Source organism: Callithrix jacchus, chromosome 2, assembly GCF_049354715.1.
Source record: "Callithrix jacchus isolate 240 chromosome 2, calJac240_pri, whole genome shotgun sequence".
NCBI lineage: Eukaryota > Metazoa > Chordata > Mammalia > Primates > Cebidae > Callithrix > Callithrix jacchus.
In genome coordinates this window covers 108,065,749-108,209,927 of record NC_133503.1, presented here as the reverse complement: position 1 = coordinate 108,209,927, position 144,179 = coordinate 108,065,749, and the positions used below count along the sequence as shown (strand labels likewise).

Sequence of the window (144,179 nt, the reverse complement as noted above, 5' to 3'; positions counted from 1 at the left end):
CAAGAAAAGGAAGGTAAATTCCTGCAAACAATTTTTTTGACTCAAATTCTTCTTTACACAAGTTGAAGTTTGCCTAAAGTGCAAGACGCTGCAGAACCACATAAATACACATGAGTGCCATTGCATATTACTTTGAATACAATGTTAATATATAGTTTTGTATATCCTATTTGTTTATAAAGGGACCTGCCTACTTCAAAGAGAAAGCTGTCTGGACGAAGGGATTGCCATCCAGAGATGCCTCCAAGATGAAGCTAACATAAAGAAAACTACAGTATACAAATCTCTCTTTTTCCCCCAACATTCCATATGGGTGAATTCAAGTAAACATTGGATGAAGTCTTGAAAAGACAATGATATGCGCTCTTATACAGAGAAAAGCCCACACGTATCAAGCTATTTACAAGGCATGACACTTTAGTTTTCTCCTCCCGGTTTACTCTTCTACCTTCTGCAATGTATTGTTTTTTTCTAGCTTTTATTTTAGGTTCATGGGTACATGCGTGAGTTTGCTATATAGATAAACTGCATATCACAGGGGTTTGCTATACAGATTATTTTGTCATGCAGGTAGTAAGCATCATACCTGATAGATAGTTTTCTTTAATCTTCTTCCTTCCTCCTTCCATCCTCAAATAAGACCCAGTGTCTGTTGTTCCCCTCATTGTGTCTGCATGACTCAATGTTTAGCTCCCACTTATGAGTGAGGACATGTGGTATTTGCCTTTCTGACCCTGCATTAGTTCGCATAGGATTAGAACCTCCAGCTGCATCCATGTTCTCACTCTGTTTTTATGGTTGCATTGTATTCCATGGTGTATATGTACCACATTTCTTTGTTCAGTCTTTCACTGATAGACATTCAGGTGGATTCTATGTTTTTGCTATTGTGAATAGAGCTGCAGTGAATATGTGTGTGCATCTGTCTTCATGGTAGAATAATTTATATTTCTTTGAATATACATACTCAGTAATGGAATAGTTGAGCCAAATGCCAATCCTGTTTTAAGTTCTTTGAGACTTTCCCATACTGCCTCCATCAGTGGTTGAACTAATTTACATTCCCACCAGTGATATATAAGCATTCCCTTTTCTCTGCAAACTCACCAGCATCTGCTATTTTTTTTATTTTTTATTAATAGCCATTCTGACAAGTATGAGGTGGTATCTTACTGTGGTTTTGATTTGCATTTCTCTAATCATTAGTGATATTGAGTATTTTTCATATGTTTATTGGCTGCATGCATGTCTTATTTTCAAAAGTGTTTGTTCATGTTCTTTGCCTTTTTAATGGTGTTTTTTTCTTGTAAATTTGTTTAACTTACTTATAGATTCTGGATATTAGACATTTGTCAGATGTATGGTTTGCAAAAATTATCTCCATTTTGTAGGTTATCTATTTACTCTGTTGATAGTTTCTTTTCCTGTGCAGAACTTCGTTAATTTAATTACATTCCATTTGTCAATTTTTGGTTTTGTTGCAATTGCTGAAAGCAATTTCATCATGAAATCTAGTTCATCATGGAATCTTTGTCATGAAGTCTAATTCTGTGAAGAATGTCATTGACAGTCTGATAGAAATAGCATTTAGCTTGTAAATTGATTTTGGCAATATGGTCATTTCCTATGCCAGTTCCCGTTCCAGAGCAAAAAGACATGTTACAATAAGATGTTTGCTCTGGGATGTAGACCAACATAGAAAACATCACACAGCCACCTTGCCTTTTATCTTCTGTTTCTTTGAGCCGAGAGCCCCAGCAGGATATGGGGCAGAATGATAAAGGAATAGTAGGGATGTTTATTCTCTAGCCCCCACCATGAGAAACCTCCAGCCCCAGGGAAGATTGGCAGAAACCTCCAGCCCCAATGAAGGTCACAGCTTCTCTCAAGGTGGTCCCTGGGCACAAGGTTCTCTACTTCCAACTTATAGATACCACTCCCTTTCCTTATTTCTGCAGGTCAAAACTGATTACACCTGTTATGCACCCCAGGAAACAGCCTTCTACTCTCTGATTTCCATGTGCTCTTTAAAACTCTTTCATTTATTAAAACACTCTTAAATTATGAAATTTGGAATGTGTCATTATTCCCTGCTAGAACCCTGGCTGAAATACCTGAGGTACATCGTATTCCAGCTTCATTTCTTACCATACACAAAATGGCTGGAATAATGCCTGACAAGGGTATAGAATAAAATTCAATTTATGAATGAATAAATGAGTGAATGAATGAAGTCTACATATGAGACTTATTAGAGTGGGTCTGTGCCTTAGGTCTCTCCTCCAACTTCTCACCTGGACTCTTAAAATAGGTTTAATTGATTTTGCAATGAAGATGTTTAGGTCTTCTATAGTGTTTTTCTGTATAGCAGTCAGGATGATTTCTCTTCCTGCATATTTTACTCTTATAGCTTCCAAGCTCATCACTGGCTTATCCATCAAGCTTATCCACATTCAGACTCCTGAATGTGGTATCTCTGGTACCCACATTCTTTTTAGAGTCAACTATCAAACTCCTAATAACAACCCTCAAATCCTGTTCAATTCACACTGAACTATTTTGTTTCTCCAAATATACTATTCCTTCTTTCCTATGATTTTTCACACATGTGCTTTTGTTTTTTCTTTCCACATTCTTTGCTTAGATGCTTCCTACACATTCTTCAAAACCCCAACAAGCACTGACTTATTTAAGAATTCATATTTGGCTTTTACAGGAGCCTCCTGAGCTCCCACAGCATTCCATGCTTCCACTTCTCAGGATATTTCTCAGCCTGAATTGAAATTTACTGTTTTTTCACAATCTCCTTTCAATATTTAATACATGCCTGGCACACATAAAGTTCACAATGAATATTTGCCCAGTGAATAAATAAATAGCTGAATCAATATGAGCATAGTTGCTACTCAATTCCAATCCTGTTCCTCAAACCTGCTAACCTGAATATCTTAATGACCCTTCACTCAGACCCTTCAGTCTGATTTTCATATCCCTTCCCATAATAAAAAACATTCAGTAGAGTTAACAGATGTTCTTGGGTCAAATACATTCTGGAAGCCTATAAGGAGAAAATATTCTAAAAGTAGATTAAATGACCCAAAAAGAAAATGAGTAATAGAGTTATTAAATGACAAAGTTCAAAATTATTTGTCTTTACAACACCTTAGATGAAATAGTCCCCTATTTTATATTCCCTATAGAATTTTGACATTTGATATTTTTATGGACTCTTAAAATTTTGAATCAGTCAGAGATTTTGTCTTTATTGCTATCAACATAAAGTGGCTAGCTAACATGATTGAAAATGGAATTTATTAGAAAGTTGTCAAGAAACTTAAGACATCAGTAGGAATGATCAGAGATCCAAATTGGGTAAAAGGATCAAGTTGAAGTGTGCTTTGAAGGTCAAGGATGCTAACACTGCTGAACATTCTCACACCAGCCACCAACACTGGAATGCACAAACTCTAATTTTTTTTTATTTCTTCTGTCCATTGATCATGTTCAGGGCGTCTGGATATATAGTCCCACTAGGATTTTCACAGTGAAGGAGGCATAATTCTCTAAAAAGAAATCGAATGCCACTGTAAGTAGAATGGAGACTAAATGCAGAAGTCAGAATACAAAGCCACTATGTGAAACAGCAAATGTCCACTGAAAATAGATTTATTCATTTTTTAAAACCTAGAAAATAAAAAGTAGATATATTAGTGAATAAGGGAGGTAACGATGGATTTAGACTCTTTAAATGTAAGCCATAGAAATAAAGCAAGTACAATAAAGGACTAAGAAAGTGCATTTTTAAAAAATTACTTATTTTTAATAACAAATAAAAGTTATGTATATTTATATTGTACAATATGATGGTCTAATATATGGATAGATTGTGGAATAACTAAATCAAACTAATTAACATATCTATTACATCTCTTACCTGTTTTGTGGTGAAAACATTTTAAATCTACAGTTAGCAATTTGCAAAGGGCTTAATTTTAAACTGTTTTATAAAATTCCATTAATCCACAGGTTACTATGACAAAGTAAAAACACCCTTTGATATTTAAATTTATTATTAAATTATTTATTTATACTATAAAATAGACAATTTAACATTTAAAGGCTTTTTCCTTGATTGAAGTACATTAATATTAGTCTGATCCAAGGAGAAGCTCAATGGAATAAACAAACTTGAGACATCAAAGAAATATCATATTAAAAGAACTGTTCAGAGAAGCAAATATTCAACAAAGTAGGATACGTGTATTGTATTGTTCTTATCTGATGCGCATACTGAAAGTGTTTGTTGTTGCTGTTTCACATAGTTTGCAGAATGTAATTACAGAATTATAGGCTGTCCTACCCAGGATGAATGTCTAATCTCAAAATAAGATCACACACAGCTTGTCCCATCTTTTGGCCTTCTTTAATATCAATTACAATGGCTGTTGCTTTGACACAATTTTAAAACAAAGATTGTAAGATTATATCTGGTTATATATCACCCATGGAAGAAAAATTTAATATTTCTCAGCTCTATTATGCTAGTCTTTTCTCATCTGCCTTCAACATTTAAGGCCTTCTAGGGAAAGGAGACATCAAAGCGATAGGGTTCTATTAGGCAGACTATAATAAAGCATAGATACATATCTTAAGGTATAAATTCCTCATCTGTGAGGTACATTTAAGATTCTTTATTATAAACGAACTCACACAAAGTTAAACCAAAAGGCAATTGTTTACTGGAACAACATACTGAGTGTGGGAGCTAAAAATTTTAAAAATTAAACTCAAGGAGACAAAGAGTGACTGCATTTTGCCACAAAATCGTGCCTAGGACCCCAAAGGAAAATTAGAGGCTTTAAGTTCTTCCCTTTCTAATAAGATTGCCCCAATTTTTAGTGACTACTAAATGTGAGTATCTCTGGAAAGCAGCCTCCATGATAGAGTTTATAGTACAAGCACCAATTGTTTCAGCAGATGTGGACAGAGAGGGAAGGAAGCAGAAGTGCACAAAGGAAATGGTCAAACTGCAGTGCAGGTCTGACAGCCTCACCAGACAGACCCCAGGAATCACATAAAGCTAAAATGGCCCTTCAGAGTTGTCCTGCTTTTGAACAAAACACATGGCCTTTATACCCCTGCCTGTATCAGTCATTAGATGTAAACTGACCCTGGAAGAACATGCTTTTAGCTGAAAACAGTTGTGCAGTGGAGACAATAACTCAACAAGCTGATAGCTGAAAGCTATTTGCTGCAGGACCTGATGCAACAAGCTATTTCTTTCTTTTCTTTTTTTTTTGGAGACAGAGTTTCGCTCTTGTTACCCAGGCTGGAGTGCAATGGTGCGATCTCGGCTCACCGCAACCTCCGCCTCCTGGGTTCAGGCAGTTCTCCTGCCTCAGCCTCCTGAGTAGCTGGGATTACAGGCATGCACCACCATGCCCAGCTAATTTTTTTTTTGTATTTTTAGTAGAGATGGGGTTTCACCATGTTTACCAGGATGGTCTTGATCTCTTGACCTCGTGATCCACCCACCTAGGCCTCCCAAAAGAAACAAGCTATTTCTTGAAGGGAGATCTGGGTGGCTCTCTCATATTCCTATCCACATAGACCCCGTCACACCACTGAGAACCATGTCTGTGTATATGTTCATAGAACTGCATCTTCAGGAATTTAGTCAGCCCACATCTGGGGGATATGTAAGAGGAAGGTTCATAGTAGATAGAGACAGCTGCTTGATCTATCATTGACAGTGATTTTCACATTCCTCCACCACTAATGCTAGATTTCTCTGACCCTCAGCTACTATATCTGCTGGTCCCAGGGGCTTATTCAGTGGCATGACCCCAAGCTGCAGACCAGAGGAAACTGGTCCCAAGTCAGCATGCCATTCTCAGGCTGGAGTTGCTGTAATTGATCATTTACAGAATAATTGGGCAACAGGAGTGTATTAATCTGCTTGGGCTGTGTCTTGGTCTATTTTGTATTGCTATAACAGAATACCTGAGACAGGGTAATTTATAAAGGACAAAAATGTATTGGCTCCTGGCTCTGAAGGCTGGGAAGTCCAAGCTCAAGAGGCCTGCATCTCATGAGGGCCTTCTTACTGCATCATAATGTGATGACTAAAGTAAGAGAAAGAGAGGAATAAACTCTCCTTTATTTTTATTTTTATTTTATTTTGTTTGAGACGTATTTTTGCTCTTGTTACCCAGGCTGGCGTGCAATGGCGCGATCTCGGCTCACCGCAACCTCCGCCTCCTGAGTTCAGGCAATTCTCCCGCCTCAGCATCCTGAGTAGCTGGGATTAAAGGCACGCGCCACCATGCCCAGCTAATTTTTTGTATTTTTAGTAGAGACTGGGTTTCACCATGTTGACCAGGATGGTCTCCATCTCCCTACTTCATGATCCACCCACCTCGGCCTCCCAAAGTGCTGGGATTACAGGTGTGAGCCACCACACCCGGCCCAACTCTCTTTTATAACAAACTACTCTTGTGTTAACAATGTTAATCCATGCATGAAAGCAGAGCCTCATAATCTAATTTGTTTATATAAAGTTCCCACCTCTCAACACTGTTGTACTGAGGGTTACGTTTCCAACACTTGAACTTTGGGGGTCACATTTGTACCATAGCAGGCTGTCATAATAGAATCCTACCGACTGGGTGGCTTAAACAACAGAAATTTATTTTCTCATGGTGGTGAAGACTGCCAGTCCAAAATCAAGGTTGGTGTATGGTGAAGCCTCTTCTGGTTTTAGAGGACCAGCTTCTCTCTGTGTCCTTGCATGGCTTTCTTTGACGTGCAGGCCATAGAAAGAGCGAATCTCATATCTCTTTCTCTTCTTAGAAAAACACCAGTCTTATCACTTAGGGTTCCCTAATTACTGGAACTTATAAATGTTACCTTGTAAGGAAAAAGAGTCTTTGCAGATATAATTAAATTAAAGATCTTTATATGGAGAGATTATTCTGTATTTTATGGATGGGCCCTATATGTAATCACCAGTGTCCTCATAAGTCAGAAGGAGATTTCATACACACAGAAGAGGAAGAAGCAATGTGACCATGGAGGCAAAGATTGGAGTAAGGTGGACACAAGTCAAGGAATGTCAGTGGTCACTAGGAGCTGAAAGAAGCAAAGAACAGATTTCCCTAGTGACTCTAGATGGGGCATAGCTCTGGGATTTGACCTAGTGATAGTGATTCTGGACCTCTGGACTCCAGAACAAAGGGAGGATAAATTTCTGTTGTCTTAAACTGCCAAGTTGTGGCAATTTGTTACAGCAATCATAGAAAACTAATACAATCTCCTTCTTCCCTCACAGGACCCAGCATTTCTCTAGCAGGGTTGTGCTTTGATTTAATCTCAGTTATTGCTCAATGACGAAGAGGCAAATTCTGAGGGAGTACATATTGTCTTATTAAAGGTTATAAGTGTTTATAAATGAGAAAATTGCCATTTTATTGAAAAAGGGAACAGTACTACTATTTTAAAATATTAATAGTAAAAGTGACTTCATATTAAAAAACTATTAACTATTGAAAGGTTAATAACTCAAAATCCACCAAAATGCTATGAGCTATGGGGTTAGAAAGTATCTTTCCCCTCTTTTCTTCAAAAGATAAAGTATACTCAGAGACTCAACTGGTATGTCAGTTCCAGTGGACAAAATATTTTCTCTGTCTTTCTTTTGAACCAAATAATTTGCTTCTAAATGGAAGAAAGTAATTATTATAAGACCAAAAATAGAAAATAAAGCAACAAAAACTAATAACCATTTAGCCCATATATGTTTCAAGAACTGTCATAATACTTCTTTATATGCTTCTTCCTTCAATGTTTATCACAATACTGTATGGAAAGTACTAGGATTATGTCTGAGTAAACTGTGGCAATAGAAATTAAGTCATTTATCTCAGGTCTCTTGCCCAGTAAGTGTCAGAGCCAGGGTTTAGCTCAAGGAAGTCTGGCTATAGAGCACCACCCTGGCTTTCGCTACAGCCAAAGTTAAGTGCTCTCTGAAGTCAGAGCGACTTTAGTTGAAATTTAGGCTGGAATATTTACTAGCTGTGTAACCTTGTACAGGCTATGTAATCTGAGTCTTAGTAATATTATCCATAAATAAGGGTAATGATAGTATTGAGCTTACGAGGTACTTGTGAGGATTAAATGACATAGCACTTCACAAAAGTAAAAATTGGTAAATGGGATCTAATTAAACTTAAGAGCTTCTATACAGCCAAAGAAACTATCAGCAGAGTCAACTGACAGCCTACAGAATGGGAGAAAAATTTTGCAAACTATGCATGTGACAAAGATCTAATGTCCAGAATTTATAAGGAACTTAAACAAATTTACAAGAAGAAAAAAGCACATTAAAATGTGGGCAAAGGACATAAACAAACACTTTTCAAAAGAAGACATACATGAAGTCAACAAACACATGGAAGAAAGCTCAATATCACTGATCATTAGAGAAATGCACATCAAAACCACGATGAGATGCTGTTTTACACGAGTCAGAATGGCTTATCAAAAAGTTAAAAAATAAAGCTGCTGGCAAGGTTGTGGAAAAAAAGAAACACTTATACACTTGGTGAGAATGTAAATCAGTTCAACCATTGTGGAAAGAAAGCAGTGTGGTGACTCTTCAAAGGGCTAAAAACAGAAGTACCATTCAACCCAGCAATCCCATTACTGCATACAAGACACATGCATGTGCTTGTTTATTGCAGCACTATTTACAATAGCAAAGACATGGTATCAACCTAAATACCCATCAATGGTAGACTAGATAAAGAAAATGTGGCATATATACACCATGGATTACTAAGCAACCATAAAAACAAATGAGGTCAAATCCTTTGCAGGAACATGGATGGAGCTGGAAGTCATTATCCTTAGCAAACTAATGCAGGAACAGAAAACCAAATACTACATGTTCTCACTTATAAGTGGAAGCTAAACTATAAGAATACATGGACACAAAGAAGGGAAAAACAGACACTGGGGCCTACCAGAGGGTGGAGGCTGGGAGGAGGGAGAGGATCAGGAAAAATAACTAGAGTACTAGGCTTAATGCCTGTGTGATGAAATAATCAGTACAACAAACCCTAATGACACAGGTTTACCTATATTACAAACATGCACATGTACCACTGAACTTAAAAATAAAGAAAAAAATAAAAAATAAAATAAAATAAAATGAGATAGCACTTAAATGTTTATTCCTGGATGGCATTCAGTAAATGTAAGCCATTTAATAAGTGCTTACATTTGCAGTAAGTACTATAAGCATTCAGTAAATGCTTATTATAGGAGGTATAATTCCAGATTGGCAGTGTGAGGAGCTCTGCAAATATGTTCCCCAGCAAAACAATCATAACTGGTTAAAATTCTTTTCAAACAACCCCTTAAAGTCTGGCAATTTTCCTATGGACATACAGTAAAAGAAGAAACATTTATTTGAGAAAGTCTACTAAATTCTGTCAAGAACCCCAAGAATCCGTGAGTCACAGTGCATTCCCTGTCTCCCCTATACCAGCTCAGTGTAGTAGAAGCTCAATTCAAGGTTGATGTGGCCCCTCAGCTCCCTGTCAAAGAATATAGTATCTCCCAGAGGGAAAAGCTTATTTCTGTTTCTTGCCACCTCAGCTTCAATTTGCAGAGGTTAATTCCTGGTTATTTCAGCCAAGAGGTCAGGCCTCCCTTTCCTGACCAAGCCCACACTCATAGAGCAGAAGGTCTACTCCAGGAATGGTAGGTGTTTTTGTTCATTTGGACCGCTGTAACAAAGCTGCTATAGACTAGCGACTTAAACACAAACATTGATTTCTTATGGTTCTGGCATCCCAGATCAAGGCATCAGCAGGTTTGATGTCTAGGGAGCCACTTTTTGGTTCACAGATGACCATCTCTTCACTCTGTTTTCACAGGGCAGAAAGAGGTGAGAGAACTCTCTGGGATTCCTTTTATAAAGGCACTGTGAAAGGAATATATCTTAGGCCCTCAAAATCACTAAACTAACAGAAAAGCTGGCAACTGCTCTGGGCAAACCTGCCTCCCAGTTTATTCAAAGTCATCCCTCTGTTCACTGAGATAGATGCTTATTCTGATTGACTCCTTTGGAAAGGCTTATCAGAAACTCAAAAGAATCCAACCATTTTTCTCTTACCTACCTGTGGCCTGGGAGCCACCTCCCTGCTTCAAGTTGTCCCCACCTTTCTGGATGGAACCAATGTACTTAAATATATTGATTGATGTCTCATGTCTCCCTAGAATATATAAAACCATGCTGTGCCCTGACTACCTAGGGGGCATGTCATTAGGACTTCCTGAGATTGTGTCACAGATGTGTATCCTCAACCTTGGCAAAATAAACTTTCTAAAATAAGTGAGACCTGTATCAGATTTTCTGGGTTTACAGTACTAATTCCATTCATGAGGGCTCTAGACTTATGACCTAATCACTTCTCAAAGATTCCACCTTCTAATATAATCAATACCATTATTGGGGGTTAAAACTGCAACATACAAATTGGCAGGGTGGGGAAAAATATTCAATCCGTAACAGCAGGATAAAAATGGTGGGGCTCCAAATGCCTTTACACCAGCTCACTCTAGAGTGGAGGTTCTATACAGGCAGAAAAGTAATAAAACTAAAGGCTACCATCCCTGCCTAGTACCATGCTCATAAAGCAAGGCTGCCACTTCTGTTCCCAACCCTGGAGCCGTGACTCGGAGATTTTGCTAAAGGATGGAGGCAGTGCAAATTTCTGCCCAAAAGAATTAACTATTTGAAACAGCATAACAAAACTTAAACATAAGGATGTTTTCAAAACAATGAAGATTTGGATAGAAAGCAATTAAGAGGAGACTGGTAGCTGTAAGGGAACAGAATGAAATATAGGACACACATTTACTAGAGAGAATCATGTAGAGAGAATCATCTAAGAAGAGATTTCCCAGGGTCATAACTCACCTCAAAAACTCGTATCAGTCTTCAAAAATCAACCCTATAAAGGAAACCAAATGACCACAGGGCAATTTGTGTCCAAGGCATTGTCAAAAACAGAGTAGTGAACTGTCTTTTAACAGAGCCAACAGCTGGATATGATACCAACCAAGGCAGTTCCCTTTATTTAGAGAGAGCTAGGGGAAAGATAGGGTCCGATAGACTCTTGCTGAAAGTGCCATCTTCCCAGTGTGACTGCACATGCCCAATGCCGCCCTCTGAGTGTTATTAGAACAGAGGCTTTAGACTGTGGGGGAAATAGACTTCACTTAGACTTCCATTTAAGCCATTAAACAAATAAGCAAGCAAACAATAACAAAAACCTGAAGATGAGTGGATCCGTATTTATTGTTGCAACATGGATTACCTGAAACATCCAGTTTCAAAAAAAAATCATGAGATATGCAAAGAAACAGGAAGTTGTGACCTAATCTTAGGAAAGACAACAGGCAAGAGAAACTGTCCATGAACTGACTCAGATGTCATATCTAACAAAGTTTTCAAAGCAGCTATTATAAATATGTTCATAACAATAGAAAACCATGCTTAAAAAGTAGTGTATGATGAAAATATTTCATTAAATAGATCAATAAAGAGATAGAAATTAAACAAAGGAAACAAAAATTCTTGTTTTCACATGTATAGAGATATAATATGCAATGTTATTGATATTACAGTATAATATGTACATAGTTTATGTGTATATATATATTTACATACCTCATAGATTTGTGAAAATTAAACAATATTATTCATATTAGACATATACTTTAACATTTTAATGGGATGACTTAGCAATCAATATTACTGTGTTTGCATTTCCAAAGATAATTGGGTAAGAAATTTTATCTGTGACTTTGTGACAGAGTCAAGCTGTTTCCCATGGAAAAGCATCAATGGCATGTCAACTACAAACATAACAACAGAAATAATTATAATAATTAACATTTGATGTTTGATGTCTAAGTGCCAAAGACTACACTGTTTATGTGAATTATTATCTTGATCTTCACAAACTTTCCATTAAGCAGTAAGTTTCTATATATCTTTAAAAATTCTAGGTCATAAGAAAATAAATATACCTAGATTTACTAAAAAGTAAACATATGCATGCATATTTCAAACTGTGGTCCTAGAATAAGTTAAACATTTCTCTATAATGAATCCTTCTATATTGTACAACACAGGCTGAAGTACCTAAAGATACAGTTTTCATAAAGTAAAGCTCATTAGACATTCACTCACTGAGAAAAACAATGAACTTTGGAGGTTGTTAAATGACTTAGCTGTAAAGGGATAAGATTTATTGCCCTACAAAAAAGCTAACTTCTTGCTGGGAATTCGCTCAGTTTGACTGCATCTCTCAGGAAGAAAAATAAGACTACAGTGACTGCCATTGTCCTCTAATGCCAGTCAATGTCATCTGAAACCTTCTCATTACTGTGTAAAGGCAGAATCCACGGACTTTTGCATCAACCATTATAAGGAGTACTTGAGAGGAGAAACCAGAAGGCAAGAGGTGTGGCTGTAGAATCATATTTTGTCCCAGCCTGACCTCTGATTGTAGAGGTCCCCCATCCTCTGAACCACAGCACAAATATTAATACATTGTGGAATATCATTCCCAATTCAGTGGATTCCACAGTCTTTACCAGCCTCCCAGCTAAACGAAAACGGAATTCTAGATTGTATTTAAATTGTCACATCGCCATCTTGTGACTGCAATGGGTAAAAGAGGAAACTGATTATTGCTTTGGGGCCCAAGCCTTGCCCCTCTGCATGATGTTACCACAACTGGCTGACTGAGTTCTGTAAGGATAAAAATGCTCTGTTGCTCTCACAGGACCTGAAACAGGATTGAAAAGCTTATGTATTATATAGGGAGTGTAATTGCTGTGCAGGAAAAAGCATCTATTAAGTATCAAATAAGTGAAAGCTAAGTTGAAATCTGAAAAAGTCTTGGTACAAAGCATTTCACTGTATTCCAGAGATGAACCTATGAGGTCGAAATTTGTTCAGCAGCCTCTACTATTTTCTTTAACTCTGACATTTACAGAATGAATGTTTCCAATGGCGTAACATATTTCCAGACACTGGATTCAGGCAGTTATCTGTCAAGTTTAAAGCAGAGGTCCCTCTAGTGCAAATTCCCCCTACTTGGCTGATTCTGAGAGATCCACTAAGACCTGCCTCAAGGCAAATATAATCCCCATGACAACTTTGTTGCCTTAAATGCCCAACCCTATTTTCCTTTGAGTTATTATTTTCAAAAAATCTTCATCTGAAACATAAACAACATGTTCTAGCATGGCTGCATATAAACATCTAATTACATTGCCTGTGGAATAATTAATTCATCAACATTTGTAAGCTGCAGTATTGAGATCACCTAAGAAGTATGAATTTTTAAAAGTAGAAGTGGGTTGTTTTTCAATAATATTCCAGGGCAGGACAAGTTTCAGAAAAGCAGATGATATAGGTGGGTAACAAACGAAGCAGCTCCTGCTAAGTTGGCTGGAGAGGGGGGGTTAGGTAGTCAGGAAGCATGGAAGGAGGAAAGGTGGGGAGAAGGCAGGCCAGAGCATCTAAAGAAAAATTACAAAATCTGGAAGATTGCATCTTAGTGTCTTAGTTTGAGACAACTTTTAAATCTAGGACCCATAACTGTCTCCCTATAACACTCTAAGGAAAAGAATGCAAGTAATAGAAAGCAAGTGGCAGTTCCCAAGAAGGTGGCACTGTGAAGAGAATGAGCAACCAAAGGATGAAAAGGCTCAAAGACCTCCAGCTTATTTGGTAGAGCTTCTTTGTAAATGAGCTCTCCAAAAACACAGATTAACCATTATACATACATTACATTTATTTCCAAAACCCTATTCATCATGGAAGATTTTTTCTAATAACCCCAAAGTAAAAAAAAGAACTGATTATTGCCGCTCTTCAACTTACCCCAGCTAGTCATCAAACAGTGGGAAAGAGTTAAAGTGTTTATTAGGTTTAAAGTGTCATTTTTCATTTCCCTTAAATCCCCACATTTCTGTTAATGTTAAAAATGTTATGTTGTCTTGCTTGGTCTTCCATTGACTCTGGATATGTAAATTTTTATAAATAACAGATATATGTATCTCCAACTCATTAAATTATTTCTACCCCTTGTATTTATTGTCTACTCTTAAGAGGTATGTATCAAAACCATACTTTAGGGAACCTCACTGTGCTTATATGTGTGGATGCTCACTTTAGAAGTTAGATCTTGGATAGGTATGATGGCTCAAACCTGTAATCCCATCATGTTGTGAGGCCCAGGTAGGCAGATCACTGGAAGTCAGGAGTTCAAAACCAGCCAGGCCAACACGGTGAACCTCATACCTACTAACAATACGAAAATTAACTGGGTGTGTTGGTACATGCCTGTAATCCCAGATACTCAGGAAGCTGAGGCAGGAGAGTTACTTGAATCCAGGAGGCGGAGGTTGCACTGAGTCGAGATGGCACCACTGCATTCCAGTCTAGATGACAGAGCAAGACTCCGACTCAAAAAAAAAAAAAAAAAGTTAGGAGTTAGAGCTGTCACTCCACCCCAAATACCAAATATCTACCTACAGTTTGGTCACTATGGTAATTGCCCGCCAGTGGTCAGAAGATCGCTAGAAGTGTTTAGAAATGAAATTGCAAAATTGACCTGCTCTTGAAGTAGAAGGAAACGATGAAATCATTTCAATAGAAATAGAGATTCCGCCCATCTCAAATATCAATCCTCTGAAGAACATTAGTTTTGGGAAATTCTCATAAAGGTAAGGATTGTTACAGGAATTTCTGGCTTAAGAAAATTAAAAATAAAATTTTAACATTGAAACACTTCAGTATTAATCTTTATTTGGGTGCAGTAGTTGGCATATTAGCCTTGCTGCTAGTCTTTGTGAAAGAAAATGTAAGATTAAGTCAGAAAATCAACATTCTCTCCAGTTCTACTAAATACTTAGCATTGTTCTGGGGACTGTAGCACTCACCACTCTGAATCTCAGTTTTTCAAGTGTCAGATTCTGGGTTCTGACAGTGATCCTGGCATTGTCACAATGGGCATCAGCTGTACTGACAGACACATACCCAAATCTTGGATAGCCAACAGTTGCAGAGAGGGTTGGAGCTGCAGAGGAAGAATATGGCAGATGTCCACAAGGTGACTGAAGAGAGAAACCTTTTGCATTTTCTGCCCTCTGTTTATCTTCTTGTGGATTGGAAGTGAGCAGCACAATGAAGAGCAAGCCTTCTAATTTACATTATCAGCCTTCAGCCAAGCTCAAATCTAATAAGGTCATTTCTCTGGTCTGGAATTTCACCTTTTTACAAAACCCTGCACTCTCTCCTCCCAATGCCTCAAAAATGAGTACAGCATTGTGAATATAGATTACTCACCTGGAGCCTTTACCAAGTGTCAGTACTGCAGAACAGAACCAGCCCTTTGTGTTCTAATCCTCCTTCTGAATCAGTATGATTGCAAACTTCATTCATTCTTTAGGATTTTTAGCATTGGTGATGTGTATTAATTTGAAAGCATGCAGCTTAATTTTATGATAATCAGTTGTGCTCACAGCATACGCTCTAAGAATTATGCATTTAGTCTGACAGTGCAATTGATATAGAAATTATAATTGGTTAATGAACATAGAACACTTGAATAACATTTTTCAGATTACTTTCATGGTTTTTTTTTTTTCAGTTAGTTTTATTATAATCACATATTCTTTTCATTTTTAACTGCCGAAATAAAAAAGATATGGACACTATATTGAGTAAACCTTAGAACAGAAGCATGTACATCTACAGGTGCCCTGACAATACTGAGCATGAGGCTGCTAGCGTTCTTGCTCTATTTAAGGCCATGATGGAAATTGTTACCCACAATATGTTTCCGTAATACCTTGTTACCCACACTCTTCAATTCATAAGCTTGAAAGTGGCATGTTGTTGAACTGTATTGACTTTTAACTACCAAATCTGAGACTCTTAAGGATACAAAATCAATGTGAAAAAATTAATATCATTCCTATATACCAACAACAGTCAAGCTGAGAGCCAAATCAGGAACATATTCCTATTCACAATTACCACAAAAATAATAAAATACCTAGGCTAAAGAGGGAAGTGAAAAGTCTATGCAAGGAGAACTGAAAAACACTGCTCCAAGCAATTAGAGATGACACAAACAAATGGAAAAACCTCCTGTGCTCACAGATAGGAAGAATCGATGTCATTAAAATGACCATACCACCCAAAGCAATTTATGGATTCAATGCTATTCCTATTAAACTAACATTGATAATCTTCATAGAACTAGACAAAAGTATTTGAAAATTCATATGGAATCAAAAAAGAGCCCAAATAGCCAAGGGAAAGGGCAATCTTAAGCAAAGAAAAAAACAAACAAACAAACAACAACAACAAAAAAACTAGAGACATCACACTGCCCAACTTCAAACTATACTACAGAGCTACAGTAACCAAAATATCATGGTACTAGTACAAAAGCAAACATATGGACAAATGGAACATAGTAAACAACCCAGAAATAAGACTGCACACCTACAATTACCTGATCTTCAACAAACCTCTATGGAGACATAAAGGGGAAAAAACACACTGGGACCTTTTGAGGGTGGAGGGTGAAAGGAGGGAGAGGATCAGTTAAAATAACTGAATAATACTAGGCTTAATGCCTGGGTGATAAAATATTCTGTACAACAAATCCCCATGTCACAAATTTACCCATATAATAAACCTGCACATGTGTCCCTGAACTTAAAATAAATGTTAAAAAGTAAAAATAAAAATCTGAGACTCTTTACAATTAATTAAAAAAATTTAGACCACTTACTCTCATTGCTGTAATAATTATATCACTTGATTTCAGTTTTTCTACTTAGAATTTCTACTTCCATGTACCTTTGACACTTTCAAAAACATTTATCATCAATGTATACACTACAACATGTTTATGTTAATTTTTATCATTATTTTAAAAATAGACATCCTGGATATTTTTACTAATAATTATTTTAAAACATATTTTAAAGATATCCTTAATAAATATTCTAAAAATCTATTTTAAAGCAGACAATTAGCAAATGTCCTTTTTCTGATTCAGAAAAAAATGACTTTAAATTTACTTTTATTGAAGGTCACTATGAAACATTAAACTGTATTGTTATATATTACAACAGGGAGATGTCATAAAAATTCTATGTTGAATTTAGGGAATTGAATTTGAGACTGTGTGATTTGTCTGACTATTGGTCTTTATCCTTAGAAAATAATTCCATTGAAATAAAAATAAAGCATGAGCATTATTCTTGTGAAGAACTCCACCTTGCCTTTTTTCTTGTGTTTACCATAGTTCTTGACACATAAGTTCATTTATTTTGTCATAACATGAAACATAGATCTGCTTCATGTTGATTCTCTGTTTATATTCTATTTCTCTTTCACAACGATTGCCATGTTCCTTTTACTGTTCTATTTCTATCTTGATTAGACAGCTGTTGCTAAATTATCTTAATTCTCATATTCATCATAGATGAAGGAAATCAAAAGTACTTTGAACTCTATTTTAAGCAGTTTATACAATTTTTAGTCTTATGATTTAGATGCGTACCTTTTCCAGAAGTACAAATCATCTTCATCTCCCCAAAAAATCTTCTAAAAAATATCATCGTAGGACTTTCCCTTCAGCTATGGAGAATTAAATTGTGTCAGACATACCTTGCCAATGAGAAAAAAAAAACAGGAAAATCTTGATAAAATATTTTCTTAATTTCTTTAGTACCATTAAGGGCTTACAAAGACAGTTTAAAATTTTCAGATCTTTGTAGTAGACCAATTTCAAAAATGCCTTCTGGTCCCCACACTTCTCTTTTCCAATTCACTGCCTTTGCAATGTAACTTTGTAGAGCCAGTGATCAAAAGATAGACCCTCTTCCCAAATCTCTTGTATATAGTCTATATTTGTGACTTGGAAATGTTTAAGTTTTCTTCTTTCTCTCTTAGTTCTTGCTATTGCCTCAGTACACGTTCTGTAAATGAGACTTACATCAAAGATGACATACTAATAGCTAAAGTGCTCAGGCTTACAGCCAACCAACCTTTAGAAGTGGAACTTTCTAGTTGACTGGTAACTGATTTAAGACAATTGAGAAAACCTAGTTGAAACAAAAGAAGTTCTCAGCAGAGCGTGCCTAAATTGCAAAACTATACAATCACGGTTTAAATGTTTGTTATTGTAAGTTGCTAATTTGTGGAGTGTTTTGTTACACACCACTTGCTAACTGCTATAATCCTGGAAGAAAGAGAAGTATAAAAAGTGAGTGCTAGAAAAACTAGCCTTCCAGAATAGAGAAAATAAAGACATTCTCAGACAAAGAAAAATTAAAAGAATCTGTCACTAGAAGACCTGACGTTAAAGAATGACTACAAGAAGCTTTACAAACAGAAAGTAAATTATAAAGGAATTTTAGAACACAAAGAGATAAATAGCAATAGAAAAAGCAGTAATATAGGTACATACAATAGCCTACTCTCCCCATCAGTTTTTCAAACTATATGCAATAACTGAAACAAAAATGTTTCACACTAACTGATACTCAGGACAATAATATGGAGGATAAAGTTCCTAAATCGAATTAAGTTTTCTACATTTCACTTTAAATGTTGAAACACTGATGTCAGAGGACTGAAGAGTTGCATATGTATATTATAATACTTAGAGAAATCAGTATAAAAACTGTAGTGGCCAGGCATGGTGGCTCATGTCTGTAATCCCAGAACTTTGTGAGGCCAAAGTGGGTGGCAGAGATCAGGAGTTTGAGACCAGCCTGGCCAACATGGTGAAACCATGTCTCTACTCAAAATACAAAAACTAGCTGAGCATGGTGGTATGCACCTGTAATCCTGGCTGAGGCAGGAGAATCACTTGAACCTGGGAGGCAGAGGTTGCAGTGAGCCAAGATCAACCACCGTTTCCAGCCTGGGTGACAGAGCGAGACTCCATCTCCAAAAAACAAAAGAAAAAACACTATGCACTCAAAAAATCATTAAATAAGTTAAAATCAAATTTTAAAAAATATTTAATTAACCAAGAGGAAGTTATAGAAAGAGTAATAAAGAGTGAGAAACAGAGGGAACAAAATGATATCGTATAATAAAATGACAAACTTAAATCTTAAGATATCAGTAATTACCTTAACTAAATTCATTTAAATACACTAATTAAAAGACAGAGATTGGCAGACTGAATTTAAAAATAAAAAGAACACTGAAAAATAACATTAAGGTAACATCACAGTAATAAGACATCTTTATATTAGATACTCTTGATATAATGTGATAAAAAATGACACTACCTCTGTCATATTACTCCCCCAAATCCACAACTATAGTCTTATCATGAGAAAAAAAACAGACAAAAATCAGTTGAGATACATTCTTCAAAATTTCTGACTAATAAACCTCCAGACTGTCAAGGCTATCAGAAGTGAAATTCTGAGAAACTGTCAAAATCCAGATGATCCTGTGGAAATATTGCTACTGGATAGGATCCTGAACAGAAAAAGGACATTAGAGAATAACTAAGGACATGTGAATAAAAACTAGATTTAAGTGAATAATAGTTTACCAATTTTGATAAACATATAATAATATAGTGACATAAATTCTAATAAGAAAAACTGGGTTCAGGGTATCTAAGAAAACTGGGTTTTTTGGCAAAAATTTGCATGCAAAAATTTTGTAAATAAAAAACTGCTCTAATGCAAAAATTGTGTTTAAAAATTTGGTTAATAAAATTATTATCTTAATCTAGTTGAAACAGCCATCTTCTCCCTTTCTTCTTAAAATCCTAAATCTGATAATTTAACACCAGCCCTAAAACAAGACGTGACAATAAAAAAATCAAATTTGTGCATTTGGAAAAGAAAAAGAGGTACTACCTAATATATCAAAAATATCAAAAACAGGCCAGGCTTAGTGGTTCACTCTTGTAATCCCAGCACTTTGGGAGTCTGAGGCAGCTGGACCACTTGAGGTCAGGAGTTCAAGACCAGCCTGGTCAACATGGTGAAACTCCATCTCTATTAAAAATTTAAAAATTAGCTGGGCGTGGGGCATGTACCTGTAATCGTGGCTACACAGGAGGCTGAGTCAGGAGAACTGCTTAAACTTGGGAGATGGAGGTTGCACTGAGCTGAGATTGCACCACTGCACTCCAGCCTGAGTGACAGAACAAGGTTCTATCTCAAACTAATAATAATAAATAAGAAATATATATATATATATACACACATAAATATATGTATGTGTGTATGTTACAATATTATGCATAATAGAGTTGTGCACAGCATGCATTTCAGTCCAGAATGGACCACATATACAAAGGTGATTCAATAAGGTTATAATGGATCTGAAAAATTCCTAGTGCCTAGAGATACTTTGATAATCCTGACCCTGTGTAGGTCTAGGCTAATATGTATGTTTGTGTCTTAGTTTTAGCAAAAATGTTTAAAGAGTAAAAATAAAAAACTCTTTAAAATACACAAAAACATATAATAAAGATTAAATGAAGAAAATATTTTTGTACAGTCATATAATGTGTTTGTGTTTGAAGTGTAGTGTTATCACAAAAGAGTCAAAAACTTAAAAAACAACTTTAGCTCAGGAGTTCAACAGCAGCCTGGGCTACAAAGTGAGATTCTCATCTTTACAAAAAAGTAGGTGGGTGTGGCGGTGCACACCTGTAGTCCTGGCTACTCAGAAGATTGAACTGAGTAGCTCAGTTGAGCTGAGTAGAAGCTCAAGAGCTCAAGGGATGAGCCCTTCAGCCAAGGAGGCTGAGGCTTGCAGTGAGCTGTGATTACACCTCTGCACTCCAGATTGGACAACAGAGCCAGATGCTGTCTTAAAATGAAAAATTAAATTAAATTAAAAGGTTGTAAGTAAAAATGTTACAGTAAGCTGTCATTTTACTATTGAAAAAGAATTACTTCATAAATTTAGTGTAAACTAAATGTACAGCATTTCTAAATTCTATAGTGGCATTTTGGGCCATCACAGTCACTCACCACTCACTTCTTTGATCACCAGAGCAACTCCCAGTCTTGCAAGCTTCAGTCATGGTAAGTGCCCTATGCAGGTGTAGCAATTTTTATCTTTTAGGCCATATGTTAATTGTATCTGTTCTATGTGTATATGTTATATGTTTAGATACACAAATACTTATCAGTGTGTTACGATTGCCTCCAGCATTCAGCATAGTAACATGCTGTACAAACTTCAGCCTAGGAGCAATACCACAAATAGTATTGCCCACTACACACCTAGTCTATATGATATATCCTAAACTATATAATATATGTGGTTTGTGTAAGTATACTCTGTAGTGCTCACACAATGAGCTCACCTAATGATGCATTTCTCAGAATGTATCCCCACCATTAAGGAAAACATGGCTATAATAGTATGTGTGTTGATATACTATACAATATTATATACAGAGTAATATATATTCTTATATATTAATTGATATACCCTATTATGTAGTGTATATTGATACTAATAACAGTATATGATATGATTGAAAGAAATAAAGAAAGGACTATATGAGAATAAGTGGAGGTATATACCATGTTCACAGACTAGAGGACTCAACATTACAAAAGTATCTTCTTAAATTGGGCAAGCCTAATCAAAACCTCAGTAGGATTTTTACAAAAATTGATGAACTGACTTCAAAATTTTAAAGCTAAAGAAAATATTATTGAAGTAGGAGAAAATGAGTGGAGGACTTAATTTCTCAGGCACAGAAATTTAGTTTTCAGATTAATCATTAAAAGCATGTGATATTGGTGCAAGAATGAACAAATAGAGTAATGAACAGAATTGACATATTGATTTATTATTTAATAACAAAGAACATAATGTAGAACATTAAATGTTTTTCAGAATAAATGGTAATGAGTTAATCATTTATTCAAAAAGAGGGAAAAAAATGAATCTTAATTCATACCTTACATCATACACAAAACTTAATGCCAAGAGGATTGTTGACTTATACATAAAAAATAAAAGAAATACAGTTTCTGCAATATAGCAAGAGGGAAATATTTTCACAGTTTGGTGCAGAAAAATATTTCTCAAGTGGAGCATAAAAAGAATAAAAAGAAAAAGATTATAAATTGGAATTGTATTCAAAATAAATTTCTTTTGTATGTTAAAAACCTATTGAAATAATAAATGAGCAATCTACATATTTAGATAACATATTTGTAATGCAATCACTTAAAATATAAATACAAAAACAATCTCTACAATTTATCAAAATGTAAAACAGTCTAACAGAAAAATAAGAACTAGAATTACAAAGGCACTCTACAATATAGCATAAGCATTGGTATATTCTAAAGGACATGCCAATAATCAGTAAGCATTTTAAAGGGTGGTCAAGTTCATTATTTATCAGGACATTGCAAATTAAAACAAAACATTTCACATTTTGCTAACATTTTTAAGACATTTTCAAATGTTGGCACAAATGAAATGCAACCAAATTTGCAATCTTATCTACAACTGAAGGAGAGTAAATAGATAAAATTATTTTTTAAACTCCCAATTTCTAATGTTTATGAAAATACTCATATTACATGTCTAAAAAATTATCCAAAGTATGTGCTGAACAGAAATGGATAACTACATGCCTTAAAAACATATATAAGAATATTAATAGCAGCATTTTCTGTAATTTCCCCAACTTTGCAAGTACAATGTCAATTTTTAAATTGTGTGATATTATATAATATAATATTGTATGAGCTGTAACTGTATGAAATCACTGGATAAATATGACAAATATATTTTGTGAAGAAATAAAACACAAAAGAATGTCATGTTTTAATTCTTGAATATTCAAAACCTTGCAAAACTAACTTAGAGTGTTCAAAGATAAGTGTTATCTTTGCAGTGATGACATGGAGAGTGACTACATGAGTATAGTTAATTTGTATACTTTCTTCCTGGTATACATGCTATTCATTAATAATAAAAAATATTAAATTTAAAATAACATTTCTCACTGTATGTTGTTTTCCCCACAGAATGAAAACATCGGAAAAATGTATATATGAATGTTTATAGCAGCTTTATTTATTATGGGCAATACTAAAAACAACCTAGACGTTCTATAATGAGGAGATATTAAGCAAGGTATTGTACATTTATAGCATGGAAGGTATTTAGCAATAAAACTGAATAATTCCTGATATGCACAACAACTTGGATAAATGTAAAGGCAATTATGCCAAGTGAATAAAGCCAATCCCAAAAGTTTACATATTGTATGAGTCCATTTAGACAAGATTCTTGAAATGACAGAAAACATACAGATGAAGAAATGATTAGTGATTTCAACTGCTATTGACTGGGGTGAGGATCAGGGTGTTAGAGGGAGGTGGGTATGGTTTAATAGGTCAATATGAGAACTCCTTGTGTGGTGATGCAACTGTTCTGTATCAAATGTGATATGGTTTGGCTGTGCCTCCACTCAAATCTCAACTTGAATTGTCTCTCTCAGAATTCCCACATGTTGTGGAAGGGATCCAGTGGGAGGTAATTGAATCATGGGCGGCCATTCTTTCCCATACTATTCTCATGTTAGTGAATAAGTCTCCACCTTCCCCAGCAATGTGGAACTGTTTGTCCAATTAAACCTCTTTCTTTTGTAAATTTCCCAGTCTTGGGTGTGTCTTCATCAACAGGTGAAAATGGACTAATACAGTAAGTTGGCACCAGTAGAGTGGGGTATTGCTGAAAAGATAATAAAAAATGTGGAAGTGACTTTGGAACTGGGTAAGAGGCAGAGGTTGGAACAGTTTGGAGGTCTCAGAAGAAGACATAAAAATGTGGAAAAGTTTGGAACCTCCTAAAGATTTGTTGAATGGCTTTGACAAAAATGCTGATAGCGGTATGAGCAAGAAGGTCCTGGCTGAGAAGGTCTCAAATGGAGATGAGGAACTTGTTGGGAACAGCAGTAAAGATGACTATTTTTATGTTTTAGCAAAGAGACTGGCAGAATTTTGCCCCTGCCCTAGAGATTTGTGGAACTTTGAACTAGAGAATGATAATGTAGGGCATCTGGTGGAAGAAATTTCTAAGCAGCAAAGCATTTGAGAGTTAACTTGAGTACTGTTAAAAGAATTCTATTTTAAAAGGGAAACAGAGCATAAACGTTTGGAAAATTTGCAGCCTGATGATGCAGGAGTAAAGAAGAATCCATTTTTTGAGGGAAAATTCAAGACAGCTGCAGAAATATGCATAACTAGCAAGGATCCAATGTTAATCCCCAAGATCATGGGAAAAATGTCTCCAGACCATGTCAGAAACCTTCACAGCTGCCACTCCCATCACAGGCCTGGAGGTCCAGGAGGAAAAAGTGGTTTCATGGGTTGGTCCCTGTGTCCTTGTGCTGTGTGCAGCCTAGGGACTTGGTGCCCAGTATCCCAGCCACCCAGCTGTGGATGAAAGAGGCTAACATACAGCTCAGGTTGTGGCTTCAGAGGGTGGAAGCCCTAGCCTTGACAGTTTCCACATGGTGTTGAGCCTGTAGATGCACAGAAGTCAAGAATTGAGGTTTGGGAACCCCCACCTAGGTTTCAGAATATATGGAAATGCCTAGATGTCCAAGCAGAAGTTTGCTTCAAGGGTGGGGCACTCACAAAGAACCTCTGCTAGGGCAGTGCAGAAGGGAAATGTGGAGTTGGAGTCCCCACACGGAGATCCTACTGGGGCACCATCTAGTGGAGCTGTGAGTAGAGGGCCATCATCCTTCAGACCCCAAAATTGTAAAACCACCAACAGCTTGCCCCGTTTACCTGGAAAAGCCACAGATACTCAGCATCAGATCACGAAAGCAGCTGGGAGGGGGAATGTACCCTGCTAAACCAAAGGGATGGAGCTGCCCCAGAGCATAGGGAGCCACCTCTTGCATCGGCATGACCTTGATGTGAGACCTGGAGTCAAAGTAGTTCATTTTGGAACTGTAAAATTTTACTGCCCTGCTGAATTTTGGAATTGCATGAGGTCTATGGTCCCTTTGTTTTGGATAATTTCTCCCATTTGAAACAACTGTATTTACCCCAATGCCTGTACCTCCATTATATCTAGAAAGTAATTAACTTGCTTTTGAATTTACAGGCTCATAGGTGGAAGGGACTTTTCTCAGATGAGATGCTGGACTGTGGACTTTTAAGTTAATGCTGAAATGAGTTAAGACTTTGGAGGACTGTTGGGAAGGCATGATTGGTTTTGAAGTATGAGGACATGAGATTTGGGAGGGGCTGAGGGGAGTGATATGGTTTGGCTATGCCCCTACCCAAATCTCAGATTGAATTGTATCTTCCAGTATTTCCACATGTTGTGGCAGGGACCCAGGAGGAGATAATTGAATCATGGGAGGCAGTCTTATCTGTGCTATTCTCTTGATAGTGCATAGGTCTTAAGAAATTTGATGGGCTTATTAGGGGTTTCTGCTTTTGCTTCCTCCTCATTTTCTCTTGCTGCCACCATGTAAGAAGTGCCTTTTGATTCCCATCATGATTCTGAGACCTCCACAGACACGTGGAACTGTAAGTCCAATTAAACCTCTTTTTTGTTCCCAGTTTCAAGTATGTTTTTATCAACAGTGTGAAAATGGACTAATTAAAAAGATGACAACAGATACTTAAATCCTTGCATGTGATAAACTTGCATAGAATTAAAAACATACACAAACACATACTCAAGAATAAAATTGGGGGAATCTTAGTAAGATTGGTAGAGTGTATCAAGGTTAATATATTGATTGCAAAATTATAGCTGAGTTTTATGAGATGTTATCTATTGAGAAAATCAGCCAAAAGATATACAGGATCACAGAATGCCTTTATAATTTCTTACAATACCACATGAATCTAAAGTTTTTTTTTTTTTTGAGTTGGAGTTTCACTCTTGTTACCCAGGCAGGAGTGCAATGGCGCAATCTCGGCTCACCACAACCTCCACCTCCTGGGTTCAGGCAATTCTCCTGCCTCAGCCTCCTGAGTAGCCAGGATTACAGGCACACGCCACCATGCCCAGCTAATTTTTTGTATTTTTAGTAGAGACGGGGTTTCACCATGTTGACCAGGATCGTCTCGATCTCTTGACCTTGTGATCCATCCTCCTTGGCCTCCCAAAGTGCTGCGACTATGGGCTTGAGCCACTGCACCTGGCTCTACAGTTATCTTAAAATAAAAAGTCTAATAATGCACAATAAATATGTTTTTAGAGAGAAAGAACCTGAAGGGATATTTCTCCTACAAAAAATACTGAATAATAGTCTCATTCAATCCAGCAATATCACTACTGTATATCTACCCAAAGGAAAGGAAATTGTTATAACAAAAAGATACCAGCACACATATGTTTCTTGTAGCCTATTCATAATAGCAAAGATATGGAGTATTTTAATATTGGATAAAGAAAATATGGTATGTGTTTGTGTGTGTGTGTAAAAAAGAATGTGTGTGTGCACATGTTTGTGTGTGTAGAGAGTTTGTGTCTGTGTGTGTCATTACCACTCAGCCATTTAAAAAAAAGAATAAACTCACATATTTTGTGGCAATATGGATAGAACTAGAGGCCATTATTTTAAGTGAAGCAACTCAGAATGTCAAAATATCACATTTTCACCTGTAAGTGAGAGCTAAATGATGTGTACACACGAACATAAATGGTGGAGAAATTGACAGTGAAGAAGCAGAAATGTAGGTAGGTGGGAGATAAAAAAATTACTTAATGGATACAGTGTAGGCTGTTTGGGAGATGGCTACACTAAAAGCCCTTAGTATAATTAAGATAGAATAAATAAAGATATAAAACATTGATAAATCATAAAACTCATCATTATAAAGATATCTGAACATATCTATACAATATTGTAAAGATACCCGTTTTTCTGAATTGATTGTAGATTTAATATCATTCCAATCAGAACCTAAGCAGGTCTTTTTGCATGTGCTGATTCTAAAATGTTTATGAAAAGACCAAAAAGCAGATATGCCTCAATCTTAAGCAAGAACAGTACATTTGTAGGACTATAGCAATTAAGACTGCCTGATTTACAGCAAAGTAGGCATGCAGTAGAGAAAAGATATCTTTCTAATTGGTTTTTTATGATTTATTGGCTATCCATTTAAATATGAATTGATTTCTATCTCAAAACACACACAACAGGAATCATTATTCTATATTTTAATCCTGATGGTGATTAATGGGTGTGTTAACTTTAGGCAGAAGTCATACTTCACACTCATTATTTGTGTACTTTTATTCATGTCTATTATATGTCATATTATGTTACATAAATTTGTGAAATTTTACATATTCATGTAGTAATAGTATATATGTTATGTAGTAAATATTTAGCATGAAATATTAAAATACACTAAAAAAATCCTTATAGATTTATTTATACATTGATGGCACTAATGTCCTATCTATAATATATCCATGAGTTTTCTTCTGAAATTTTACACAACTTAACTATATTAGCATATTAGGGCTACTGTAAGAAATGTTGCATATTAGGTGGCTTAAGCAACAGGAATTAATTTTTCACAGTTCTGGAGTTTGGAAGTTCAAGACCAAGGTGTCACCAAGTTTGGCTTCTTTTGAGGTCTCTCTCATTGGCTTGCAAATGGCTCTCTCATTACTGTGTTCTCACCAGGCCTTTTCTCTGTCACTGACATCCCTGATGTCTCTCTTTCTTCTGATGAGGAAACCAGTCATATTGAATTAGGACCTCATCCTTATGACCTTATTTAACCTAAATTATCTTTTAAAAGGCTCTACCACCAATATAGTCACATTGGTGATTAGGGCTTCTGCATGTGAATTTTAGTTTGAGAAGATTAAGGGGAGGGCATAGTTTAGTCCATAGCTGGATCAATTCTGATTTTAGGACCAGCCATGTGACTTGCTTTGCCAAATGGGAGATGAGAAGACACATTTGAAGCCGTGAACTTGATTCCACTATAAAAATATAAATGAGAAAATAGCAAGCCATTAATCTACTAAGAATATAATGAGAAGTTTCAGTAATACAGTTAAAAGAAAGTCATAAAATATATTCCTACAAACTGAAAAAAAAAGAGATATAAAGAGAAAGAACATAAAGTGACACACATATCCTCATGGCCATCTTTGGCTCTCACCAATTTAGGGTCAGGGATAGTACATTGGATAGCTTGAAAGGAATGTCAAGGACACAGGAGTTAGGAAATCTTTTATTTTCTGGAAGAAAATCACTTCATGGGCTGACCCATATCATCTTGAAGACACTCATGTTAAGATAAGGTAGACCACATCAAGTCAATGAAGATGTATTAAGTATACGCCATATGCCTGGATCTGCACCAGACATTTTTAACAGAATATGGAAGATTACATATTCCCTCTGCTTTCAATGAATGCACCATCGTTTTGGAAGAAAGAAGACTACACTCATCAGACAACAGTATTGTAATAGTGGACACAGATGGTCAGATTTAAGGGTCATCTAACTAGTCATAAAGAAGCAGTATCTTTTTTTGCTTCAAAGTGTTGTTATGAAAACTTTGTTTAAGATTAAGCTTGACATTCAAAAAAGAATTTCTTGCCAAAAATCTTATTGCAATATGTTTTAAAGTGTATTTGTACATAAATATTTCATGTCACTTTACATCAATAAAGCCAAATGTCACCAAGATTTCCAGCCTCCCTTCTACGAGACAACGTGTTTATATGTATGGAAACTGACTTCACATTAACCATCAAAGAAGTATGTGTCTACAAGCTTCTTAAGAAAACTATTCACTAGCCTGGCATGGTGGCTCACGCCTATAATCCCAACACTTTGGGAGGCTGAGACAGGTGGATCACGAGGTCAAGAGATAGAGACCATCCTGGCCAACATGGTGAAACCTCATCTCTACCAAAAATGCAAAAGTTAGCTGGGTGTGGTGGTGTGTGTAGTCCTAGCTACTTGGGAAGGTGAGGCAGGAGAACTGCTTAAACCCCAGAGGTGGAGGTGGCAGTGTGCCAAGATCGCACCACTGCACTCTAGCCAGGCAACAGAGCAAGACTCCTTCAGAAAAAAAACAAGAAGAAGGAAGGAGGAAGGAAGGAAGGAAGGAAGGGAGGGAGGGAGGGAGGGAGGGAGGGAGGGAGGGAGGGAGGGAGGGAGGGAGGGAGGGAGGGGAAGAGAAGGAAGGAAGGGAGGGAGGTATTCACAAATAGAATCAAAGGCAATTACATGATATACTTGGTTGTTTTTTAATATTATCATTGATTTGGGAGGAATAACTGGCTTAGATGTTTTCATGTTTCTCCATGGCCTTAGTCAAAGAATTCAGATATGCAGGCCAATTCTCCCTCTTATGCATGGTTTTAAAGCCGAGTGTAAAATGTACTTGGTGCTTTGCCCTTCGTAGCTGAGAGATGTATAGAGTGTGCTGAAGGGGTTGAGTTCAGGGCACATTTCACTACACATTATAAAACACTTATAAGATAATAACAATTTCAATTATGTCCAGTCAGGCAGCAATACTCAAAAGTGATTTTAGCAAAATCTCCTTCCTATTCTTCCAAATAAGCAGTGTTTTTTTCATCTAGAGGTGTATTTTTCAAAGTGTAGTTGCAATTTTCCATGGACATATCAGTTTTTCTTAGAGCACAGAGCTCTGAGGCAGGCCTGGATATTCAATTTGTTAACAATTCATGTTCTTTCCTTCCCCAACATTTTTTTCTGAGACAGAGTCTTGCCCTGTCATTCAGGCTGGGGTGCAATGGCGAGACTCTGCTCACCTCAACCTCCGCCTCCTAGGTTCAAGCAATTCTCCTGTCTCAGCCTCCCAAGTAGCTAAGATTACAGGCACATGCCACCATGCCTGGCTAATTTTTGTATTTTTAGTAAAGATAGGGTTTTGCCATGTTGGCCAGGTCTTGAGCTCCTGACCTCAGGTGATCTACCCATCTCAGCCTCTCAAAGAGCAAGGATTACAGGCATGAGCCACTATGCCTGGCCCACTTTTTTCTTTACTACTCTAAAGATCTTTGTTTAGTCATCCTCCATCCTCTACCATTGTTTTTGCTTTCTTGAGTTTCTCCATTTCTCTCCTTCATTTATTGGTATTGCTTTACTGTCTTTTCTCTCTCCTCTCCACCTCCTTGTACTTCTCTCTTCTTCCTGCTCTTCTTCACACACAGCCACAAGAATCTTTTCCTTCTGCTCTCTCTAGAGCCAGATGTTAAGAAGTGTGTTGTCCCTATACAGTGTGATCTGAGAAAGAAATGCAAGCTACTCATGAGCAAATAATACCTCTGCAGTGGCAGCAGTTCTTACTGTCCGGATGATCTGTGGACAGGTGATAAAGGCTGGGCCATTAATAGCACTCTATTCATATTTGTTAAGGTTGAGGCAAGGAACATGAACCAGGCTAAATACAATCTTACTCTGTGTTGATATTCACTCAGGAAGGCTGGCAAAATATTAAAGATATATTGGGAAAAGTGACGGATTAGTCTCAAACATTTTGGAAGGCTGAAAGGTTTTATTGAGGCAAGCTGAAGGTGCTGGCCAGTCCATTAAGTTAGGGAGAAGATAGAAACAAGGCTTTCCTAATTAAGTCTGTTTACCCCACATCCCCTCTTCTCTACTCTGTTTTTTAGAGTCGAGAAGAGGGGATGAGGGGTAAACAGACTTAATTGTCATTGACCTGACAATTCCACTTCTAATAATTCACTCTAAAGATATACTCACTCTGTGATAGAATTTGTATATGTGAAATATCTTAAATAGTAAAATATTTTAAATAGCCTCACCAAACTGAAATATTGGTCAAGAGCAAGTTGTTAAACTATGTTATGTCATTAGTGAAAATATAACACAATATTTTAAAAATGAAACAAACATATATAAAGTTATGTGGAATAATATTCTATATAATAGGAATAAATCTAAGTAAGGAAGCAAATGGTCTGTCCATTAAAAACCACAAAACATCACCTCAGCCCAAAATCTCCTTAAACTTATAAGCAATGTTAGCAAAGTCTCAGAATACAAAATCAATGTGCAAAAATCACAAGCATTCCCATACACCAATAACAGACTAACAGAGAGCCAAATCAAGAGTGAATTCCCATTTGTAATTGCTACAAAGAGAATAAAATCCTAGGAATACAAAGAATGTAAAGGACCTCTTCAAGAAGAACTGCAAACCACTGTTCAAGGAAATAAGAGAGGACACAAACAGATGGAAAAACATTCCATGCTCATGGATAGGAAGAATCAATATTGTGAAAATGGCCACACTGCCCAAAGTAATTTATAAATTCAGTGCTATCCCCATCAGACTGACAATAATCTTCACAGAACTTGAAAAAAACACCTTAAACTTCATATGGAACCAAAAGATAGCCCACATGGTGAAGACAATCCTAAGCAAAAAGAACAAAGCTGCAGGCATCATGCTACCTGACTTCAACTATACTGCAAGGCTACAGTAATCAAAACAGCATGGTACTGGAATCAAAACAGAGATATAGACCAATGGAACAGAGCAGAGGCCTCAAAGGCAATGCCACATATCTACAACCATCTGATCTTTGCCAAACTGACAAAAACAAGCAATGGGGAAAAAATTCCCTGTTAAATAAATGGTGTGAAAACTGGCTAGCCATGTGCAGAAAACAGAAACTGGATCTCTTCCTGGCACCTTACACTCAAATTAACTCGAGATGGATTAAAGACTTAAACATAAGACCTAACACCATAAAAACCATGGAAGAAAACCTAGGCAACACCAATCAGGACATAGGCATAGGCAAGGACTTCATGAATAAAACACCAAAAGCATTAGCAACAAAAGGCAAAATAGACAATTGGGATCTAATTAAACTCCAGAGCTTCTGTACAGCAAAGTAATAATCATTAGAGTGAACTGGCAACCAACAGAATAGGAAAAATATTTGCAATCTACCCATCTGACAAAGGGCCAATATCCAGAATCTACAAAGAACTAAAACATTTACAAGAAAACAAACCCATTCAAAAGTGGGTGAAGGATATGAACACACACTTTTCAAAAGAAGACATATATAAGGCCAACAAACATATGAAAAAATGCTCATCATCACAGGTCATCAGAGAAATGCAAATCAAAACCACATTGAGATACCATCTCACACCAGTTAGAATGATTATCATTAAAAAATCTGGAGACAACAGATGCTAGAGAGGATGTGGAGAAACAGGAATGCTTTTACACTGTTGGTGGGAGTGTAAATTAGTTCAGCCATTGTGGAAGACAGTGGCAATTCCTCATGGATCTAGAAATAAAAATTCCATTTGATCCAGCAATCCCACTACTGGGTATATATCCAAAGGATTATAAATTGTTCTATTATAAAGACACATATGTTCATTAGAAATGCACATGTATGTTCATTGCAGCACTGTTTACAATAGCAAAGACCTGGAACCAGTCCAAATGCCCATTAATGATAGACTGTACAAGGAAAATGTGGTACATATACACCGTGGAATACTATGCAGCCATAAAAAATGATGAGTTTGTGTCCTTTGTAGGGACTTGGATGAACCTGGAAACCATCATTCTCAGCAAACTGACACAAGAACAGAAAATCAAACACTGCATGATCTCACTCATACGTGTATGTTGAACAATGAGAACACAGGCACACAGGGAGAGGAACATCACACACTGGAGTCTGTTTAGTGGGTGCTAGGGGAGGGGCAGTGGAGGGGTGGGGAGGTTGGCGAGAGATAACATGGGGGGAAATGCCGGATATAGGTGACAGGGGGATGGAGGCAGCAAAGCATCTTGCCATGTACATACCTATGCAACAATTCTGCATGATCTGCACATGTACCCCAGCACAATAAAAAGAAAATTAATGAAAGAAAGTTAAAAAGACACAAATAAATGGAGAAATATCTCATGATAATTGATTAGAAGAATTAGTGTTGTAAAAATATCTATATTACTCAAAATGATCTACAGATTCAACGCAACCCCTATCAATATTCCAATGGCAATTTTAATCGAAATAAAACAAAAATTTAAAATTCATATGAAACTATAGAACACCCTGAATAGTTAAATCAATCTTGAATTAGAAGAAAAGAGCTAGAAGTATTACACTACCTGATTTGAAACTGTATTACAAAGCTACAGTAATGATAACTGTATAGTACTTATATAAGAATAGACATATTGAATAATGAACTAGAGTAGAAAGTCCAGAAATAAACCTACACATATGTGACTCAATTATCTTTAAAATAACACCAAGAATACAAAAGAGTAAAAGATGGTCTCTTCAATAAATGATGTTTGAAAAATGAGATATCCACATACAAAAGAATGAAATTGAAGCCCTATATCACACCAGACACGAAAATCAACTCAACATGGATTAAAGACTTAAATGTTTAACGTGAAACTCAAGAAGAAACCCAAGGAAAATGCTCCTTTGACATTGTTCTTAGCAATAATTGTATGTTGACTCATAATATTATTACAGATACTATATGGACAACTAATTGTTTACAACTGATTTGAAAGGAACTATTAATAAACTTTTTGAAACAGTTACATATTATACTTCTTTCTACATGTACTTGAAAAAACATAACTAAAGTATTAAATCTAAGATGTCAAGCAGATTACTGCCAAGAATAATTCCAAGTCTATTTAAGATAAAATAAAGGTGTTAGTTAATTAAGTAATAGTACAAGTGATATGTGGCAAAAAGTTGGAAATGGTGCTAAAATGACTGAATTTTGAAAAACCTTGGCCTAACACCTGTACTCTTACAAATAAAGATATCCTTTAATAATGAAACGAGCAGATAGTTTCCCAGGAGTGGATTTCGATTAATGAAAGCTGTATGGTAAGGATAGCAAAAAAAGACTGTCTTAGTTCATTCTAGCTGCTATAACAAAATACCATAAACTGGGTGACTTATAAACAACATAAATTTATGTCTTGTAATTCTGGAGACTGAAAACTTCAAGAATGAGACACCAGAAGATTCAGTGTATTATGAGGGCATATTTTCTGGTTCATGGTTGACACTTTTTCATTATGTCCTCACACAGTGCAAGGAACTAGCTAGGTCTTTGTGTTCTATTTTTATAAGGGCATTAAAGTAATTTATGAAGGACCCAGCTTCATGATCTAATTAATCACTCACAGAATCTCCACATACTAATACCATCAATTCTTATGACATACTTTGTTTTCAGTTTTGTTTATTTCATCTTAGTTGTTTTTTTCTTCTTTCTAGTTTTAGGTTAAGGAGAAATACATGAGAAGAAAAATAGTTTTTAAGTGAGATACATCATTTAAGATTACAGGAGGAAATAAATAAATCCTGATATGGTTTGGCTGTACTCCTACCAAACTCTCATCTTGAATTCCCTTGGGTTGTAGGAGGGACCTGGTGGGAGGTGATTGAATCATGGGAGCGAGTCTTTCCCATGCTGTTCTCATGACAGTGAATGAGTCTCACAAGATCTGATGGTTTTAAAAAGGGGTAGTTTCCCTGCACAAGCTCTCTCTTTGCCTGCTGCCATCCATGTAAGATGTGACTTTCTCCTCTTTGCCTTCCTCAGTGATTGTGGGGCCTCCCCAGCCATGTGGAACTGCAAGTCCATTAAACTTCTTTATCTTCCTGGTCTCATGTGTGTCTTTAACAGCAGCATGAGCAAAGACTAATTCAGAGGCTGAGGAGCAGTGGGCTAATTGCAGGGGATTTATGATATTCGAGTGAATGTTATCGACTGTTCACATAATGAGCAATACTGGGGTGGAAACACAGACTATTCAACCACAGTCATGGAAGAGAAGACAGAGTAAAAAGATGATGATGCAAGTCAGTGTGCAGAGTTGGAGGTGTGAAGATAACATCGTTTCTTTGGGTTGCTAAGATTTTTCTTGGGAAAATTAGAGATAAAATCAGCTAAGAGTTAAGATGAGGAAGAGTTAGTCTAGACATTTGAGATGAGATGAAATGGGCAAATAGTTTTCTTGGAAGTAGAAGAATAAGTGGACACTCTGCCTTTACTTCTATAACTGTGGTTACATAGTTTATGCTCTTACTCAAGTCTTGCCCATCCTGTGACCAGTGGATATCATCGACTCTAACATCAAGAATCTCCTGCAACTAGACCATTGCTCCTCAACATCTTCAATGTCTTCTTCTCCACTGGGTAATGGTTTTTCAGATAATCCTGAGAACGACTGAAGACTTATGATCATAAATTTAAAATGAGAGCAATAATTGAATGTTTTTCTCTAACCACATTCAGCTAGCTGGAGGCAAGTAGCTAGTGGATAGGAATTTGGATTTTAGAAGGTCACTCTTTTGCTAATTGAGTACAATTGATAGAGAGAAAAGCAAAGGAGTTAGCTGGTTCTCTACTTCAGGTCCTCTCAGCTAATCATCACTAATACCTCCTGCTACCCTGACAACACACTGCTTTTATGCATGTGCACGTGCACACAGACACAGACACACACACACACACACACACACCAGATAAACATAGCACATGTCACAAATTGCAGCATGCTTGAACATACTATATGCAAGCATCTCAAAGTTTTTAAACTATGTTAAGATGAACTCTCATGAAGGAGGCAATGACACAGCATAAGCTGACAAATCAAAATAGCTTTTGATCAGCTCATGGAAACCATAGAAAACAGGTAACAGATATGAGTTCAAGCATCCAAATGTCATGCTGTGAGAATAATTTCTGATGCAGTAATTGTAACAAAACCCTACCACTTATAAGAATCGAAAAGAGGTTTTCAATATCCATTTTTAGAATAAAACAACATTCCCGTTCTCTCTCCTTCTTTTTCTTCCTCTTTCTTCCTCTCCTTCACTCTTTTTTTTCTTTCTTTGCTTCTCTCCTAAATAAATAAATAAATAAATAAAATTGAAACATTAGTCAATCCAAATTGATATGAGGTTTATAAACATATAAGTAAGTATGTTTTGATGGAAGAATATAAACTATAAATTTTAGAAGCTGATACGCCATGTGTGTATAAACACAATTTGAGCACTGCATCTAGTTGCTAATGCTACAATATTATTCCTAAGCTGCCTTTCTGATTAGTTTTTCACTTACTTAAATCATTCATGATCATTATGTTTTACTTAATTTATTTGAGAAAAAAGAATGATGTGATGTGAATATTTTAGCATTACTAGTAAAACCAAAGTAACAATTTAGTCTTTCAAGTGCCTGTTTATTGGTATTTACTTACACAAGTAGGAAAATCAAAGAATAACATCTGTTGAAACATCTTCCAATTTATATCATCATATTTTCCCCCTCCACACTCCCTGCCTGTGATTTTGATATCAAGAAAAAGGCAGAGAGAATACAATTAAGAAAGAGATATTGACTTAAGGAAATTGCTGGCAGATAAGAAGAGAACAGAGAAGTACCCCTTCAGGCCCCACGAAGAAAAGAAGATGGTGAAAGAGGTTGACCCATGTCCTCATTTTTCCTTTCTAGAAAGATCCTAATGGGCATGGTGGATCTTGAGAACAGGAGAAAGGATAGTGACACATTTTATCCAGGATACCCTGGAAGGCTATAAAGTCTCTAGAGCAGGAGTCAGCCAATGTCTACAAAGGGCCAGATAATAATTTTAGGCTTGTGGCCCTGGTGATCTCTGTCCCAACCACTCAACTTTATGCTCCTAGCATGAAAGCAGCTATAGATAACATATAAATGAATGTGTGGCTGTGTTCAAATACAACACTTTTTCACATCAGGTGGCAGGCAGATTTGGCCTATAAGCCACAGTTTGCATACCCCTGTTCTAATGAAAGACTCGCATGTGGCCACGTTTAACATGGTGTGTCAGGAATCATAAAGTGTTGACAGCAGGAAGTGATTAGAAAGATAGCCTAAGGTTGTCCTCTCTTCTGGCTCCCTACTAATTATGGTGACCTAAAGAGGTTTCAATCGTTTTCTTAAAACCTCCTGAAAAGATACAGTGGACCTTCAGAAGAATATAGGATTAGGATAAACAGAATACTATGAGTATGGATTTTATGACTGGTGGCAAAAGGTGGTTTCCATGTATTTTGATAATAGATGTCAGCACAATGCCCAAGCATCCATTGACCTACCACAGTAATCACTAGTTCATAGACTCTATACAGCTAGTCGCACAACAGCAGAGGTCAAAGAAAATCACCCGATTCCACAGACCTTGTATCCTGACACCACCATAGGGGCACATAAACCCCATATCATATTACCAGAAGGCATATTGGCAAACAGCTGAGGATGACAGAAAAAACATTTGAGAAGTCAAATCATACCAAAGGGAATAAGTTTCCAAGTTAACTGGAAAAAAGGACTTAAAATGCTGGATTTGAATGAGTTTACTGTATTGTAAATTAACATAGTGAGGTGTGGCTGGGAGGACACAGGGACTCTGTTTCACCCTACAGGGTCATTGTAAAGATCATCTAAATTATAGGAGGTAAAGAAACCCTTTTATTTGAATAGATAAGTATCAAAATAAATATTTAATCCTACTCCACATGATTTCACATGGGCTATTTCTTGTTTCTAGAAAACTGATTTTGTGAAGAAAAGATGTTAGTTCAATGTCTAGAGGCAATGGGCACCCAGGTTCTAATCTATAGATACTTTCGACATATTCATTAAATCTCACCAATGAATAAAGAATAATGACTGTATTTAAGAGCTCCTTTTAATTAAGGATATAATTAATTAAAAATAAAAGAGTATTCTTAATTAGACCTCTATTTCCTAATATTTATTGCATTTAACTATCTAATTCCACAGAGTAAAATGTGTCTAATCATGAGGAAAAAATATCAATCACCAAACCTTTCTTTTTAAGTTCTGAATTTGGAACTTTCAAGCAACATTTTTTTATTAGATAAATAAAAACAAGTCAATTTATTTATACTTGTCATAATTTATCCTTTTCTACTATCAAGGAGATAACCAGATTTATAACAGTTCCCTTCTAAGAGAGTTTTTCAAGGAACAAAACCGAAATCTTCTTGAACACTTTTCTCTGATTTTTGAGAAATACTAGTATAATAAGATATTATTTTAAGTGTGACTTGGGGGAGAGAAAGAACCAAATCTTTAAGAGGATTATGACCCTTGATACTGAGAAATGGGCTATCGAGAAGTCAATCAAAAGAAAAGGAGAAAAATCTAATGCAATCATCCTTTTTCTGAGACAGCAACCTTGCAGAGATTTTCTAGGGATATTTCACAATTTCCCAGCTCTTGGTATTTGCCAGTGACGATAACAGCCAAGAGAATGGATTGAGAGGGTGGGGAAGAAGTCAACTGTAGATCAGTGGAAGGTGAAGAGGTGTCTGGCAGAGAAAGTAGCATTCACATTTCTATTATCCATTCCCTGCAGGGGTGATGCTGGCCTAGTTGTCTTTGATACAAATATAACCTAATTTCTGAGTTATTTTGTGAAGAACAGTAAAAGTTACAGAATATAAATAGTGATTGCAATTGATGTATTTCATTTTGTTGTCTCTTTCTTGAGTTACATGAAAAAGGAAGTCAAAAATATTTTTAAATAATCTAGATTATTTATATTGTTTTCTACTTATTCAGGGTTTCCATTAGTATACAGTACATTTTATGATATATGCTATTAATTATAAGTATTGAAACTCACTTCCTGAACTATCTGTAGTTACAGAGTTGTTAAGAACAATTATTTAATAGATTCAAAATGACTCAAAGACCTCTTTTCTGTGTGTTGAGTGCAGGGAAAAAGCAGTGAAATCTTGATGTTATTGTACCTATACAGCCTTAAATTATGTCTTTCATTCATTTTATAGTAGTAAGTTTAGATAACAAACAGCAATTTAACCTTCTCAAATCTTTATTTCTTTATCTGTTAAAACCACCCTAAACAGTTATGCAGAATAAAGAAGTTAGTACATGAGAAGACTCTTGAAATGGTTTCAGGCACAAAACAGGTTCCTAATATATCTCATCTTTATTGATTCATTAAGTGCCCACTATGAAGTAGGCAAGGATATATACCGGAATATTTCATACTCTAAATGTCTGAGGCAGATTCATGACTAGGTCAGTAGCAGAACCTGAAGCATGACCAAGTAACCTTCTTACATATTAGCATTCTGTCTCTAATAATGGTTTGTGAAAAGTCCCTTATGTACTTCCTGCCTCCGTCATTGGGAGCCTTTTTACCACAAACTCAGAACTATTACAGCACTCACTAGTCAACAATATCAGCATCATCTGCTGCACATGAAGACTCTCACTAGAGGGCTAGAGGTCTGTATGAGGCACCCTGGCTCCAGTTCCATCATGCTTCTCTTCGCTGACCCATGGTGCTTTACTGTTATTCCAGTCATGACCTTGCTTAACTGCTTAGGGAAAAAATTCTAACTTGTCATAGATAAGCTGCATAGAAAATAGCAGCCTCACAATAAATACGCCATAGAACAAAATGACTGACAGATAATATCCTGCTACAGAAACGAGGTGGATAGGTAACCCATTTGCTAGATTTGTGTGACAAAGAGTGTAATTTTTGTGATCTGTTTAAGGCAAAAATGTCCAAATCTTCTTTAAAAGATTAGGCAATACAATAAAATAAATGTATGTGCTATGCTAGCACCATAGGGACATCTTGACATTTCTTTTCATTTTATGACTAGTGTTTTACAAGTTTCTCTCTAATGTTTTCATAAATCAGTAGCTAAGTATACAAAATTATGATTTTACATCTACAGAAAATCACAGAAACTTTTCTTTAGGTGATTAACTTCAATATTTTCAAAGTTTATATATCTTAAATGTTAGTTTAAATTTTAAGCCATCAAAAACCTGGGACTTCCAGCTTGCCCCATACATGACACAAGATACTCCCACCATCAGAGACTTTCCTCATGGGATGAACTGAAGGAATATGATTGGGCATTGACAGTATCTTGGTAGAGGAAGGAATGCTTGTAAGAGTTAAAGAAAGAGAAAAGAAACATGAAAAATGGCTTAACAGTCAAAGAGAGGTTTATTTTGGAGAATAAATATGAGAAGGGCTTCTGGCTGATCTCTGTCAGGAGCATTCTCTCTTATAGACCAAGGATATTAAGAGCTTAGGGAAGAGAGATTTGTCGCAGGCTCAGAATGTTTTTATGGGAAGGAGAGTTTTACTGAGGGGTTGGAATGTCTCTGGTAGGTGGGGAGGTTATCTTGAAACTGAAATGTTTCTGGTCAGAGGAGGGTTTATCTCAGGGTTGGAATGTTTCTAGTCATGCTGACATTAGCATTAGGTAGTCTGGGGGCTGGATTTAGGCAATTTTTAATCAAGGGAAACTTAAAACAGTGGTGTTTGTCCAAGATGGCAATGTCCTGCTCTGTCAATCCAGACCCTACAGTTATAAAAAGACAAGGGGTGGCGTATACTTTCTGGCTACTTCCTGCTGAGGTGGGGGCAGAGAGTTTTTTGGTCTCAGATTGACTGTAGGAGTAATGCCATCTGTAGATGTTTTTGGGTAGTTGTCTGTGAGATGGTCATGATACTGTCTATTAAAAATCATTGAAAAACGTTAACGAGGCAGGGTGAAAACATTAGTCCTAGGCATATCATTAGGAGAAGGCCCAGGAATGGGATGACCCATGATATGATTTTGTTCCCAAACCAATAATCTATTTGGTTGTTTTGATATTCTCTTAGCTTTCTAGCCCTTTAAGTTTTTCAACAGCGTTTCTTAGTAGGCCTAATTGGCTGAGATAGAAGCAACATTCACGGCAATGCTCCTGCTCTGTAAATGCTAACAAGTCAAATACATTTAAGATTGTTTGAATCTGTGTGACTCAGAGGCAAGTAATGGAATAAGAATAGCCAAAAAGAACAGCAGTGTGTGCACTCTAAATACAGTCTTGGTAGCACTGGGCAAGTGAGGCTATTGGGACAATCGAAACGTGTCTGAAACCTAAGAACTGATGTGAATAATACTTACACAGCATGAACAAGGCTGAGGTTGGTAACAGGAAAATTGACATCTAGGAGGCAAGAAGAAAAGGGACCCCCTAAAACATAAGCATAAAGATTAAAAGAGGGCCAGATATTTTTACTAGCATTGAACTAACAACATTATGCTAATTGTAACAGAATTTTTATCCAAGTTAATTTTTCTTGAATATTATTATGTTGGGACAATGTATTTGTTACTTTTGCCAATGAAAGTAATAGCAAAAGCCACAATTATGTTTGCACAAATAATAATTCAGATACGTACCATAGTTTATGGAATATCAGGTTTTAGGATATTAAGTTGCACCTATTGCTGACATCTCTCTATATATATACACATATACACATATATACACATATACACACACACATATATATATATATATATATATATATAGAAAGAGAGAGAGAATGGCAATAAGATGAAATATATAGATTAATATTTACAAAAGTAGACATTGTTTCCTGAGATTCAGTTTTCTAACACTGCTAAATATTCTTCCATTTTCAGAAACATTATCCTCAGGAGAGCCGTAGAACCAATATCAAAAACCTAGAACCAGATTCTATTTTAAACAAGGTTTTAACTACTTGATATTAACTAAAATAAAACCTAGTTTTAAATATCACCTTAAATTCATTATTTTAAATCACTTGGAATTAACTAAAAAGAGAGAAGTTTATATAAATGCCAACATAAAGAAGAAAAAAAGGCCTCAAACAACCTAAATGTATACCTTAAGGCACCAGAAGAAGAACAAACTAAGCCCAAAGTTAGCAGAGGGAAAAAAAAAAAAAAAAAAAAAAAAAAAACAATAAATATTAGAGCACAAATTAACCAAATAGAGAATTTTAAAAAAAATACACACATGCAGAAAAAAACCAATAAAACTGTTTTTTTAAAGATAAATTAAACTGACATAACTTTAGTTAGACTAAGATGACTCAAATTCATAGAATCAGTTGTAAAAGAGGCAACATTACAACAGATGTCTGAGAAATACAAAGAATCATTTGAGACCCGAACAAACATATGCCAACAAATTAGATAAGCTGGAAGAAACAGGTGAATTCCTAAAAACACACAACCTATCAAAATTGAATCAAGAAGAAAAATAAAGCTTGAATAGACCTGTAAAAATGAAGGCGATTGAATTAGTAATTAAAAATTTTCCAAAAAAGAAAAGCCTAGGACCAGATGGCTTCACAGCTGAATTCTTTCAAACACTCAAAGAAAAATTAATACTAATCCTTCTTAAATTTTTTCAAAGAACAAAAAGAAACACTTCAAAACTTATTTTATGAGCTTACCTACCATGACCACGTTGGCTTTATCCCAAAGCTGGTTCAACATATTCAAATCAATAAGTATAATTCATCACATAAACAGAACTAATGACAAAAACACATGATTATCTCAATAAATGAAGAAAAATATTTGATAAAATTCAACATCACTTTATGTTAAAAACTGTTAATAAACTAGGTATTGACGGTGCGTGTATAAAAATAATAAGAGCAATTTATAACAAATTTACAGCCAGTATCTGAATGGGCAAAAGCTGGAAGCACTCCCTTTGAAAACTGGCACAAGACAAGAATGCCCTCTCTCACCAATGCTATTCAACATAGTATTTGAAGTTCTGGCCAAGGCAGTCAGGCAAGAAAAGAAATAAAGGGGTTTCAAATGAAATGAGGAAGTCAAATTGTCTCTGTTTGCAGACAACATGATCCTATATTTAGAAAATTCCATCATCTCAGCCCCAAAGCTCCTTAAACTGATAAGCAATTTCAGCAAAATCTCAGGATAGGAAATCAATGTGCAAAAATCAAAAGCATTCCTATACACCAACAGTAGAAAAGCAGAGAGCCAAATCATGAGTGAACTTCCATTCACAATGGCTACAAAGAGAATAAAATACCTAGGAATACAGCTAACAAGAGATGTGAAGAACCTCTTCAAGGAGAACTACATACTACTGTTCAAAGAAGTAAGACAGTACACAAACAAATGGAAAAATTTCCTTGCTTGTGAATAAGAAGAATCAATATCATGAAAATGGTCATACTGCCCAAAGTAATTTACAGATTCAATGCTATTCCCATTAAACTACCATTGATATCCTTCACAGAATTAGAACAAACTACTTTAAAATTCAAAGAGCCTGAATAGCCAAGACAATCCTAAGCAGAAAGAACAAAGCTGTAGACATCATGCTACTCAGCTTAAACTATACTACATGACTATAGTAACCAAAACAGCATGATACTGGTACCAAAACAGACACAGAGACCAATGGAACAGAACAGAGATCTCAGAAATAAGACCACATATCTACAACCATTTGATCTTCAACAAACCCAACAAAAATAAGCAATGGGGAAAGGATTCCCTACATAATAAATGATGCTAGGAACTGGCTAGCTATATTCAGAAAATTGAAACTGGGCCCCTTCATTACTACTTATGTAGAACTTAACTCAAGATGGATTAAAGACTTAAGTGTAAAATCCAAAACTATAAAACCCTAGATGAAAATCTAGGCAATACCGTTCAGGACATAGGCACAGACAAAGATTTCATGATGAAAACACCAAAATCAACTGCAACAAAATCAAAAATTGACAAACTGGACCTAATTAAACTAAAGAGCTTCTGCACGGCTAAAGAAGCTACTATCATAGTGAATAGAAAACCTACAGAATGGGAGAACATTTTTGCAATCTGTCCATCTGACAAAGGTCTAATATCCAGAATCTGTAAAAAACTTATACAAATTTATGAGAAAAAACAACCCCATCAAAAAGTGGGCAAAGAACATGAACAGACACTTCTCAAAAGAAGGCATTTATGTGGCCAACAAACATATGAAAAATAGCTCAACATCACTGACCATTAGAGAAGTGCAAATCAAAACCACAGTTAGATGCCGTCTCACAAAGTCAGAATGGTGATTATTAAAAGTCAAGAAATGGCCAGGCGTGGTGGCTCAAGCCTGTGATCCCAGCACCTCAGGAGGCCAAGGTGGGTGGATCACGAGGTCAAGAGATTGAGACCATCTTGGTCAACATGGTGAAACCCCGTCTCTGCTGAAAAATTACAGAAAATTGGCTGGGCATGGTGGTGCGTGCCTGTGATCCCGACTGCTCGGAAGGCTGAGGCAGGAGAATTGCCTGAACCCAGGAGGCGGAAGTTGCTGTGAGCCGAGATTGCACCATTGCACTCCAGCCTGGGTAACAAGAGCAAAACTCCATCTCAAAAAGAAGAAAAAAAAATTAAAAGTCAAGAAACAATAGATGCTGATGAGATTGTGGAGAAATAGGAACACTTTTACACTGTTGGTGGGAATGTAAATTAGTTCATCCTTTGTGGAGGACAGTGTGGCAATTCCTCAGAGGTCTAGAACCAGAAATATCACTTGAGCCAGTTATCCCATTACTGGGTATATCCCCAAAGGAATGTACATCATCTATTATAAAGACACATGCACAGGTATGTTCATTGCAGTGATATTCACAATAGCAAAGACATGGATTCAACTCAAATGCCCATCAACAATAGACTGGATAAAGAAAATGTGGTACATACACAACGTGGAATATTATGCAGCCATAAAAAAGAAAAAGATCACGTCCTTTGCAGGGACATGGATAGAGCTAGAAGCTATAATCCTCAGCAAACTAATGCAGGAAAAGAAAACCAACCACTGCATGTTCTCACTCATAAATTGGAGCTGAACCAAGAGAACACAGGGACACAAGGAGGGGAACAAAAAACACTGGGGCCTGTCAAGAGGGTGGGAGAACAAAGAGCATCAGGATAAATAGCTAATGGCATGCAGGGCTTAATATGTAGGTGATGGGTTGATAGGTGCAGCAAACCCCCATGGCACACATTTATCTATGTAACAAACCTGTACATTCTGCACATGCATCACAGAACTTAAAATAATTTTTTAAAAAACTTATTTTATGAAGCTAGCATCACCTTGGTACCAAACCAGAAAAAAGGAAACACAAGTAAATAAAGCTAGAGGCCAATATCCCCAATAAACATAAATGCAAAAATTCTCAACAAAGCACTAACAGATCAAATTCAACAGTACATTAAAGGATTATACACCATGACAAAAATGGTATCTATTCCTGGGATATGAGTATGGTTCAACATACACAGATTCAGCAAGTGATACATACACCAACAAAATAAAAGGGGAAAAAATAATCACCTCAATAATTGCAGAGAACATATTTGAAAAGTTCAGTACTCATTCATGATTAAAATCCTTAACAAAATCAAGATACAAAGAGCTTACCTTAATACAATGAAGGTCATATATGAAAAATACTGCTAGTATAATCAATGGGGAAAAACTGAAAGCTTCTATCTAAGATTCGATACTAGACAAGTATACCTACTCTCACCACTTCTGTTCAGCATAGTACTGGAAGTCCTAAGCAGAGCAATTAGAAGGAAAAAAAAGGTATCTAAATAAGAAAAGAAGTAAAATCATTTTTGTTTGCAGTTGAGAAATAAAATATGCAGAAAACCTTAAAGACTCAACAAATTATTAGAACTAATAAAAATTCAGTAAAGTTACAGGATACAAAATCAGTAGCATTTCTTTGTTTTTCTTTTTGAAAGTCTCACTCTGTCACCCAAGCTGGAGTACAGTGGTTCAGTGACATGATCATAGATCAATGCAACCTCTGCCTCCTGGGTTCAAGAGATTCTCCTGCCTCAGCCTCCCGAGTAGTTAGAATTGCAAGCATGTGCCACCATGCCCAGCCAATTTTTGTAATTTTGGTAGAGGTGGAGTTTCACCATGTTGGTGGTCTCAAATTCCCGGGCTCAAGTGATCCACCCACTTCGGCCTCCCAAAGTGCTGAGATTACAGGCCTGAGCCACCATGCCCAGTCAATCAGCAGCATTTCTATATAGTAACAACAAACTACAGAAACTAAGAAAATAATCCCATTCACTATAGCAACACAAAGAATAAAATACATGGGAATAAAGTTAAGAAAAGAGGGAAAATACTTATACAATGAAAATTGTAAATTTCAATAATGAAGGAAATTAAAGAAGACACAGATAAATAGAAAGACATCCACTGTTCACGGATTAGAATTAGTGTTACCAAAATTTCCACCATACACAAAGTGATCTACAGATTCAATGCACTCTCCATCAATATCATAATGTCATTTTCTGTAGAAATATTTTAAAAAGTATAAAATTCACAGGAAATCTATAGAGACCTGAATAATCAAAGCAATCCTGAGTAGAAAAACGAACCTGGAGGCATAATACTTTTTGACTTCAAAATATGTTACAAAGCTGCAGTAAAGTAAACAAAACAGTATGGTGATGGAATTAAAAACAGACATATAGACCCACAGAACAGAATAAAACCTGAGAAATAAAAGTACATAGTTATTAGTCAATTGATCTTTAACAAGGATGCCAAGAACATACAAGGGGAAAAGAATAGTCTCTTCAATAAACGGTGTTTGGAAAATTAGACAGCCACATGCAAAATAATGAAATTGGACCCTTATTCCAGACAATATACAAAAATCTATTCAAAATGTTTAAAGGCTTAAAAGGAAGACTGGAAGCCATTCAACTTTTAGAAGAAAAGACAGGAGAAAAATTTCTTAACATTGGTTTGGGCAATGATTTTTAAAATATAGCACCAAAAGTATGACTGTCTAATGCAAAAATAGACAAATGGGATTGGATCAAACTAAAAAGCTTCTGCAGAGCAAAGGAAACAATTAACAAAATTAAAAGCAACCTATGAATGGCAGAAAATATTTGCAAACTATGCATATGATAAGGGTTTGATATCCAAAATATATAGGCAGGGCTATGAACGGTGGCTCATGCTTGTAGTCCCAGCACTTTGAGAGGCAAGGCGGGCAGAGCATTTGAGGCCAGGAGTCTGAGACCAGCCTGGCAAACATGGTAAAACCCTGTCTCTACTAAATATATAAAAATTAGTCGGGCGTGCTGGTACACACTTATAATCCCAGCTACTCAGGAGGCTGAGACATGAGAATTGCTTGAACCCGGGAAGCCAAGGTTGCAGTGAGACAAGATTGCACCACTGCACTCCAGCCTTGAATCATGAGGGCACATCTTCCTGTTAAGCCTCTGTCTCAAAATATGTGTGTGTGTGTGTATGTGTGTGTTTTATTAATTTATACATATATGTATATGTATCTTTATTAAAATATACTACATGTGTGTATGTATATATATATATACACATACATACACACACATATATACACACACACACATATATATAAAACTCACACAGCTCAGTAGCAAGAAAACAAATATCTAATCTTATAATGGGCAAAGGACTGGAATAGACATTTCTCCAGACATACCAGTAGCCAACAGATATATTTAAAAGGAGTTCATCATCACCAATCATCAGGAAAATGCACATCAAATGGAAGTGAGATATCATCTCATACCTGTTAAAATGACTATTATGAAAAAGAAAAGAAAAGATGTGTTTCAAGGATGTGAAGGAAAAGGAACTCTTGTACACCACTGGCGGAAATGTAAATTGGTACAGCCATTACAAAAAACAGTACACAGTTTCCTCAAAAAAATTGAAATTACAATTACCTTATGACCTAGGAATTCCACTTCTGGGTATAAATACAAGGAAAATGGGATCAGCATCTTTAAGAGATATCTTTACTCCATGTTCATTGCAGCATTATTCACAATAACCAGGATATAGAATCAATCTAAATGTCCATCCGTGAATGAATGGATAAAGAAAGTGTGGGTATATATACACAATGGAATGTTATACAGTCTTTACAAAGAAGGAAATCCTGACATTTGTGACAATAAGGATGAATCCAGAGGCCATTGTGGTAATTGAAATAAACCAAACAGAAAAAGACACATACTGCATGATCTCACTTACATGTGGATTCTGAAACAATCAAGCTCACAGAAATAGAACGTAGAATGGTGATTTTCAGGGACTGATAATGGAAAGGGAAAATGAGGAAATGAGGATGAGAGGTCTGAAATTTCAGTTATGCAAGTCTCAGCTTTACAAGTTCTGTAGACCTTACATATAGCAATGTGACTATGGTTAACAGTACTGTATTGTACACTTAAAATTTGCTAAGAGAGTAGACCTTAGATGTTCTCATCAGACACATACACACAAGTCAATGATTAGGAAACTTTTAAAATTAAAGACAGCATATTTTGTTAAAAGCTAGTTTATAATCCTAGCCATTGTATTTATGATTACATATCCATAGTACAGTCATTTGGTCCAAATGACTTTTGCCTTTGTTTAATAAGAAAGTTGTTTCAATATTTTCCTGATTCAGAAAGAACTTAAAATGACACTGCCACTGCAAAGTTAGCTATTTTTGGGATTGCAAATGTTGCTCTCCTAATTGGTATCATACTTCAGGCCCAGGTGCCTAACAGTTTTGTGACTACAGAAAATATAAGGCAATAAAAGCATGTCAGAAATGTGCTATCAGGAAGAAAGAGGAAAAAGACAATAAAGTCCTTTCTGAGAGATTCTTCAGGCTTATTATCTCTCATTGTATTATCTTAGCAGCATAATGAACTATTTTTCTTTTTTTGTTTAATGTTAAAGCTTCTAATATCCAGATATTAAATGAACTCAGTGACAATTTTAGTAGATTAGCTCTCATTTTTTCAGCTTTTTGCTTAAGCCTGCTTATCAGTAATGGAAAAATAATGATTAATTTGTTCAGAGTGTTGTACGGTAATTTATCCACATATTTTAGATTAACAAAGCATGTGGAGCATGTAATTCTTAAAGCCCATATTGAGCCAAAATTTATCCCACATTAACAAATCACAAAACTTGCCTTTCTGACCAATTCCTGATTATTTTCATGCCATAAGTTGACAATATTTAGTTTTCAATCAAATAAATTTAAGGTCTTGCTTCTGACCATAAAATACTCTGTTTCCACATATTTTTATTTGTTTTAAAATGTTTACACCTATGAGAAAAAATAGGCTGGGTGCAGTCGCTTAAGCCTGTAATCCCAGCACTTTGGGAGGCCAAGGAAGGCAGATCACAAGGTCAAGAGATGGAGACCATCCTGGCCAACATGGTGAAACCCCGTCTTTACTTATAAAAATTAGCTGGGCGTGGTGACGCATGTCTGTAATTCCAGCTACTCGGGAGGCTGAGGCAGAAAAATCGCTCAACCCCGGGAGGCAAAGGTTGCAGTGAGCCGAGATCGCGCCTTTGCACTCCAGCAGCGTGCTACAGAGCGAGACTCCGTCTCAAAATATATACGTGTGTGTGTGTGTGTGTGTGTGTGTGTGTGTGTGTGTGTACAAAAGCTAGGAGTTATAATATTTAATCAATCACAAAGCAAATTTACTTTCAAAAATTTTTGCATAGATGCTAGAAAGGACTGTGTGTTTACAAAAGATTGAAAAAAAAACTTGGCAATGAGACAAAAGGCTTTTCGCATTCCCTTGATTGTCTAAATTCTTCACTTTGGAGCTGTTTATTCCGGCATCATGTACATTGTAGACAGAGTATTCATATTTTGTCTATTCCAAATTTACAGACAAATAACAGATCTCAGAAATCGGCACTTGGACAGTGTCTTCAAACTCCATGTTTCACTTTGAGATCCATCAGTTTTTGGGCGACCTCTTTTTTCCTTTCTTTCTTTCTTTTTTTTTTTTTTTTTTTTTTTTTTTTGATGGAGTCTGGTTCTGTCTGTAGCCCAGGCTGGAGTGCAGTGGTGCAATCTCTGCTCACTGCAACCTCCACCTCCCGGGTTCAAGCAAGTCTCCTGCCTCAGCCTCTGGAGTAGCTGGGACTACAGGCGCGTGCCACCAAGCCCAGCTAATTTTTTGCATTTTTAGTAGTGACAGGGTTTCTCTGACTGAGTTAGCCAGGGTGATCTCCATCTTTGACCTCATAATCCGCCCACCTTGGCCTCCCAAAGTGCTGGGATTACAGGCATGAGCCACCATTCCCAGCCGGCAACCTCTTCTTAAGTACATGGGAGAAGTAGAGTGAAAGAGGATATCCTATGAAAGGTGTCTCAAAGCTTCAGCAATCATAACAGGGAAAATTCTAGACATTGCACTTAAAAATTGACTAAACCATTAAAAGTAATTTTTCCCATTAAAATAATAATTTCTGCTCTAAGAATCAAGAGGTTATTTAACTTTAATTTAGTGCTTATCAAAAAAAATTCGAAGAGTTTGAAATGTCAAATAGTTCTGAAAGCTTAACAAAAACAAGTTTTCACGAATGCCTACCTCTTCACCTCTCCCATACACAAACACCATCCTACTGACCACAGGCAACCATTTTAATATTTATTGTCTATTTCTTATTTATTTACTTCTCTATTACTTAATAATATATTTGTCGTTAGATCTTTATTCATCGCTTCTAGTATTATCCACTTGCTTCCAATTGTAGTAAGTGGAAATATGAGGTCCCTTATAATCTCTCTTGCCCTCCATCCATCTACCCACCTTAACATAATTTTTGCCTAATCTCTATTAATTCATGTATGGTTTGTATTACCACATATTTCTTCGCTAAATAGTATATTACAATTATGTGTCCTTTCCTGCCAACCCTGTGGTATTGTTTGCCTGGAATTTTTGTTTGTTTGTTTGCATGTTACTTATTTTTGAACCACAGGCAGTTTTTCCTGAAACAGGACCGTTTTCCCATAATAAGCCTAAAAGCACCTCTTGGGAAAAAATAATTAAAATAAAATCTCGTCCCCATCCAGAAAACTTCTTCACAAAGGTAGAAGAGAAATAAAGCAATTTTATTGTTGAATAAACACTAAAATCAGAATGTGATGTGCAAGGTAGCATAATCCACTACAGAGATTGCAAGAGCAGAATTATTGCACTGTTGTATTGCCAAATAGACACAACTCACATGCATGTTCTCAAAATAAACAATAACTAGTTCCCAAGAGAAACTATCAGCATCATCTATCACACGTAGGATTAAGATTTGTAAATATACTTAGTAACTGAATTGGTTTTATCCAAAGGAAAAACAAACTTCTCATAACTTTATAGTAGGAGGGAGTTTGAGACCAAGGACCTGACTACCTTAGGCTCCTTCCCTTCCATACAACCTGGGAGATAGGGGCTCTGTCTTCCTCGATGATTACATTTTAAAGAGATGGTTCCCAGGTTTTGTAGAAAGACATTACTGGATCCTTAACTGGGCAAGAGGCTCTTTTAGCTTTTGAAAAGATTTACATACATTTCAAGGATACAGAAATAAGTTATAATAACAGGTTTTCTAAAATAAATGCTCTAAGCAAAGGGAAGGGAGAGAAGTCTCTTTCCTTATTTTCAACAGGGAAAATTAAATCTTTTATTTTTAATTTGTATACCCCGTTGTGAAGTAGCAAAGTCACAAAAGCCCTGTGGAATATTTTTTAAAGTTTTAGAAAAGCAAAGCAATACTTCACATCTGTTGAACTCTGTACAAACTGCTAGATTGAGGAATTCAGAGTCTTAATATTTAATTGTACTGTATTCCTTAGGTGACATCATATCTTTGCAAAGCTGAGTCTTCAACAACTGCTATGATAAAAAGAAATTACTTTGAAAATCAATGTAGGATATAAAAAGAGGAAGTCAGTATCCAATTCAAATCCAAGGTTTAAGATGTGCAGTCTCTGACAGGTACACACATTAGTCATTGTGATTATTTAAGAATGAAAACTATATTAATAAATGTACTTTATGACCTTTGTTGTTCTATAACTATCAAATTTTAGGAAATCAATATTTACAAATTTTTGGACAATTTAGGTAATAAAAAACAATTGTTAGCCATTTCTTAGGGTCTAGGTATTCCAGAAAAAAAAATACAGAGACACTGTTTGCTGTGAACAGAGAAAATGTGGGAATCCCTGGTCTAGTACCTAATCTCTGGAAAACTGCTGTACTAATTTACAGGGTTATAGTAAACTCACCTCAGTGTGTACTCCTTTTCTTCTTCTTTTCTGTTTTGTTTTGTTAGAGTTGGAGTCTTCCCTGTCATCCAGGCTGAAGTGCAACAGCACGATCTCAGTTCACTGCAACCTGCACCTCCTGGATTCAGGCTATTCTCCCACCTCAGCCTCCTGAGGAACTGGCATTACAGGCAACTGCCATCATGCCCAGCTAATTTTTGTATTTTTGTAGAGATAGGATTTCGCCATGTTGGCCATGTTGGTCTTGAACTCCTGACCTTGGCCCCCCAAAGTGCTGGGATTACAGGCATGAGCCACTGTGCCCAGCCTTTTTCTTCATATTAATGACAGAAAAATATTTGCTCCCTCCCATCCTCTGAGACTTAAGGTCATATTCATTAGAATGGGAATAGTTTGAAGACAGTCTTTTTACCTAGGAGGAAAAAACACAAATCCAAGATGGAACCCAACTTAGGCTTTGTTTACCACCCGCCCCACCCCCACCCCCAGCAGGGGTCCGTTACTCTGTTGTCATGGGAATAGCAAGGCATATTATTCACATTTATATGTGCATGAGAGCAAATTTGTGTAAAAACAACTCTACCAAAATAGAAACATCCTTCCAACAAAGCATTTTTTCAGAGCATTTTCAGAGCGTTTTCCCAATTTTCAGTGAATTACTAGGCCCAGGTGGTCTAGTAATTCACTAAAAATTGGGAAAACGCTCTGAAAACACATCCCTTTCTTTATAAACCAAATATTAATGTATAAGTACAGCAGTTTTTTGACTAGTGAAGAGGTTATAACGTTGGAAAAGTCCAATCATCAGCTAGGTAAGTATAGCCTATTGCATTTCCATTCTCGGTGATTTTATGTATATACATTGTGTATCTGCAATGTAGCTAATTATCCAACCCATAAAGGAAAAAAGATAAGGAAAGAAACAAGGAAAAGCAAAAAGGAGTTAACCTGTATGCTATCAGCTATTGTATGACTCTGTGTTCTTTCATAAATACTAGATTCATGAACCATTGCCAGAGAAGGTCATTCACTTTAACTGGAATAAAACACAATAGCAATGTAATTTTCTTAATCTCCTGTATGAGTTTCCTTTCACGCATTACACTTCCATCCCTCATTTCTTTTGTCTCATCTCATGTCTTCTATTACAGTGATTTTAATATGCTTACTCCCCAATCTCTTATTGGCCCACATTCAAGCCATTTACTGTAGGTAATTAGCTTTACTGTGTCTGAGCCTGTGCTATCTCAGCCTGCTCTGTTCACAGCAGTCTTTTATGAGTTCTCTTATTATATCAGAATTCAAAGCAGAAAAATAGAATCAATGTCTGTTGAGGACACTGTGGCTTCGTTTCTCAGTTTCTTGCAACTAATTGCTCTGTTGTACTCATTTGATTAAAATCACAAATCCATTGACAGATATGCAGTTTAATGAAAAATAACAGGCTAAGTCTGAGTAGATATAAGAATGGCTTCTATATTAGTGAGTCCCTGAATCTAAAATAAAATACCTAGCAACTACAGGACAAAACATGCTTAGAGAAACTTTAGACAAATTAAAACCAAGTCTAAGAATTTGCATCTTCCTTACTCTGACAGCTTTCACATTTCCCTCTGTTTGACAAAACTTTAGACTTTCTCCTTCCTGATTGTAGGCACCAGACATCTCCTTCCCTAGAGCACTTACTTTGAAAAACTTGTAATTCATTCTTTCCCTGCCGCTTTGAGATGTAAATAATTTTAAAGGTCTCTTGCTGGTTTTACAACCCAGGAATGTCTTTCTCAAATAGCTAGTGGCCATTCCCTGAAAAGTCAATCATCAAGGAAGAGAGTGCCCCTATTTCCCAGTTTTTGCAGGAGCCTAACCTCAATGGGCTCCTCACTCCAAGTTGTAAAACTACCTCCTGTCTTGAAAGTAAAAGAAAGTTTACTTTTTCTTGGATTAAAGCCAGCTGGCAAATACAGATGGCCTACGATTTTCCTCTTACCGCACCTCCTAAACACCTTACCTGCTTTTGTTAGATCAGAATTGAGTTCTGGGCTTCCTCCCGTTCCTCCTTGCAATCTCGTTGACTGAAGTCTTCCTTGTCTATTTAACTTTGCCTGATGCAGTTTTTGCTTTGACCACCCCATTGCTGTACAAAATTATAAAGAATTTTAAAATTATCAGTTTTACTCTATAGCTTTTTCTGGGACTGGTTCTGGGCTATCAGCCAAGTATTGTAAGGCTGAAAAATAAGAATTCAAAAGAACAAGCATTTCAATTTCCAGCTTACCTCAGAAAGTGATTCATATTGAAGATTATTAAATTGTCATATATTCATGAGAGAAATAATGCTTGAAAATAAAAATTAAACCAATAATAAATTAAAGTTTGTCAGTTTTGATTTTTCTCTAAGTTATTTCTTGAAAATATATATAGTTAATAGAAGAAAATGTTTAATCTGTATCTACATAGGCATTCGATTTACTGTGCATTGACATAGTAAAATCCAATATATATTCAACGAAGAAATTTCAAATAATGTTTATATATTATCCTTTCTTTGAAATCATAGTCACTGTATGCAATATTTGATGCTAGTTTATAGTTAACTGTTGACGTATGAATTGCTTATGGGTTTAGAATGCAAAGGCAACAGGTAAGGTCCTGCCATTACTCAAAATGAAGAGAGCAAGCAAGATAGAATGGTTGGAAGGGAAGTTAGATGTTGAATTCAGTTGCTGACAAATTGAGTTTATTGTGCTTATGATTTATCCCAAAGAAGATGTCTACTATGAGCAAAGACATGAGAAGACAGATTAGGCTTGGAATTGGGGATTTGGTAAGCATAAGGGGATGGGGGAGAATATTCTACATAAGAGAGAACTTCAAGTTTTCAGATGGGAAAAAGATGAAAGAGAGAAGAGATTAATATATGCTAGAGAGCATAGAGAAATGAATTGAGCAAGGTCCCAAAGAAAACAATTTGGAAGATTCATAATAGAATGAGAGGACTAGGTTAGTAGATTACACTTAAAAAGAAGGGACCTCTTTGCCACTGAGATGAGCTGAAATAATAGAAATATGTTAATTTGTGTAAAGTGGTGTTAATGAAAGCTGAGAATGACTCTATTTAATAGTATCACTTTTCTCTCTGAAGTAAAAAGTAATAACACCCAGGGCAAATGTTATTAGGATGCAAAGCACAATAGAAGCATCTAGATGTCTGCTGCATTATAGAGATAGCTCTAACTAAACCAGTTTCAGCATAGAGCTGTGCAAGTCATTTATAATCAGGTATTGCCTTGTAACATTATGTCACTTCATCACTTTCGAAATCACTAACACACCTGTCATTGTCCTGCATAAAAATCTCAGAGTTGGTGAGTCACTTTCATTGTGTGTTGTGTTGACAATTTGAACACTCTGTATTGTATGTCTTCACTGCATTTTTGACCGTGTGTAAGCACTGGCTGGCAGGGTTGGAGTATATCTGTATAACCGGTGCTAAGCTTGACTCTCTAAACACCTCCTCAATAAAATGCCGTGTGAAAAATTAAATTGTTTTAATAAAATTGATTAATTACACATCTGCAGACATATCTTTTTTACTGTGCTTCATGTTATCACCCTTTGCAAGTTTTGCAATTTTACCAGTTGAAGGTTCATGGCAAACCTGTGTTGAACAACTCTATCCATGCAATTTTTCCAACAGCCTAGGTTCCCTTTGTGTCTCTGTGTCTCATTTTGATAACTCTCTCAATATTTCAAAATTCTTCATTATTATCTGTTCTGGTGACCTGTAGTCAGTGGTTTCTGATGTGACTATTATAATTGTTTTGATATGCCATGCACCATAAAACTTTAAGATGGCAAACAATGAACAAATACTATGTGTGTTCTGACCGCTCCATGACAAGTCATTCCCCCATCTCTCTCCCACTCTTCAGGTCTTTCTATTCCCTGAGACACAACAATATTGACAATAGGCTAATTAATAACCCTACAATGGCCTCTATGTGTTCAGGTGAAAGGAAGATTCACACATCTCTCTCTTTAAATCAAGAGCTAGAAATGTTTGAGCTTAGTGAAGAAAGGATGTCAAAAATTCAGATAGGCTGAAAGCTAAGAGTCTCTTACACCAAACAGTCAAGTTGTCATTACAGAAAGAAATAACTTTTGAAAGAAATTAAAAGCTTCTCCAGTGAACACACAAATGATAAGAAAGCAAAACAGCCTTATTAATTATATGTAGAAAATTTGAGTATTCTAGATAGAAGACTGAACCAGCCACAACATTCCTTTAAGCCAAAGCCTAATCCAGAGCAAGGCTCAAACTCTCTTTAATTCTATGAAGACTAAAAGAGGTGAGAAAACTGCAGAAGAAATGTTTGAAGCTAACAGTGATTGGTTAATGAGGCTTAAAGAAGTAAGCCATCTTTATACATAAAAGTGCAAGGTGAGGCTGGGCACAGTGGCTCACACCTGTAATCCCAGCACTTTGGGAGGCCAAGGCGAGGGGATCACGAGAACAGGGGATTGAGACCATTCTGGCCAACATGGTGAAACCTCACCTCCACTAAAAATACAAAAATTAGCTGGGTGTAGTGGCTCGTGCCTGTAATCCCAGCTACTAAGGAAGCTGAGGCAGGAGAATCACTTGAACCTGGGAGGCGGAGGTTGCAGTGAGCCGAGTTCATGCCACTGCACCTCAACCTGGCAACAGAGGGAGAATTCATCTCAAAAAACAACAACGAAAACCCTGCAAGGTGAAGCAGCAAGTGCTGATAGAGAAGCTTCAGCAAGCTACCCAGAGGATCTAGCTAAGATCATTGATGAAGATGGCTAAACTAAACAACAGATTTTCTTTTTCTTTTCTTACATCTAATAATTCATTTTTTATTTCAATAGGTTTTTTTGGGATCGGGTGGTGTTTGGTTACATGAATAAGTTTCTTAGTGGTGATTTCTGAGATTTTGTTACATCCATCACCTGAGAAGACTACACTGACCTAATGTGTAGTCTTTTATCCCTCATTCCTCTCCCATCCTTTCCCCCCAAGTCTGCAAAGTGTATTGTATTATGCTTATGCCTTGCCTCTTAGCTTAGCTCCCACTTACGAGTGAGAACATACAATGTTTGTTTTTTCCATTCCTGAGTTACTTCATTTAGAATGATGATCTCCAATTCCATTCAGGGGGTTGTTTCAAACGCCATTATTTTGTTCCTTCTATACAACAAATTGTGGTATATACACACCATGGAATACTACTAACCATAAGAAGTATTCCATACCTAGCTGTAAGTAGTATTCCATGGTATGTATGTACCACAATTTGTTTATCCACTCATAGATTGATGGGCATTTAGGCTGGTTCCATGATTTTGCAATTGAGAACTGTGCTACAATAAACATGCATGTGCAACTATCTTTTATGTATAATAACTTGTTTTCCTCTGGATAGATATCCAGTAGTGGGACTACTGGATCAAACTGTAGTTCTACTTTTAGTCCTTTAAGAAATATCCAAGTCAATGTGATTTATAATAAAGCTAATACAATCTTATGTTGTATTAATAAAACTGTAATGTCCAGATGAAAGATAGACCCAGCACTGGATATAGTATGATGCTTGGTTAAATTAAATTCTGTCAGCATTTATCCATCTATTTTGTACGAGTTGTTCTGCTAGATAAGGCACTTTGAGAGTGTACAGTGATGAAATGGAATGACTCCAAAGTACGACAGTAGGGGAAGTAAGGGGTCTGGACGATACTAAATAAAAGGAATTGTTGAAGAAACAAAAGATATGCAGCCTGAGAAAAGATGACTCTATGGGGAAATTGGGAGAATTGTTTTCAAATATTTGAAAGGCTGTTCTTTGAAAGAATGAATAAACTTACTTTGTAAGACTCCAAAAAAAAAAAAGAAATATCCACACTGTTTTCCGTAGTGACCGTACTAGTTTACCTTCCCACTAGCAGAGTAAAAGTGTTCCCCTTTCACCATACCTATGCCTACATCTATTTTTTTTATTATGGCCATTCTCGCCAGAGTAAAGTGTTATTTGCATTTCCCTGATTATAATGATGTTGAGCATTTTTTTTCATATGCTTGTTGGTCATCTGTATGTCTTTTTTAGAGAATTGTTGATTCATGTCGTTAGCCCACTTTTTGTTTTTTTCTTGCTGATTTGTTTGAGTTCTTGCAGATTCTGGATATTATTCCTTTGTCAAATGTATAGACTGCAAAGATTTTTTTCCACTCTGTGGGTTGTCTGTTTACTATGCTGATTGTTCTTTTTGCTGTGCAGAAGCTTTTTAGTTTAATTAAGTCCCATCTATTTATCTTTGTTATTGTTGCATTTGCTTTTGGGTTCTTGGTAATAAAGTCTTTGCCTAAGTCAATATCTAGAAGGGTTTTTGTAATGTTATCTTCTAGAATTTTTATAGTTTCAAGTCTTAGATTTAAGTCCTGGAATCAATCATCTTGAGGTTTTTTTTTAATAAGGTGAGAAATGGGATCCAGTTATTTTTTACATGTGGCTTGCCAACTATCTCAACACCATTTTTTGAATAGGGTGTCCTTTCCCCACTTTATGTCCTTGTTTGCTTTGTTGAAGATCAGTTGGCTGTAAGTATTTGGCCTTATTTATGGGTTCTCTATTATGTTTCATTGTTCTATGTGTCTACTTTTATACCAGTATCATGCTGTTTTGGTGACTATTGCCTTATAGTACAATTTGCAGTGAAATAATGGGATGCCTCCAGATGTGTTCTTTTTGCTTAGAGTTGCTTTGGCTATGCAGGCTCTTTCTTGGTTCCATATGAATTTTAAGGTTGTGTTTTCTAGTTATGTGAAGAATAATGGTGGTATTTTAATGGGAATTGTATTGGATTTGTAGATTGCTTTTGGCAGCATGGTCATTTTCACAATATTGACGCTACCACCCATGAGCATGGGATGTGTCTCCATTTGTTTGTGTCATCTATGATTTCTTTCAGCAGTGTTTTGTCATTTTCCTTGTAGAGGTCTTTCACTTTCTTTGTTAGGTACACTCCTAAGTATCTTATGGTTGTTTTTGCAGCTGTTGCAAAAGGGGTTGAGTTCTTGATTAGATTCCTAGCTTGATTGTTGTTGATTTATAGCTTAGCTACTGATTTGTGTACATTTATTTTGTATCCTAAAACTTCAACAAATTAATTGATCAGTTCTAGGAGCTTTTTGGAGGACTCTTTAGAGTTTTCTATGTATACAATTCTATCATCAGTAAACAGTAACAGTTTGACTTCCTTTTTACCAATTTGTGTGCCCTTTATTTCTTTCTCTTGTCTGATTGCTCTGGGTAGGACTTCCAGTACTATGTTGAATAGAAGTGGTGAGAGTGGGCATCCTTGTCTTGTTCCAGTTCTTAGGGTCTAAGACTGTCCTAACTATAAAGAAGCCAATGTATAGCTTCGAAATTTCAAAGGGATGGCTAACTCTCTTGTTAGAGGTAGCTGGCATTGTTAAATTGAAATCAATGCTCATTTACCATTCTGAAAATCCTAAGGTCCTGAGGAATAATGCTAAATTTCCTCTGCTTGTGCTCTACAAATGGCACAACAAAGCCTGGATAACCACACATGAACTGAAAAAATTCTTGGTTTACTGAATATTTTCAGTCCATTGTTGAGACCTACTGTTCAGAAAAAAAAAAAAAAAGTTTCCTTTCAAAATGTTACTGCTCATTGACAATGCACTAATGAGATTGACAAGGGTTCTAATGGAGTCACCCTCAAGAATGATTTTGAGAGCTTCAAGATGTCAGCAAAAGAAGTAACTACAGATATGGTAGAAACAGCAAAAGAATTACAATTAGAATTGGAACCTGAAGATGTGACTGAATTTTAATAATCTAATGATTAAAACTTGAAGGAATAGGAGTTGCTTCTTATGGACAAGCAAAGGAAGTGGTTTCTTGAGATGGAATGTCCTCCTGGTGAATTTGCTTTCAATATTATTGAGATGACAACAAAGAATTTAGAATATTTCATAAATGTAGTTGATAAAATAGCAGCAGCAGGACGTGAGGGGGTTGACCTTAATTTTGGAAAGTAGTTTTACTGTGTGTCAAATGTTTATCAAACAGCATTGCATGCTGCAGAAAAATCTTTCCTGAAACAGTCAATCAGTGTAGGAAACTTGATTGTTGTCTTGTTTTATGCAGCAACCCAAGCCTTACAGCAACCAACCACCACCTCAATTACTCAGGAGCCATCAACACTGAGACAAGAATCTTCATCATCCAAAAGATTACAACCTGCTGAGGGTTCAGATGATTCTTAGTATTATAAAAGCAATACACTATTTTTAATTAAGTTTATCCAATTTTAGAAATAATGCTGCACACTTAGTAGACTACAGTGTAGTGTAAACATAACTTTTATAGGCACTTGGAAACAGAAACATTTGTGTGGCTTGCTTTATCACATTTTCTTTGTTGCAGTGATCTGGCACCAGACCCACAGAATCTCTGAGGTATGTCTGTATCTCTGAGAATAAATATTTACAGAGTACCTCTCTTTTCCTATCTACCTTTGTTCAATCATTTTTGGAGCTAAAAACAGTTCTTGACATTAAGTAAAGCATCAATAAATGTTTCTGGAAACTGATTGTATTATCTTTAATTTTTTGTTTAAATCTTGTATTGTTTTACTTTTTAACTTTTTACATACTTATTTCACTAATTAGATTTTAAGTTTTTCAGGAGAGTAATTCTAGTTATGACACTCCATATTAAAGCCTGAACTAACTTAAAAATAAAACTTTGGGAGAGGCATTTTGTAAGAAAACCACATTACATAATCCACTCCATGGCTAGCCAAAAATAGTTTGAGTATTGTAAGCACAATGGAAATATTTTAATAGAAATTATATAATACATATAAGAACATATTGATTTTTTTAGATTTGATTTTTAAAATTTTATTTTGAAGCAATCTTGCTGATATTCATTGGAGGAAATGCTAGTACTCATGGGTGGAAATGCTAGTACTAATAGTAGAAAATGTTAATATATTTAGTATATACAGAATTCATGCTTATCAGTGGGAAGACAATGTTGAAAAAATATTGATGTTTTATTTTTTAGTACATTTTTCCAAATTCTTTTTTGAATGATAATGTAAATAGCTATTTGGTATTTTAAAACAAACTATAGAATAGTATTAAAAATTTGTTTTTGGTCAATATATACAGTGAAACCTGTGAAATGAGAACTATGTGCTATTCTATTTCTAACCTAGAAAGGAAATGAAAATAGTGAAAGCAGCATCCACAAAATAATTCAAATTCATTACTAATTTGTCTTTTACCTGAAATCGTTTCAATAACTTGCAATGAGAAAAGAAATTTTTCAAAATTAGTGGGAGTATAGAAACAAATGAAATGAGCAAATGCAAATGCAATTTTTACTCCATCAAGAACAGGAAAAATGTTTAAAAACAAAGCACCTTATTGTCTTAGTATTGGAAAAGCAACACCGCCACCTTCTGGTAAAAATAGAAATTGCAATTTCAGAAAGAATATCAAAGGATTTACATTTAACATTTTCTTTTTTCTCTTTTTTAAATTTATTGATAGTCCAAAACAGAGTGAACATTTTTTTCCTTGAGAATATTGCATGTCTAGTGCCTTAAATTTGTTCAATTGCTGAATTAAATATGATTTTTAGGATTAAAAGAGATACTGTATAATACACATGACTAAAAGTTGTGGGTTGTGTTCTTTTTAATTTATGAAGTGAACTTCAGCATATGCTAGTTAAAAGAGAAAGCCTGAACTTAGGTGCCACAGATACCTGGATTCAAGTCCTACCTCTGATTCTATCTCTGTGGCCTTGACAAATTAATTTCCCTGGACTTCAGTTGTTTCACATGCAAAACAATTAACAGTGGTGTCATGAGTATGTAGTACATTTTGTCATACCTAGTTGATAAGCAAAAACTGATAACTAACTAACACTAGAATTGCCTGATTTCTGCAGTACACCTTAGAGTGAGAATGGCAGACGCCAACAGCGCCCCCAAACGCATTTCCAAACCTCGTACGACCAGGAGGAGCAAGTGCGGTGGAGAGACTAAACCTGAACCTTCACCTAGCCCCAGGATTACAAGGCAAAGCACCAAGCAGACCACTATCACATCTCATTTCACAAAGGGCCCTGCCAAACGGAAATCTCAGGAAGAGTCTAAAAGAGCCAAATTGGACGAGTCCATCAAGGAAGAAGAGAAAGACAAGGATGAGAAGAGGCGTAGAGTTACATCCAAAGAACGAGTTGCTAGACCACTTCCTGCAGAGGAACCCGAAAGAGTAAAACCAGGAATATGCACTGAAAAGGAAGAAGAAAGTGCTTTTTTACCACTTTTTGAAAGTGCTGCTTATAAATTTCAGACCTTCAAATTACCTGTCAAAGATATGTAATAGCCAAGCGTGGTGGAACATACCTGTGGTCCTAGCTACTGATGAGGCAGAGACAGGTGGATTGCTTGGGCCCAGGAGTTCTAGTCTGCAGTGAGCTATGATGGCACCACTGCACTCCAGACTGGGTGTCAAAGTAAAACCATGTCTCAAAAAAAAAAAAAAAAGAAAGAAAGAAAGAAAGAAAAGAAAGAAAAAGAAAAAGACATATAGTAATTATCAATTCATTACTTACATAAAAGGAAAGTCAATAATAGATGTATTTAATCTTGCCAGGACCCAAATGGGACATATATAGGACAAGGAAAAGAGAGAGAAGAAGAAAAATATTCAAACGTACTTAATATTGTAATTTATTTTTCCTTTCTTTGGATAAGCTTTGCTGATAACAAGCAGAGACCAAAGTATTGTGCCATTGTGCAGCCAGACAGATCTGTTGTTTCCATGTTATTAGAAAGATGTCAAGAATATAGCCACAGAGCATGTCCTGCGATATCTTTGTTTCTTGTTTGAGTGGAGTGTCTTTAGCACCTCTCCCTTAGTCATGCCAAACCTGCCCCCTTTTCCTTTTCAGGATTTCTCTCGTTACTATCACCACATGTTGCCTGTACTCTATCAAACTACTTCTGCATCTACTCATGAAATACCCAGTAATATTATGTTTATACTATTACTGAAGTAGCTCATGAATCCCAAGAAAGAAGAAATTTACCAAATGGTTTTCTCTAATTTGTTGTTGTGGTTATTTCTGAAAGGAAGAGCCCTGTGCAAAAAAGCTTAGACTCCGTACTGTATGGCAGTATTAGGCATTAGAAAAGTCTCATTTCTCTTATGCCACCAAATCAGAACTCGTTCATGGAAATGGTACCAATAAGGGAAGGGAAGGTATTCTTCATTAGTCCCTTTTTTTTTCTGTGTTCTTTGCATCAGGGAAGGGATGAGAGAAATATAGGAGAGGCAAAATCCTTACATGACTAGGGCCTACACAATCTTCTTTTGGCTGACACTGGCTGACCTCCATCCTCCATTATGGCTGGGCTTCAAATTCTGCTTCATTTATGAGGTGCACTGTTAGGTCCATGTTTATCTCTGAACTGACCAATTCCTGGACAGACTGACGCTCCCTTGAGCTGACTTCTTACAGAACTATCCTCCTTTGTTCCATGCTTTAGTAGGACCTCACAGCAAGGAGCACCTGAGGCAGAGTTCCATCAAGTATAGTAATGCTTCATGGAATCTCACTGCATGGGAAATTCTCATCCTCAGATGTTAGGAATGCAGCTATTCCTGTAAGACTCCCTTTCTTTGCATTGTGGTCTGTAGGCTTCAGAGAGTAACCCATTTCAAAGTTCCTTTACCTCTTTAATATATTCAGGTTTATACTCCATTCAGGTGGGACTGTAATTCAACAAGCATCCAACTAGAAATATTTTAACAGCCTCCTGTCTTATGCCTTCATCACTAGGACTTTCTGATTCAATTTGGTGGAACTCTTCAATAGCTTTAAAAAAAAAAAAGAAAGAAAGACATTGTTTCTAATATTACTTTTTAAATTTTTCAAATCAGTGTTGTTAGGGAAAAATACATATCATAAATTCACCATTTTTAAGTACATAGTTCAATGATTTTTAAAAAGACACTAACATTGTCATCACTCCTGTGCCCTTTTGCAGATGTGATAGTAGCTATTTCTCCAATAAAGCATTATCCACATTGCCAGAGAGTTTTAATTTTGTTGGTTTTCTTTATAAAGAATGGTTTATGGAAAGCAACATGTGTGTGCTAGATGTGCTCATTACTGCTAGATTACCAGTATCAGTAGCCTTTTTGACAAACAAAATCTATTCCATCTCTTTATATGCTTATTTGCCATGTGTGTATATCTTTCTTGGAGAAATGTCTATTTGGGGAGGGATGCTGTGGCTCAAGCCTGTAATCTCAGCATTTTGGGAGGCCGAGGAGGGCAGATCACAAGGTCAGGACTGCGAGACCAGCCTGGCCAACATGGTGAAACCCCATCTCTACTAAAAATATAAAAAATTAGCTGGGCATGGTGGTGGATGCCTGTAATCCCAGCTACTTGAGAGGCTGAGGCAGAAGAATCCCTTGAACCCAGGAGACAGAGGTTGTGGTGAGCAGAGATTGTGCCATTGCACTCCAGCCTGGAGAGTGCAAAAAGAAAAGAAAAGAAAGAAGAAAAGGAGAAAGAAAGGAAAGAAAGAAATGTCTATTCAGATGTTTTGCTCATTTATTTTTGGCCCATTTCTTTTTATTGTTGAGTTGTAACAGTTCTTTATATATTCTGGATGCAAATGAGTCCCTTATCAGATATACAATTTGAAAATATTTTCTCCCATTTTTGGGTCACCTTTTTATTGGTTGTGGTATTGTTTACAAATGTTAAGTCAAATGTTTCCATTTTTAATTTCGTCATTGCGCTTTTGATGTCATATCTAAAAAACCACTGTCTAACACAAGGTAACCAAGATTTACCTCTTTTTTTCTTCTTAATGTTTTAGAAGAAACATTTACAAATTTTAGCTCTTACATTTAAATGTACAGTTCATTCAAATTTAGTTTTATATAAGATGTGAAGTAGGGGGTCTAACTTCATTTTTTGCTTATGGATAAGTGATCATTTAGCTCAGTTAAGATAAATCTGAGGAAATATGTATTTATATAGTCTTTCATATTCACCCATGTACTTACCTTTTCTAGTGTTATTTGTTCATGTAATTTAGTTACAATCTAGCATCGTTTCTTTTCAGGCTTTTCAGCATGTCGCTTCATTTCTTTCAGAACTTAACTTGAGTGTTTCTTGTAAGGCAGGTTTCGTAGGAGAAAATTCTTTTCTTCTCAGTTTATCTGGGAATGCCGTTTGACCATCACTTTTGAAGCATATATTTGCTAAATATATTTCATAATCTTTTTTTCTTTCAATACTTTGATTCTATTATTTCTCCCTACCTTCTAGCCTCGATTATTTTTGGAGAGAAGTCAGCCATTTGTTGCATTGTTTTTCTCCTGTGCATGTTGACTGGGTTTCCATTTGCTGTTTTTAGCATGTTCTCTTTGTCTTTCAATAGTTTGAATAGGATGTGTCTAGCTATGAATCTCTTTGTGTTCAGCCTACTTTGGACTTTGATGATCTTCTTGCCTATGTAATTTAAATTTTTCAGCAAATTTGGGAAGCTTTTAGACATTAGTTCTTAAAATATTTTTCTGTCCCTTTCTTTCTTTCTGATTCCTATTGCCTTATATATTGATATGTTTGATGGTTTCTTATAATTGCTGAGGCTCCTGTTTTTACTTATTCTTTTTATTTTCTAGTCCTCAGATAGAGTAATTGGGAGATCTTCAAGACTGCTGAGTATTTCATCTGACATTTCTAATTTGATGTTGCTTCCCCAGTGAATTTCTCATTCATTACAGTTACTATACTTCTCAATTCCAAAATTTCCTTTTGGTTCTTTTCCATAACTATTCCTTATTAATATTCTCTTTAAGCTATTTTATCATAATTTCATATAACTCTTTAAACATGGTTTCTTCAGTTATTTGAGCATATTTGTAATAGTTGTGTTGAAGTCTGTTGCCCAGGCTGGTCTCAGACTCTTGGGCTCAAGTGATCCTCCCATCTCAACCACCCAAGCTGGTAGGATTATAGACATGAGCCACTATGCCCGGTCCGCTTTTCTTACACAAGATTTCATAGGTTTTTCTGTTGAATAAATATTTCCCAGTCTGTCATATGCCTGTGTTTGATTTCCAGGGTGCTGAAGTGGTTGTTTTCTGACAATTTTGTCTGGTTTTGTTGTATTCCTGCATTTTAGGAGAGGATTTGATGAACTACTCATTCCATCATTCCAGCAGATCGGGTTTTTACAGGGCACATGCAGAAATACTGAAACTAATTTGTATGCTTATAAAGTGTAGTAGACAGAATTCTAAAGATGCTTCCCCAACATTCCCACCCCCTGGCCTATTCAAAGAAGCTCTTAACTAGATACTGTGGTAAAGAGACTTTGTAAATGTAATTAAGATAATGGATCTTAAAACAGAGTTTTTCCAAATTTTCCAGGTTGGCCTAATCTAATTACTTGAGCTCTTAAAAACAGAGATAATTTTATCCAACTAGGGTCATAAAGAAGCAACAAAAGAGAGAGAAAGAAAGATGAGACAGAGGGGAAGTCAGGCAGATTCAAAGCTTGAGGAGTCCACATGTCATTGCTGGTTTTGAAGATGGAGTTAGTAAGGGGATTGCATAAATCAGGAAATGTGGATGTTCTCTAGGGCCGAAGAACAACCTCCAATGTTGCAAAAAAAAAAAAAAAAAGCAGGGACCTTAGTCCTACATTGCCATGTGTATTAGTCTGTTTTCACAGTACTATAAAGCACTACCCAAGACTGGGTAATTTATGAAGAAAAGAACTTTAATTGACATGGTTTGATAGGCTTAACAGAATGCATGACTGGGAGGTCTCAAAAAACTCGCAATCATGACAGAAGGTGAAGGGGAAGCAAGCGTGTTTTACCTTGGTGAAGCAAAAGGGTGGAAAGAAGTGCTAAACACTTTTAAGCGACCAGATCTCGTGAGATCTCACTCATAAGACAGCACGGGGGATGATGCTAAACCACTAGAAACTGCCTCTGTGAGCCCATCACCTCCCACCAGGCTCCTCTTTCAACATGTGGGGTTTACAATTTGACATGAGAGTTCAGTGGGGACACAGAGCCAAACTGTATCACCAGGCAGCTGAATTTGCCCAACAACCTGAATGAGCTTGGGAGTTAATTCATCCCCAGAGCCTTCAGAAATGAATACGGCCGTGGACAACAACTTGATTTCAACTTGTGAAACCTGGAACAGAGAACGAACTTAACCACACTATGCCTGGACTTCTCACCTACAAAACTGTGAGGTATAAATGGGTATTATCCTATGACATAAAATTTGTAGTAATCTGTCATGTCAGCACTAGAAACTAATTATGTAGTATTGGACAAGTAACGCGTTGTGGATAATAAGAGCCAGGTTTCTCACTCTTAGAGAAAGTATTTACAAATGAGGAAAAGGAAGATTAACATGAACTCTATGGTGTTGGATTGCACTTGGAGGTATCCATATTCATACACACATAAATTAATATGGAAATAGATGTTATGTATGTTAACATGCACATCTTGGTTTTCAAATGCAATTATTCAATCCCTAAATAACAGAAAGCATAAGAGGAGCCTAGAGTATCTTGTGGTGTTAGACAGTAAAGATGTGCTCAAATAGTGATGTATATATATCCAAAAAATGCAGGAGCCAACACAATGAGGCTCCAATGTCAACATATTAAACAATTTGACAAGAAGAAAACTAGTGGATAATAACCTTATAGAATAAAATAAATGTCAATTAATTTATATTTATACAAATAATTGAGAAACAGAGGAAGGGACACTTCTTTGTTAGATTATAATGCCAATTAATAAACGTTAAAGAAGTGATGAATATGGAAAATCACTATTAGCAAAAACCACATTAAGCATGCAAGAATCATAAATGGACGCTAAAATTAGTGTATGAAAGTTTGCTGAGAACCGGGTATTTGTATGGTCTCAAAGCATTCTTTCAAGAGCTAGTTATTAATAACACAGGAGAAAATAAAATTGGAGTGATCACTGCTGGCAGACACCTTAACCAAGTGATTGAAGTTCTGTCATATTTAGACAACATATACTCAATAATGTGTGTGCTGAGAAGAGCCTGGTATCATTTTTACAAAAAAAGTATATTAATATAATCATAAGAAAACATCAGACTTATCCAAATTGATGTGTATTCTACAAAATAACTGGCAGATCCTCTTCAAAATTGTCATGGTAATGTATGGGAGCCAGCCCCCAATATAATCCCAGTGATAATCACAACATTCATGCCTCTTGGTATTCACCTTTTGTCTTTTCTTCCCACCCAGTACCAGACGTGGGAGGCAGAATTGTAAAGACATCTTCTCCTCCATGGATTATCACAACCAAATATGAATCAAGGCATTGTAGTTTACTGAAAAGTTCTTTTAAATCCTTTTAAGGACTTTGCAGCTAGAATTAAGATTACTAAGGTCATCTGTATGACTGGTAGACTGTGGTAGAAAAGATAATATGTGACTTCTAAAATTAAGTCATATAAGACCCTGTGATTTCAGTGTTGGTTGCTCTCACTCTCCTATGTGTCATTAACCTGAGGCAGTCAGCAGCCATGTCACAAGACCTATGAAGAGGCTCACATGTCAAAGAATAACTTCATCCTTCTTTTTCAAACAACCATGTGAGCACACTTTCTTACAAGATTATTCAATCCCAGAGAAGCCTTCAGATGATTACAGCCCCAGCCAACATCATTATTGAGATCACTTGAGACTTCAAACCAGAACCACCCAGCACAGCTGCTCCTGAAATCCTGACACACTGAAATGGTAAGATAATAAACGTTTCCTGTTTTAAGCCACTAAGTTTAGAGTTATTTGATACATAGAAATAGAGAGGAAATATATCCTAAAGAAAGACTGGGGAACCATTCCAGATTGGAAAAGATTAAGAAGCAGTAATAAATTTAACATAAGATTCTTGACTGGGTTCAGATCAGATAAAGACCCCTGAAGCAGGAAATTACCCTGATCCCTTTGCAGATGGAAACTGGAGTGTGGGCACTGGAGCTAGCTGGTTGCTTTGGTGCCAGCAGGGGCAAACTCCACTCACTAGAACCTGTTGTGCTCAACCCTTACAGAAGAGAGCACATAAGTGAATGGGTGCAGGAGCCAGGGTGAGTGCTTTTGGACACCAACAGAAAACGCCATGCAGACCCCATGGCAGCATCTAGTGGGAAGTACCTGTGACCCCCGAAGTCCCAGGGGCATGTGTTACAGTGCTCTTTTAGCTTTGCCATCTGCAGATGGCGTAAGTGTGAAACAGCTCAGTGGGCTCCTCTGCCTTTTCGTGTGAGGCAGTTGCTCTCCACCAGTGAGGGTAGAGAGTCAGTGTGATAGCCTTTAGCATTTGTACCCGTGGCACCTGAGCTCTTGTTCAACATCCAGGAAAAATTAGGTTGCATGAAAGAATTGCAGGGTGGTGAATGCAAAGGATTTTATTGCCGATGCAAGTGGCTCTCACCAGGAAGGGGAGCTGGAAAGGGATTGAGCAGGAAGGTAATCTTTTCCCAAATTCTAGCCACCCAGACTTCTTCTCCCCAACCTCAAACCATAGTCTCCAATGTCCAGCTGCTTCTCCTCTTCTCCTATCCTGCTCTCCTGGCAGAATCTGAGGTTTTCTGTGCACAGGATGGTAAGGGGAGTGGGCCATGGGTGGTTTTGGAAAAGGCAACATTTGAACATGAAAACAGGAATGCATGTTCTCACTTTGGGCTGTGGTTCCCAGGCTTGAGGGTGGGGCCTTTGCTGGGACCTCTCTCTTCTGCCCAGAATTTCCCTGCTTCCTGTCCCTGTCACTACTAGTGTTATGATTGGCAAAATTATAATAAAATCTGTAGATTAGTTAATAGTATCATGCCAATGCTAATTTCTTGGTAATTGTTTCTAGTTTTAGGTAATTGTTCTATGGATTTTTAAAATATTAACACCAGGGAAAGCTGATAGAGAAATTTTATGTGTGCTATTTTACAAAGTCTAAAAGCATTACAAAATGGTTTTAAATAGGAAATCAGACACACTAAATTTGGGAAGAAAAAATATATCAATTCTTGATAATTTTTATAAACTTAATTTTAGCTGAAGCTAAAACATTAGCACTAAACATTATAATCCCAATATACTTACTGAGTTTTTTAAAGTGGATTATGTCATTTATCTGTTTTTGATTACTCATATGTACCGTAAAAGTTCATGTTTATTGGACTTTGCTGCCGAAAAAGCAGAAGGAACCTAAATGCATTGTATTTAGAAGGGGAAAGGAACATTATATTTCAAACTAACATTCAATATTATTTCCTTAAAATCTTTTACTATTAAAATAAACAGATAAATTAAATATATCTGACACTTTTGTATCAGATATTTACAAATAAACCATCTGCAAAATGTGTTCTACTCATGTAACTCTTGTATATTAATCTGTCATATGTAGAAACTATTGTGTAAGAGAATTTTCCTGGTATATATTTCATAATAAATGTGGTTTGTATTGAATTAGAAACATCTGTTGAGATATGAGAAATCACTGGATTAAATTATTAATACATTCACCATGTTTAAAAGTATAATATTTCCCTTTCCCATCCATAAAATGTGCTTATGTTCACAGAAATAAGCTGTTTCAAACCTGTGTCATTTAATAAGCTCAAACACTTACAACAATTTAGCATAAACATTATGATTTAATAAATGGTATGAATATATATTTTGCATACATTACAATAAAGAAAATGGATTTAAAACTTTGTTTTCCTCCAATTTATATAGTAAAGTCAACTGTATACAGTTCTTTTCATGTATAAGTTTTACATTTGTATTTTTTACAATTAAATAAATTTAGATGTTAAATTTTAAGACATATATCCAATTATGTACAAAATTACAATGTCAACTTATAAGTCAATCTTACTTAAAAATCATAAATTATAAAAAACACACTATGAATAATTTGTTCCAGAAGTATCATACCAACTCATATGATCAAGATGAACCCAAAAGTGAAAAACAATTATTATAAATTACAGTAGTGTCCATAAAGCCCTATTATAAAGGAGATATTCTTTTAAAATATATACATTATATATAAAGGCTTCTGACTCCCTTTAAGTACAAAAATTATTTTCAGTTTAACCACTTTCATTAAAAAGCTTATTTAAAAACTATCACCTTATAAAACTGAGTATATAAAATACAACACAGCCCTTGATAACTAAGAATCTTTATAAATTCTGAATACTTAGTGACCTGTTTATCAAACTATTCCTATGGATGGGTGATATTTTTCTTCCTCTAAATTAAGCAGCCCTAGACTAATATATTTGCATAGTTATTCTGTTTTCTTCCTTACTGTCATTTCACATCTCTATCAGTGAGTTCCTCAGGATTTGCCATAATTTTACTATGAAAGTCTTCAATCCAATTTCCTGCTTCCACATATAGGACACAGAAAGCCTGGACTTTCCTTTTTTCTGGACTCTAATAAGAAGCAGCATTTACAATCTGGCTTGGTGGGAGGGAGATTGTTAATTGAGGTAGCACGTGTGTTCCCCTGCCTATCTTGCCCTATTTCTTTGGTTGCTATAAATTTCCTGTTTCTCAAATATCTGGATTTTTGGCTATTTGGCCTCTGTCTTTGGTGTTTATATCTGTCTGGTTTTAGTAGGTCTCTCTGATTCCTCTCCTTCTCTAATATTCAAGCATGTTTGCCTGCCTAACTTCTCTTTCCTTCTCCTTGAATTTCACTTTACAATTGCACTAGGCTCTATCATCCTTGGCCATAGATTATCATAAAACATAATTTCTTAAATTCTGCAAATTTCTAGTATTTCTAACCCTGGTTTCCTACAAGATCTAGCTAACACTAAGCTTGGGTTACCCTGATTATGGTGTGTATAAAACACTGCTTGTGGAAAACCAACCTAAGACAAACTTATATGGGAAATGTGATAATGAATTTCATTAAATGAATAACCCTGATAAAAATTTCAAATGCAATAATATCTGGATTTGAACTTCAATACTTTTCTTAATAAGTAAAATTCTTAACTATGGTAGAAGTTATATTTGTTGATGTTCACTGATCTATACCCTCCATATTCTCAGCAAAGTTGGCATAAATCTGACCTGAATAAATAGAGTTATAACATAATCAGGCTTACAAAATACTTTATTAAATCAATGCATCAGTTAAAGCAGGGGTCCCAACTCTCGGCTGTGTGTGGCCTGTTAGGAATCAGGCCACACAGTAGGTGAACGAGCTGCAGGTGAGCCAGCATTATGGCCTGAACTCCACCTCCTGTCAGATCAGTAGCAGCATTAGATTTGCATAAGAGTGCAAACCCCATTGTGAACTGCACATACGAGGGATCTAGGTTGCTCTCTCCTTATGAGAATCTAACCAATTCTGAGGTGGAGTAGTTTTATCTCAAAACTGTACCCTCTTTCCCCCATGGAAAAATTGTCTTCCACAAAAATGTTCCCTGATGCAAAAAAGGCTGGGGACTGCTGTGTTAAGGGGTAAGGCTTAATGTTTTAATTAAACAACAATAATAAATGACTACTATATGCAAGGCACTGTTTTAGGTGCTATGCGTAACGTGTTAAGTGATTCGCTTTTCAAAGAAGAAAACTTAAAGTACTAGGTATATAAGTATTGATCAATACTTTCATGTTTAGTTGGCATTTTTCTTTACTGACTGGTACTTTCCTCTGAAATATGTGTAATTGAATAATACTATCACAGAATCATAAAAGTGTTAGAAATTGTAATATCAATAAATTATTTCCTGGAATTCTTTAGTTAAAGTGAAAATATGTGTGTACAATGCTGATGTTTTTGTATTCACTATATACCAGGACACAGGGAAAATAACTAACATATTCCAACAGTTCAATAACTTGCTTTGAGAAAGAAAGGCCAGACTAGTTTAAAAACAAATTACATAATAAACCTGGTTTTAAATTCATAGGCTTTCAGTAATAATTCCCAGAATTCATCATACAACTTTCATTAGTTCAAATTTTTATACCATAAACATTCTAAGCTCAAAATATTGGCAATGAAAATTAAAATTAAACAAGTTGTAATGGGGATAGAAACATCACTTTTTTTAATGTTAATTTTTCTAACTAATTGTGGGCCTTTTTTCTTGCTATTACTTGAGGATTTCATACCTAGAGAATGGGAATGAGAAATAAGTGTGTGTGTGTGTGTGTGTGTGTTTTGAGGTTTTTGGTGGGCTTTGAAGGCACATGTCTGTTTCTTGCATGAAACAAAAACCACTTATGTAAAATAAAAATACATCTGATTATAAAAACATCAACTTTTTAAATATGATTGTCCATATTGGATAAATAATGCTGCCATGGCAATGTGTGTTCTTAAAAATCGAGGTAAATTTTTCAGGTGTAAACAGTCTTCTGTTTTTCCATTTCATCCTTCTTTTCCTACTCTGTTGAGATCCTGTTCTGCTAAAACATTAGTCACAACTGCATTCTGATTGTGAAATGACACATCTGTGGCTGACAGAGGTGGTTTATACAAAAAGATTGCAAATCCATTGAAGAAAATGGTGATAACTTTACAAGTAACACCTAAGAGAAAAAAAAATTAGTCACACGTTTTTGTCTTTAATTTCTCAGTGACAAAAATTATCACTGTGAAAAATCTTCATGAATAGAAACATATTAAAGAGAATAATTACATAGCCATTACAGTTCGATGTTTAAAATTTTTAAAACATTAGGGGGAAAGAAAAAACATTTGTATACAATTCAGTGCATTAATATTTATTTTCTTTCTAAGCAGTAATAAAAGTATAATAATTATCTTATTCTTGGTTATGTTTGTGCATTCTTATAAAATAAGTGCTGTATAGGACTACATAAATTCATCTTCTACTTCTAGATTTGTTAACACAAGCCAGATGGGTGGCTCATGCCCATAATATCAGTACTTTGGGAAGCTGAGGCAGGTGGATGTCTTGAGCCCAAGAGGTCAAGACCAGCCTGGTCACCATAGGAAACCCTGTCTCTACCCAAAAAAAGTACAAAATATATACAGGTGTAGTGGTATGAGCCTGTAGTCCCAGCTACTTGGGAGGCTGAGGTGAGAGGATTACTTGATCCCTAGAGGCAGAGGTTGCAGTGAGCTGAGATCATGCCACTGACCTCCAGCCTGGGTGACAAAGCAAGACCCTGTCTCAAAAATAAATAATTTGTAATATAGTAAAATAGTACCAGTAGATAAGGAAAAATAAATAAATAAATAAATAATTTGTTAACATAATACTGTATCTATAAAAAAATTATCAAAAGTTAATAAGGGAAACTGGTTTATAACATACATGAACCTGAATAAATTACAGAACATCCCCAGGCTAGAAAACAATTCTAAAAATAAAATAGATTTTAGAGTTCTTAAGAGAAAATGTCTGTGGGAGTATGTCACACTCAATACTTAACCAAATCTACCCTTGTTGTCAGATAAAAATATGAAACATTAAGATTCACTTCACAAACTTTGATTTGTTTTTAAGTAAATCTGATTTTGAGCTCAGTTATATGAGGAGAAACTATTTCCAATCACAGTATAAGCACCTATTAAGTGCCAGCCAAATAAATTAAATGTGGTCTCACAGTATAGTTCTTATAGTAGCTGGGTTCTTTTTATTGATTATTAATATTGTATTTAAAAATCATGTATTTGCAAACAAGAATGCTTGTTCAACTAGGCATTACTAGATTTATAGAATAGTTACATAGGTACAAATTACAACATTCTTTTATTTGTTTCTGAAAATTTTAAGGTTTTCATATATTTTATGGGGGATATTCTCACATCCATCATTGAGTAAGATAATGAACAATTCATTATAGATATCTTTGACCAAAAAGTACAAACAAAACTAATTAAATGGATTTTAAACATAAAAATATTGTATGTAGTCATAATCATGATAAAAATATGTAATTAAAAAACACTGAATAAAAAATGGTTTTTAACAACTGGTAAAAGTTATGGGATGATTAATTTTACCTATACTTGTCAATACTTACTCCCCAAGTAGTTTATGAATTTATACATTTATTTCTTCAGCAAATATTCTATTACTCTGTCACTGTCAACTCAGAAAGTATACTCTGGATTTACATGCATGTAAGAATAATAATAAGCCTATCTTGATACTGTGTCAAAAGAATCACAGTGAAAATCGCACATTAAATACATATGCATGTATACATTCAGTATTTTCCTATTTTAAGATATTTTAGTTTCTCAGGTTATTTTTCAAATTTTAAATCTCAATTTTTATTTTACTAGTACCAACTAAATACACTGTTCTACTTCCTTAACCTTACCTTACATTTTGTTCACTGTTTCAATAAGACAATACAAACTGCAAAAGGTAAAAAGAATTAAACATCACAGCTAAGCTTCTGAACTACAAAAACGTTCCTTACAATGTGCCTGAGAGAAAAAGGATGCTTCCCTACCTCAGCTGTACGTGTTTTACCACACCTAAATACCTAGATGACAATCATTCCAGGGAGTTTCTCAGAATTCTCTTTTAGCTTTCAAGTATACGTTTTAAAAACGTTTGAGATAAGCTGTTAAAAGAAAAGTCTATACTGTCTGATGTAATGAAAGCTAGAATTTTATTTTCTTGTATGTAATACTGAGCCCTGCAGACTTCATCTGTTCAAAGCTTTTCATAACATTCTGTGAAAACTGTTCTCTGCTTCAGGAAAACTACTGAATAGTTCAACAATGTGGGCCGAATGTTCCAAAACAACTGTGACTCTAAGTAACCAACAACGTGATTTTTTTTTTTTTTACATTCTTAGTTTACTCTAAAATTATCAAGAATTATCAAGAAGTTACCACTTACTTATGGTTACTAGCATATGGGCCATCTTGATGTTATTGTAAATCCAGCAAGCTCCTTTAATTCCACAATCATTTATATCCCAAAGAATACATGTGCTGTCTATCGTGATACCAAATATAATTGGTCCAGGTATTGTTCCTAAAAGAATTATGGGTAATTACACATGGGTAAAGAGTACAGTTCATAATTACAGATCTTCTTATACATGGTCATACATATATTTTATAGAAATAAAAATAGGTATTCATCTGTCCACATGCAAATTAATCAATTCTTGTACAAATCAAAGGAATACAAAGCAGATATAATATTCTAAAATAAAATAATTATATGTAATTACTATGTATTTCTAATCAATTAAGAAAAGTATTTTAATAGAAATAGCTAATATATATTAGGCTAATATTTACATAATTCACTGCTTTTCTAATATAATAAATATGCCTTTGAAATTAGCTATTATACTTTTAAAAAATCATATAAATTTATGATGCACAAATAAATCTGTTAAACTACAGTATATGTTAAATCCATCTAGGTGTGCATGTGCATATAAACTAACATGGGTCTCTGTGTGTATCAGTGTGTGTGTATATATATATATACACACACAGATATACAGTCTTATAATACCATATCTAGTAATATCACTATCTTATATACCCGCCACCATCTCCAAAAAGACATGAGGAACTCAGCTTCCATATAGTTAAGGAACTTCCAATCATTTGAGGTAGTAATTCTTAGACAAAGATTTCAGCTACATCCAATCTGTTCTTTCATGATCTGTAGCATGATACAGTCCAAGAACTAGACACAGAGTTAGAAATCATTTTCCTAGTTTCATTTCTACCACAACTTGTATAACTATGGGCAAAACCCTGCACTTCTCAGGGCCTTAATTTACTCATCTGAAAAACTTGGAAAGTTGGACTAGGTAACTCTATTGTCCTAACTTTTTGTTTTTGTTTTAATAAATAACCTTAATATTACATTTACTATGTCTGTCTTTCTTGTAATTTGTCCTGCATCTGGAACTTTATAAAATTCTCTGGTATAAATTCTTTCTCACAGTAATTCTTAACTAGTTACAATATCCATAGCACAATTGCTACTGAAATATTTTAACATCATTTTTAGTGCTATTGAAATATTTTAACATCATTTTTAGTGCTATTGAAATATTTTAATCATTTTTAGTTGCTAATGTAACACATTAGCAAATAGAGATAAAAGCAGAAAGAAAAGTAATTATGTGGTGATGATCATATTTTATATTTCAAATAGACACGATACACCTTTGAAGGTATTATTAGCAACAGAGTTGGAAGAGGTAACCAGTCAGGTAGGTTAAAAGTATGCAAAATGTAAAAAATCCTATATCTGAAACATTAGAAAATGGCTTCCTTCAAAAAGAATGATGTATTCTTCCATTATGTTTTAATTTTTTTTTGCCACATGCCATAAATTTAAAAATCGATAACACTAATGAATCAAAATAGCCAACAGTTACCAATGAATAAAGAAAAATTGCATACCCAATAATCGAAGGAGTGTAAATTGTATTCCCAAGGCTAGGGACCGTTGCCTGTGATTAACACACCTGGAAATATTAAATACATATGAGACCAAAAAAAGATGGCATAGTATATTCAGTCTTTGAGCAGGTTCACATTTATAACTATTTAGCATTTCTAGATTAAAGTAAACATTGTAAACACAAGATAATTTATTTGTAAGAGCTTATAAATGGTTTACTCTTCTTGGAATTATAAAAGAAGAAAAATGTTATCTGACCTAAAGTATTGCATATAAAACCAAAGAGTCACTAGTCTTTATTAATTTTAGTAAAGGTAAAGGAGAAAGGGCATTCATTAATAAGACATATTTTCCATAAAAGCACTCAATAAATTATGTATAGAAGGAATGTACCTCAATATAATAAAGTCCAAATATAACAAATCTACAGCTAACATCATACTCATTGGTGAATACCTAAAAGTCTTTCCTCTAAGATCAAGAATGGGACAAGAATGCCCACTCTCACAGATTCTATTAAGCATAGTACTAGAAGCCTTATCCAGAGCAAGTAGGCAAGAAAAACCAAAGGTACCCAAATTGGAAAGTAAAAAGTAAGATTATCTCTTTGCAGGTGACATGATTACATATGTAGAAAACTCTAAAGATCCTGCTTAAAAAAAACCACTACAACTAGCAGATGAATTTAGCAAAGTTTCAGTACACAAAATCATAATACAAAAGTCAACTCCATTTCTACATATCAACAATGAACAAAAGAAATCAAGTAAACAACAACATTTACAATAACATTGAAAAATAAATTCTTAGGAATAAAGCTAACCAGAGATAAAGCACTTGTATGTTGAAAGCCATAAAACATTGATGAAACAAATTCAAGAAGCCACAAATAAGTGGAAAGATATCTCTTCTTAATGAATCGGAGGAATAAATATTTTAAAATATCCTATATCAAGTGATCTATAGATTCAGTGTAATTTCCATCAAAATTCTAATGACATCTTTCACAGAAATAGAAAAAAGAATCCTCAACTTCGAATGGAATGATAGAAGATCCAGGACAGCTAAAACAGCCAGAGGATGGAACAAAATGCAAAATGATGGAATAAAAAACTCCAGATTAGTAACTATCTGTACAGAAAAAACACAGACTTTAATAAGAACCACGTCAGGTGAGCATTCACAGTACTTGGCCTGAACTTTATATTCCTGAAAGAGGCACTTTAGAGATTAACAGTCCTGAATCTTGGACACCATCCCTCCTCAACCTGGGCAGTGGCAGTGTGGTACAGAGAGAATCTCTGAGGGTGGGGAGGAAGAACATAGCAATTGTGAGACAATAAAATTGGTGCTGTACTGTTAGAGCAGAAAGGAAAACCAGACCAACTCACCTGACACCTGCCCACAGAGGGAGCATTTAAACCAGCCCTAGCCGGAGGGTAATCCTCTATGCAGCAGTCCAAACTTGACTGCTTAAGAAACAACTTCACCACAGGACTACAGCACTGTGTCTCCAAGTTAACTCGAAAAGCAGACTAGGCCATAGGGATTGATTGCAACTCTTGGGCAAGTCTTAGTGAATTAAGCTCATAGACAGTGAACTGGAGGCACCTGACATACTGAGACACCAGCTGGGGTAGACAAGGGAGTCCCGGTATCACCCCTTCACTAATCCCAGTCTGCACAGCTCCAGGTTCCAAAAGAAACCCCTTCCTGCCACTTGAGGAGAAGAGAGGGAAGAGTGAGGAAGATTTTGTCTTGCATCTAGCATACCAACTCAGCTACAGAAGGACAGAGCACGAGTCAGAGTTGTGAGGCCCTTTCATTTCAGGCCTTAGGTCCCAGACAACATTTCTAGACACACTTTGGGCCAGAAGGGAGCTCACTCCCTTAAAGGAAAGACACCAGTCCTGACAGTATTCATCACCTGTTAAGTGAAGAGGCCTTGTGACTAGAATAACCAGCACCCATACCCAGGTACTACATTGAGAGCCTTGGGTGAGAATTGCTGGCTTCAGATAAGACTCAGCAAATGACTGACCAGTTGTAGTGGCTAAGGGCAAAATTCATTCTGCTTCAGAAAAGCAGAGGGAAAAGTAAACGGGACTTTGTCTTGCACTTTAGGTACCAGCACTGCCACAGTGGAGAAGAGCACCAAGTCAGCCCTTGGGGTCCCCAATTCCAGAACTTGACTCTTCGACAGAATTTCTGGACCTGTCCTGGGCCAGTGGAGAGCCCACTGCCCTGAAAGTTGAGTTCCAGGCCAGGCAGCACTCACAAGCTGACTTAAAGAGGCAGTGGGCCTGAAGGGAACATTGGTGGTAGTCTGGCAGTACTCCATGTGGCCTGGGTTGGTGGTATCTATGGGGTGAGGCTTCTCTGTCTTTGCAAAGGGGAAGGAAAGAAGAGTTGGAAGGACTACGTTGTGTGGTTTCCATGCCAGCTTAGCCACAATACAATACAAGAGTCTAAGGTTTTTGTCTCTAGTCTCTGACTTCTGAGTGGCACTTCTAGATCCACCAGTACCTGTGGAACCGCCCACCCTGAAGGGAAGGATGCAGGCTTAGCTGGCGTTCCCACTTGCTGATTGTAGAGCCCCAGGCACTTAAGCAAACAGAGCCAGTAACCAAGGAGTGATTACAGAAGGCCTTAGGAAAGACCCAACACTGCTGGCTTCAGGTATGATCCAGTGTGATCATAGTGGTGGTGGCAATAGAGGTGTTTGTGTTGTTCCACCCTCAGCTTTAGGTGGCTCAGAACAGAGTGAGACACTCTGCAAAAAACCACAGCACTACTGGCCTTGGGATACCCCCAAAATCAGATACAACTAAATTCAGAGCATCCAAGTCCTTCCAAATATGTGGAAAGTCATCCCAAGAAGGAGGTTACAAATAAACCCAAATAGTGAAGACTACAATAAATACTTAACTCTTAAATATCTAGATGGTGGAGAACATCCACTAGTATCAACACCATCTAAAAAACCATGAACTCACCAAATGAGCTCATGGCACCTGAGACCAATCTGAGAAACAGAGAGATATGTGACCTTTCAGACAGAGAATTTAAAATAGCTGTGCTGAGAAAATTTTAAAAAATTCAAAAAACACTGAGAAGCAATTCAGAATTCTATCAGATATATTTTACAAAAAGACTGAAATAATATTGGCTGGGCATGGTGGCTCATGCCTGTAATTCCAGCACTTTGGGATGCTGAGGCGGGTGTATCCCTTGAGGTCAGGAGTTTCAGACTCAGCCTGACCAACATGGTAAAACCCCATCTCTACTAAAAATACAAAAATTTGCTGGGCATGGTGGTGTATGCCTGTCATCCCAGCTACTTGGGAGGCTTCGGCAGGAGGAGAATTGCTTGAACTTGGGAGGCAGAAGTTGCAGTGAACCAAGATCACAGCCACTGCTCTCCAGACTAGGCAAGAGACCGACAGAGACTCCATCTCAAAAAAAAAAAAAAGAAAAAGAAAAAAAGTCAAGCGGAAATTCTGGAGCTGAAAATGCAATTGGCATATTGAATAATGCATCAGAGTCCTTTAATAGCAGAATTGATAAAGCAGAATAATTAGTGAGACTGAAAACAAGCTTTCTGAAAATATACAGTCATAGGAGACAAAAGAAAAAAGAATAAAAAGCAATGAAGCATGCCTACAGCATCTAGAAAATAGCCTCGAAAGGGAAAATCTAAGAGTTATTGGTCATAAAGAGGAGGTAGAGAGAAAGATGAACTAGAAAGTCTATTCAAAAGGATAATAACAGAGAACTCCCAAACCTAGAGAAAGATACTAGTATGCAATAACAAGAAGGTTATAGAACACTAAACAGATTTAACCCAAAGAAGACCTCAAGCCACTTAATAATAAAACTTTCAGACATCAAGGATAAAGAAAGGATCATAAAAGTAGCAAGAGAAAAGAAGCAAATAACATCCATTGAAGCCTCAATACATCTGGCAGCAGATTTTTCAGGCCAGGAGAGAGTGAGGTATGACATATTTAAAGTGCTGAAGGAACAAAACTCCTACCTTAGAGTAGTATATCTGGTTAAAATATCCTTCAAACATGAAGGAAAAATAAAGACTTTCCCAGATTTCATCAATGCCAGGCATGTCCTATAAGAAATACTAAAATGTGTACCTCAGTCAGAAAGAGAACATTAATGAGCAGTAAGTAATCACCTGAAGGTCCAAAACTCACTGGTAATGATAAGTGCAAAGAAAGTCACAGACTACTATAACACTGTAACTATGTTGTGTAAATTACCCTTATCCTCAGTAGAAAGACTCAATGATGAACCAATAAAAAAATAATAACTACAACAAGTTTTTAAGACAAAGTCAGTACAATAAGATATAAACAGAAACAGAAAAAAAAAGATAAAAAACCAGGAGACAAAGTTAAGGTGTAGAGTTTTTATTAGTTTTCTTTTCACTTGTTTGTTTATGCAAACAGTGTTACGTTGTTATCAGGTTAAAATAAGACTTATAAGATAGTATTTGCAAACTTCATCGACCTCAAACCAGAAAAACATGCAATGAATACACAAAAAATTAAAAGCAAGAAACTAAATCAGATCACCAGAGAAAATCACCTTCACTAGAGACAGGAAGAAAAAAAAAAAGAAAGAGAAGACCACAAAATGACCAGAAAACAAAGAATACGATTGCAGGAGTAAGTTTTTACTTATCAATAACATTGAATGCAAAAGGATTAAACTTAAACTCCCCAATCAGAAAACATAGCCTGGCTGAATGGATGAAAAAACAAGACCCATTGACCTGCTGCCTACAAGAAAGACACTTCACCTATAAAAACACATGTAGACTGAATGTAAAGAAATGGAAAAATATAGTCTGTGCCAATGGAAATTGAAAGAGAACAAGAGTCATCACTATACCTAGAAAACATAGATTTTAAGACAAAAGCTGTAAGAGACAAAGAAGGTCACTAATGATAAAAGGGTGAATTCAGCAAGAGGATATAACCTTTTTAAATATATATTTAGCCAACACTGGAGCACCCAGATATACAAGCAAGTATCAGTAGAGCTAAAGAAAAAGGTCCTGATACAATAATAGCTCGAGACTTCAATACCCCATGCTTTGCATTGCACAGATCTTCAAGACAGAAAATCAAGAAAGAAACATCATACTTAATCTGTACTACAGACAAAATGGATCTAATGGATATTTACAGGACACTGCACCCCAAAACTACGGAATACACATTCTTTTCCTCAGCACATGGATAATTCTCAAAGACTGGCCATATGTTAGGTTACAAATCAAGTCTTAAAACATTCAAATAAGCTGAAATAATATCAACCATATTCCCTGACCACAACAAAATAAAACAAGAAATTAATAACAAAAGGATTTTGGAAACCATACAAATACATGGAAATTAAACAATATACTCCTGAATGATCAGTGGGTCAATGAAGAAATTAAGAAGGAAACTAAAAAATTTATTGAAACAAATGATAATGAAAACACAACATGCCAAAAATCTCTGGGATAGAGCAAAAAAGTACTAATAGGGAAGATTATAGCTATACCTCAAAAAAGAGGAAAAACTTCAAATAAACAATCTAATGATGTGTCTTAAAGAACTGGCAAAATGAAAGGAAACCAAACCAAATTTAGTAGAAGAAAAGAAATGATCAGAGTAGAAATAAATGAAATAATGAAGAAAACCATAAAAAAGATCAATGAAACAAAAAGTTGGTTTTTTGAAAAATTAAACCAAATTGACAAACCTTTAGCCTAAGAAAAAAAGGAGAATATTCAAATAAATAAAATCAAAAATAAAAAGAAACATTACAAGTGATATTGTAGAAATTCAAAGGATCATTGGTGGCTACAATGAGCAACAATATGCCAATAAATTGGAAAATGTAGGAGAAATGGACCAATTCCTAGATACATACAACCTACCAAGATGGAATCAGGAAAAATCCGAATCTGAACAGACCAATAACAAGTAGCAAGATTGAAGGTGTAATAAAATGTCTCCCAGTAAAGAAAAGCCCAGGACCCAGTGGCTTCACTGCAGAATAGCCAAAGCTATCCTAAGGGAAAAAAAAAAAAAAAACTGCACATGTACCTCTGAACTTAAATTAAATTAAATAAACAACAAAAAAAGAAAAGATAGTGGGTAAATATTAAGGAACAAAAAAAGAAAAAAAGCTAGAATTCATTAGAAAAGATATACAAAGACTGGTGACTCCATGGAAGGACAGGTATGAAATGTGTTTGTATACTGAGATAGAAGAAGGAAGAGCAACTGGAAACATAAAACACAGGTGAACAACTAGGTGACAGCCTTTTTCTTATATATTAGCACTACTTAAAGATTTAATGTCACAGTACCTAATGCATAAGGTAGAATACACACCATTCTGATTCTGGCATATTGGAATGTATTTTATTTCTGTAATACTCAAAAGAACCTAGCTCCAGCTCACAACTGAAGTTTCATGAAAGAAGCAGAAAAAAATACCAAGCACAAGCCAGGTAGGCAGTGTGAAGACACTTTCAAGTGTGTATCATTTAAATCTCTACATCTGGGGTTTTATGGAGGAGCTTACCCAATGCTACAGAACTAATGATCTTGTAAGGACTAGACTGATATTGAACTAACGATCAATATAAACCCCAAATGAGCCCAGAGTCCATTTTCTTTCCATCAACATATTACCTTAGTGAATGAAACTTTCTCAACCTATTACATACCTTAGGATAGACACAGTTATAGGAGTACCAGCCATAAACGTAAAAATAATTATAATAAAGAAAATGCAAAGAAATATGGGCAGGTTTGCACAATGAGTTTCACATTTTCCAGCTTTAGCTTCAGAACCAAAAGTTTCTGCAGTGGATGTGATTTCCGTTTTCCTCTCAATACAGGAACAGTTGTAATATACCTAAAAATATAGACAAATAATGAAAATGATTATTCAGAAAATAAAGTATTGTAAATTAGGTATTCTCTAGACATGGCAAACACTCTCATACTTACTTACACATACAACAAATGACTGAGAGAATACTTAACCCATAAGAAATTAAGCAAGTAGAAACAAACCATATTTATGAAGTAGAAACATTTGTATTTGACGATTGTGGCCATTACTTCAGCTTTAACCTGCTCTAGTAATTACTGACTTACAAAACAATTTAATGGGAATATAAGTTACATGATCTTGCACATTCCAGACTTCTTTCGACAGTAATTATTTCTTAAAGCCATTTTTACATCTCAACTGAATCCTTCCATATCTTTTATCCTTACTATAAATCTTGTTTAGACATTAAGTCCTCAATGAAATCAGAGCAGAGCCAGAGAAATCACAGAGAAGCAGTACTTTTATTATGGCAAAGGCTAGAAACTTATTATTTTTTCTGATGCTAAAGCCATTCTAAGACAACTGGTACTGATTCAGGAAAACCAAATATGCAGATGACACCTCCAAAATTGACTATTACATATTCAGCAATCAGAATATGTAATAGTCAATTTTGGAGGTGTCATCTGCATCAAATAATGAGGCAATTCAGCCTTTAAAAATTTTAAGGAGAGCGACTGAGAAGAGCATTTTCTATCTTTTTTTTTTTTTCGAGACGGAGTTTCGCTCTTGTTACCCAGGCTGGAGTGCAATGGCGCGATCTCGGCTCACCGCAACCTCCACCTCCTGGGTTCAGGCAATTCTCCTGCCTCAGCCTCCTGAGTAGCTGGGATTACAGGCATGTGCCACCATGCCCAGCTAATTTTTTGTATTTTTAGTAGAGACGGGGTTTCACTATGTTGACCAGGATGGTCTTGATCTCTTGACCTCATGATCCACCCGCCTCGGCCTCCCAAAGTGCTGGGATTACAGGCATGAGCCACTGCGCCCGGCCAGAGCATTTTCTATCTTAATGAAACTTTACAACTCTCATTTGCCTGCAATATAGCAGTTAGTTAAGGTCTGTTTTTGTAGTTTGCGTCACTGGTGCAAAATATAAAATTAAAACAGTATTGCTGTGAACAAATGTATATGGATGTTTATTTAAAGTATTATAAATGTTTATTGCCTATCTGAAATATTTCATGAGAAAAACATATTGTGAATCAATGATTATTTCATGGACTGATTGGACATAAAACAGTCAGGACAAATAGAAAAGTTGCAAGTCAAAATTATTTGCTCTTCCTAAAAAATTCCAGAAGACAACATGCTGTGTAAGACAGTAATTACCTTAGCATTTGGTGAAAAATATAAATATTAAATTAATCATATCAAAATCACCAAAACTATTTTAAGTATGCTCTGGGTATTAATTTCCTGTGTTATTTCCTTGCATAGGATGGTATATGTGTCTATACATATTATGTGACTAAAATCCTTCTAATAACTCCTTGTCATAATCTTATTCAAGTTAACCAATAACATTTATTGGTCATATATAAAGAAAAAATTCAAATATTCAAAATTATCATGTAACTCTTACACATCTTATTGTTTTCATTTACATCACAGTATATACTTCCCACAGATTCTTTTAAAGTTATAACATTATCTACCAATGAATAATATACTGTGTACTACTCATAATCTGAATACTATTTATTTATAAGGCTCTTAAATTTAGCTAAGATGAAATAGTAGATTGTAAGATATAGTACAATAAAATTATATTGAGTTCCATTAAACTATTTACACTAAAAAGAAATAACATCTAGGCACATTGATTAATATTCAGATCCAGAAGTAGACATAAATTTGTATTTGAAAATAAATTGATTTGAATATTTTTGAATGTATTCATGGTACATCAAATAAAACAAATATTGTTTCTATTGTGCAAACTGTACCTAGCAAAAATGGGAAAAGACTCTTGCCTTCAAGCATCTGAAAGTATAGTTAAGAAAAAATAAAATTGACCCTTGAACAACACAGATTTGAACTGCACCAGTCCACTTACATGCGGACTTTTGTCAGCCAAACATGGATCGAAAATATGGTATTTGCTGGATGCAAAACCCACAAATAATGAGGCGCTGGCTTAAAATGGGTTCTTCAAGCCATTGGTGGGACTGAAGTACGGCATATTTGGGTATGTGCAGGGGTTCTGGAACCCATCCCTCATGTATTCCGAGGAATGACTATAAAGCAATACGAAAAGGTAAAAGACATTTCACAACTGCAACAAAGTGATGTTACTAAAATATTTGTAACTTCCAAATTGACTTTTCAACAATTACTGCAAGAAGCATGAAGAAAAAACAGTCTATTTCAGCTGGAGACATCATGAGCTGCTTCATGGAAGCAGTGGAGCAGGAAGGCAAGAATAGGCATTGCATAACCCCATTAGAGAAGTCAAGTTAGAAATCCATAAACACATTGCCTTGTTAAGGGAAAAGTAGGAGACATAAGTTACCTTTGGTTTCCTATGTGAAACTGAGTCTGAACAACCTGCAAAGCAGGGAGAAAAATATTGGACTCCATCTTCTCCACAGACAGGATAGTAATATGATTGCAAACAGTTACAATTGGTATTACAGGAAGCTACCAAGTTGCCCAATTCTCCAGTCCTGTAAATAAAAAATGAAATAAGGGTAAATGAGCTATGTCATAACTTTTAACAGTTTAGAAGCACTGTTATATCTTACCATTCAGTCATTTATTCACTCACTCAACACATAATTGCTAAACAAATAAAGCAAATAAAAAGTCTTCCTTTGCACATAAAGCTTAACTTCTTGTCGGAGAAAAGCAGTAAAAACAATAGTCATGTAGTATAGTATCTGGTCAGTAATTAAAAATATAAGACAGAATAAGTGAAAAAAACAGAGATTCTCATCTGGCGCCAGATAATTCTCTTGTGGGGTTGGTTCTGCGGACTGTAAAATGTTTAACGGCATCCCTGACGTTCACCAGATGCCAGTAGCACTCTCCTTTATCACTGCAACCAAAATGTCTCCACACAATGCCAAATAGCTGCAAGATGCAGACAGTGTTTAAACTTGGAAGGATGAACAAAATCATGCTGTTGAACATAATCATCTCATCAATGGGAAAACTGAGGTCCAGGGAGATTAACTTACTTTTCTTTCCCTACCAAATATAATTTTCTGGGTCCCCAGGCCCAGTGTCATTTCAAACTGCCTCTTACAGAAAACATGTTCTCTAATATAAAGGGTTACACTAATAAAAATGCATCTCTAGTAACTCATTTGTTTATTCATGCACTCAAACCACATATATTGAGCAACTGCTAGGCCCTATGCTACGTAACGGGAATACAAAGCCAAATAAGACAGTTTCTGTCCTCAAGGATTTCACAGTGTAGAAGTAGAGATGGACATAAATAATTATTCACTAATATGCCAAGTGTGGTTACAGATATCTGCAAAGTGCCTTTTAGAAGTGCAAAGGAAGGACACCTAACACAAGCTAAAGTTTAGAGAAGAGGGTCTGGAGAAGCTACTGCCTGAGATGCGATTTAAAGAATGAGTAAAAGGCTAGGCACAGTGGCTCATGCCTGTAATCCCCGCATTTTGGGATGCCAAAGGGGGTGAATCACTTGAGGTCAGGAATTTGAGACCAGCTTGGTCAACATGGTGAAACCTTGTCTCTACTAAAAATACAAAAATTAGCTGGGCGTGGTGGCAGGCACCTGTAGTCCCAGGTACTTGGGAGTTTGAGACAGAAGAATCTCTTGTACCCACGAGGCAGAGGTTTCAGTGAGGCAAGATCATACCACTGCACTCCAGCCTGGGCAACAGAGTGAGACTCCATCTCGAAAAAAAATGAAAAATAAAGAATGAGTAAGAGTTAGCCAGTCAAATGGGAAAAGGGAAACACACTTCAGAAAAAGCTGATACAAAGGCATAGAGTATAGAAACAGCATCCTCTGTGGAGAAATGTGAATGATATCTGAGGCACAGAGTGATAGGAAATGTAGCTGGAGAGGAGTCAAGGACCAGTTTAATTGAGAGCAACATGGGCCTGACAAAAGACAATCATTGAGGTGTTTTTACACTGGAAAGTGACACTGTCAAAAGTTTGCTTTAAAGAAATAATTCTAGGAGTTGTACAGAGTATGAATTTGAAGAAAGGGGACCAGTTACGATACCCAAGACAGTAGGTGATGACAATATAAAGGAGAACTAAAACAGAATGTAGGAAGCAGATTTAAAAGTTGTAGACATAGAATCAGTAAGATTTGGTGATGGATTGATTGAAGACTACTCTTTCTGTTACGAATGGAAGAGGCTACTCAAGAGGCTGAGGCAGAAAGATCACTTGAGCCTAGGAGTTTGAAGCTGCAGTGAGTTATTGTGCCACTGCTCTCTAAAACAAAAGAAAAATGGAAGAGTCAAGGTTGACTCCTAGCATCTAACTTGGTGTTTACGTACAGGAGACAAGTTTTGGAGAAGAGATGATGAGTATGGTATTGTACATATTAAAATTAAGGGTCTCTCAAATTTAGTAAAGAAATCTGGCATGGAGCTAGATTTCTTAATATCTTGTTGGACACAGATGTAGCTGAAACCATGAGCATTTATAAGACCAGCCATATAGTGTGTGGAATGAGAAGAGTACTGAGGTCTTGTGAGTCCACTTATTTAATAAACATATAATGAACACCAATTATGTGCTAGACTACTCAAAGTGGTAGAATTATATTTAAAAGAAAGAAGGAGCTACAGCTAGAACAAGAAATGACAGACAGAAGGAGAGAGAAAGAAATAGGAGGAGAGAGAGAAATAGATGGAAGAGAATGATGGAGGGAAGAAAAAAAAAGGAGGGGGAGGGAGAAAAGAAGGGAGGAAGAGAGGCAGGAAGGAAGAGAGAAGGAAGGGAGAGAGGGTGGGGAAAGGAAGGGAGAAAAGGAAGGGAAGGGAAAGAGAAAAAGAAAGGAAATGGAAAGGAGGGAGGAGAGAAGGAGACTCCTGTACCATGATGCTTTCTTGCATCAGGGGTCAAACACAGAAATGACTAAATCAGTAGGGAATCTGAAGAAAAAGTGATCAAAATAGTCTGCCTGCAGTCTCATCTTATTCAAATCTACTCCACAGGATGCTGCCAGATTTATCTTTATCAAGTGTGATGATTCTACTCACAAAAGCGATCACTAGAGTGTCTGCTCACAGAGCTCATAACATAGATGCAGAAATAAGATAAGTAGAGAAAAACCATCCCTGCAACTCTAGAAATAGCCTTTACACAATAATTTTTAAAGTTCCCAGTGTATAATTCTCAAACCATTGATAAATAATTACAGAGATCATAAAGACACCATGATGCAAATTATAGTAGAAACAAAGAAATATAGCTGATATTCCTTAATATCAAGGGTTGGTCACATTAGTCTATGTATTTTACAAAGGTTTACTTCATGAGGTAAGTAGAAAACTATTAGTAGAAAAATAGCAGATGCTTGTGAAGATTATTAAATTTTCTTAGTGTATCCATATTATTTTAAAAATATTTATATCATATTTTTAAAGGTTTAATAGCTTTTATAATATAATAAAATAAAAGTACATGTATAAAGATATTTATGGTTTTCACAAGTATATTTCAAACATTAATTTCTTGTTTAAATACAAAGTGTTATTCTATAATTATGCCTCCATAACAGGCTAAAATTTCCCTAAAGCCATTGCAAAATATTGATATGCCTCTTTAAGGTATTATTTCATATAATCAATGAAATTCTAGCTAAAGCCAGATACAGAAAAAAAAAAATATGTGTATATACTATGGTATTTCTATATTCTATGAGGTTTAACTATTAAGTAAAACAAAAGTCATCATTACCACCACTGATCACCAAAACAAGACTCAAAGTTCCTATAGATTGTCAAGGCAACAAAAGCACAGTGCAGAAGAGTGGGAAAATAAACAGTCTTCATGCAATCGAATTCACTATTGTGCCCAATTAAAGGTTTAATAACAAATTATTTTAAAGTATTATTGAAAAATATCCTGACCATTATCCCAAGCGAATTAACACAGGCACAGAAAACCAAATACAAGAAAACACATGCTCTCACTTAAAAATCACTGAGTACTCATGGAATAACGATGGCAACAATGGAAAGAACAGTCTAAGAAGCTCAAGGAACACCTTTTTAGGGAGTGAGAGACAGAAAAGGTTCTGAGAATGTAGGGTTATCTCGTTTTATTTCACTTTGTTTTATTGCACTTTGCAAATACTGTGTTTAATTGAAGGTTAGTGGCAACCTAGTGATAGTGATAGTATTCAGCAAATCTATCAGTGCCATTTTTCCCAGAGTATATGATCATTTTATGTCTACTTCACATTTGGATAATCTTGCAAAATTTCAGTTTTTCATTATCATTTCTGTCATGATGATAAGTGGTTTCTGATGTTACTATTCTGATTGCTTCAGGACACCATGAACCATGCTCCTTTAAGATGTAAAATCTAATCAATAAAGGATGTGTGTGTTCTGACCGCTCATTATTGCCTTACTTTAAGATGTTGCCACAGGTACCCCAACCTTTGGCAACCATCACCCTGGTCAGTCAGCAGTCATCAACACTGGGACAAGACCTTCCAGCAGCAAAAAAATTACAACTGGCTGAAGGCTCAGATGATTGTCAGCATGTTTCAGCAATAAATAATTTTTAATTAATGTATGTACATTATACATTGCTTTTTTAGATATAAGGTTATTGCATAGACAATAGAGTATAGTATAGGATAAACATAACTTTTATATGCACTGGAAAACAAAAATACTCATTTGAGTTGCTTATTGTAATATATGCTTCATTTTGGTGATCTGGAACCAAGCCCACAATATCTTCAATCTATGTCTGTACTTTTTTTAATACATGCTTCTTAGATGAGACTAGTTTGACTGACCTTTTTGTAATAAATACATTTTTATACTCAAGGTACAGAAGCTAAAACTAAGAATTTGGGCCATGAGAAAAAATGATCTGACAATGTCACACGTATTTAGTGACATTAAAGTCTGTCCCTATTTCTATCTATACACACACATACATAAGTTTGAGTAAATATTTATGAATAAATATGAGTAAAAACACATAAATTTACTGATATTTATGTTTGTGTATGTGTATTAACTTTCAGTTCTTGTCATCAATAAGAAATGTGTACTTGTATGAAACACTATGTCCCAGATCTTAATGTATTTTAATGGCCAAACCCTACTTGAATCTCAGAATTACCCTATCACATGTGCCTTCCTTTCTGATTACACTAAGGACAGCACATCTGGCAGTAACTCTTATTTATTTAAGGTAGACAATGTACTTTATTACTCAAAGTGATAAGCTATGTGTTACACTAACCAGAACTTCCTTTTTTGTTTTTTTTCTAAAAGGATCATACAGAAAAGCTTTACTGGGATAAGTCTGGGTGAAGTTTATAGGGTTGAAAGTCAGGTCTACACAATTTAGCCTCTACCTACCTTTCAACATTCCAAAATATATTTCTACTATTTCTAGACACATAACCTAAGTTCCTTTCCAACTGGTCCCTGAACCTAGCCTTCATATTTTATAGCATTTATAACCTTGTTTTAGCATATTCCCTCTCCCTTTCTCTCATCTCAAATCTTATTTCTCAAAACTCTTTGTATCCTTGAAGGATTTTTAAACCCCATTTCACTATTATGCTATGAAGCCCCTCCAGATTCTAATCAAATAAAATTGAAAAGCTCACCTTCTTTTCAATTCCATAGCACTTTGTATATTTCCCATTACCAAGTTAACTATTCATGCTTTCTTTTGCAATTTCTCCTTTAGAACAGGGATTTTTGCTATAAAGTTCTGTCAAAGGAAGTATTCAACAAATATTGAATAAATGTAATGGAGCTTGGCCAGGTGTGGTGGCTCATGCCTGTAATCTCAGCACTTTGGGTGTCCAAAGTGGGCAGATCACTTGAGGTCAGGAGTTTCAGACCATCCTGGCCAATATGGCAAAACCCCATCTCTACTAAATATACAAAAATTAGCCAGTCATGCTGGTGTGCACCTGTAGCCCCAGCTGCTCTGGAGGCTGAGACAGGAGAATCATTTGAATCCAGAAGGTGGAGGTTGCAGTGAGCCAAGATTGTGCCACTGCACTCCAGCCTGAGTGACAGAGCAAGACTCTGTCTCAAAAAAAAAAAAAAAAAAAGAAAAGAAATGTAATGGAGCTTAACCAAACACTGCTTTAGAATGCTCAGCATTAATGTAAAGAATCACAGATATGTTAGTAGTAACTGCAAATCGTGATCATCATTACTGGCAAATGAACAAAGTAGATTTTATTTATATCATCTGAATGTTGTATTACACAAAATTATGGAGTCCTTGACCTAGTATACCACCTTCCTTAACGGCCTCAAACACATGTAATGAAACAATGAAAGCAGCGCTATGAGGTACAAAGTGCACTGCTATGCAACACCCTCCTGACTGACCGCCTACTATGGTCTAAAATGTCAAAGCAAAACAAAGAAATGTAAATGATCAAATCGATTATAGCTAGAAACATGTGTATAGGCGAAAACAAGTTATTTATTTATCTACAATAAACATAACCTTCTAAGTAGATACAATAACAATTAGTATTAGCTAGGACTAGCTTTATTCTAAATTCTCTCCTTGCCTACTTGCAACCAACCTAATAAGAGAATTTTTATCATAGGGAGTTATTTCAGTTTTTTAAATTTAAACCAATAAAAACATAAAATGTAAAATTATTCCTAGGATATGAATCCCCTAGAAGCAAAAATCCCACTGTGTTAATCTTTGTATCCCTGAGGAACTATAGTACCCAGTATATGAAAGTTGCTTCTTAAATGTCCTTTGTATAAATATTCCTAACTTTTAATAATACATCAATTATCTAAACGAAAAACAAAACTACATGTTCTCACAGGAAAAAAGGCCTTCCAATTTTTTAAAACTCCAGTTTCTCACCGTTTAAGAAAACATATGCTTAGAAATGCTTAGTCTATTATTCTGGTATTATTATCAAAAAGCACTGAAATGTATTTACCCATTATACGATTCAGATACACCAGCAAAGGGCTCATTTTCACATTTGGCATAAATAAGTACAAAACTCAGCATAAGTGCAACTCCAGATGTGAACAATGCAAACTTCATTGTGTTTTTACATGTCATTTTGAATTTTGAAACAAGGACACCACCTAAAATTTGACCGAGAGCAGCTCCAGGAATTAAAACAGCCCCTAATAAGAAAAAAGAATGTAGACTGTGAGAAAACATAAACTCACCCATTCTGACAATTGGAAAACATCAAAAACAAGTGCCAATATGGTTCTGACATATAAAAGTATTCACCTGATATAGAAATACATGTACAAATGACTTAACGCATCCTTCAGTCGGGAATTAATCAAATTAATGTATTGAACATTAAGATTAATACACATTCTCTTTAGTTATTTTAGCTTTTGTCTTTCTCTAGTTCATACAATAGATTGCTGAATGTCAGAAAATCAGAAAAAAAATTTTTTTTAAGACAGTGTCTCATTCTGTCACCCAGGCTGGAGTACAATAGCACAAGCTCAACTCACTGCATCCTCCACTTCCCAGATTCAAGTTATTCTCCCACCTCAACCTCCCGAGAAGCTGGGACTATAGGCATGTGCCACTATGCCCAGCCTATTTTTGTTTTTTAACAGAGACAGGAATTCTCCATGATTGCCAGGCTGGTTTTAGTTTAAGTTTCAATGAGGGGCTATCCCAAATTATACATTAACCTAATAAACATTTAATATGATAAAGTAAAAATTTTAGATTAAGTTAAAATAAAGAAAATGTTTTACCTCCAAGAGTAGCTGCAAAGCTGGGTGTCAATCCAAATTGATTTTCTATAAATTTAGGTAAAAATGTAGCAAATCCAGTAGTAATTAAGGCTTCTGAAGAAGTTGACAGAACTAAACACACAAAGACACCATTCTTCATCAAATTCTAAAGAAAAAAATACAGTTCCTCAAATGAATAGCTATGATTAGACTGCAAAGTACAGAGTTAGAAGGTTAGCATGGCAAATTTTTAATAAATGTAATACAATAATTTATAAAATTTCATCATTTCCTCTAGAACAAAACTATAACAATGGATAATAATTAGATTTACATATAAATGATGAGAAAATTTATATGTGGAATACATAGAAAATTGATAGATGATCCCTCAATATGGTGGTTATGCATTTATTGCATTCAAAGAACCAGGGAAAGAATGTAGAAGCCTTCTTGGAAAAGTTCCCTTCCCCAATCTTACTGTAAATCTTCACACTATAAATCTACCACCTATTTGGTGTTTTATTGTGTTTTGAATTCCTATGTCCAGTAAACAAAGAATTTGAGTCTATGAGCACAGATGAGAATGGTCTCTAAATATTAAATTCATAGTATTGTTCCATGATTAGACTCAGCAATTAAGAACCTTAGAAACACAGTTAAGCAACTTTAAATAGGTGTCTATATGGCTAGACCTCTCAGAATCTTATTTATTTACAAAGGGAAGTTTGGAGGTTAACTATGTTAATATATTCAACCAGATAATGAAAACAAAATTATAGTTCTCAAATATTAAATGCCAAAAAATTTTTCATAAAATCAAGCAAAACACACACACACACACATGCACGTCACAAAGGAGCAAGATGAGAGCATTAGAAGTCAGAGCCACATAACCTAAGACTGACAAAGGGAGGGAAAGTACCTGAAAATATGCAATAATTTAAAATAATTAAAATAATATTTTTTCAAATTGTCTTCAGATTGAAAATAATGGATTCTCGAGAAGAATTAATGAAAAGAGACATATACTTCAACATAAGTCTAAATAAATTTCCTGTAATCAAAGATAAATGAAAAAACTTACCAACATACAGATGAAAAGAATAAGTCAGAATCACACTAACATGAAACTTCTCAAATATAACTCAATTAAGTAGAAAAAAACAAACAATATCCATAGACTATTGGGGATAAAGGGGAATGATCCGAAAGTATTCACCTAGTCAAATATATTATTCAGACATTCAATGATATCTAGGCAGTATCTTATCTAAGGAAAACTAACAATAAAATCTTGAATTCATAGAGATTGAAACCAGAATAGAGATCTCTAAGCAGGAGGACATAAGGATTAAAAAAAGTAATGGTAAGTAGTGACTCTCAATAGTAATGCTAGTTAAAGTTTATAAGATAAATTAAATAGAAATAATGAAATATAACAGAACTACTATAAGAGAAAGTAACGATAGTTGCAATTAAAGCACAAACAATATCAGCCAAACACAAGAATGCGCATGTATGGTGGGGAGAGTTGAAAGATGGGCTAAGTGGAGAAGTAAAAACATTTTAAGGTTTTTATTTGACAAGAAGCCAAAAACGATGAAAAACAAACAACTTCACCTTTTGAAAAAGTAAAATTATAAAGTCCCTTATGAATAAAACTTTTATAACACTATATAGAAAGAATACTTTTCTGCTGAGTACAATTGAATGGACCATAACACTTTTGTTCTTTAGCGTCAAATTCAAAACAAGTTACCATTAACTACCTCTTTCACAAAATAAAAATATTGTTTCAGAATTTTCAAATATATTTACAATTCAGTGATAATTGACAAATCAATTTCATAAGGAAAATGTCATGGAATAATGGGCTATTAGTATTAACAAGGAATCAGTGAATATTGATACTGCCAATAAAACAACTCATGCTCTTTCAACCATTCTACCCTGGGATAGTTTTCATTTACTCAAAGGACAATAAAACTGAATCCAAAGAGTTGTTTATAAGAGCTCAAACTATTGTAAATAAGCAAAAAGTGTATCATGAAAAGATGGTGTGTGTGTGTGTGTGTGTGTGTGTGTTTACGTGGGTGTTTATATGTATGCAATCATATGTACATGTGATTGCGTGTGTGTATATGTGTGTGTATAAGACGGAGAGAGAGACAGAGAAGAGTTTTATTTTACCTTTAGAGCAGCTGGAAAATCTTTAATACTTTTTCCAAATTTCTCATCTATATTACTACTAATCTGATGAGCCTGGGAGGTTTTTCCAGCTTGAATCTCTGCTGTCCCTAAAAAGAAAAAAACAATAGCAAATGAACTTGCTCTATCACTTTATTCCTTATGTAAAAAGTGCTTACTTTTTAATTGACCTAGACTTCCACTAGCATAAAAATGCTATAACATAAGAGGCCAATTCTTCTCTGTCAATAAAATTGTTCAATTATCTATGTCTGTAATCAGGATACCCCAAGAATGGTATTCATTACCACTTGCTGAGGAAGTTCCAGCCAATCTAAACATTAAAACGAGACAATTTTGCTCCAATCACGTATCTATGCTTTGCATTTAAAATCTCTTAACATTTTTTCTTCCTTTCATGTGGTTCTCTTTTTGATCCTTTAGATATTAAAGTACTTTTGTGGCTTTTTTCCTCTGCTCTCTTAATCCTAACATGCTTGACAAATGAAATATTTACCATCTTATTACCATGTCCCTTGGATTTTTAATAATGGTACTGCCAATAAATCTGAAAAAATAGTCAACATATGGAATTATAACTGAATGGCTCAGGGTAGAAATAAGTTAATGAGTCTACCTACTCATAGTCTGTCAGATTTTCTCTTGCCCATTCCCAAAAGGTAATCATCTATCCTGTTACAAATAACAGTGTAAACAACTAAATACCTTCAACCTAAAGAAAAATACTTCTACAGATATGTATTTTAACTTCATCATTATACAGAAGCAAGAGCTCTTAGACAAAAATTAATATTCTTTTTTATTAACCTTTTCTTGTTATATAGAGTGTTTAGTACTTAAGTCAGGCGTGGTGGCTTATGCCTGTATTCCTAGCACTTTGCGAGGCTGAGGCAGGGAAATCGATTGAGGTCAGGAGTTCGAGACCAGCCTGGCCAACATGGCAAAACCCCATCTCTACCAAAAATACAAAAATTAGCTGAGTGTGCTGGCACATGACTGTGGTCCCAGCTACTTGGGAGGCTAAGTAAGGACAATTGCTTGAACCCGAGTCAGAGGTTGCAGTGAGCGAAGATCGCATCACTGCACTCCAGTCTGGGCAGCAGAGAGAGACTGTCTCAAAAAAAAAAAAAAAAAAAAAGCCAAAAAGAACAAAGAAGGAAAGCAAAGAAAAAGAAAGAAAGAAAGAAAAGGATGTTTAGTATTCACATACAGTAAAAAAGTAAATAAGTACACTACAGAATGACTTTGGTGATAATTTTTTTAAAAACAAAAGCACTTGCAAATTTAACTACAAGTAATTAACATGAATCATTTAAAGCAGAATGAAATGAACAACTAATTGAATGCAAACTAATAGTTTAAAAGATACTGTAGCTTGCATACACATAAAGCAGAATTCCAGATAAAACAGAAACACATTTAGTAAGTACTAAGAAGGTGAATATTCATAGTTTCATTATCAATTGGAAATTGGAAAACCCTATGAATATTAAGATTGTTACCCAATATTTTCTAGAATGAAGAATATTCGAAAGTTTACATAGGCAGATACTTGAGATTCTATAAAACAAACTGGGTGAATCTATAGTTCTTATTAATCATATAGAAAATAACAACTGGCCTACAATTAATAAACCTCTCTGGTTTTAAAGAAAGCAAGTTTACCTGGTAAATGTTTTGGAAAGCAAGAAAAAGGTATTATTAAAGACCAAGCAAAGATCCATGATAGAATAAATCCAATCCACCAAGCTCCCAACCACCGTGGATCATCCTCAGTGACCTCAGTACTATATGATAGAAAAACAAAAGGTAAAAGTCAACTCTACCTTATTAATTAAAACTCAATTAAGATAATTACATACTTTACATTTCAAATTCATCTAATAGAATATTATAATATCCAACATTTTAATGGTGCCATTGTGAAGAATCAGAAAACAGGTAGCAGGCATAAATGAGAGTTATAAGAATAATGGTTTACAAAATGTTTAAAAATGGCAAATATGACATAAAATTTTAAAATTCTAATAGTAAATTGAGAACTGTTTCGAAAGATACATAGAATTTCTCAACATTCTTTAACTTTGGCTAAATTTTCTTCTCTACTCTGTCAAATTAAATATATATCACAGCAATCACTGATCTATGTTAAAAGCCCAGTGCTTCATTCAATTAGTGCATTTCTTTAATGTAAAATTATTCTTAAAGTGACTTTATTTATCTATTTATTTATTTGAAATGGTCCCAATCTGTCACCCAGGCAGGAGTGCAATGGCATGATCATAGTTCACTGCAGCTTTGAACTTCTGGGCTCAAGTGATTCTCTCGTCTTAGCCTCCCAAGTAGCTTGTAAGCTACTATAGATAGAAGGCACTCCTGGCCTCAAGTGATCCTTACATTTTGACCTCCCAAAGAGCTAGGATTACAGGAATGAGCCACCATGCCCAGCCAGGGTTCTTATATTTTAATATACTTTGACCCTTTCCAAAAATACACTAATCCTACAATTCATTCCACTAAAATTAAAATGTCCTTAAATCTCTGGGCTTACTACTTCAAGAGTTCTTCTGCATGCCTTTTTAAAGGCTGTGAAAGATTAACCTAGGACTAACAGTTTAGAGAACAAATCACATACCTATGACCACATTTTTGTGTTCACTGCAATACAGTGAATTGCAGTGCAGGTCACGTACAGAATTGTACAGTTACTATTCCCTGTGGCAAAATGAAAAAAAATGACCTCAGCAAAGGCACAAATTTTTCTAACCGAAAAACTGAGAAGGTAACTAACTCAGTGTTGAATTCTGGAGTCAAAGAGATCACTTTAATCTATGCCTTAGCCACTTACCAACCTGTGCGTATCAACTATTATTAAGTAAGATAGCATGTAAAAAACATATGTAAAGGACAAACAAATATTACCTATTATTATATTATTATCTTCATTGTCATTGATTTTAAAATAGTGTAATTGTGATCTCTATGGCATTATCAGAGTTACTATGGAACATTTTCTGATGATAGTAATTCTGATAATGCCATAGAAGGGAGGAAGGGAGGAAGGAAGGAAGGATTACAGACTCTTGAGACTCTCCAGACTATCTAGTCACAACTAAATCTATGGAAAATATTGTTAATTTCTATTGAATTCTTATTTTTGAACAATGCATGAGGTCCTAAACATGTGTTTTTTAGAATTTCACCAGATGATTTTTATTAAACATCCTTATTTACAAAAATATGTTATTATAATAAAAGATGGTATGGCATTGATCCAAAAGGCAATACAGCCAAATATAAGAATTATTTGTATTCAGTTTTGTTTCCTGAATAATTTCTCATGCTATACTGAAGGAAGTACTGTGAAAATGTTCTGTCTATGATGTTGGCTTGATTAAAATAAAATAAATTTAAATAAAAGAAAAATAGATACTGCCTTGCCTTTCACCCATAGCAACATCAATGTACATGGTTAGCAGCTGTCCTCCCAATACATAGCCAATAGCAGGGCCTAAGATTGACATAGCGTAACCAGTTCCTAGAAGAAGAACAAAGACATTTAATACAGTTATATGTACAACCTCACTTTGCAAATGTTTCACTGTAGAAAAATTTAAACAATGAAACATATCAAAATCACATGTATTTTCACTAAAACAATACCATTTGAATCAATAGTTAAGTCAAGGAGCCTAAAATATACAACTCAGGGTAAAAGCTATTTGTAGTAATAATTAGAACAAAACTAAAAATTACAAATCCACGGAAAGTGTTGGTAACTGGTGGTAGAGGTAGTATATCTACTATTTATCCTTTACTGACAGTGATCATAAGTGCTGTTTACAATATCATGGAAGAAAACAATGAGAAGCCTTTTCCACTCTGCACGACTCAGAATTCTTTATTTTGCACTACAGCAGCTGACTTCAAATCTGGATCTGCTGAGAAGTCTCTTTCTTAAAAGTAAGCCATTAGTTTAAACTTTTTCTCTTAGGAACTTTCCCCATTTTTACTTGTAGTAGAATTAAATGACGCTTATTTCTATCTGTGAAATATTTTAAATGTTGCCATATATAACTAAATTTTTATAAAACAAAACTTATTTGACCACTCATGTATTTTTATTGTTGTTGTTGTTTATTTAAGTTTCCCAGTATCTTGGAAAGTCTGTTGAATCTAGTTTCCCTTTTTTCCTTTTATTTTTTAGTTGACACATAACCATTGTACATTTTAGAGGGTACAGAGTTATGTATCAATACATCTATAAAATGTGTAATGATCAAATCACACTAATTAGCACACCCATTACCTCATACATTTATGATTTGTGCTGGGAACTTTCAACATCGTCTCTTTTAGCTTTTTGAACATATGCAATAAGTAACGGTTAACTATATCCAATCTATATTGCTACATAGAACATTAGTGCTACATACCTCCCCTTCCCATATCTTTCCCAGCCTTTAATAACCATAATTCTACTCTGGAATTCTATGAGCTTGTTTTTTTTTTTCTTTTTAGCTCCCAGATATTAGTGTGATCATGCAGTATTTATCTTTTGTGCTTGACTTGTTTCATTTAGCAGGATATTCTCTAGGCTCATCCATGTTACTATGAATAACAGGATTCTATTTCTTTATGGCTGAATAGTATCTTATTGTATATATGTTTCACATTTTCTTTATCTATTCTATATCTCTTGATGAATAGCTTGATTCCATCTCTTAGCTATTGTGAAAAAACGTAAGGATACAACTATCTCTTCAATACACTGATTTCCCTTCCCTTGGATCTTACCTAATAGTAAGATTGCTGGATCATATGGTAATTATACCTTCAGTTTTTGAGAAATCTCTATACTATTCTCCATAATGACTGTACAAATTTGCATTCTCACCAACAGTGTATAAAAAGTTCTCGTTTCTCTGCATCTTCACCAGCATTTGATATTTTGTCTTTGTGATAATAGCTATTCTAATTGAGGTTAGATAATGTCATTGTGACTTTGATTTGCATTTCCCTGATCATAATTGATGTTGATTATTTTTTCATATAACTGGTGGCCATCTGTATATCTTATTTAGAAAAATGGCTACATAGAGTCTTTGCTTATTTTTTAATTAGATTATTTGGACTTTTTCCTCTTGACTTGTTAAAGTTCCTTAGATATTCTGGATATTAGTCCCTTGTTGGATGAACAGTTTGCAAATAATTCCTCCTGTTTTATAGGTTGTCTCTGTGATCTGATGATTGTTTCTTACACTGTGCAGCAACTTTTTAGCTTGATATAGTCCCATTTGTCTTGTTTTGTTTTTGCTGCCTATGTTTTTTCAGTCTTAACCATAAAATTTCTGCCTGGACCAATTAGTAAAGTGTTTCCCCTATGTTTTCCTCCAGTAATTTTTGTATTTTTGAGTCTTACATTTAAGTCTCGAATCCTTTTTGAGTTGATTTTTTTTATATCATGTGAGATAGAGGTCTAGTTGTATTGTTCTGCACACTGATAGCCAGTTATTACAGCACCATTTATTAAAGAGTCCCCAGTGTATATCCTTGGTATCTTTAGTAAAAATCAGTTGGTCATAAATACATGGATTTCATTCTGGGTTCTCTATTCTGTTCCATTGATCAATGTGTCTGTTTTGATACAAACACCATTCTTTTTAGTTACTAAAACTTTGTTGTATAATTTGAAATCAGACAATGTGCTGCTTCCAGCTTTGCTCTTTGTGCTCAGGATTGCTTTGGCCATTTGGCATCTTTTCTAATTCCATATGAATTTTAGGACTGTTTTTCCATGTCTGTGAAAAGTGACATTGCAATTTTCATAGGGATTGCACTGAATCTGTAAATTGCTTTGGGTAATACAGTCATTTAAACAATATTCACTCTTTGAATCCATGAGCACAGGATGCCTTTCCATTTTTTCTGTCCTCAGTTTCTGTCATCAATGTTTTGTAGTTTAGTTTTTCTTTAACAATTCTCACCTCCTGAGTTGATATATTTTTTTTTTTTTTGAGACGGAGTTTCGCTCTTGTTACCCAGGCTGGAGTGCAATGGCTCAATCTCGGCTCATCGCAATCTCCACCTCCTGGGTTCAGGCAATTCTCCTGCCTCAGCCTCCTGAGTAGCTGGGATTACAGGCATGCGCCACCATGCCCAGCTAATTTTTTGTATTTTTGAATAGAGACGGGGTTTCACCACTTTGACCAGGATGGTCTCAATCTCTTGATCTCGTGATCAACCTGCCTCGGCCCCCAAAGTGTTGGGATTACAGGCGTGAGCCACTGCGCCCGGCCTCCTGGGTTAAATTTATTCCTTTGCATTTCTTTGTAATTCATAATCCCATTATAAATGAGACTACTTTCTTGATTTCTCTTTCAGCTAGTTCATCATTGCCGTAAAGAAACACTACCAATTTTTTATGTGACTTTGTACCCTGAAACTTTACTGAAATTATTTAATAGTTCTAAGAGTTTTTTGTCATTGGAGTCTTTAGATGTTTCTACATAAGATTATGTCATCTGTGGAGAGAGACAATTTGGCTTCCTCTTCTCCAATTTGCATGCCCCTTATTTCTTTCTTTTGCCTAAGTGCTCTGAATAGAACTTCCAGTACCATGTTGAATAAAAGTGATGAAAGCGGGCTTTCAGCCAGACCTGGTGTCTCACGCCTGTAATCCCAGCACTTTGGGAAGCCAAGGAGGGTGGATCACCTGAGGTCTGGGGTTCAAGACCTGCCTGGCCAACATGGTGAAACCCTGTCTCTACTAAAAATACAAAAAATAGACATGCATGGTGGTGGGCACCTGTAATACCAGCTACTTGGGAGTCTGAGGAAAGAGAATTGCTTGAACTAGGGAGGCAGAGGTTGCAGTGAGCCAAGATTGCACCACTGGACCACAGCCTGGGCAACAAGAGCAAGACTCCATCTCAAAACAAAACAAAAAGAAAGTGGGCTTTCTTGTGTTTCAGTTCTTAGAGGAAAGGCTTTCAGCTTTTTCCCATTCAGTATGTTAGCTGTGGGTTTGCCATATATCATCTTTATTGTGTTGATGTACATTCCTTTTATACTTGGGAATTTTCATCATGAAGGAATGTTGAATTTTATCAAAAACATTTCTGCATCTATTGAGATGATCATGTGATATTTTTTGTCCTTCATTCTATTTATGTAATATATCACATTTATTGATTTCCATAAGATGAACTACTTCTTGCATCCCTGAGATCAATTCCATTTGATCATAGTATATTACTTTTTGGTGTGCCATTGAATTTAGCTAGCTATAACTTTGTAGAGGATTTCTATATCTATGTTCATCAGGGATATTGGCCTGTAGCTCCTCTTTACATTCTGTCTTTCTCTGGTTTTGGCATCAGGGTAACACTGGCCTTAGAATAAGCTGTTAAGAATTCTCTCTTCAACAATTTGGAATAGTTTGAAAAGAACTGGTGCTAAGTTCTTCTTTACAAGTTTCATAGAATTCACCAGGGAAGCCATACACCCTGGGCTTTTGATTCTTGGGAGACGTTTTATTATTGATTCAATCTCATTACGTGTTATTTAACCAAGTTTTCTATTTATTCCTGGTCAAATCTTGATAGGTTGTATGTATCTGGGAAGTTATCCATTTTCTATAGGTTTTTCAATTTGTTGGATGTATTTGTTCACAAGACTAATAATAATCCTTTGTTTTTCTGTGGTATCGTTTGTAATGCCTTCTATTTTGTTTCTGATTTTACTTATTTAGGTCTTCTCTCTTTTTTTTTTAGTCTAGCTAATGGTTTTATCTTTTCCAAAAACCAATTTTTATTTCTTTGATCTTCTGTATTTTATTTAACTCTCATTTAGTTCTGTTATGGTCTTTATTATTTCTCAGCTTCTACTAATTTTGGGTTTGTTTTGTTCTTGCTTTTCCATTTCCTTGAGGTACATTATTAGGCAGTTTATTTGAAATCAATTTTTATGACATAGGTGTTTCTTGGTATAAACTTTTCTGTTAGCATTACTTTCTCTGTATCTGATAAGATTTGGTTTATCGTATCTCTACTTTCATGTGAATTCCTTAATTTCTTCATCAACATATTGGTTATTCAGGAGCATATTTAATTTCCATGTATTTGTACAGTTTCAAAAGTGCCTCATTGATTTCAAGTTTTGTTTCATTGTAGTTTAAGAATATATCAATATTTAAAAGTTTGTTGAGACTTGTTTTGTGGCTTCATATGGTCTACCCAAGAGAATGTTCCATGTGCTGAAGATAATAACATGTATCCTGTAGCAGTTGGATAAAATGTTCTGCAAATACCTGTTAGATCAATTTGATATACACTGACATTTAAATCCAATATTATTCACTGATTTTCTGTCTAGATGATCTTCCCAGTGCTAAAAGTGGGGTGTTAAAGTTCCCAACCGTTATTACATTGGGGTCCATTTCTTTAATAATACTCGATTTATATATGTGTATTCTCTGGTGCATATTCAGTTATAATTGCTATATCTTCTTGGTGAATTTATCAATTTGTAATTATAAAATGATATTCTTGTCTCTTTCTTATATTTTTTGACTTAGACTATTTTGTCTAATTTAAGTATAACTTCTCCCACAAACTTGTGGTTTATAATTACACTAAATATATTTTTTATCCCTCCACTTTCAGTCTAAGTGTGTTTTACAGTTGAAATGAGTTTCTTCTAGGCAGCATATGGTTAGATATGCTTTCTTAATTCATTCAGTCTATGTATATTTTCAATTAGGAAATTTAAACTATTTATGTTGAAGGTTGGTATCATTGATAGGTAAGGACTTCTGTCATTTTGTTGTTTTCTGATCATTTTATACATGTTTTGTTCATTTCTTCCCCTTTTGTTCTTCTTTGTAGTTTGACAGTTTTCTTTCTTTTCTTTTTTTTTTTTTTGAGACGGAGTTTTGCTCTTGTTACCCAGGCTGGAGTGCAATGGCACGATCTCGGCTCACCACAACCTCTGCCTCTTGGGTTCAGGCAATTCTCCTGCCTCAGCCTCCCGAGTAGCTGGGATTACAGGCATGCGCTACCATGCCCAGCTAATTTTTTTTGTATCTTTAGTAGAGATGGCATTTCACCATTTTGACCAGGATGGTCTAGATCTCTTGATCTTGTGATCCACCCATCTCGGCCTCCCAAAGTGCTGGGATTACAGGCTTGAGCCACTACACCCGGCTGACAGTTTTCTACAGTGATAACATTTGAGTCCTTTCTTTTTCTTGAGTATCTTCTCTGCCATTGAGGTATATATTTTTACTTGTGTTCAGGATGGTAATTACCCCTTTGCTTCCAGATGTAGGACTCCCTTAAGCATTTTTGTAGGCTGGTATAGTAATGATGCACTTCCTCAGTTTTTGCTTGTCTGAAAAAGACTTTATTTCACCTTTATTTCTGAAGAATAGCTTTCCTGGATATAGTATTTTTGACTAACAGCTGTGTTCCCCCCAACCCCCAGACCTCTGCCTTTGAGCATTCTTAAATATTCTCTCCTGAACTATAAGGTTTTTGCTAAGAAATCTTTCTGATGGGAATTCTTCCATATGTGACTTGATGCTCTTCTCTTGCTATTTTCAGAATTATCTTTTTCTTTGACTTTTGCCAGTTTGAATGTAATATACCTTGAAAATGACCCTTTTGGGTTGAATCAATTTGGGAATCACTGAGCTTCCTGTATCTGGATGTCTAATTTCTCACCCACAACTTGGGATGTTTTCAGCATTATTTCATTATATGGATTTTCTATACTTTTTCCTATTTCTTCTCTTTCTGTAATTCTTAAAATTCAAATACTTGTTTACTTAATAGTGCCCATATGTCACATAAGCTTTCTCTCTCTTTTTTTTTTTTTCATTTTGTTTTCTTTTTTTTCTGACTGGGTTATTTCAAAAGACCTCTCTTCAAGATCAGAAATTACTTCTGTTTGATCTAGTCTATTGTTAAAGTTCTCAACTGTAATTTTTCCTTCAACTACACTTGTAATTTCATTGATTTGTTTCATCAGTTGCATGATTTCTGTTTGGTTCTTTTTAATGACATCTATCACTCTTGAATTTCTCTTTCAGATCATGAATCGTTTCCTTGATTTCTTTGTATTGTTTATTTGAGTTCCCTGGTATCTTACCGAGTTCCCTGGTATCTTACCGAGTTTCTTTAAGACCGTTAGCTCAAATTCCTTTTCAGGCATTTCTCAGATTTTTTCCTTCTTTTGGTTCTGTTACTGAATAATTATTGTATTTCTTTCAAAGTGCCATGTTTCCTTGCTTTTTCATGTTTTACTTTTTGCTTGTTACTATACGGATGTCTACACAGCTGGAGTAACAGGCACTCTTCCAATTTTATTGAGTAGTTTTCACAGGTTAAGACATTTTTCTATAGATATATCTATGGAATTGGTTGGGTAGGTACTCTTTGAGTTTGATTCTGGGTGGGTGTAGCAGTGCAGTCTCCATTTAAATACTCTGGCTGTAATCAAGGCCAGTGGTATCTGTGAGTTCCTCAGTGTCTTAGGCTGCACTGAACATACTGTCTTCCGAATACTGTGGAAATGAATCTCCTACGTTATATTAACAGACTGATAAAGAGAAAACTCATACAAAAATGAAGAATGTAATAATTAGATGTAGGGCTGTACATTGTCTAGTTAGCTTTACGTTGCAGGAACCTATAAGAAGGAATTTACAAGAAACTTATGCTACCAGGAATTAGATCACAAAGGAAAAAAAAATTGAGTCATATATGTGTGTATTGTTTGTGTGTATATATGGGTTTATTTGAAATGGAAAATGCCATAGAGTATCTGGGTACTATCTTATGGTTTCTTTTGTGGACTGAAAGTCAATATAGGATATAATAAATCACATAGGATGGCAGAGCTGAATTTTTACGCCTTGTAGAGATTCACTTCTATGTCCCACATCTGTGACAAATTTAGACTTTGCCAAAGGAGTAAAGAGGTCCTTGGAGTAAGGTAATGCAAGCCAAACCAGGTACTGAAGGTGAAACAAATTTTTCAGTTGGGAGCTAAATTTGAAGCACCTCATAAGCCAAATGGAGTGTTTATAGAGGTTTTCCTTCAGAGGTTTCTACTTGGTTCATTCTTTGGAATACTCTGTTACCCAGAGATTCAAGTGATCTAGAGAGAATGTTGCTTAAGTGGCTCTTCCTATTCTGCAAAGTAGCATGCCCAGAGCAAAAAATACAGCAGTGCATCAACAAAAATTATTATGATTTATATTTACTGACATTATATGGCAGAAAATAAAACAGAAGGAATACTGCATTTATTTACTAGGAATGCCTATGGAATTACAACTAACTTTTTAATAAGCCTATGATATACTTTACTTCTAAAGTAAACAATAATAAGATAAAGTGAAACTCAGACAGTTTAGAGAGGAAACTTACCTATATAGAGAGAAGATTTGTGTGTGGGCACAGAATCATCAAGAAACGCTGTTCCCAGAGTATAGAGAGGAGTTCCTCCTGCCCCCAGCAATAGTTGTCCCAAGATGAAGACGTACAAGTAGTTAGAAAGTGAAGAAGTTGAAGAGGTACAACTGGTGCTATTCCTTGTTGTTATGCAGGTGTCTTTGAGGAAAAATAAAACAAAATTGTGAATTTATAGAAATTTAGCTAATACTTTAAATTTCTATCATATAAATTATATTTGCCTAATATAATATAACATTATTTATTTCTTCTAATCATTTTGCTTTGATTTAAACTACTGAAAAATACATGAAAAGAAAAATATACTTTCTTACCTCAGCCTGCCCTCACTTTATGAAGGTAAACCCCTAATTGTCTCTGTCAGTTAGATGGGAGTAACCACTGTTAAGAATTCTTTTCAGTTTTTCAGACATTTACTCACATATTTACATGTTGTATACTCCTTTAATTTTTTTTTACACATTATAGTCATAATAAAACACACTATCTTTATATTCAACAATGTCCACTTCTCACTTATTATGTCCAGGGCATCTTTGATATTTGCACTTAAACATGTATTTAAATTTGTTGGCACTGTCATAATATTCCACAGCATAAATGTCCTGTAATTGTATTACTTAGTCCAACACATGTATCTAGTAATAAATATTGTTAATATTATATTGTATTATACATAGGTTTAGATCACTTTATTTCTATTAGAATGTTGTGATGTATATATTTTTTTAAGTTTACCCTCGCACATTTTGTGCAAGCCTATCTATAGGACAGGTTACAAAGAGTGAAACTGCTAGTCAAAGTGAATGAATATTTGTATTTTGTTACTGACAAACTGCTTTATCAAAAAGTCATACAAATATGCAATCCCCCAACAAGTCATTAACACTTTACATAATAAAACTTAAATTACTATCAATCTTATTGGTTAAAAAAATATATATATATTTTTTTCATTTCCTTTTTTAAAATCATCTGAAATTAAGCATTTTGCCATACATTTGTTGTCACTTGCATTTTTTTCTATGAACTAATTTTTCAATTAATTCAATTTTCCTAGGTTCTGAGTTTGCTATATGACTCTTCCTATTCTGTAATTGCACAATGGTTTTATTTTAGCATTTTTATTATTTTATTTATATAAGACTGGTGGATAAACATATACAAACAGAATGGATTGCATGGCTATGTCTACATAATCCATATGCATATATCGCAAAATAAGCCTCAGAAAAAATGTAGGTCAGAGGTCATCTTCTGCAGCTCGGGCAAATATATTAAGCCCATTAGCTCAGCCCAGGTGATTGCAATAAGCCAATTAGATAAGCTCAGGTTAATATAATCAGTCAATTAGCTAACTTGTGAAAGCAGAGGCATCCAGGTTAGGCCCTAATTAGAAAATGTGAGGGAGAAAATCCAAGATGGCCAAATAGGAACAGGTCTGGAGTGCAATTCCCAGTGAAAATGCAGAGGATGAGTGATTACTGAATTTCCAAACGAATCGTTACTGCCCACAGACCAGGAGATTCCCAGGCAGAAAAGTGTGACGAGTCTCCAGCATGGCTATTTTAGCCAACGCAGTGGATCTCCACACAAAAACTCACACAAATCTGGATGCTGTTTCAACTGGCACCAGGAACACCTGGGAGATAGAGATGCCCATTCAACTGAAAAAACGGGGGCTGAAACAGGGAGACAGGTGATCTGGCTTGGCAGGTCCCACCCCCACAAATACCAGCAATTTGAAATTCTCTGAATTGAGAGTTTCACAGCAAGCTGGACCTGGGATGGTCCATCTCTGTTGGGGGAAGGGTGTCTGCCATTACCAAGACAGTCCACAACCACTGAGGCAGTCCGCCATTACTGAGGCAGTCCACCATTACTTAGACAATCTGCCATTACCGAGGCAGTCCACCGTTACCAAGGCAGTCTGCCATTACCGAGGCAGTCCGCCATAACCTAGATAGTCTGCTATTACTGAGACAGATCACCATTACTGAGACAGATAGCCATTACCGAGGCAGTTCAAACTATACCTCTATAAACAAAACCACAAGGAAGTTCACACAGCAGCTAGGCAGAGCCCATGGCAGCTCAGCACTGCCTATGCTGGCAGACTATCACTAGGCTACCGCCTCCCTGGGCAAAGCATCTCTGAAAAAAGGCAGCAACACATCAGAAACTTATAAATAAAGCCCCACATTCTCAGGACAGATCACCTGGGAGAAAAGGCAGTTATGAGTTCCACTGCAGGATGTACCTGCCCAGCAGATCTGAATGGAACAACGAAGCTCACAGCTCAGCACTTGAGCTCCTATAAGGGACATACTGTCACTTCAAGCAGCTCCACGACCCCCGTATATCCAAAGAGACACCTCATAAAGGAAAGCTCAGGCTGACATCTGGCAGGTATCCTTCTGGGACAAAGATAACAGAAGAAGAAACTGGCAGCAACCCTTATTGCAGCCCCACAGGTGATCACCAGGTAAGCAGGGTTTGGAGTGGACCTCCAGCAGTACTCCAGCAGAGGGGACTATTAGAAGGAAAACTAAAAAACAGGAAGAAATAACTTCATCATCAACAAAAACAATGTCCACTCAGAGACCCCATCCAAAAGTCACCAACTACAAAGACCACAGGTAGATAAATCCACAAACATGGAAAGAAACCAGTGCAAAAAGGATGAAAAACCAGCACACCTCTCCTCCTCCAAGAGATCACAAATCCTCACCAGCAAGGAACAAGGCTGGATGGAGAAGGAGTCTGATGAATTCACAGAAACAGGCTTCAGAAAGTGGGTAATAACAAACTTCTCTTAGCTAAAAAACATGCTCTAACCTAATGCAAAGAAACTAATAATGTTGAAAAAGGTTTGATGAAATGCTAACAAGAATAACAGCTTAGAAAAGAAATAAATGAATTGATGGAGCTGAAAAACACAACACAAGAACTTCATGAAGCATATGCAAGTTTCAATAGCTGAACTGACCAAGCAGAAGAAAGGCTTTCAGAGACTGAATATCGACTCAATGAAATAAAATGAGAAGGCAAGATTAGGAAAAAAAAGAGTAAAAATAAATGAACAAATCCTCCAAGAAATATGGGATTATGTGAAAAGACCTAATCCACATTTGATAGGTGTACCTGAATGTGACATAGAGAATGAATCCAAGCTGGAAAACACTCTTCAGAATATTATCCAGGTGAACTCCCCAACCTAGCAAGGCAGGCCAATATCCAAGTCCAGGAAATACAGAGAACACCACAAAGTTACTCCTCAGGAAGAGCAACCCCAAGGCACATAATTGTCAGATTCACCAGGGTTGAAATAAAGGAAAAGATGCTAAGGGCAGCCAGAGAGAAAGGTCAGATTACCCACAAAGGGTAGCCCATCAGACTCACAGCAGATCTCTTCGTAGAAACCCTACAAGCTAGAAGACAGTGGGGGCCAATATTCAACATCCTTAAAGAAAATAACTTTCAATCTAGAATTTCATATCCACCCAAACTAAGCTTCATAAGTGAAAAAGAAATAAAATCCTTTACAGACAAGCAAATCCTGAGAGATTTTGTCACCACCAGGCCTGCCTTACAAGACCTCCAGAAAGAAGCACTAAACATAGAAAGGAACAACCAGTACCAGCGACTCCAACGATGTACCAAGCAGTAAAGAGCATCAACACAATGAAGAAACTACATCAACTAATGGGCAAAACAACCAGCTAGCATCAAAATGGCAAGATCAAATTCACACATAACAATATTAACCTTAAATGTAAATGGACTAAATGTCTCAATCGAAAGACACAGACTGGCAAATTGGATAAAAAGTCAAGACCCAAAAAAAAAAAAAAAAAAAAAGTCAAGACCCATTGCTGTGCCATATCCAGGAAACTCATTCCACATGTAAGAATACACATAAGCTCAAAATAAAGGGATGGAGGAAGATTTACCAAGCATATGGAGAGCAAAAAAAAAAAAAAAAGAAAAAAGAAGGCAGAAGTTGCAATCCTAGTCTCTGATAAAACACACTTTAAACAAACAAAGATCAAAAGAGACCATGAAGGGCATTACATAATGGTAAAAGGATCAATGTATCAAGAAAAGCTAATGATCCTAAATATATATGCACCAATACAGGAACACACAGATACATAAAGCAAGTTCTGAATGACCTACAAAGAGACTTAGACTCCCACACAATAATGTGGGAGACTTTAACACTCCACTGTCAAATTAGACAGATTAATGAGACAGAAAATTAACATGCATATCCAGAACTTGAACTAAGATCTGGACCAAAAACACCTAACAGACATTTACAGAACTCTCCACCCCAAATCCACAGAATATACATTCTTCTCAGCACAACATCACACCTACTCTAAAATTGACCACATAATTGAAAGCAAATCACTCCTCGGCAAATGCAAAAGAACGGAAATCATAACAAACTGTCTCTCAGACCACAGTGCAATCAAATTAGAACTCAGAATTAAGTAACTAACTCAGAACTTCACAACTTCATGGAAACTGAACAACTGGCTCTTGAATGTTGCCTGGATAAACAATGAAATGAAGGCAGAAATGAAGATGTTCTTCTAAACCAATGAGAATGAAGATACAATGTACCAGAATCTCTGGGACACATTCAAAGCAGTATCTAGAGGAAAATTTATAGCAATAACTGTCCAAATGAGAAGCAAGATCTAAAACTGACACCCTCTCATCAAAATTGAAAGTGCTAAAGGAGCAAGATCAAAAAAAGTCAAAAGCTAGCAGAAGACAAGAAATAACTAAGATTAGAGCAGAACTGAAGGAGATAGAGAAACAAAAAACCCTTCAAAAATTTAATAAATCCAGGAGCTGGTTTTTTGAAAAGATCAACAAAATAGACAGACCATTAGCCAGATTAATAAAAAAAGAAAAGAGAGAAGAATCAAATAGATGCAATAAAAAACGATAAAGGGATATCACCACCAATTCCAAAGAAATACAAACTACCATCAGAGATTACTACAAACAACTCTATGCACATTAACCAGTAAACCCGGGAGAAACTGATAAATTCCTGGACACTTGCAGCCTCCCAAGCCTAAACCAGGAAGAAGCCAAAGTCCTGAATAGACCAATAACAAGATCTGAAGTTGAGGCAGCAATTAATAGCCTACCAACCAAAAAAAGACCAGGTCCAGATGGGTTCACAGCCAAATTCTACCAAACATACAAACAGGAGCTGGTACCACTCCTTCTGAAAATATTCCAAACAATCCAAAAAGAGGGAATCTTTCCCAAATCATTTTATGAGACCAACATCATTCTGATACCAAAACCCAGCAGAGACTCAAGAAGAAAAGAAAACTTCAGGTCAATATTGATGATGAACATAGATGGAAAAATCTTCAACAAAATACTAGCAAGCCGATTGCAAAAGCACATCAAAAAGCTTATCCATCATGATCAAGTAGGATTCATCCCAGGGATGCAAGGCTGGTTCAACATACGCAAGTCTATAAACATAATTCACCACATAAACAGAACCAAAGACAAAAACCACATGATTATCTCAATAGATGCAGAGAATGTCTTCGACAAAATTCAACAGCCCTTTATGCTAAAAACTCTCAATAAACTAGGTATTGATGGAACATATCTCAAAATAATAAAAGCTATTTATGACAGCCAATATAATACTGAATGGGCAAAAACTAGAAGCATTCCCTTTAAAATCTGGCACTAGACAAAGATGCCCTCTCTCACCACTCTTATTCAATATAGTATTGGAAGTTCTAGCCAGAGCAATCAGGCAAGAAAAACAAATAAAGGGTATTCAATTAGGGAAGGAGGAAGTCAAATTGTCTCTATTTGCAGACAACATGATTGTATATTTAGAAGACCCCATTGTTTCAGCCCCAAATCTCCTTAAACTGTTAAGCAACTTCAGCAAAAGTCTCAGGATACAAAATCAACGTGCAGAAATCACAAGTATTTCTATACACTAACAATAGTCTTAAAGAAAGCCAAATCAAAAACGAACTGCCATTCACAATTGCTACAAAGGAATAAAATACCTAGGAATACAACTAACAAGGAATGTTAAGGATCTCTTCAAGGAGAACTACAAACCACTGATCAAGTAAATAAGAGAGGACACAATGCACCACAAGAGGAAGCTCCTATGTTGTTTATAAATTTAGAGGAACACTGCTGATAAAATTAAGGACTAGAACTTTACCTAATGAACAAAGAGATGGCCAGTCTTACCCACTAATATTAGCAGGGCTGTGAAAAAAGGACAAAAGAAAATCCACATATCATATGCCAAAATATTTAGAAGATAAATACCAAGCTCAGCCAAATTCTTAATCCCACTCAAAGACCCACAGCCTGCTGCTCTCCAGGCATCTGCCCTAAAGACCTAGAGGCTAAATGTACCTCTTTTCCTCTGGGCCTATCCTGCTACTGGGGGTAGCCGAATGGACTCTACTGTGATGTGATTCCACTTCCCCAGCCACACATTTGATAGGCTTCCCAGGACATGCCTATCTATGCAAACTGGAGAGGGGAGTGAAAAAGCCTAGTTTTCAGGGAATCCAGTCTCCCCAATTACCTGCATCCGGTGCTTTGAGGTGGCTAACTAAAAAAATGCAATCTCTCTTTTACCCTTCCCAAGGGGTAGCTGTACTTTTCCTCCCTCAGCCTCACTCCTCATCTCCAAGTCTCCTAACCACTTCCCTGAGGAAGCAGAAAGGGCTGCTGCTTTTGTTTATAGTTGACCACTCCCAAGTCTAAACAGCACCTTCTGGCCTGGGGAATTTAGCTCAATCCTACATTCCTCTCCTATCATCTCTGTTCACTTACCCTGTTACCAATCTTTCAAAAACCTCTCTTATAAAACCTTCAGAAAACAAAGCAAAGTATCTTCAAGTTTCAATGTTTGTGATAATGTTGATCCCTCTGGCTTAGGGCAGGACCCTTCTTATCTGGGCCTCGTGTCAGCTGGTGACAGAAGATCCAAGAAGGCACCAAGAAAAAAACTCCTCCTAAAGGTGATGAGAAACACTCTAAATTAAGATTTATATCTCTTGCCTGTAATAGGTGTCAGTAGGGACTTTCTGGGTTGCTGTGCTTCATAAAAACAGAGGGTAGGGTGAGAAGAGGTTGCACAGACTCTTACAGACAATTCAGCCCTCTGTGGGAACTGAAAAGCCAAGAGTTTGTGCAACCAACCTGTGCAACCAACCTGCCTGGGATGCCAGATAAGTCACTCTCCTCCTATGGGAGCCTAACAGAGTCAATAAAGTGATTTCAAAAGGAGCTACCACAGCATCTAAAGAAAGATGTCATAAGAAAAAAAAGGCAGCATAATTTTATTTCAGTTAAGATTAGGGTGCTGACCACAAAAATATTTTCATGGAGCAGAAGAAAAGTGTGAACACATAATTCATCATGAAATGAGTCAATTATTTATGTAAAGAAATGAAGGAACAGAAAAGAAATGATGAAGGAAAGAAAGAGATCAAAGATACACTGGGAGAAAAAAGTAAAAGGAAAAAATTAAAACCTCATAAAAATAAAGATACAATGGAAAGGGGCACATAGGTAAACTGAGAAAACACAGTTATGGGCATAAAGAATACAAATGAACAAAGTGAGCAAGATTAATGATAAAAAAAAATCGTTAATATAAGGAAGCCGAAGGTGATTATATATACACATAGTCGAAGTACCTAAGAAAGAAAACTAAAATTGTAGAACAAAATACTGAAACATATAATTTAAGGAAATGTCACTATAATTTAAAAATATGTATGTAAATCTCTATGGGTCAACCTGCATAACTGGAGGCCAGGGAAGAATTACATGAATGGTCATCACCAGGACATAGCTTACAGTAGACTGTGAAGAGAGACTCCAAGTTGCACACACATTTGCACTATTGAGAATCTTTGTAAAGAACACCAGCAGTACACTGTATATCAAGTGTCACTAGCACTTCAAAATAATTTCAGAATGCACAGGCAAACAAAGGCTTTGTGTGCTTTGTATCTTCCTTCTTGGAGAATATAACAATGGAATATACTACATATTTATATGTAATATGATAAGAAATGTTACCTTAAAAAATCATCTATCATATATTCAATTTAGATTTTTTCTTCATTAATGTCTAACATCTCCCCGAACTAGTGATCTATAAATCACTTTTGAAAAAGAGTTGTTAGAAGTATAACAAAAGTGTCAAAAGAAACAAAACAGCCGTAGGTCATTAAAAATATTTAAATTTAGCCCTTATACAGACAGACTTAAATCTGCGAGGGTTACAGTGGCACACAGCCACTCCAAAGCACACCAGTGGGGAGGACACCAGAAAAATACACATTTAGGACCTCTTTCTTCCCAACATGCATATTCCTGTTAGCTAAACCCAATTACAATCCAATGGGGAGAAAAGTGCCCGATTGACATAGTCCGTCGGGTTTTTCTACTAAAGCGCAAAGCAAAAGTGATAAATAATAAATATTGGCTCTGGAGGGACACAGAATATCCAACACAGCTCCCCCTCCTTTTTGTACCTAGCATCCACTTTTATCTTTGTCCGAAGTTAAAAATCTATGTATGTCCCATGTAAGAAATCCACAAAAAGCTATCAGCAAAATTTCTATTAGCATTTTGCTAACAGCAAAATGTCGTCCTGAGGTAACATCCATTAAGTTATTCTCCCACCTGAAAGCAACACTGAAGAGTTAGCGGCAGCAGGGGTCTGCATCCAGGGTGGCAGAGGAAAACAAGAGCAGGGCAACAATTAACCAGCTCTGTAATTCTCTTTCTATAGTTGGTCAGACGGCTTGAGTGATAAGCATCACTTCCTTCTCTCACACTTCCTTCTTTCATCCAGTTCTTGTTCCCTTTGCCACTGCTTAACAGGTCTGGTACTGTAAAGTCTTTTACAAGTCTCCAGCTGTTCTTTCTCTATTGAGTTACTGAAGTTTTCTTTGAACAAGTACTGTTGGGTATGGGAGTGTTAAAAGGCACCCAAGTCAATCTTGCAGTCCAAAAATGCACTGTTCCTTGCAACTGAAAAGGAACAACTCAATTTTCCCTCAGTACCTAGGATCCATTAGCACTGCCAATTAAGTGAACTTCTCTCCCTGTTGAATATTTACTATGAGGAGATCAAAAAAGATTAGGGGACAATTATAGTTAAGCTTTGAATTTAAGGAAATAATGACTGCCTTGATGGAAACTTGCATCCCTCGGGCACTAGAATTCAACAAGGGAGGAAGTAAGAATTTCATTAACTGGATTATTAGATACACTAGTGAGAGACACCAATCCACTGGTGCTCCTTAGTTCTCAGACAGTACCCAGCAAACATTGTGGTAAGTTTCCTGGGTTTTATTTTTGCTTAATCTATCCCAGATTTGCAGCTGAACAAGCTAGCAACCCTCAAATGCCAAAGGCTGCAGACAAAAAAAAAAAAAAAGAAAGAAAGAAAGTCACAAGACAATTCTCATCATTCTAGCCAAAAGATTAAGTAAGAAGCAGCTTGGCAAGGCAGAAAAATTATACGGTAACCATGCTACTCTAGTCAAATACCACAGAGAAAACCTGCAGTCTCACCCACACTCACCCCTGCAATATAGAACAGTGTAACAAGGTGCCCAATCCCCCCTTCCACGGTGTTGTCAGAGAAGGTAGCCTGGGTTTCCAGCTCTATGGAAACTCAGAAGCACCACTCTCCCTCTCTGCTAGTACAAGAGGAGGCCTAGTGAAGAGTCAGAACTTACACTACAGTCCACTTAGAATTAGGCCACATCTCTCCTCTGTAGTGTCAGTAGAACAGTAACAAGTCACTTCTACCCATCCCAGAGAAAGTGGTATCAGTGGAGTTCTAGTGAAGATCCAGGACTGCCACCACCACCCAACAACAGCAAGGAGGCTGTCTTCTTACCAGGTGTCAATTGAGGCCAAAGGGTGAACTTGGACTTCGATGCCACATGGCAAATAAGACAACACCCGCCCCTACCTCAAAGCCATCAGAGCAATGTCAAGTAGTTAAGACAGAAGGTTTAAATGAGAACCAGAGTCTAATAATATACCAAGACTATATTTATGTACATATGCAATATCTAGAAAAAAAGCTCAAAAAGATATACAAAAAAAAAAACACTCAAAACACTATAGATATATAAAAATGGAATTCTAAAAATGTTCAAGCAAGCTACATTCAGAAAAGCAGGAAGCAGATAATAGAGAAATGAAAGCAGAACACAAAAACTAAATATTAAAAGTACAGGTTTAAACTTTAACATACTATTATTTGTATTACATGTAAATGGTCTGAATATTACAATTAAAGGATATTGACAGAGTGAATAAAACAAACAACCCTACTATGTGCCATCTACAAGAAACTCACTTCAAATGCAATAATGTGGGCAGGTTGAAATTTAAAGATTGGGGAAAAAAATCATCCAAGCATTAATCAAAATAATATAGGAATAGCCATATTAATATCAGTTGAAACTGACTTTAGAGCAAAAACATTTACTTGACACAGAGAGACATTACATAATGAAAAAGTAGTCAATTTACCAAGAAGACATAGTAACACACATTCACCAACACAGAGCTGTAAAACATGAAGCCGAAATTTATAGAATGAAAAGAGGAACAGATTAAACCCACAATTACGATTAAAGATTTCAAAACCCCTCTCTGAGCAACTGATAGAACAGAAAATTAGCAAGGACATAAACTAACTTAACCAAATCTACCAATAGGATCTAACCAACATTTTCTAAACACGCTGGAAACAATAGCATAATACATTTTCTTTTCCAGTGCCCAGCAAACATATGCCAAGATAGATCATATCCTGCACCATAAACATGAATAAATTTTTAAAAATTCAAATCCTACATAATATGTTTTCTGACTAAAATTGAATCAACCTAAATATCATTAATAAAATGATAACAAGATCATCTCCAAGTATTGGAAAGTAAACAACATGCTTTCACACTTCCAAATAATCTATGGATCAAAAGGATGTCTCTAAGGAGATTTAAAAAAATACACTAAATTAAGTAAAAATGAAAACACAAAAATTAAAAAAAAAAGAGTTGGAGGGAGGTAGGAAAAAATTAAAATTAAAAAAAAAGAAAACACAATATATAACAATTGTGAAATACAACTCAAGTAGTCCTGAAAGAAAATTTTATAGCACTAAAATGCATATATTAGAAAAAATAAAAATAAAATTAATAATCTAAGCTTCCGTGTCAGCCACCTAAAGAAAAATAATAATAAAATGAGTTTAGAAAAAGCAGAAGAAAATAAAGAGCAGAAATCAATAAATTGGAAAGCAGAAAACTATAGAGTAAAATCAATGAAACTAAAAGTTCATATTTTGAAAAGACAAATTTAATTGGCTTCATCTAGCAAGGCTGACAAAGAATAAGAAAAAGTAGACAAATATTATCAATATCAGGAATCGAGCAAAGGATTATGACAGATCCAGCAAAGAAAACATACTAAATAAATACTAGGAACAGCTAACTCCATACACATAAGAAAACTTTAGATGAAATGGACCAATTCCATAAAAAGCATACATTACAGCCATTATATCTATTCACCCAAAGCGAAGTATTAGGTGGGTGCAAAAGTAATTGCAGTTTTTGCCATTAAAAGTAATGACAAAATCCCAATTACTTTTGCACCAACCTCGTAGATTTGAATCACTATTAAAGATAACTATTAAGAATACTGGCTTTTTAATTGAGAAGCTCCCCAAACAGAATCTATAGGCCCAAGTAGTTTCACTTGGAGAATTCTAACAAATATATAATGAAAAATTAAAATCAATTCCAGAAAATAGTAGAGGAGGAACATTTCTCAACTTATTGTATGAAGTTTGTAATCCCCTAAAATTCATATAAACTACAAAGCCAAATAGAGAAAGTACAAAAAAGAAAATGAAACTAATATAAGAATATAGACACAAAAATGCTTAACAAAATAGTACCAAACAGAATTCACAAATGTATCAAAAGAATTGCACACCATTGCCAGGTGAATTTTATTCTCGGATGCAAGGCTAGCATCAAAAAAATAAAATAAAATAAAGTTAACTACCATATTAACTGACTGAAGAAGAAAAATCACATGATCAGAAATCAGATGAATAATGATGCAGAACAAATATTTGACAACATTCAACAATGATTCCTGATATAAAATTTTCAGAAAAAGAGGAATAAAGTAGATAAAGAGTATTTATGAAAACATGCAGCAGTAGTAAAAGACTGAAAGCTTTTTTCCCTAAAATAGGGAAGAAAGTAAGACCATCCACTGTCACCACTCTTACTCAAAATAGAACTGGAAGTTCTAACCAGTGCAATAAAGCAAAGAAAAAAAAGAAAGAAAGAAAATAGAAAATTAATGCCATACAGAAGATAAAGGAAGTAATAAAACTGTTTCTATTTGCAGAAGACATGATTATCTACATAGAAAACACCAAGAAATCCACAAAATATGTTAAGAACCAAGTAGTTCAGTAAGGTCACAGAATACACAATGAAACATACAAAAGTCTATTGTATTTCCATATATTGGCAATGAACATATGGAAACTGAAATTTAAAATACAGTACTATTACAATCACTCAAAAAAAGCAAAAAAAAAATACTTAGATGTTAATCTAACAAAACATACACATAACTTGTATGCTAAAAATACAAAATACTGATTTTAAAAAATCTAAATAAATGGAGTATAAATTCATACATATTCATGAATTGGAAGATCCAATATACTAACTATAGCAATTCATTCCCAATTAATATGCAGCTTATATTAGTTTATTTTCACACTGCTATAAAGATACTACCTGAAACTGGGTAATTTATAAAGAAAAAAGACTTAATTGACTCACAGTTCCAAACGGCTAAGAAGGCCTCAGGAAACTTAACAATCATGCCAGAATGGGAAGCGGGTACATCTTATAGGCAGGTGAGAGAGCATGTGAAGGAGGAACTGTCAAACACTTAAAAAACCCATCAGCTCTCATGAGAACTCACTCACTATCAGGAGAACAGCATGGGGGAACCACCCCCATGATCAAATAACCTCCCATCAGGTCCCTCCCTTGACGTGTGGGAATTATGGGGATTACAATTTGAGATGAGATTTGAGTGGGGACACAAAACCAAACCATATCACAGGTTTAATACAATTCCCATCAAAATCCTATTATTTTGTAGATATAGACAAGATTATTCTAAAATTTGTATGAAAATATAAAGGAATGAGGAGAATCAATATGGAAAGATAACAATGAAGTGAGAGGAAGGTCTATAGAATTTCAAGACTTATATAATAATCAAGAATGTGATATTGGTGGATGGACACATAGATCAATAGAAAAAAGTAGAGATTCCAGAAATATAGATATACAAATATGCCCAACTGATTTTGAAAAAGCTATAAAAGCAATTCGGTGGTCAAAGAATAGAATTTTCAAATGGTGCTAGAGCAATTGGACATTTGTAGACAAAAAATGAACTTTGATCTAAACCTCACATCTTTTATAGAAATTAACTAAAAATATATCAAAGATTTAAATGTAAAATAGAAAACTATAAACCTTTTTTACAAAATAGAAGAAAATCTTTGGATTGTAGCTAGGCAAAGTGTTTTTAGTCTAGACAATAAAAGCATAATCTATAAAAAGAAAAATTGATGTTAGACTTTATTAAAATGGAAAACTTTCATCCTGTGAAAGATCCTGTTAAGAAGGTAAAAAGACAAGTTAAAGAATGGGTAAAAACATTTGCAAACTAGCTTGTAAGTTCTAGTACTTAGAAAACAAATAGCACTCAGTAAAGAAACAAAAATGCAAAGACATGAAAAGACATTTCACCAAGGATGATACACAGATAGCAAATTCGCACAAGCAATGATGTTCAGTGTCATCAGCCATTAGAGAAATACAAATTAAAATATTACGAGATTTTACTGTACACCTATTAGAATGGCTACACCAAATGCTGGCAAGGATTCAAATAAACTGAGTCACTCAATAATGCTGATGGGAATATAAAGTGAGACAGTGAATTTGAAAAACAATTTGGCAGTTTCTAAAAAAACTAAATGTAGAATTTTCATATGACCCAGCAGTTTTACTCCTGGGCATCTAGTCCAGAAAAATGAAAATTATGTTCACACAAAAATCTACATATTAATACTTGTAGCTTTATTTGTAATAACCAAAATCTGGGAACAAACCAGATGTTCTTTAATAGGCAAATAATTAAACAAACTACGGTACATCCATACCATGGATTACCAATCAGCAGTAGAAAGAACAGAACAACTGATATATACAATAACCTGATGAATATTCAGAAAATTACTCAGACTAAAAAAAGTTTATTCCAAAATTTTATATACTGTATATTACTGAATTATAGTAAAAATCTTTAATTATAAAAAGGTTTATCATGAATTAATTTATAATTAAAAAAAATTTTTATATGTAAAAATCCTGTTCTATGAGAATGTTTAAAATGTAAAACGGAATGCTATGCAAGAATAAAAATGCTCACAGGTTGAAAAATATTTTGTTAACTTTACTAAAAAATAGGCACAGAAAAACAGTAAGACAATTCCAGAGTTGTGTTCCTTGAGAAAAGAATAACAGTGAATTGGATTTTTTTTCTCTTTCCTCTTTGTAGTATTACCCTGGGATTACAGGCACCCGCCACCACACCTGGCAAATTTTTCTATTTTTTAGTAGAGATAAGATTTCACCATGTTAGCCAGGCTGGTCTCAAACTCTTGGCCTCAAGTGATACACCTGTCTTGGCCTCCCAAAGTGCTAGGATTACAGGTGTGAGCCACCTTGCCCAGCTCAGGGTAATTCATATTATCTAGGAAGTATGGGAAAGACTGAAAAGCCTCTGCTATAAAAAATTGTGAATAGTTTCATCTAGCATTGACTACTGCTAAAAGGTAGCTCTAGGCCTTTTATTGTATATATTGAATTTAAATTGGAATCATTTGTTTTATTAAACCATTATAACTTCTAACCTAAGAAATCACCTCTCTTCATTATTTCTTTATTCATTTCAGTTACAAAGAAGCAAAATGTAAGAAAAATAAGTGATTTCCATAAAGGAAAAAATAATATCAAAAAAGGAAAAATACTCAAAAGCCAAGAAAAATTAAAGCTTCCTGTATTGAACTTGTGGTTGAAAAGCTCTAAGATTCTTTGCCCTAGGTCTTCTCAAATCTAAGCAAGCATTCCATTAAAGAAAAAAGTATTCTAAGAATAAAAGATAAAATAGTAACTAGAAATAAAGTCCACTTTGAGTCCTACTCTAATCATTTTCCTATACAGCTTCTGTAAGTTGTTACCAAGCATAACCTTTGATGAGCATTCTCTCTGAAATGCCAATCAAAAAAAAAACCTTAGAAATTTAGTGCTATAGCTAATGTGAATTTTTGCCTTGAAGGTATTTTGAGGGAAAGGGGATAGAAAAGAAAAACAAAGAAATGGTGTAATGTGGGAAAAATTATCCAATTATTGGTCAATAAATAAAAAGAGCTTTACTGGATTTAATAACTACTTTTCTACAATTCCTCAGTATTTAATAATGACCTCTTTCCCAAAGTCTCAAAGAGACATAAAGATTATTTTGCTTGGTAACATTAAAATAACATTCATCTAAAAGAAATTAAAATTGTTTAGATAAAAAAAGTTATGTGGTAAAGATTTATTTATTGCATTTTAAATATTTTAAAGTCACATTGCAGTAAGCTGTGTCATATTAATATTATGTCAAAGTAAGTAAAAAAAAGAATGTCAAATATGACTCATTTGAAAGTGTTTTGACACTATTCTACTTTCAGGTTAACTTGTACAAAAAAATAGCCCTTAATAATATGTATTTGTTCCTCTTAATTTGAATACAACCCCTTTTTTAATCTAATAACAACCACAACTTCCCTTTGATCATCTCCAAAGTTAATCACCTCGAATGCATAAGTGTTTCTAAAAGCTTCCCTTAATAAAAACTTTCTCTCCAACCTACTTGAATTTACCGTTTACAACACAACAGAAAATCCAAGCTGTTTCAAAATATACCTTCCTAACTTTTGCTTTTAATGTTCTTTTGTGTTATTCTCACACCTGTAGAAATTATATGTGCTTATCATATTGTATGTTTTGTTTTCTTCTATTTGCTAACTATACTATATTACTTTAGTCTCCTCTTATACAGATTATCCCATCCAAAGTGAACCCTGACTTTGGTTTCCCTCAAGTTCAAAACACAAAAACAACAGAAAAAGCACACAAGGATATGTTAATTTTCTCACTGTCCATTTAAAATTAAATTACATGTGTAATTTCAAATAAAATGATTTATTAATATTATGCTCATGTTTTGTTAAGTTACTTAAGACTACACATCCTCTTGCCTCTAATTAATTTACTTGAAGCTTTCAACTAATCTGTTTTCCTTTTCCAGTTTCCTTTTTGTAAGTTTTCTTCTCTACTCTCCTTAAAGTTTCACAAATAATTCAGATTTTTCATTAAAGATTCCCATACTTACAAAAGTAGATTAATACAAACCATTGTACCTATTAGAAATAGGGGAAGAAATGGTTTAAATTTATTTAAAAAATTAAAATAATTCAATATAGTCAATAACTTAGTATGAGTCATAAGCATACAAATTTGAAAAACAGTAAAGAAACCATAAAAATTAAGATTAGTTTTAGCTGTTGTTGACTGTCTATGAAATCACTTCACTTCTTTCCAGAGGGCTTACATTGTAAAAATAAGGGATTTATCATTTTTAACATCCCTTCCATTTCTAAATGTCTGGATTCCCTAAAATGTATAATGTAATTTCAATCCTGAATTCCATGTCTGTAATATTATTATAAACACCTATGCACACCACAAGAAAAACTTACACGGGAAAAAAATGCAAAAATTCAACACAACAGTGACACATTTTCATTCACCAGCAATGGGAGAGTAACTAATATATCCCTTCCTGAAAGTCAGTGTGACATTATCTACCAAAAACTAGAATGAGGAAGCCCTTCAAGTCCAATATTTGCAACTCTAGGAATCAAACCAAATGAAGGATTGCACATTTATGTAAACACATATGTTAGAGGATATACACTGCAACACTGGATATATAATATACAATTCATACTTAAAAACTCCGAACCCCAATTCTTAATTTCCACTCCAATTCTGTTCTGCCTAGTCTTCCACCTTCTAGTAAAAATGACCTCAGCTGGTCAAGCAAAATACCAGAGTCCTTCATTCCTCCTTCACAATAAATCCAACAGAGTCGTATTTCTTTTTCCTCCAAAACACTGAGAATCAGTCATCTTCTGGATCTCTACTGCTACCACCCCAGTTTCAGTCACATTTTTCTCTCAACTGGACTACAATACAAATTTCCAGAGTGATTGCTTCCTATTTACTCTTGTCTCTCAAACTCCAGTAAAATCACGCACTTCCCCATGTGAAACTCTTCCACAACTGTGCACTGCACTTCAAACAAAGTCTAAATGCCTTCCTGGTGCCTACCTGCCTCTCCAAAACAGCCTCCCTTGCTTTGATGATGCTGGCCAAAACTGACAATTCCTAAAACCTACCAAGCCCTCCACTGCTCCAAGGCCCTTAATCATATTTTTCTACAGCCTGGAAAGCATCTTTCAAGGTTAGCTCTTCCTTATTCAGATATTATCACTGTAGTCTTTCCTGGCCCATATATTAACCTTTGACACAGTATTATTTCATACTATTTGCCCCTTTAGCCACTCACCTCAATTTTCACTTACCTTGTTCATTTGTTTATTAATTGCATATTTCTTCCCACTAAAACATAAAATCCACGTGACATGGAACTGCTTTACTGGTATTATCTCAACATATCAATCAATATATGTAATATAAATGGCAGAATAACATAAGGGCAAGCTGAGTTTTTGCTTTCATTTGCCACATACAAGTTATTATTTAAATTATAAATCCATAAAAGTAAATCTAAGTAAAAATCTTAGCTCAGCCAATTCCTCTATATAACCTATTTCAATAATCTACTAAAATAATGAAAAATGTCAAATAGCTCAACAAGAACTTGGTGAAACCTGCACAATACACATTAAAGTACTAAAAGTTTATAATTTGGCTTCAACAATCTTAGCTGTGTCTCTGGTTACATACAAACACCTTAATTTGTGGCAATTTTCCTTTAAGAAAATAAGTTCTTTAGAATGGCCATAACTCCAAGAATAAATGGCAAGAGATGAAGCTGAGAAAATTGTGGAAGACAGATCAGGCTTTGTACTGGAAGAAGCATTTATGTTTCAGTTTAGAGAGTCATAGTATTTTAAGCAAGGTTTTTGTACTTGAGAACAAGAAAGGTATCTGAGCAACTGAAAGGTGAGTGACGGCCTAGATACAGCACAAAGATTACCACCTAAATGCTGTAAACCAGTAACTATCATAGAATCAGTATCATGTTTTCTTTTGTGGCAGATTGAAATTTAGGTATTCCCTTACTCTTTAGATTTCAATAGTGTTATCCTAAAGCCTATGCTGCAATATGTGGCTTGTTCCTAAAACTACTCCCAGTGAAATTATGTCAATTTGCCTTGTGCAATCTTGTCCAATCTCGGATCATGTGCTAGAATCTATGTAAGTGGTTTTGCTGTTGATAACATATTCTTCTTATTCATTCCAAACTCTACCACATTTTAAAAATACTCTCCATTCATCCACTTACACATTCTATTTTTACTTCCAAAATGAAGTCTACTTACCAAGTAAGTGCACTTCTAAAACTATTCTACATAATATATACTTTATTATTGAGAATATTTTCCTGTTTGTTATTGTTCTAGAATTGGAAAATTGATCTTGGTCCAATTTCATTGCTAAAACGGAACATCTGAGGCATTTATGAAGAAAATAAATTTGGCTCACAGTTTTACTGGCTGTACAAGAATGCAATGCCAGCACCTGCTTCTAGTGAGGGCATCCAGCTGCTTCCACTCAGAGCAGAATGCAGAGGGTAGCCAGCCAGAGATCACAGAGATCACATGGGGAGAGAGGAACAAGAAAGCTACAGTGGAGGGGCTGGAATTGTTTTTTTGTTTGTAGAACGTCTCACTATATTGCCCAGGCTGGTCTCAAACCCCTGAGCTCAAGAGATTCTTCTGCCTCAGCCTTCCAAAGTGCTGTGATTATGCGCATGAGCCCCCACATCTAGCTCCAACTCTCTTTAACAAGCAGTTTTCTTGGGAACAAACAGTGAGAATTCACTGACCTCATCCCCAGGGCATTAATGTATTCATGAGCGATCCACCCCCATGATCCAAATACCTCCCTCCAACACTAGGATCAATGTTTAGGGGGACAAACATCCACACTATAGCAAATATTAATTTTCAATATTAACACAAATCTAACAATCTTAACTTTTTAAAAATAATACCTATAGCATAACAGGCTCCAATTCTCCTTTTATTTTTAGGGGTTAAGTAAGTGAATAAAGCTTCTGAATTAGTAACCATCTGAATTTATTCCTAATTATTTCAACATTTGCTATTAGAATTCCGAGAAAGGACATAAAAATATTAAGGTTTACTTTCATTAGTCCACTCTTCTGTCTACATTATATTTATTTTTTTTATTAATAATGTTATTTTGGAAAAATATATATATAATCAAATTTCTTTTTTGAGCCTTTAATAATATATTTCTCCATCTAACCAGAGCAACCTATAGTGTAGATTGCTCTGAAGTTCCGTGCTTCTTATCTAAGTCCAAAGGTAGAGCTGGTTTCATTTCTTAGGGTAAGTTCCACTTTTCTAAATGTTACCTCTCTTTATATCAAATCAGGAATCAACATATCCAGGGTGCAGAGCTGTAAACACATCAAATAAAAGTATAAGGACTCATGTTTGGATTCCCTTCCATGAACACTCCCTTCGTGGAAGCCATCTTTCTGTCTCCTGGATTTTCCCTCTGGAGTCCCCTTCCTCCTAAACTCCATCTCTCCCTATTCCCTTCCACTCAGTGTGGAAGGTGCTTTCCTCTCCTGGATTCCAGCTTTCTGAATTCTCTCACTTAGTGTGAGAGTTAGCTGTTTCTTTCTCTCTCCTTGTCTTTTTTTTTTTCACTCTTTCTCTAAATAAACCACTTTCTACAAAATCAATAAACAAATAAATAAAAGTACAAAGGGAAAAACTAAAGATCTCAGAATTCCAATGACGTCACAACATGAAAAGGAAAACAAGTCATCTCTTTTTGAGGAGGGCCGTGTATAACATGCGGAATAAGAATCGGAGGCTTAAAAACTTGGAGAACCACTGAAACAATGAATACTATACAGTCTCTCTAATCTCCTGTCTCACACAGTTCACACAATGAGCAAAGCAGAAAGCAGTGAAAGAGATGTAAACCCTTACCATACTGTAGAAGTGAATTGCAATATAAAGTTAATGACCTAGTTTTTTTATCCACATCTTTAGATTAAAACAAACAAACACAAATAGAAACTTACCTTCAAAGGGAGACCCCAATTGATATTCTCCACTGAAAAATTGTGGTAATGAGAATACAAGTGCTCCCAGTCCTATCATAAAGGCTGCAAATGCAAGCCATCTCGGCTTGTGTCCTCTTTCACCAAAGAACGATACAAATAAAGACAACAAACAGAATGAAATATCGTAGCTTGATGAAATCAGGCCAGTCAGGGAACTCTTCATTTCATAACGCTTCTCAATAGTGGAAATGCTAATATTTACTAGGCCATTAACTATCATGCCTAAAAAAGAGAAAAATGTATGCACGTCATTAAAATTTTACCATATGATTTAAGGTTATTAACACAAGGGAGTAGAGTTTGGTTATTTACTTCTTTCGGTTTTTTAAAATGTGCCAGTACTTAAAGTCTCAAAGTTGCAAAGTTAGGCAACCTAAAAATCCGTTTGCTTATATTTCCCTAAATATCAGTTTGCTTTTTAAATTGTACACTTGTGAATTTTCAGGTGTCCAACAAAACTCATGCTTGCTACATACTAAATTATAGTTAACTAGCCTTTATTCATTTTTCTTTAAATGACAAAGCCAGACTGGTAATGTCCCATGAAGCCATTTTGCCAGAGTTTCCAGGTATTAAAAAGTCATACTCCCATGGACCTCAATCAGAAGACTACAAAAGACACAAGAGACTGCATAGGCCATTACTGTTAGGTTCAATTGCTTCCCAAATTACTCAATCCTTAAACATACTTATCTATAACAAGAGATAACTTCGACTATTACTTTATCTCCTCCCTTCTTTCTCCTAGTCCCCCAAAAAGAGATAAGCTTGATTTGGTCTTAGGAAGGAGAAATTGAGCAAACCCCTACTTTTTTTCTAACTTTCTTACAGATATTAAAGTTACTATGTGAAAGATTTTAGAGCAAAAGTAAACATAAGTCTTTCAACCAATTGCATTCTAAATCGTATGAAAAGTAAAAGAAAAAAACATATACTTATTAAAACTATAGTGAAGGAATAGAATGTAAACAAGGTAAGACTGAAAATCTGAAAATTTTGACTTACTTAAAAATGTCCTGTCCAGATACAAATTAAACTTACAAAGGCTTAAACATTACTATAAATTGAAAATTCAAAAACTCTGATTGTATTAACTAGAGATTCCTTTACTTAGGTATAATAAACTGCCTTTATTCATTAACAGTACAGATTAAACTCACAGGAGTTTAAACATTACTATAAATTAAAAATTAAAAACATGTGATTGAATTAACTAGATACTCCTTTTATTTAGGTATGATAAATTGTTTTCATTCAATAACATAACGAGTATACACATACAAGTCATGATCTCCACAAATCTCTTTAAATTTTGATTTATCAAAACCATAGCTGAAAACATATTTCAAAAAAAAAAAAAAATAAATCCAACAAGTTTGACAAGTTTCAAAACTCCTAACATAATTTTTACTTTTATACCAGCTTGATAAGACTATAAGCCAATTTACAATTCCTGGGATTTCAAAATAATGTGCCTGAAGTACCTGGGGATGACATTTTTATAAGTTATCTAATCATACAAAATTTCCCCCATTCAATAAAATCAACTTTCCTCACACCTACCATACTGATTAAAAAATAGTTATTAGAAAGCGTTTTTGTGGTAAAACTTTTCTTTGAAAAAAAATTGGTAACCTCTGCTGGAAGTGCAGCACATTAATCCAATGACTCAAAGTGGATTCTATGCTATACAGGTTCCAAGAACACTCCTTAAAACAAAACTAAACTAAAAATCAAGAAACACTGAATACTACATCTCTCTATTGTAAATGAATGGCAATAGGAAGTACATTAGAAAATTAAATATTAGAGACCTTCTGTTTGTCTTGGAGAAATGCTGGGTTAAACAAACTCATTTGACAAATTTTGCTTTTTTTTCCAATTAAACATATACTTAAATATACCATGGAAATGACCTTCTTAAGGATCATGTTTGAGAAACATGGCAATAGTTTTCAGCCATTTAAACTTCAGCTGAAACGTAAACTAATAATCTGTTGGATCACACTTTTTATTATTATTATTATTTTTTTTTTAGACCTTGTTTCGCCCTGTCACCCAGGTTGGAGTGCAGTGGCGCCATCTCGGCTCACTGCAACCTCTACCTCCCAGGTTTGAGTGATTCTGGTACCTCAGCCCCCTAAGTAGATGGAACTACATGTGCGTGGTGCTTTGTTTGGTTTGTTTGAGAGAGAGTTTTGCTCTTGTTGTCCGGGCTGGAGTGCAATGGCACTACCTGGGCTCACTGTAACCTCCGCCTCCCGAGTTCAAACGATTCTCCTACCTCATCCCCAGAAGTAGCTGGGATTACAGGCATGTGCCACCACACCTAGCTAATGTTTTCATTTTTAGTAGAAATGGAGTTTCGCCCTGTTGACCAGACTGGTCTGAAACTCCTGACCTCGGGCGATTCGCCCGCTTTGGCCTCCCAAAGTGCTGGGATTACAGGCTTGTGCCACCACACCCGGCCTAGTTGGTTATTTTTATCTCTGATTAAGCTTCTTAAATTGGGGACCTCTGGGTAGATGCTGCTCCAGATGAAATGTGACACAATTTTCTAGAAGGAACAATTATATTTGACAACAATTTTAAGCAATATTTTATATTAAATATAAAATTATATATTCTGGAATAATATCGAAATTTCAGAGAAATTTTAAGATAACACAAAAGATAAGACTTTTTTTTTACTTGTGTCCAACTTTTTTTACCTTTGCATTCCTTTGACACTGAGATGCTTCACAATCACCAATTTCGGAAAAGTATGATCAAGACATTAGTGGAGGGGAACTTTGGTGGGAACAAGAAAAGTGGACAGGGAAACAATTCAACAGAAATCTACCTTCAGTGGAAGAGCTGCAGCTGACTTGCAATCAACAAATGGTTACTTAGCATTTAATGTGCAAAGCAAGAGGCCCTGGGTTCCTTGAAGAGGAAGAATAAGAACAAGAAGTATACTTATGCTTTTACTTAGTTTTCTATTAACTTTAAAAATGGGCTATTTCCAGCCCTCTAAAAAAAATATTTCTAAGGTTGTATTTCTTCCAATTAATTATTGACTGATTATTATACAGAAAATATTCTCAGACTATGATTCAAGTGACCAAAAAATACCTACATGCCAATTCAACTAAGATTCGGCCTGTCCTTCAGGACACTCCACTTCATCTCCACCCTTTCTCAAAGTCGCCTCAGAATAACTTCCTATTTTCTTTCAACCTCTATATTAAACACATCATAGCAGCTTTAACTTTCTCTGTGCTTTCTTTCAAGGGAGCTGTTCTCCCTCCAGGATATAACTCCTCCAAACTCAGCTTAGATTGCAAATCCCTGAGGGTATAAATCTGAACTTTGTAACACCCAAGAAAATCTAAAAGAGATCCTAGAACAAAACATACTGAATAACTATCGTAACACAATGAAGATTAAGGCTCCCTTCAACAACGTCGGGAGCCTTGGCTAATTTACTCAGTGGGCTGCTCTGGTGCCCACATACTCTCAAACTAAATAATACACTGACAAAAGATGAATGTCTATATCTAATTTATACACTAGATTTTGCATAGCTTTCTCCTTTGCAAGGCAAACTACTCTCATCTGCAAATGTATTACTCCTTCCCCTGAAGCAACGAAACAAACGTAAAAGTAAAATCCCTTTAAAGAGAGACTTGGTAAATTGTCTATGTAAAATCAACTCCCCCAGGGTACACTTTTCCCAAAGGAAGGTTCTTGTAATCTTCCCTGGAGGTACTGAATCCGCTTAACAGATAACACACAAAAGAGAAAAAGGCTTGTATAGCAAGTCTGAACCGTACCGATAAAGGAGACGCTGAACTGTGGAAGTCTGGCTGGAGCCGGTAGGTTGACGTTGATGAGAACGCAGGCAAGTTCCAAACCCCGGGCCCTTGCAGTGCGCGTCCACCGCCCCGCGGACCCCGCGCACCTGCCCTCTCCCCCGGCCAGCTCGCCGTGCCCACCTAGCTCTCCCCTGGACCAACGCCCCCTCGAGCGGGCGCTAGACTTTACCTTGTGTGACTGCCAAGAGGCAGTAGTGAAGCAGAAAGCCTTGAGGCGTGTTGCAGCGCTGGAGACACTGGGGATGCAAGTTCCTCCACCCGCAAGGACCCTCCTCAAACTCGGACAGCGACATTGACCGGGGCTGCTCTTCGGAGGCATTGGGAGGGGCTGAAGGCAGAGGTGGCTCCAGTGACTTCTGGGGCCCCTGGGGCTTCTGAAGCTCCTGTGGCTGCGAATTCTCTCTCTGGGGGTCGGAGGAGAAGACAGAGACCTCGATCTGGGGGGGCGACGCAGACGAGCGGCGCAGGTTGTCTGGGCTGGAGGGAACGAAAGCCAAGTTCTCAATACCTTTGGCGCTCTTCATGTCTGAATGGGTTCTCTCGACTCCGGCGCTTCAGAGCCTCAAAGAGCCAGGTCCCTCTGTGGCTCCTCCCACCGGCAGGTGACAGCGCCCCCGTGTGGGGAGTGTCCTTGTTCCCGACCCTCCAGCCTCCTACCCAGCTAGTGGCCGAGTGGAGCGCAAAGCGCGGAGCCCTGGCGTCAGCACCCCAGGATGTGGCTTTGACACTCAGCTGTGTCTCACCTGTCGCCGCAGGAGCCAACTGGAAGGCGCGGTGTGGGCGTGCCACCCGGCCGCTGCCCCGTGGAGGGGGCGAGAGTTCTCAGCTCATCGCCGTCCACCGAAGTCCGCCTCTGCCCTAGCTCGGGCGGTTCTGACCTGAGCCTCCAGCCCCAGCGCGCTTCCCTGAAGCCCAGGCGCTGGTAACACACAGAGACTGTGGGAGCCTCTTTCCAAAAGCTCCCCCTGGGTGCTGGCATGAAACCTGTAAACACAGTTGCATCAGAAGATTGTTCAAGAAAATGTCTTGCGTTTTTCTTCCTTTGCTGCTTTCCAAACCAGGCTAAGCTTGAAATCCAAGACTCAAGACGTCGGAGGTATGCTTTGGATTCATGAGCATCTTGATAAGACTTTTTGCCTGTCATCCTGTTACTGGTAGAAGGTGTCCAGGTTTTTGGCGTCTTGAACAAAGAATTGGACAAAATGCACAAAGCAAAGAATGAATAAAGGGATTTATTAAATGAAATTACACTCCACGGTGTGGGAGCAGGCAAGCATAGGAGCTCAAGGGACCATTACAGAATTTGGGGGAGTTTAAATAACCCCTAGAGAATTCTTCCATTGGTTACTTTGGGTATGCTCTATGTAAATGGAGAGGATGAAGTTAAGTTGCAAAGTCATTTATGGCCTACGCCCTATGAAGTGGATATTTCCTTTTATAGTTGAAGTGTGAATGTTTCCTACCTTCAGACTCTATTTTCCTCCCTGGATCCTCCTTAGAAAAAGAAATCCACCCCACCCCACCCCACCCCAGTCACCACCAGGATGAACATCACAACATAACCACTGCTTTGGTTTTACTTCTCCGAAACCGAAGGACTAGAAATTGTCTCTCTGCTGCATATTGCGTATCTCAGATACACAACAATGACAATCATGTAAATAATTTCTACCAGTCTAGGCGCAGTGGCTCACGCCTGTAATCCTAGCACTTTGGGAGGCCGAGGTGGGTGGATCACCTGAGGTCAGGAGTTCAAGATCAACCTGGCCAACACGGAACCCTGTCTCTACTAAAAATACAAAACTTAGCCAGGTATGATGGTGCACAACTGTAATCCCAGCTACTGGGGAGACTGAGGCAGGAGAATCGCTTGAACCTGGGAGGTGGAGGTTGCAGTCAGCCAAGAGTGTGCCGTTTCACTTCCTCTGGATGAAGGGCAAAACTCTGTCTCAATAATAATAATAACCCATTTCTACCTGCTGAATAAATAAGAAAAACTTTGAAGAGCTTAGCACCATTGTGTCATGATAGCTAGTTACAATTTAGTCATTCATTATTCATTCTTTCACTTAACCAGAATACTTGTGTGTGTCACTTAACACAAAAAAATACTTGTGTGCTTGGTGTCAAAAACTGTTCTAGGTTCTAGGAGTACACAAGTCAACAAAAACTGGGAAGTGCCCCTACCTTTATGGTACTTACGTTTCAATAGGAAACAAACAGTAATAATATATAGTACATGGCACGTAATATGATAAATACTGTTTTGTGAAACTTTTGTTTCAATTGTATATGCTGTGTTTACTGAGTTGAGAGACAGATATAAAATATGCATCCTACTTTGGACAGAGGTACATTCTGTCCTGTGTTTCCTCACAATAAAAAAACTCTAGACTGGCCAGCTGAGCACAGAGGCACAGGCCTGTAATCCCAGCACTTTGGGAGGCCAAGGCAGGTGCTTGCATCCCGGAATTTGAGACCAGCCTGGGCAGCACAGCAAAACCTGTCTCTACCAAAAATAGAAAAATTAGCCTGGTGTGGTGCACACCTGTAGTCCCAGATACTTGGGAGGCTGAGGTAGGAGGGTCACTTACAACCTGGGAGGCTGAGGTTGCTGTGAGCACTCCAGCCCATGCCATAGAGCCAGACCTTGTCTCAAAAAAAAAAAAAAAAAAAAAAAAGAATAAAAAATAAAAATAAATTCTAGATTGGCCTAAAACATGAAGATAGAGTAGAAGTAGGAGCTAACATTTTAAATGTCTGCTATATGCCCTATTATTAAAAACTTTACAAAAGCAACTGCACTGTCATGTATATTTTACATATCAAGAAAACCACATCCCATAAAAGCTTAGTAACTGTCCCAAAGTCACATAGCTAATAAGTGAACTGCCATTTAAGGATATGAACTCAGCTCTTTTAGCCAGAAATCTTCCCTGAACTTTGTGTTTTCTGTCTTTTAATTATTATAGTGTATCTCCATTAGGTTAAATTATTACAAACCAATTTTAAGAGATCAAAATTCAAAAGTCTCTGATATTTGTGAGGTTTAGAAGATTAATGCTGCTCTGAAACCCTCAGATTTTGGAGGTATTCAAATGAAGCATGGTATGTAATCCTCCTACGCTTTCTTTTGACAAAAACGGACTCAGAGTAGGTAACTACTTTGATTGCCATTTTATCTATGGAATATGAAGTAGTTTACACAACCAGCAAATTTTGTTTTAATGAGATGTGGTTACATACAATCATGGCTTAAGACTATTTTGCAGCTATGAATTAATAAATCCATGCTATATTATCAAAGTCAGAGTGGCATAATCATCATGCACTTAAATTCATACAAAGGAGAACTCTCACAGTGTTAGAGGAAGAATTTTGCTGAAAGATTAGCAAAATTACTATTGCTTCATCTTAAATACATCTTACTCAAAGTGTTACCAACACCACTTTCCTGTTCCCTTACATTCTCTATGCTGCAACGATGATAGGAAGAGGCTCAGGTTTGCAACAAAAAAGAAAAATAGAAAAGAAAACTTGGTAGTTTTCACCTCTGGTAATCCTATGGAAAAAGATCCATTTTAAAATTAATTATTTGGTCACTCTAGGTTAAATCTGCCTCTAAGGAACACAGTCAAAATATACCATGTTAAATTTCAGAAGGTAATTGTTGGGTTACTCTTCATGTAATACACTGTGCTTACTATGTTTTTAAAGAGTGGCAAATGGGAGAAAGAACGATGTCCAAAATTTATAGTAAAGCTCCAGCACTGTAAACAGAAGCAGTCCCTGCCTGTGGATATCATTCTCTGGGATGTGCAGTAGGTCTTTCCTATTGGGAATTGGATGAACCAAGGGGAAGTGGCTTAATGACAGCAGTCATCAAGATTGCCCTGCTAACTCCCCTTGCTCTGATTCCCAGCTTAAGAGCAATCTTATGATTTGGGCCTTCTATATAGATATGTATACTGGATGAAAATGTATTGATATGCCTATCTTGAGTACTTTATCGTTTTCCTATGTTTTTAATATTTTACTAGTTCCCTTCTGGTTTTAGACTAAATGTGAATCCTTTAGCAGTGTAACACTATGAGTTCATAGAATATTAAAATTAGAGGGATCTTGACTGTGGCTGATTACAAACATGAATATTATTGCAGTTAATTACAAATCCTAGTATTAAAGTTTTATTAATATCACAGCATCTTATATTAACTAAATAAAAGCAACCAGAGAATCTAAGTGACCATCTTAGTATTGATTTATCTTTTCAATTTTAAATGTTTTGCGAAACAGTTAACAAATTAAATATAAGAAAAAAAATTAACACTGAACTGTATTATTTTTAATATTGTTTTAAATTGTAATTACACATATATAATCATATTGAGAAGAAATGCAACTATCCTTTTTCTTTTCATCTTATTAATCATAAATCATTAAGAAATAAATACGTAGGCTGGGTGCAGTTGCTCACGCCTGTAATCCTAGCACTTTGGGAGGCCAAAGCAGGTGGATTACCTGAGCTCAGGAGTTCAAGAGCAGCCTGGAAAACACGGTGAAACCCCATCTCTACTAAAACACAAAAAATTAGCTGGGCATGGTGGTGTGCGCCTGTTGTTCCAGCTACTCTGAAAGCTGAGGCAGGAGAATTGCTAGAACCCAGGAGGTGGAAGTTGCAGTGAGCCAAGATTGTGCCACTGCACTCCAGCCTGGGTGACAGAGCAAGATTCTGTCTCAAAAAAATAAAACCCATAAACATGGCTGATAGTAATTATTTGAAATAAAAACATGTCCACATTTAATACAGTAATCCTATAAGAAAGCAAACTAAGTAAATAGTAAAACACTAGTGTAAAAATTGCAGAAGGCCCAGAAGACTCTCTGAGTTGAGGAGACAGAGCTGAATGCCCAAGAAGAGTAAGTCAGCTGGAATTTGCAGAGCAGAGTACCAAAAAGGAGAAAGCTGTGTAGAGGGGATGTGCAGAGTGTCCCCTCATGTATTCAGCAGATATGGATAGCACATGGTTGTGAAGAAACGATTCTAGTCCAAGGAAAGAGTCATCTGAAGGCATTGAAGGAGTAGTGGCTAGTGCTCACTCACACAGGGCCAAAGGAAGGTGGAATAAAGAAGTTTTCACACATTGAAAAAAAAAACTGAAATAACCAAAAGCACGTACACCCAAGAAATGTTAAAAGGAGTCCTTCAGGTAGCAATATTTACCTATATGAAAAAATGAAGTGCACAGAAATGAGGAGATGGAGCAAAAGATGCATAGATATATATGTCAGATTTTTTCTTATCATTTCAATCTCTTTAAAAGATAATTCACTGCTTAAAAATAATATGCAGTTAAGTCAAATTCAATGCCCATTCCTGTCATAGTGGGGGCTGCTGCAGCAAGCTCCACAGCTCATGAGCACTGGGTCGTCCACTCTGGGACCTGGGGATAAGTTTGGCTGTGGCCACTGTTGAAAAAAAGAAAAATAATACATAAATAATAATAATAATAAAGCACCGCGGGATTTATAAGATATGTAAAGGTAAAATGTGTGACAACAATAGTGCAAAGGCCAGGAAAAGAGAAATAAAGTTATGCTATTATAAATGTCTTATACAGAAAGTGATATGTCTGTCTTATAAGTGAACTGATGTAATATCAAAGGTCGAATATGATAAAGGTTTATACTATTAGCCTTAGAGTAACCTCTAAAATGGCTAAAATAAAAAACAGTCAGAAAAGGAGATGAAGTGGAGTTATGAAAGATATTCAGGTAATCCAAAAGAAGGCAGCAAAAGGGGACAAAGTGAACAAACACTGTATGGGACAAATAGAAAATCAGTAGTAAGACGATAAGTTGGGCCTAACCATATTAATAATCACACTAAATGTCAAAAGTGTAAACATTTATTTAAAAGGAAAAATTTGTCAGATCTGATATAAAATGCAAGAACTAGTTAAATACTACCAATAAGAAACACAAAATTTAGGTCGGGCACATAGGCTCACACCTGCAATCCTGGCACTTTGGGAGGCCAAGGAGGGTGGATTGCTTGAGGTCAGGAGTTGAAGACCAGCATGGTCAACATAGCAAAAACCTGTCGCTAAGAATGCAAAAATTAGCCCAGGTGGTGGCACATTCCTGTAATCCCAGCTACTCAGGAGTCTGAGGCTGGAAAATTGCATGAACCCAGGAGTCGGAGCTTGCAGCGAGCCAAGATGGCGTCATTGCACTGTAGCCTGGGCGACAAAGTGAGACTCTATCCCCACCCCACCAAAAAAAGAAAAAAGAAACACCTTTTATGTATAAAGGCTGATAGACTAAAAGTGAAAGAGTGGGAAATCATGCTTACATTAAAAATGGCCTAGAAATTTGATAGTAAGATGAAATAGACAAATTTCTTATATGACAAATCACAAAGATGTCCGTGGGTAATAGAAAATTTAAATGAGCCTTTATCTACTAAAGAAATTGAATTTGTGGTTTAAAACCATCTCATAAAGAAAGCCTTAGGCTAGATTACTTTAATGGTGAATTCTACCAAGCATTTAAGAAAGAACTAACACCAATTCTAAACAAATTCTTTCAGAAAATCAGAGGTGATTCCAACTCATTCTATGGTGCCAGAATTACTCATCATTTGTCTGGACTTCAGCGTAGTATCCGCCCAAAATTACCTTTTATCCTGTGGCTATGATAAATAAGTGTGTGCTAAACGACAGCAGCTATTAGTACAGTTGAGACAGACAATTTTTTTTGACTGAGTGACTAACAAAACAGTGACTGAATAGCAGATTCATGTCAACATGGAGAGAGAACTTTAATAAACAATAAGAACATATATTAGGATAAGATATCAAGAATGTAAGGGCCATCTGGCTGCAACTTCTTTCACCCCATTGATCACCAGGGTTGATTTGGCTGATGTAGGCTGGCTGGGGGCAGGTGTCCCCTTCCTCCCTCACTGCTCCATGTGGGCTGCTCTGGAAGCAGTGTCCTGGGTCTAAGAGGACAACCATCTCCACTAGAGGAGAATGGGTCTTCTTTCAAGAGGATACGAGTAGCTGTGCTTCCCTGCTAGAACCTCCAAACAAGCTCTCAAGGACAGGCTATCAAATGGTCTTATGTGGTAAAAACAATAAATAATGGTTCTCCTGGAACATTTTCCTGCAAATTATGAATGCATGGATCCAAGTCTTGTGTTTTCTGATTCTCTCATTCTGGAGTTATTTCCTTCCTGCAGTAAATTGCTGACAGGATGAAGATCTTTGTGCTAGCTGTTTCTGCCCAGCACTGAAATAGACTATACGGCATTTTTGCCCATAAGCCACTGAGCAGAACTTAGTCCCTTCCCCTACCAAGATACAAGGCGGGTTGGTTATATAGTTGTCCTGTATACCAGGAGGAAAGTAAAATAATTTGGTAAACACATAGCAATGTACCAGCCATAACTATTATGAAAACGTTGTATAACAGCATCAGGACCAAACAAGCTAAAACCATGATCCATATTTAGCTGACACAGGCTAAAATAATTTTTACAAATCAACTTAAATCAAAACTGTAAGATAAGGAAGATTTACCTAAACATCAGCAAGTTAAAATATAGGTAAAAAATAAATGAGTGTAAAGGACATTAATTGAAGTATCCATTCCAGTTTATTATTTTTCTCTCTGTGCTATTCAGACTATCCCAAAATATTATATTGAATTATAAATGTTTCACTAACAGGACCATTGACTAATGGGAATGGGCCCAAAAATAACATAGTCAAAATGAAAAAGAAAATCTGAAAATTGTCACATAAAAATTAGTTGAAATAACTTGAAATTTTATTCTGAGGAAAATGTGTAGTGGTTAACGTGATAGCTGTCATAAAGTATTTGAGGAGGGGTATCATTTAATACAGTGATCAGAATTTACTTTTTTATGGTTCTTATGATTAGTACAAGTACCTTGTATATAAAAGGAAAATATGGGCTCAATATAAAGAAATTTACTTTATAAATAGAGCAATTGTTGCCAAAATGTGATCCAGAAGCCCCCGAGGCAACTAAGACCTTCAAGGACTCTGCAAGTTCATAACTTTGGATGCAAGTTCATAAATTAGGATGTTATTTACTTTTTAGACTCTCATTTTCTTACAGAAGTCACTGTAGTATCTGCAGTGAAAAAATTTAAAAAACAACAAAACAATCATTTACTTACAAGTGTGCAGTGGGGTTTTCTAGGGGCTACCTGACATGTTGTGTCACAAAAAAGAAAACATGAGAACCCTTTATTGAGATGGAAATTTAAAAAATTTTTAAAGTAGTAAACCATTCCATTCTTCTCACTATAATTTTTGAAAATGTATTTTTAATTTGAAAGTGTGTTAATATATAATGGGTTTATTATTAATGAATTAATTTAGTATTAAAACAACTCATTAGGCTGGGCACGGTGGCTCATGCCTGTAATCCTAGCACTTTGGGAGTCCGAGGTAGGTGGATCACCTGAAGTCAGGAGTTCAAGACCAGCTTGGCCATCAAGGTGAAACCCCATCTTTAGAAAAAAAATAAAAAATAAAACAACTCATTTAATTTATTATGTAACAAATATCAATAGCTATACCCCATTAAACAAAAGTTCTTTGGGATCCTCAATAAGTTTCTTTTCTTTACAAAACATGAGCTAGGAAAGACTCCATACGTTCTAAGAGTAAAAAGGGGTATAAAAACCAAAAAGTCTAAGATCCAGTGAAGAAGAGCCATGTAAAATAGGATTGACTGCCTTAATAGATAATGAGTCATCTCTCACTAGAGTAGCTAATTGGTCAATTATGAGGGATATTGTGTGAGACATGCAAACGATATTAATTAGGTTGGACAGCCACGGAAGCCTATTTCAAACCTAAAATTCAATGATGCTTAAACTCTGTAATCACTGATTAATTTCATAAAATACTGATAAGAACATAAAGTTAGTTAAAAATGTTTTTGTCAAACATCTACTGTGTCAGAGCCATAATTAGAATTCTGTTGTCTTTCCACCACTTTTATTCCTTCCCTATACCCTATTCCTCTAGTTATCAACCTTACATTTGCCTCAAGGCCTTGGCCAGGCAAACACATGCGCTGTGGTCTATCCTAACTGGAACCATGAGCTCAGCATCTGTTTGTTGGCTTCAACCACCTTCCTTTCTCAGCATTCTTTGACTGAATATACCATAGACCTCTCAGTCTTCTGATGTGCTGTTTGTTTACCTTGACTCTTGATCTCCATGTATTTCCAAGGCATTTAAAGTATATATTAGCAAAGAAAGAAAAAGATTCAGTCCTGGGATGTGAGTGGGAAGTAAGAAGACAAGAATGAAACAAATGAAAACAATACCTAATTTTGAGATCATCTATGTCAGCGGTCCCCAAGTCCCCAATGCTTTTTGGCACCAGGGACCAGTTTTGTGGAAGACAGTTTTTCTATGGACGTGGGTGGGGGTGAGGATACAGATGATGGTTTGAGGATTAAACTGTTCCACCTCATATCATCAGGCATTAGGTTCTCATACGGAGGGCACAATCTCACTTGCAGTTCCCAACAGGGTTCAGGATTCCCACTCTTAAAAGAATCTAATGCCCCACTGGCGGAACTCAGATGGTAATTCTAGGTCTCCTGCCACTACCATCTCCCTTGCAGCCCTATTCCTAAGAGGCCACGGACCTGCACTGGTCCCTGGCCTGAGGCTGGGGAGCCTTGATCTATTGGACGGGATGTAATAAAACACTAAGGCACATACAACTGGACACCAACAAATACTTTCCCAAAATAACAGGCCTGAATATAAAAGGTATACTAAATAGATGCTCTGCAAGACTTCCTAAAGAAATCAGTGAATATAGAATTTTATGAGCATGAAAAATGTTGTAAGCATGGACATTAATTAGTTACTGTGGTGTATTTGTCATAATATTCAAGCATGATTGTTGTGTCAATGTTTGGGAATCATTTACATATTGTTTTAAGATTTTCCTGGTTCAGATGTTTATAACTGTGTTTCCTTGGAAAAAAAATCAAGAATATAGCCCAAGTCTTGAAGTGAAATTAAGGCAGCAAAATAAAACTGCCTACTGGATAGTCGGAATGATACCAGTCAGTAGAGGCTGATCAGGAAGATGGTTTCCTACTGCCAGTAGGTGCCCTGGAGGAAATTTCAATAATCTCCAAACATTTTTGCACTTAGTATCTGGATATTTAGAAAGAAAAAAACCTCATTTATTATGATCCCTGCTTCTTATGTAGTAGGTACAGAAATGTGGGGTTTTTTGAGTCCTGAAAAAGTAAAGACCAGCTTGGATATTTTGAGGAGAACAGATTGAAGAAAAAGAGTAACACAAAACTGGCATTGTCATATAATTTGAACGTCACATAAAAATGTCAAGATTTTTTTAATGTGGCTGTCTTGATAGAAGGTAAAACATAAATACTTAAAACGTTAGTAAATACATTTATAAAAATTTCAGATCTAGTTGCACAAAGAAAGTAAATATACCACTCAAATAGCAATTTCACTGATTTTCAACTTAAAATAAATAAAATTGAAAAACAAAGAAAGAAGGAGGAAAGAAATGTCATGTCTTTGTACCTAGCTATTCAGTAATACACACTTATTTAGCAGCTGTACATTTATCAATACTCACCAATACAGTTACGTGTTGGAAATGTTCTGTGTCACAACTGTGGTGGTTATATGATTGTGTAACCACAGTAGCATAAATCCTCACTTAGTGTTGTCCATCAGCCAGCCCTTAGAAACCTTGACTGTAAGCTAAAGAAGATATAAGAAAACCAGTTTTGGACGGGCGTGGTGGCTCAAGCCTGTAATCCCAGCACTTTGGGAGGCCGAGGCGGGTGGATCACGAGGTCGAGAGATCGAGACCATCCTGGTCAACATGGTGAAATCCTGTCTCTACTAAAAATACAAAAAATTAGCTGGGCATGGTGGCGTGTGCCTGTAATCCCAGCTACTCGGGAGGCTGAGGCAGGAGAATTGCCTGAACCCAGGAGGCGGTAATTGTGGTAAGCCGAGATCGCGCCATTGCATTCCAGCCTGGGTAACAAAAGCGAAACTCCATCTCAAAAAAAAAAAAAAACAAAAACAGTTTTACCTTAGGCTAGTTGATATAAACAAGTGATAAGTTCTTGTGCATATTTCTGGTTATAAAAACATCAACAAACTTCTGAACACCAAAACATTTCTAATGTTAAACACTGAAAAAATAGTGAGTTATACATATGTTTAAGAAAAACTAATTAAAAAAAAAACAAGTAAGATAGTTATTGACAGCTTATTCCTGTTCAGGGTTGTGAGTGGGCAGAGCCTGTCCTGGCATCGA

General features: G+C 35.8%; 1 protein-coding gene and 1 non-coding gene across 4 annotated transcripts; one reads left to right on the top strand and one right to left on the bottom strand.

The window, feature by feature from the left end:
- Positions 1–71,013: 71,013 nt before the first annotated feature.
- Positions 71,014–133,367, bottom strand: SLCO4C1 (solute carrier organic anion transporter family member 4C1). 3 transcript variants are annotated; one of them, XM_002744741.6, is made up of 13 exons: positions 132,973–133,367; positions 128,905–129,168; positions 108,250–108,432; positions 100,256–100,352; positions 98,480–98,601; positions 96,797–96,903; positions 94,625–94,769; positions 93,829–94,024; positions 87,214–87,367; positions 84,526–84,716; positions 77,780–77,844; positions 76,242–76,379; positions 71,014–73,944 (listed from the first exon to the last, which is right to left on the bottom strand). In XM_002744741.6, the coding sequence occupies exons 1-13, from the start codon at positions 133,325–133,327 to the stop codon at positions 73,784–73,786; spliced, it is 2,178 nt and encodes a 725-aa protein (XP_002744787.2). In that variant the 5' UTR covers positions 133,328–133,367; the 3' UTR covers positions 71,014–73,783. The 3 variants fall into 3 exon arrangements, with proteins under 3 accessions (XP_002744787.2, XP_035147060.2, XP_054108076.2); XM_035291169.3 differs by lacking the exon at positions 132,973–133,367 and adding an exon at positions 131,658–131,793; XM_054252101.2 differs by lacking the exon at positions 128,905–129,168.
- A 4,784-nt stretch (positions 133,368–138,151) lies between these two features.
- Positions 138,152–138,275, top strand: LOC118151939 (small nucleolar RNA SNORA5). Its single transcript, XR_004740331.1, has one exon. It is a non-coding gene; the product is annotated as a small nucleolar RNA SNORA5 (small nucleolar RNA).
- The last annotated feature ends 5,904 nt before the right edge of the window (positions 138,276–144,179 follow it).

Bases quoted from the DNA above. Each gene is read 5' to 3' on its own strand.
- SLCO4C1 (XM_002744741.6), bottom strand. From the start codon at position 133,327: ATGAAGAGCGCCAAAGGTATTGAGAACTTGGCTTTCGTTCCCTCCAGC. The intron at 100,353-108,249 runs GTAAGTTTCCTC...TTCTTCTTCTAG, and splicing joins CAAATCTTCTCTCTATATAG to GAACTGGTTACGCTATGTCA. The intron at 94,770-96,796 runs GTAAAATAAAAC...TTTTTTCTTTAG, and splicing joins ATTTTCCAGCTGCTCTAAAG to AATTTGATGAAGAATGGTGT.